The sequence below is a fragment of the Phoxinus phoxinus genome (genome assembly GCF_949152265.1).
Source record: "Phoxinus phoxinus genome assembly, chromosome: 21".
NCBI classification, from domain to species: Eukaryota; Metazoa; Chordata; class Actinopteri; order Cypriniformes; family Leuciscidae; genus Phoxinus; species Phoxinus phoxinus.
The window spans coordinates 16,679,050-16,802,777 of record NC_136896.1 but is presented as its reverse complement, the minus strand read 5'-3'; the positions used below and the strand labels follow the sequence as shown (position 1 = coordinate 16,802,777).

The window sequence follows — 123,728 nt, the reverse complement described above, 5'->3', positions numbered from 1 at the left end:
TCGATCTCCTCCGATGGATTTGTTTGCGCCGTTATGTAGTGTCCCGCTTGCTGGTGCGTGTATGGATTCGTCAAACTGCTGCAGGACGTTGTGGGATTCCCAGGTGTTTGTGGCATCCCTGTGGCGGCGGTATCTCCTGCAGGAGGGCTGGAGGGCGAGTCGGTGACCCCCAGCTGGTTTTGTGGTAGAAGAGGTGTTGCGGGTGCAGCCGGAGCTGGGAGTCCTCTCGAGATTGGCACTGAGGATGGAGAAGTTCTGCAGCCAGTGCAGACTGGTGAGACTGTCGTCAAAGTGAACAGAGCCGCTGACATTGTCCTGGTCCTCCGGATGAAGCATCATCCATCTCTCTTTGAATTTATTCGCCATCTCAGGACTCATTAACACTGGCATAGTGGACGCGACTTTATTTGGGTTTTTCGAAGAAACAGTTTCTGTGAAGCACAGACACGTTGCTTGAAAATTCGAAAATAACGGCTGATAAAAATGTAACTGCAAAAAGTGTATTTTTTTTATAACGGTATAATCCACCACAGGGTTAGGCAAATTAAATCCCTCAAATGAAATGCCTACCTGCGAAATGAAAACACGTAAGTTAGACCTCGTCGGGCTGTAGCGGTGAATGGATATCTCTCAGTCCGTTAGATTCCGCCTGTTTGCCTTAGACTTAGAGCAACAAGTGCAGCAGATAAACGAGCGCATCCACAAAATCGTACATGTCCTGATATCTACTGCGAAAAGCAGCATTTCAATCCTGTCTTAGAAAAAGCCATGTAGGATCAAAGTTAGTGTCTCGTAAGCGAATGAATACGATAGAAATGAGATGCGGGCTTTGCACTCCGCCGTTTTGCCTGTTTCTTAATAGCCCTTTAAATGTTGACGCCCTCTGATTGGCTGAGACCTCCAGAGTTGAACATGTCATTGTTCTTGCGCGAGGAGTGTATTCAACCACAGATCCGCGCGAAATGTGACAGGTGCTCATTTATTGAAATTATAGTCATTTATTAAATTATTGTGATTTTAAACCTTGTGAATTTATAAATGTTTCTCGATTAAAATAATGTAGCCTCAGTCTGAACTGGTACATTTATAATATCTACGTACGTTTTTGCATTCTACCTACTATTATCACCTTTATTCTTTTTTAAATCTGTTTATCGCGAAATACATTTTCCTCTTAATATTTCTCCAAGCCAGGGGTAAGTCGTTAAAAAGTCGTTGGTTATATTCTATACGCGCGCGCCAAGAGTAGTCCAAAGGCGCACAGATGAAAGCAGTGACGCGCAACGAAAAGAGCGCGCCACTCATCCCGCCCGAGGAGACCTGCCCTCTCTTCACAGTCCAGCTTAGCTACATACCACATTGTCATAAAACCGTTTTCTCAGCACGCCTACACAAAGTTGGGCGCTGTATTTGGGTATACACATAAATGCTTCAGGTGACAGGAGAAACTACACTAAAATGCTGAGCAAGTGTGTTACTAAAATAGTGAATACACTGCCATCATCTGGCTAAACATGGTCTCTACACAATACAATAATCTTAGCTATTAATCTATCTATCCATCTACCTAATTAGTAATTAAGCTTTGCTTCATTTGTAATATTTCTTGGATGTAACTATTGGAATTAGGGTTTGTGAAAAATATATATATATAATTTATACTTTAAAATAACCATAGTGACTCATATTAGTGCACAACACTTTATGATAAAACGATTTGACTACATACAAATATACATCACTTTTAAAGGTGCCTGACATAGATAAGCAGCAGTGAATTCACTAAAAAGCATCAGATATGTCACTGTAAATGATGGCAGATCCCTCTATAAACTACTCATTAAAGCTTCAAAAAGTGCTACAGCTTCCCACTTTGTATGTTTCAACGGGAGGACGAAGGGACAGCCAACACAGTACTGTAAGGCACAAAACAAATATATAAGATACAGACATAGATGATTACTTCAACTGGGTAACTGATCATACTATGTGTCAGTATCAGACTGCAATCTGATGCAATTAGTGTTCATTTGCTGATTACAGAAAACAATAAAAACGTATCAAGTACACAGTCATAAAACACCATGAAGCTGCATACTTCAAGAAAGCTGGGCATCCATTATAAGGAAATTGAACCATTCAAAAGTTTTGTACTCTCAAAGCAAAAGCTATGACGGTCCTATAAACGTCTTTTCTTTATAACGTTTTCTAGAAGCTAGTGCGTTAAACTCCTGTGTAATGTTTCTACTTCACAGAGAAATGTCTTGGACTCTTCAACATAAGACTTTGATTGTGATAAGAAGTAATCGTCTGAATTAGTGTGTGAGGAGATTGACACAGCGGGTTGATGAAACGTTTATGAAGCGAGACGCTCATCTTCCATGCGGAGCGTGCTGGGGAGGCAGAGCAGAGGCTGACTGGAGCTGCTGGTGCTCTGACTCTTCAGGCTTTCTATGGACTCGGATGACCCTGAGGAAGGGTGAAGACAGGTGAGACAAGTGAGAATGAGCAGAGAATCTTGTGGAAACACTTGATTACATTTATTTTTCTCATGAAAACCTTTTGATTTTAAAAGAGCTTATGGTTGAAATTAGTTTTATTGGGCTGACAAATGAGATCTTTACAACTGATTTAAAAGGGATGAGTTGGGCCAGATAGTGTGGAAGTGTGTTTAATAGATGGACACTTAGGGTGTGTTCACACTTGTAGTTCGGTTATCTTGATCCAGGACAAAAAGGAAACCGAACCTTAAGATACAAAACAAATAAACAAACAAAAATAAAATGGCTTTTATGACGTATATTTTGCGACAGAACTCAACATCCGAACTCACGAAGAGCTTAGAAAACATAAAGAGGTCAAACCAGCGGTAGGATTTCCTGCAAGAAGATCTGGAGCGAGGAGACGCGGTTCTGATGCCTGTAGTGAACTGTGATGGGCAACATCGTGACTATGATGAGAAAAAACATGTGCTTGAGCATGCTGTCTTTTTTAGGGTTGCATCTTGTCTTTGGTCCGTGTTCTGTTCATATTTCAGTCGAACCGCTCCAGAGTTTGTTCGAAAACGGACCGAGACCCATCTTTTCAGGGGTCAAATGAACCGCACTAACAGAACAATTGCGCCAAGTGTAAACACACCCTTACAAAACCATGTCTACATAGATCCATGTGCTATTTCATAGTTTTATTGAGTCCACTATTATTCTAAAATGTGAAAAAGTAACGTATGAAAGGTGTGTCCAAACTTTTCTAAATGTGACTTATGAATAACTATTATGAATTAACTCTTACAAAGTGACTGGTAAAAAAAGAAAAGGAAAATTATTCATGACATTGATGACCTACCAGAGTCAACATTCCTCTACAGCAGTGGACCATGACTCAGACGCTACGTGTGTTAAGAGCAAAGCCGAGTTAAGAGTAAGAAAGAGAGAGAGAGTTAAGAGACAGCACAGCATTCGACATGCAGACACAGCATCAGTACGGAAGCCCATTTATGCCATGTTTTGGTAAATCATAATTATGACATGAAAAGTCAAAATTATGAGATACTAAGTAATTGTGAGATACTAATGAAAAGTGATGCCTTAAAGGGATAGTTCACCCAAAAATGAAAATTATGTTGTCATTTACTCACCCTCAAGTTGTTTCAAACCTGTATGAGTTTCTTTCTTCTGTTGAACACAAAAGAAGATATTTTGAAGAATGTTGGTGACCAGACAGTTGATGGACCCCATTGATACTAAGATACTATGGAAGTCAATGTGGTCCATCAACTGTCTGGTCACCAACATTCTTCAAAATACCTTCTTTTGTGTTCAACAGAAGAAAGAAACTCATACAGGTTTGAAACAACTTGAGGGTGAGTAAATGACGACAGAATTTTCATTTTTGGGTGAACTATCCCTTTAAGAAGGAAATGTCAAAGCATTTATTAACTTTATGTGGTTTAAATGACTACAATTAAAATTCAAATACTAAAATACTAAAATAATAAACAATAATTATTCATTCTTATTGCCCCTCCAGTTACATTTGTGTATAAAACATATTTTTAAACAATTTATTTTGAATTAAAATGACCTAATAGAACTGATAATATTTCAGATTTCATGATTTTACATCAAGAATCACAATCAAATAGTCAGAGGAATTATTTACACCCCTATTGAGTACAAGTCCCGCAGTGGAGAAAATCAAGTTTTTAATGTTGTTTATATGTCTATGTGGTGTGACTTTAAGACAAACCATGTGCAAATACATAAGCCAACACCATTGCTGAGTATTTTCTCTTTAAAACTGCAGTGATCTAAAGACAGTCTCAAAAACACGGTTTGAAATCGCTGGTGTTTCTGATGTCACAAACTACCTTGTAACCAATCACACCAACGTGCGGGCGGACTTTAGCATATCATTAACTATGACCGCTCTGAAGCAGGGTGTCTCAAGAGAAGCCAGGTTATCCCGGTATATTTTTCTGTTGATATGTCAAAATCGGGTAGATTTAGCAATATAGTGAGTGAATTATGTACATGATGTATATTACGATATTATGATGAACTCTATGCCTTTCTGTACTGACGTTCTATGATGTTCAAAGCGTTTCTAAGGATGCTGATGGTTAGAAGGCAGCTGTCTGACTCTGAGATGGCGAACGGGAACATGGTTTGTGTAACATTAACAACACAAGCTGTTTGATAATGTAGTCAAGTAAAAGGCAAATCATATTAATTACCGTTATGTGTCTGACGTTGTAAAGATCGATACTGAGCTAAATCTCTGAGCTGGTGTGAGTGGAGGCGGGGCTAATTAGCATATTCAAAAGATCGCTTATATTAAATGAAGCAGGGGTGTAGAGTTTAATTCAAACTATTTTAAGGCATGAATAAAAAAAAAATCATAGCAAATTTATTTTTTAAATATGTCATTTTGGTGATTGTGGATGAGTTTTAAGGGATAAAGTTATTGACTACAGGGGGACTTTCTAGTGTGTAGAAGGCAAGTAAACGATACTGTAAGATAACAGTAAAAATGCATTTCAAGAGATGCTTTACTGGGTAGAAATTGCTGGGCTAAGCAGCAGCAATAACAGAGAAGGTTCACACAGCATTAGTTCCGCAAAGCATGCTGAAAAATTTGCTTTAACTTTGCTCGTTTGCATTTTCTCAAAGTCAACAGTACAAGGGTTTATCAGGGCATGAAAGTGGACTCAAAGGAACTATTCCTATAATATGAGTTTTGGCAGACTAAATGTGTGTTAGCGGCTCACCAGGAAGGGCCAGATCTGCTGAGGGGTCACTTTCTGTCCGGCTCAGGCTGCTGCGCTCGCTGCGGCAGTCCTGTAGAATTTCACTCACAGACACCCCCAGTGATCTGCTGTCTGAACCTGCCAACATGACAAGATTAACGTGGTTTCTTCTCCAACACCAAAGCCTGACAAGCCTTCAGTCAGAATGTTCATATTATACATTTTATATCATACAGTATATATTATATTTTATTTGTATTGCCGCATTACCGTTGCCCATGTTATTTGAGGGCTTGCAGTACTGACATGAAATGCTTCATTTTAACACAGATTTGCACATCGAGTTTGCTTACCTGAATTTGGGAAACCAGGATTGGTGGACACACCCTCTGCTGTGGCCTTTTAGGAAATAAAATAAATGAGCAGTTTGTATAGGTTATGGGAAATTATATACTAACACAACACTAGTTTGCATTTCTTTATCAGTCACAAGCCACCAGTTAAATAAAACCAACAGATCTATGCAAAACTAATCCATGATCAGCTCATTCAAGTCACACATACGCAACAAATGTTTAGAGGAAATAAATTTTTAAAGAAACTATTGTACAGTGTTTGTGTCACAGACCCTCAGACACGTCATTTTAATATGTATGAAAACTATGTTCGTAAAATATAGTAGTTCCTCTTTGCCGTTCCTGTTGAATAAAAGCCATTAGCTCAATGGCTTACACTTTATTTTAAAGGACAAGTTCGGTATTTTACACTTAAAGCCCTGTTTACAGATCGTATCTGATGAAATAGAACGGTTAAGATTAAAATTTGGACATATGCTCCTGTCCCGAGAATTTGAGTTTTATTTAGCGTTTGTGGACCTATTTTGCCAAACGCGTCACACCCAGATTCTTCCGTTGAGAGCTTGAATAATAGACACCAGTTGGTGGCGATAATGCACCTTTGCCAATTGCAAGCAAACCGCTGGCATTTCATTTAATACACAGAAGAAGCAGAAGAAGAAGCGGCGGAGGAATAACGTACCTCACACAGCACATTCAATACAATCAATGGAGTTGGACAAACACTACGATAAAACCTGTTGGAATGCATCTTTTTCAGCGTTTTTTTTTTGGGCCCGTATCAGTGAACACCCCTGACCACTCGGTGAGTTTCACGTCTTTGTAAACGAAAGTTTAATGTGTTTTAGGAAGGAATCTTCCAGTGGCCATAGACAACCATTGTGTGGGGGTGGGGGGAAGCGAAATAAACCCAAAATTCTCGGGACTGGAACATGTGTCCAAATTTTAAACTTAACCGTTCTATTTCATCAGATACGATCTGTAAATAGGGCTTTAAGTGTAAAATACCGAACTTGTCCTTTAAGGTGACGTTGTAATAGTGTAATTACAAAGCACCAAGTAATATTAATTAACTACATGTACTTACTGTAGGGTTACTATAGGGTTAGGGCTTGGTTTAGGGTTAGTTACGGTTAGTTGCTTACTATACGTTAGTTCATGTAACGTCTAACTACTGTACGTCACCTTAAAATAAAGGGTTACCATTTACTGGCTTGTCAGAGGGCATCGTTTAACAAATGCAGGTCAGAAAATGATAGTGACTGACCTCAGTGGGACTGAGACTGCAAGGCAGAACAGACTGAGGCTGGGTATCAGAGAGTTCTGACAGCCTCTCCTCATCTTCCTCCTCCTGTATGGGGGACGAGGGAGAACGTGTAGACCTGGAAACATCACACATGCAGTATCACTAGAAGAAGAAAACACATTACTTGAGCATTTTCAGAGAGTATTTTCACAATAGTGACTTACCCGTCTGGTGACTTGCTACCTTTGCCCTTCATTGATGCGGGATCTGCGTTTTGCTGCCGCCCAGTCAGGTTGAGGGGATCTCCCATCTCCCCCGAAAATTGGATCTCCTCATAGAGAGGTGCTGATGGGATTGAAGGGGACATTGGTTGCACCCCGTTCAGGGCTTCAAGCAAGGAGATGGGCTCATAGCCGGGAGGGATGTTATCGGCATTCTGAGATTCAATAAGAAAAAAAAGTGTCGTTAGTAAACTTCCGACTTATTGCCATATAGAATTAAAAGGATTTAGTGCTTTTATTTTTTAAGTGTGAAGTTTGTCTGGCAACATTCACCTCTCCTACCAGCTTGGGGTCAGTACGTTGTTTTATTTATTTAAGAAATTCATACTTTTATTATCTAAATTGAACATTAAATAAGTAGATCAATAGTGACCGTAAAGACATTTTTATTTTATTTTTTATTTCAAATGAATGCTGTTGTACTTTCTATTTTTATTAAAGAATCCTGGAAAAAAAAATATATTAAGCAGCACAAACATTTTTCAACATTGATAAGTGTTTTTTGAGCACCAAATCAGCATATTAGAATGATTTCTGAAGGATCATGTGACTGAGGACTGGAGTAATGGCTGCTGAAAATTCAGCTTTTCCATCAGTAATAAAATAAATTTTTAAAATGTATTAAAACAGTAAACAGTTATTTTAAATTATATTAACATTTAATAATATTACTGTTTTTACTGTATTTCTGATCAAATAAATGCACACCTGGTGAGCACAGGAAACTTTTTAAAAATCTTACCAACCCCAAACATTTGAATGGTAGTTTAAGTGTCGCCTTATGCCAAGAAAAGGGAAACAAAATGTGTCTAATATACTAGTTATGTGCCACTGAAACCTATAACCCCTGTATTGGAGTCAAATGCAAAGCAAGATTCCACTGGACAAAATCAATACTTCTGTAGCAAGTAGCAACACAGTTTAAAATGGATCCAAGAAGTACTAATAAATTAATGTGGGTACAGAATGAAATATGATTGTGAATTTTACCGAATGCTCAGTATGGTCAGAGCTTTGGGACAGCACTGGGCTAAAGGAAACCGGGGAAAGAGCGGCGGCTGTTTTCTTCCTCACGGCTCGGATCTGGAGCAGGGCTCTGAATGCTGGGGCAGGGACAGCAGAAAGGAAGGTCATGTGGGGGGGAAAAGGACACAAATGCAGTGTGCATAAACAAACACAGGTGCTGCATCTTCACATAGACATGCTTAAGTGTTACCAGATTCATTTGGCTACAAAAAAGGGGGTAAATATTTGCACAGCTGGCCTTACTGTTAAAGCAAAATCACATTCTCTCAGTGCAGAAGTTCTATAGAGCAGCAACATTCTTCTTTACGCAAGTACACAAAAGCTTGGCCAAGTCACAGCAGTCCTGTTATAATAGTTTCTTATTAGTATGTTTCTGCTGAAATTATATAGCAAGGATGTGTGTTATTTTTAACTTTTCCTCAGAAAAATATTAATAAATTCACTCTATAACTTCACATAAGAAAAGCCCCATAATACTAAACCTAATAATCATTATTACATGACAACCCCAGCAGATGGCACTGTTCTTCAACAGTCACATGATCTGCACTGCATGCAAGATCAATGATGCACTGGGGACTGACTATTCATCTCTAAAAAGAACAATGAAAAGGGGAATAAAAGGCACAATGGTAAATCAGTCCATATCAGATTAAAAAAAATAATCACTCAGCCTTTTATCTTTATGGCCATACCCCACTTTAAAGGTTCGACTCATTTAGTGGAACAAATCTGAATAATAATGGGGGAACAATAAAGGAAGCTCAGGCATTGATTAATGAGCACTTACGCAGTCTGCAGATAGGGCAGTTGTTGGCCTGGTAACGCAGTGTGTCAGCACAGGCATTGCACAGACACAGGTGCCTGCAAGGGAGAATCAGTGTGTCACGCAGGTCTGATAAACAAACCACACACTCGCTGCTGTTGTCACTGTTCTCATCCTCTGTGGACTGAAGAGAGGAGACAAAGAAAACATAGTAAAATAGTACATGAAATCAGACACAGGAAATGGCAGGATGGATATTGTATTACCAGGAACCAGTCAGGCACATCATCTCATTTGCCCTAAATTCTCTGGCGTAGCGAACATTATTTACCTTTGTCTCCAGATTGTTTCGGTTTTCAATGCCGTAAATCTCCTGCAGCAGATAACTCACACGGTCCACCTAAAAGATGAGCATGCGATACGTAAGTGAAATGCAGATTACTGGCTGGGGAAACATCACGTCGCGGATCAAAATTATCAATATCTTTTTCATGAAGTGACATGGCCTGATTACTGCTTCCACACATGTGGCGTGGATACGAATGCATGAGTCAATGAATCAAAGCTTTCAATCTCTCTGCTTAAAAAAAACACAATCATACAGCCACAAACACAGACATACTGGAAAGTGAGATTGTTCTGTTGCTAAAAGGCACAATTATCACACCCTTACATTTAATAATTCGAAATATGAGCTGCCAAAATACTTACGATTTGCTTCTGTTTCAGAGGCTTCACTGAGAAACTGCCATCAACATGCTGTAAATACGTATATGGATTAGTATAATAAAAACAACAGAACAAGCTGGCAAGGTAAAAAAATAAAAAATAAATAAGAAGTTGTGCACCAAGATTGTGAGAGATCAAAATTAACCTTTTATCTTATTGGGAGATGGCTAATTAAGAAATCTGTGCATATTTCCATTAATAATATTAGTACTGTTCGGAAAAATTATGTTGTATTACCTTAGACAACATTTAACATCATATTTACATCAGCAACTAGATTAAAATCAAGCAAAGTTGAATCAAATCTCTTCGAATTAAGTTAATAGTTCTTAAAAGTTTATAGTTCTCAAATCTGTGAAGACAGATTAATGCACTACTTTTAAACATCTCTTCATGTTTTAGTCCGACTATGCCGTGTTAATAAAAATGTCTGAAACTTTGAATGATGCACTATAGGAACTTTAGTTCTATGCGATAAATGATTCTGTCAACTTTTCTACATTGGCTAGTTTAAAGCATTTTCCAGGGTTCCACAACTCCTTTTGATCAATTAACTTTTGACCATGACTTTGAAGATTTTATAAATTTACATGACTTTTTCGAGGCCTGAAGAAGAAAAGAAAAAGAAAAAATAATAAAATCACAATTTTTAAATTCCATGAGTCCAGGGCCTGAAACTGACTGACTCCATAAAAGTCTGCCTGGTTAATGACTTACTCAATATTATAAAACATGACCGAATGCTTGCGAGCTTTCAGACCAGCTGACATTCTTGAGCAGAAAACAAATCCCAAGAAATACACACCCTTTCAAAAGCTGCCAAAAGAACATGTGCATGCCCGGTAACATCTGTAACAGAAGATAAAATGAGAGACAACAGTGAGTAATGAAATTACATAATTATAACTGATTTTATTTTATGATCAACATTTTTCACCAACCATCTCCATCATCCACTATTGCTTGGATCACCAAAGGGAAAACGCCTTTGTCCAGATCAAAGTTCAGCTACAGATAAACATGAATGTTTAATTCTAAAAATTCATGACACACCTAACTTTTTTTTAAACATAGTTCTTTTAAAATCAATACAGCAGAAAGGCCTTGATGAGATGGCACTGATGCAAACAAGTCTCAACAAAAACAATCACCTCTTCAGGCTTCCATTTGGTGAAATCAATCTTGAAGGATGGCAGACAAAATTGCTGATTAATCCCTCTCTTATAATGGACCGTCTCAGACACCATTGAAGGGCTCTTGGGGCTGTATCTTTAAAAAGAAAATTGTAGTGATTATCACCAACAAGTCTGAGCATAACTGAGGGTATTGGTTACTAGTAATGTACATTTCAAACACGGTGACCAATGTAAAAGCCCTGTAAAAGTCCCTTATATTGTTTCTGGAGATGATTTTCTTTTCCCAAAAAATGTTAAAGGGCACCTATTATGGAATTTTGAAATTTACCTTTCATGTAGTGTGCAACATAGATCTAAGTGAACAAAAACATCCTGCAAAGTTTGAAATATGAAAGTGCACCGTATATAAAGTTATTGTCTTTCAAAAGTAAGAGTCGACTCGGAGTCATTTTTATGGATCGTTAGAAGACCGAAGCTTTTTCTCTGACTAGATGACGTCAACTTGTCAAGTTATTTGAATACGATACGCCCACTTATTGCGCTCCAAGGCCAGCAGGGAAAACTTGAAAACGTCATGGCGACGAGACGCTGTGTTCTGAAGTGCGACTCAAAAGCAAACCTTTTTCATCTGCCCAAGGAGGAGCATTTGAAGACTAAGTGGCTACAATTCATATATACAACTATACCACAGAAGTATAGTCCGAGCCTTGTGCTTTGTTTGCGCCATTTTGAAGACGATTGCTTTTTAAATGCAATCTAACTTGGATTCGGCTGATATTGAAGGAAGGTTAATTTCTAAGTGTATTTGCATCAGCTTCCTCCTCCGTATCACAACCTGTAAGTGTTATTAATAATTATTGCTTTTATGTTTTATGTAGCATGCTTAATAATTATTTTGTTTGTTGTGTAAGCACCGTTTAGCTTCTAGGTCTTCAATGGCAATTGTATTGAGATATGTGAAGTGTTTGTCGTTGTTTTCGGAGTTGTCTTAAAGAATAGAATAATACCTCGTAGTGACGTAACTGCATTTTTTTTTTTGTAAAAACGTTATGTTTATGCATCGGGCTAATGCAAACAAAGACTGATTGTGCTTTTACAATATGAACTCTGGGCTATGCTCGCTAACATAACATTAAATTCTTTATCTTATTTTTATTTTTTTACTACAAACTACAAAGCAGTGGACTATAATCATTATTATAACACGATTTAATTGATAAAAGCATCATTGCACTCCGTGTTAAACAATAAGTATTATCTCTGTAAACACTGCTGGGTCATCTGACCAATCAACGCAGATTAGCGTCGCGCAAAGGAGGGGTTTGGAAAAACGAGTCGTTGAACGAATCATTTGGGAGTCGGTGAGCAAATCAGGTAAAAATAAATGCATATTATACGAAAACAAAAGTGTTTTTTGACATTGCATGCACGTAAAACTGTTGTTGGGGACTCCCTAAACAACATTAGGAACATTTTAAATGTCATAATAGGTGCCCTTTAATATTATCGTATTGGATTCAAATGTACTGACTTTGCTTACACAGGGTATAACTACTTTTAGTAGTTATTACTACTACTTTTAGTGTTTAGTAGTTAGTAATAGATAATTTTTTTTGCTGATTCCCTTATGTTGATAAAAAATGACCATCCATTGAAAATGAATGGGGGACATCGAAAATAAGAGAAACATTTAGTGACGTGTTTAGGAGCATGTTCAGTGTTCACATATGTACATGTGTGTTTGCAAAAATAAAGGCCTCGGACCGGTGTATGCGTGGAGTGTATGCACGCAGTTCGCACCACCACATGCACACACACGTTTATGTAAACAAACAAACAAACAAACAATTTGGAGTGTTACAGGCTTTCTTTTTCACAGAGATGAACTTTATCCTCAGATCAATGATGCTCAGATCAATGAAGCCAATCAGTTTAAAAAATAAATACAAAACATGTTCTTATTGAAAGAAAATAAGTTGACAAAATGATTGAATGCAATATTTGGTGATAATATAGCATAATGAGCAACTTACAAGCCATTTTTAAAAGGCTGGTCATTTTTGGCCAAAGGTGTTAACATCGTAAGGGTTTAATCTTTTGTATTTAGACCAATGAGAAAAAGATTGGTCAAAAGATTTTGAATTTAGACCAAGTGCCACTGTTTTCAAGAAAGCTGTTGTATAGATGCCAATGGGTTATGTTTCTTTGGGATCAAATGGCTGGCTCAAAAGCAATTGAGACTATCAATCACAAGTTTCTACATATCATTAAAAAAAAAAATCCCTGTAAGAAATTCACTTAGCTACAAAAGGGAGCACAACAGACTCACTGATTTAGCATCATTCTGCAGAAACTTTACACAATGTACTACTCAGTGGAAACTTACATTGCCATCCCATTGGCAAACTCCTCAAAGGCTTGACAGTATAATGTAATAGCCACTCTGGCATCAGTATCAAAGCAGAATTCAACACTGTAAAGGACCTTGGGATCGCCTGTGTCCTCTGGTGAGCTGTCAGAATCATCCTTATACCTGAAAAATTAGCAAAGCAAAAGTTTGTTGTCACGGCTCTCTTATTTCAGCAAATAGTCTACATTGTTATGTCATCAGTAACCCCTTCAAGCCCTGACTATATTCACAATAAACCTGACAAGACGTAAAGAATCCTTCCTGATGTTCACCAAACTCCTCAGCGTCTTGACAGGCTCGTGTGGTGCTGGTGTCACATAGGGAAACTGTGGAAAATAGGACAAAAACCTGTGTGAGGTGAGGATGACAAAGTGTCAGACTCTTGAAAGTTTTGAGGCGGAGGTTTCATTTGGTCACCTGCACAGGCCTGTTGCCAAGGAAATTCAAATCCATATTTTCCCCAAAAAGATATCCCTCTGGATGGGGTGTGTCAAACTTTTCTCCACCCATGAAAAAATGACTGGTGAAATAATTCCCTGCAATAAAGACATTAAGGAGATTATTATCTAGGATGGATGTGGCCACTAGAAAGATTTTAGACATTAAATTAAATTAGTATATTTTCTCTACACACATTAGATAACAGTCAAACTGCCAAAGTAGATTTCAAAAGCAGAAAACATGCAGTAAATAACAGATTTTGGAGATGTAAAAGTACAAAATGTAACAAACATAAAGAATAGGAAACGGTCTTTGAGTGACAACAAGAATATAAGATACAAACCATAGTACACATTGTAATGCAGCTATGTCTGTTAACATTTAACTTAAGTGACATTTTACCTGATTTTGGGGGATATCTGTACGCTGAATTGGCTTGAATATCGATGTCTTCAACTCCAGCAATCCTTCGGCTCAGTATTGAACCCATGTTTAAATGTTAATGGCTGTTGAAGACTGCTATATGTAGATAAAAGAAGGTTTATTTGGACAGTTAGCTGGAAACCGTTTGCTTCCTCCGCTATGGAAACATTCCCATCTCTGGCGATAAAAAGAGCTGCGAACAAAAGATATCAACTTCCGTATTTACGTTCTAGCTTTTGTGATAAACCAGACTGACTTATGTAAAATCCGTTAACTCACAAGTAGACGTCAAATGATCGACGTTTCAACGGTGAACAAAATAAAAACAAAAACAAGACTATTGGAAAAAAACTGTCTTTTGAGAACCCCTATTCTCGCGAGATGGGATTTTCCTGAGAGCACAGGGTATTGGGATATGTTGTCTACCGTCCATCGTAGTCTCAGCATGGTCTGACACAGAAGATATGCACGCCACAAAAGAAACATTAATTCGACACTAATGCCTTTTTAATTTACTGTTAAGGACATAACTTACACTGAGTTATGTTTATGATGTACGTGATAGTTTTTTAATTCAAATGCCAGTGCTGCAAATGTAATTTCGCCTTGTCTAAGATCTTATTTTACACGGAAACTTATTTTTATGGACGGAGCGAGCACGATTGAATGTGTATATATTTTGTTTATTCTGTATTTGTGTTAAAAGATGCGGGCGTTTTTTTTCAGTCAAAGCATATAATTTTGTCAAGCGGTCACGCAGTTATTAAAAGTAAAAGCAACGTCATGTAAAAGTTGTCATCATATGCTTACTACTAACAGTACAAAGGACTGCGCTATAGTACATTAGATGGTCTTCTATTAAGATGCAAGTGATATAATTGGTGTTGGAAGATTTGTTTACCATATTTGGGAAAGTAGTGGCATAGCTCGAATGGGAATTGGACGGGAGCGACCGTCATTCATAAATTCTGCCTTCTAGAACTTAACAAACAAAGCGTTGCATGCCGGGATATGGAGTTTTGATGTTTAAAGAGCAACTTAAACACGCACAATTATCCTGGTCGTGTGGTTTTTTCTCTGTTGACAATGAATGATTGAACTTTGTATAATAAAAATCATAAACATCTATCTCGAGCGCCTCAACATACACGTCAAACGAATGCAGTGTCATCAGAAACACAACAAACGTGGAATCGTTACGCATACAATTCCCATGACCTCCACCCCTCTCTGATTGGCTGCCTCATGCTGTCAATCATCTGGCGCTCGTTACGCCAGCGCTCCTACAGTAAATATTTGTGTTTGCTCAACCGGCTGTAATGGTGGACGACTGAAAGAGAAAAGCGGAGAGACTAAATCTCAAAAATCCTGTCCCGGGTAAAGCACTATTGTTCGTGGCTCGGAAATAAACACCAGCGAATATGGATGAACTCAAGCATCAAGTTATGATAAACCAGTTCGTCCTGACAGCTGGATGTGCCGCAGACCAGGCGAAACAGCTTTTGCAAGCGGCACATTGGCAGTTTGAGGTGAGCGCAGCGGAGAGCACACTATGCATGCCTAACGTTACGCCAGTGCATTGTTTATGTGATGCACTGTATACATTGTCGGGCGTCTAGTTGCCATTTCTAGTAGTGACTAATAACAATGACCCAAACCAGTTTTATTTTCATCCTTGGGCATTTCAAATCTATTAATGTGTTTCATTTTTTAGATAAAAAGGCATTTAAATACACCCCTATAACAATTGCGAAAAGCTCAACAGAGATAGACTACTATCCAATTAGAGTTTACTCCAGATTAAATACTAATCCTTCCCCATGACACAGTGTACTAGCTTCCCATGCTATTATGCAATGAAGATGACCACTGACAGATTACACCACAGCAGTGTGTGTATCAATGTTGAGGTTTCGTTTTCAGCTCGCTAAAAATAAGTGAAACCCCATCAGGTCCCCAGTAGGCTATAGCGTGATATTAATGTTTAAATATTACTATACAGCATGTGAAGTAATGTTGTGTTATGATCTCTCACTCACAGACAGCCCTTAGTGCCTTCTTTCAAGAGACAAATATACCTTACGGTCACCATCATCAAATGGTGAGTAAGAAAGCCGCCATCTCTGTTTATAAGTGTTTCCTTTGAATGAATTTAACTTTTTTTTTCTGTTGCACGTGTTTGTTATGCTAATATACGAGCTCAGTTTATATCGTGGCTGCAACAATAACAATGTAAAGCTGTAGCCATAGTGTCGGCCATGTTGCAGAGAGACGGGGCTTCCAGAAATAAACACACACACTGACACACACAGGCTCGCTGTGTTCACTGTTATTACTGTAGTGTGCCGAGGTAGGCAGTATTTCAGTGTTGCAGCATAACTGGAATGAAATAATGGCCGCAAGGTTAAAGTATCACGGATGTGGGATTTCATCGGTCAAGAAAAAATCAGTGTCTTTTTGACTAGGGCTAGTGTTTAACTCCTTTATTAAAAGGGAACCTATGATATGTGCATCATGATGATGGAGTTCTGGAATATCCTACTGTCACTGAAAAACCTTGAAATATTAGGTATTAACACTAAGACTAATACAACAAGATCCTATTAGTAAATGTTTACGGTAATTTACTGTTCATTGTTCATGTTAGCTGGTGTCCATTAAATAATGTTATATATACAGCTTTTGATTTTAATAATGTTTTAGTGAATTATGAAATTAACTTGAACTTAGCAGCTTACACAAAACTAAAACGGAAAACTTTGTATGCCTTTTGGCCGTTCATTTACACGACAACAGCGTTTTTGGGGCCTGACATTTTTTTGAAAATGGGATTCAATTCAATTCACATTTATTTGTATAGCACTTTTCACAATATTGTTTTAAAGCAGCTTTACAGAAAATTCATGTCTACATACTACATTACAATTTAGAGTGTTCTGTTATCAGGGATGACTGTGTCCAAGTTATGTATTTCAGAAATGTGATTCAAAGTGATAGTTTTTGAAAACTACACCATTACCGTTATCATCTCCATGTAAGATACAAATACTTGTATTTGTGAAAATTATGAAATTTGGCACATGTCACGTGTATTGTGTTCATTATATAGGGGCAAAGTGTTTCTTTACAGAGGGACATCGCCAACTACTGACTTGGCATGTATAATGCAACGATTTTAGTCGTTTTGACCATTTGACAAGATTGTCGTCCATACGCCAAAAATGCAGGGTAAAACCTGTTCCATTTTTAGTACATCGTTGTCGTGTTAACCTACCCTTAGATTAATAAATGCTTTGAAAATTGTTATTGTTTGTTTATGTTAACTAATGTAGTTAACTAATGTTAACAAATGTAACCTTATTATAAAGTGTTTATGATATATACATTTTTAAATAGTGTTGTTCAGACCGGGAAAAGTCTTGGAACTTATTAAAATGTTTAAAAAGTGATGCAAATGTCTATAGTGAAGATACATTTTTTCTAGTTATGCTTTGCTGTAAAATATTTCATCTAGTAAATAAAGTTATTGTGTAGATTAAAAACATGCTTGCAAGTCATAGAAATGTTCGAATTGTGAGTGAATCGTTCTTTTGGGTCAATTATTTTTAATGGCAGTCAGGCAGGTTTATAAAAATAATAATAATAATAATAATTATGTAATTACAATTTGACAATCTTTGATGTTCAGTTACATATTACACATCAGTACACACTGTTGTGCAATATTTCAGATATCAGTTCACCCAATGTTTGCGTGAACTTCTCATTCAAGCGTTTATTTTTAAAGCATTTTAAAACATCACAGCCGCAATTAAAGTTTACCACATGTTCATGCCTCCCTGAAGCTTAACATCTGAATGCATTGCTGTTCATTCATTTTACTAATAAATGTTAATTAGGAAGTGATTGTTGTGAATGGGCAAGTCTTCGAGGGCTGAGATCATGCTCTGGACAGATGTAATGTTAGATGTTTGTCTCCTAGAGTGACTTTTGCTTATGACTTATAGTGACATTCTTTTTGTTATATTATGAAAGACATTTTTTTCTTATTACAGCAGGGCAGTAGTGACATTGCAGGGGATATGACTTAACCAAATATTTAGTGGGGGGTTTTTTTTCAATTGAAGATTTAATTTAATTTAGGTCATCCATTATTAAACAAAGATATATATCTGTTCTATTGATTTCTATAATCGAGTAAAATATATTTGAGCTGAATGTGTGGGTCATTACCAAAGGATAAAAATGTAAAAATCCACATTTTGACAACCTTTTCCCAAGGAATTTTGTTAGTGAAGCTCTGACCATGCAGTCACCTCCAGTAATTAAAACAGGATTTAACACACAAAGAGTAGAAAAGGCTCTTTTCCTGGCATTGGGGCTGAGAGGGAGGGGTACAAGTTCTGGTAACTTTAACTGTGGTTTGTTCCTGGGTGTGACCTAAGAAAGAATAGGCAATATTACACATTTTATATACAATCTGCAGTGTAGACAGAGTTGAGAAAAGGTTAGAGTAATGACGAGTTTATGGCAGTTAACGGACAGTTTGATTAAAATGATCATGGAGCGAAGCTCCTTATCTTGATGACCTTACAGTCATGTTGCCTATAAAAGAGAGCAGATGTTCTCTCTTGTGGAGGCTGTGAATTGGGGAAGTGGGACAATCAGACCTTGTGAAACAGTATAAAGAAAAAATATAGGTTAAGAAGTTTTTTGTGTTTTTTTTACGCTGTAATGTCAAAAGTCAGTGTATGCAACGTATTTCGCTCAGAGACAATGATTATGTTTGAACTAAAGCATCTGGCATTTCATGCTCTGTGTTAGGGTGCCAGAGAGAGTAAACCACATTTACAGGCATTGTTTCCCAGCATGGATTGCAAATGTGCGAACAAGAAGTAACTTGTCATGCACGTCAAACCAAGACATCAAGGTTCGGGAGGTTTACCCCTGCTGGTAGTAGAGGCCGTTGCCAGTCCCCTGAATCAAAACCTCTAAAAATATATGCTATGCTAGCTTTTACCTTTTTTTTCTTTTTTTCTTGTATACTAAGCATGCTCTTGAAACTTATCACTGTGGAACACCACGTCCGCAGCTATAGCATTATAGAAGAATAATATCATTGGAATGAATTGAAAAATTATTATTTTCTAGCTGATGAATGATAAAAACATTGACAGATAATCAGAATCCACCTGATTTTAAAGATAATGTGTGTTTAAAGCGACAGACAACATAACATCACTGTAAGCTTAAAATGAACAGTAAGTTATCGTTGTTGGTGTGGACGTGGATTTATCATTATAGTTATTTTTAACTCTCACATCTCACAATCCAATCAACATAGAACCAAGTCCCAGTACATTTTTATTTTTCAATCAGCTGTTTGAAAAAACGCTCGGATGTACATCAAAATACGGAAGAAAAGATATGTCGCTACTTCAGTTTTGTACTGAAAAAAGGCTCTTAGACATAGAATGTCATAACTCTCCATGATGTCTAACGCCGTTTACACTGCTCTGGTTGAACAACTTTAGCTGTTTTACGATGCACATAACTTGGCAGAGGACACTGCAGCCAGCATTGGCCAGTCGTGTCCTTGATTTGAGCATACAGTAAGTGTTAATTAAGTCGTTTTCACCATAAAAACCATCCAATTGCAGACAATACTTGTCTATTTTTTTTTCTTTGCTCTGAAATCCCTCTGTACTGTGCCAACACTCAGGTTAATAATCAAGCCTCAAACTGAGAGATCATTTGCTCACATATGTGCAAACACTTGAACAGACACACACACGATAATAGAGTGCAGAGATCAGGAAAAACCTCTGCATCTCTGCAGTATGTGATTACAAATTACAGTTCTAAAAATCAAAGCAGCTCCTGAAGGCATTGCCGACACCTCCCAGCTTCTCTCTTTCTCTCGGAGACTCACTGATAGGCGTACAGCAGATCAGGCAGTGCAGTTCTGTGTTACAATGGAACACTGCAGTGAACCGTCAATTATCTCATTACAAACCTTATTATTATATTTCATACGCCATTGCTACAATCTGTTCACTTTCCATAACTCCAGCTCTGAGTCGTGTATACATGCGTGAGGATGTAAAACAGTGGTTGTAGTAGAACCTCCGAGCTACAGTGTAAGCATGGATTGGTGAATTGCGTCACAGTTTCAGTTCAAAGGAATTTGAAGGCTTTCCTTTGTTTTACGTTATTAATTTTTCCAGTGGAATGGAGGAGCGTTTTTTCTCAAGCTCACGTGAAATCCGTAAATCCCCCCACTGCTTGTTTCTGGATTGGAACAGTCTGGCTACTTGAACAATAGAAGGGGAAACACAATTGATGCTCTTTATTTATTTTCCCTGATGCCCATGCAATGTTTACGGATGCGCTTGGAATACCAAACACACTGTTTAATGTTTAACTCATGTTTTTGCATTGGTTCATGTTGGAAATGGGCACACGACATAGTGATGTCCATTTGGGAGTCAAAACATTATTGATTCAAAAAGATGTTTGTTTCCAAGTCCCACATATGACCTGGATCATTGTCAATGTCTTATAGAGTCCAACAGTTGGGTTCAGGAAGTAAAAATCCAATTCATTTAACAATAATTTATAAATCTAAAGCTACGAGTTTGTTAATCGATGGTGTATGCTACATTATTACCCATTAATCTGCAATGAAATCAGAGAATCGAAACAAGCAAATTGTGTCAAAAGAACACTTTAGCAGCCACACACTCCCACTGTGAATGATGTAATAGTGTCTCCCTATGCTCTCAAACTAAATATTTGTGTTTCAGGGGCGTTTACTCTGCGGAGGCAAAGGAGGCAGTGCCTCTTATAAAACAAATCTATTTAAAAGAAAACAACACAAATATTACAAAATGTGAGATTAAAAAGTGTTTTTTCTAAAACAACACCGTCTAACACCAGCAGGTAAAGTTACAGCGAGAGGCTGCGTCTCTCTTGCCTCCCCTGAGCTCATTGTGTATTAACAGACCCCCCCCTAAAAGAATGGGGGAAAGGTCAGTCAATCACGATAGGTCAAGATTTTTGAAAGGTCAAAAAATGCAGGCAGATCTAGGCGTGTGTTGTTGTTGTTGTTGTTTTTCATATCCATGTGGTCCTGTTTGGTATCGCAAATTGACATGTCTAGAAATGTAAACAAGCTTTAAACCAACTCTGAACTGTATACATACTGTACACTAAATTTCGAAAAGTTTTGGTGTGTGTGTGTGCGCGCTTTGTTGTGCGTAAATGTATGAATGAATTATATGGACTCCTTATATAAATGTGCGTAAATGTGTGAATTACATGGACTCCTTATATCATTTGGTTATTAGGTGTCCTTTTGGAGTCTTCAAGTGTCCTTTTTTGGAAAGACACCCATATATATCTTGGAAAAAAAGCTTGCAGAAATGATAGTTTACTTTGCTGGATATAGCAAATGATTATATTTTTCTATCATGTTTAATAAATTGCTACTAGCTATGCTTAATGGGATTATAGTTATTTCTGTCACTGAAGCAGTGTTGTACCTTTGTCATTTTCACCGATTTGCCTTTTCTAAAATGCCTTTTCACTTCAAATCAAAGTTTGTATTGTTTTGATTCACCTTGTAGCTGGTTGGTTTGGTTCATGGTTATAACCCTTTAATGTGAAAAAATACTTTCAGAACCAAGGTTGATAAAAAAAAGAATTAGCTTGCACTGTTGCACACTGTTGCACTTGGTCTTGTTTTAAAACAGAAACCACTCAAACACCTTTTGAGTGTAAAAACTTTTTTTGGATTGAATTTAATATGAAGAGAGAAATATAGCCTATGTAGGCCGTTTGTTATTGGAGTTCTCTAAAAAATAATTAAGAGGAAAAAGTAGTTGTAATTAAGTTTCTGCCAGGACATAATCCTTTCAGTTTACATTTCCTTTAACCCTAAAATAAATCACAATGCAATGTGCAATTTAAAATACCTGTAAAAAATACAACTTCTAACATTATTAGAATTCCAACCAGTAAAACTGCAACATCGGCTCAACCAATGGCGTGAGTTTGGGGCTGGGCTGTCTTTTTGTCCAACCAGTGAAAGACAAGGGGTGTGTTTAGAAGCCGGCTTGAAAACATATTTTCTGTTGGGAACACACAGCTTTAACACCAAAACGGACAAAAACAGTTAAACATTCACCAGGTTTCCAAGTAAATGAAGTGTAACAAACAAAAATGCAGTGTAACAAAGTGGACTGGGCTGTGCACCGCAGGTTCTGTTTTCCTACGCCAACTCTGACCTAATTTCTCATCAACAGATCTGTCCTCACAATCAAAATATTTCCACAGCAACCCAGCTGTTGACCAGAGCATGTTTGTTATGTTCACTGCATCTCTAGTCGATGTTTCTGAATTATGGAGGATCTGCAGATGCATCTGCTCTCGGTTTGACGGCCGTGTTAAGCCACTGACCTTCTCCACATCTGCAGCAGCTGTCCTGACGGCTGATGCATTATTATTAGATGCCATTTTGTGTGACTCTCAAAAACGCCCCCTCAGTGCCATTTGAAGCCTGTTTAACAGCTTCAGACTTCCTGTTGTAAACACTTTTGTGAATTAAAGCCATCTAGGGACACTGAAGTCCATTTGAGACTTTTGACCAGCCACAATGGGGTGATTGTGGTTTTTGGCGAGATATCCTTACTGATGGGTCAATAAAAACTGCAGGCGGCAGGATTCAAGGTTGCTGACAGGATGGGACACAGATACGGATTTGATCGCTGCAGTAAGACAATATGGGCATGTTTCTCATACCTGTGCAAGGGCACATCAGGAAGTATCCCAATGAAACGCTGTCCATTCATTTAGCTTTCATTCACAAAAATATCTAGATTTCCCCCCACGTATTAGTCCTAATTCAACCCACAGACTGCTCATGTGCGCATTTGTGGCAGCCTTTGAAATGTTGCTTATTCTGGTCACTAGTGATGTTGTTCTCCTGCCGAAAACATCGCAGGATGGCGGGGGTGCTCTCGTCTGGCCTATTGTGTACCTCTGTAAATGTGAGTTTTGCTGTGGACAGAGGACAGCGAGTTTAGAGAGGACAATGGGAAGGTCACCGAGGGAATGGAGTAGCCGAACATCGCACAGAGGAAGGCAGAGCGGGTGATGCCCGGGCATAGATGAGAAACAGGAAGTAGAACTGTTAGAAGAGCACCAATCAGCACAGGCAGAAAGAATGCGAAGGAAGGGAGGGAATGTCGGGATGATCTGCTGGGACAACTTAGCAGAATTTAATTTTGCCACTGTAGAATATTTTAGCTGCTTGTCAGACAGTTTAGAATGTGTTCAACATGAAATGCTTTCGCAGCTTAATTAGACGGGACCTAATTGTATCCATCAAGAATTGATTGGATCGCGGAAAGCGGTCTTTTTGTGATGTCAATATATACAGTACATGACTGGTTTGTGACATCAGCCAAAAAGAAAAGTAATTTTAGAGGTGGAGCAAGATTTGGTTAACTGATTTAATTTGATTCAAGTGTATGAAGTAAAATAAAATATATACATATACACACCTGTTCAAAAGCATGAATAAATGCTTTTTTATATTCATGATACATCATAAGTGATATTAAAGTGATATTTGTCACAAAAATGTTAAGCAGCACATGTTTTTAACATTGATAATAATAAGAAATGTTTCTTGAGCAACAAATCAGATTTCGGAAGAATCATGTGACTGAAGGCTGCTGAAAATTCAGCTTTGCATCACAGGAATAAATTACATTTTGTAAATATATTAGAACAGTAACACTTTATTTTGATGGTCCCCTTTGAACATTCTGTTGACTAAGTATGAGCCAACTAGTCTCATTAGATTATTACCGTAATAGACTGTCTGCTTAATATCTGCAAACTGTTTATTTTGATTGTCCCCCAACAGACATTCTACTGACTATAAGTTTCTTTGCAAGAACATGTCAACTTATTCTAACCCTAACACTACCAGTCTACTAATACTCTACTAACACTCTAATAAGAGTTAGTAGACATGTAGGTGCAACGTTACTTCTAGTTAACAGAATGTGTAAAAGGGACCATCAAAATAAAGTGTTACCGTACAATCTTGCCAACCCCTAACTTTACAATAATAATGTAAGATTTGTGCAATTATGTGCATTACCAAAGAACACATTTGTAATTATTTCTTCATCCGTTTGTTTTCAGATGTGTACTCCTGCCAACACACCCGCAACGCCACCAAACTTCCCAGACGCCCTCACCATGTTCTCGCGACTCAAAGCCTCAGAAAGCTTCAACAGCAGCAGCAGTCCCAGCATGGCCACCTCGCCCCCTCCACCTCCGGTCAGCTGGGGCATGACCCCACCCGTGCCCAACCAGCAGGGCTTATGGACTCAGGGGCCTTCCCCGCAACAGGCCCACCCGCCCCCAGGCTGGCCCTCGGCTGTCAACCAGCAAGCGGCAACCGAACAGAAGGCCAGCGTCGCCATGGAGGCCGAGAGATGAGGGCCTGCACTACACGGCCCACGGGAGGGGAGCGAGGGTCAGGGGAGGGTCAGGGGCACTGGTTTTTCTCTCTCACTCACCAAACATGGAGGGGTAGAGAGCGCAACCAAGAATAACCAAACAAGATGGACATTTACAGAAGAGGAGCGAAAGCCAACACAAAGGTAATAACAGAAGTAAAGAAACAAGCGCACATTGTATTACTAAGAAAGAGAGCAACTGAGTTTTTTTTTTTTCTATAATAAAAAAGTAGTTTAACATATATGGGACCATGATCATTGCGCCCTTGGATTATTTCTGGTATTTTCTCAAAGGTGGACGTCTAGCATCTGAGGCAGCAACTTTTCTCACGTTTTACTTTTTATCCTTTTATCTGATGTTCTTTATGCAAGACGTTGCATGTGGATTAGCGATCTGTTTTTTGCGATTTTTAACTAACTAGTAATGCAAGCGTTCATGTGTACAGTGTGTGAGACTTACACACTTAAACATTGTGTATCGGACTTACATTTTCTCTTTCCCCGTTGGATAATGGGACTTTTTTCGTACCTCACTGGTCACCTGACTCTACTCAACCAATCAGGGAATCTCACTAGTTGAACACACTTTTTTCGAACTCGAAACGGATTTTCCATGATGCTTTGCTTTGTCCATTATGCAGTAACCCATTGATGTCCTCAAAGATTGTAAAGATTGGTCTGAAAATGTATTCTGAAAGATCTGGATATTTTATACTCATGGTTCACAGTTTTATTTAAATCTGTTTTGGGGGAGCTGGTTAGCTGGTTTAGGTGTGTTGTTTCTTAGTTGGGGAGAGTAAATCCATGCCGCTAAAGCTACATTAAAACAGACTACTATACAACTTGTTTGTAAGCAGACTTTGCCACTTTGCATGATGCATTCATATGTATATCATATTTTGTAGTTTCTTGCTTTTTGGGGGAATTCTACATGAATGCTTTTCGGGAATTATGTCTCATTAACAGTTATAGAGAAAGTATCTCCTATTCAAGTTATAATCCTGGACCCATCTTCTTTTGTATTTCTATTTATGTAAAAATTATACATCTAAAATAAAGTTTAATTTCTTATTGGATGAAAACAATAATTTTCAAGAAGCAGTCAGTAACCTATTTTAAAAATTCATTTGTTTTATTTTCCATTTGCACCTATTTCTGATCAAACTTTTCTTTTGGGGTCACTTGTTCCCAAATGGTTTTCCATGTATGTTTTCCCCTGTTTGACTGTATTGATACCATTCCCACAATATTTGTGGACTACCTGATAATTAACTTATCATTGTTTGTGTTCCTGAATAAATATTGTATGTCCTATGGTGTGACTTCTGCCCCTGGATTGATTGTCCATTGTTTGTCGTTGTGATACTCTGATTGTACAGGTCAGTTTATAAGAAGGTTTAATATAAATGTGACTTAAAGGGCACCTATAATGCAAAATTCACTTTTACATGGTGTTTGAACATAAATGTGTGTTGGCAGTGTGTGTACACAACCACCCTATAATGATAAAAATCCAAAAAGTGCATTTTTTATTTTTTTTTGTAATCCCCATAAATCATAAGTAGTGTCACAACAACCCGTTCTCAGATTCTGGGCAATGTGACGTATTTTTGCACAAGCCCCTCCCACAACTGTTGATGTACACTGCAGTTTTAGCATAGACCCTCCCTGAGTGAGCTAAACACAGTCCACCAAACGCACCAAACTAATATGGTGCGTTTTTCTCAGCCCCAAAAAGGGACAATTTAAACATGCTGTTAAAAATGATCTGTTGAGTATTTTGAGCTAAAACTTCACATACACACTCTGGGGATATCAGAGACTTATTTTACATTTTGTGAAAAGGGGCATAATTGGTGCCCTTTAAGTATATTAAGTTGTTATTATTATTTAATTCTCATTATTTCTACTTACAAGTTGCTACAATTGACTTAAAGTGTGGAAATGAGACTGAAGTGAGGATTTTAAGCTTAATCTGAGACAAATATTTTATTTTCAATTTACCCTTTACTCTAAAGGCGTCAAATCATCACAACTTTATGAACTGGCTATAAATCCATACATAGAATCATTAGGATCTGAGCAATTTTCTTAATCATTTTTTTGTGTTCAATATTCTGGTTTTCCAGTAAAAAATCTTTGAGCAGTTTCAAAAGGGTCAAATAAATTAATACTTAAATTTTTTTAAAGAAGTGTGGTAAATAAATGAATATGGCCATTTGGATTACATGGAAATATATGATAGGCATAAAGCTACAGCAGGTATTTCGAGAGACAATATCGCCTGCTTAACTCATGGCCACTTGAGGAGTGTGGAGAGGTCAGCAGGTTCTCAAGTTGGATGTCCTTGTTTCACCTCTGAATCAGAGAGAGAGCACGGCGCTACTGTTCTGTGTTTGTGTTTTTTAGGGCGTGACTTGGAAACCGAAACGTTGCCAAGTGAACCGGCGTTAGCGAGCATGGTGCTGTGGTTTGCCAGATGAACCTTGGCATAGGCCCTCAAACTTCGAGCCATCAGCCATCTTGATTTTGATCTATAGTCAAATGTAAAGTCCAATCACACTGACTAAAGCACTCTTTGTTTTGGCCTCTGAAATGGTCGCCCATTCTCTGTTCTGTTCCCATGTTATCACTGGCACAGCTCGAAGTTCAAAGCCCAATGTTCTGCATAGCAGGGAGAAGGAAAGCGCAGATGTCTTCCTGCTAAGTGCGAACATCGTGCTGCATTTTGAAAAGGAGTTTGTGGTAAAGTTACGTTGAGGTAGGGGAGAGGTTGCATCTTAAAGAATCAGAAAATGTTTAGCATTCTGGTTTTAAAAAAGATGTTTAACTTAATTTCTAATACTTAATTTTTACCTAATGCTAGGGATGAATTAACTACAATATGTAGGGGTTTTTTCGCAACTAGGGGTCGCTAACCTCTTACAATAACAAAGGCGTAGGTTGATGACGCAGTGATAAGCGGAATGATGGGACTTGCTGTCATGCTGATGGATCTAATCATGTTTATGGTTGAGTGAAAACAATCATGTTTTTTAACATGACTGTGGTATGAAGCAGGTCGAGATTGCTAATAAGAGACAGATATCAGCGCCACACGCGCAATAAGGACATTTAATTCTACCGAACTACCCGCAAGTGCTGAATTACTACTCACACAGGTCAGTTTATTTGACTAATCAAACTTGTGAGGTAACGCAGCGCTGTTTCATTTGGTCTAACGTTACACCATCATACTAAACAGTACCCTGGAAATCCAGAGTTCTCGCCAGAGCACAATTTGAATTTGCTCAGCGAGTCACTCTGGCATTGAGTATTGATGCTCATTACCTATACCCTTGTAGCCGAGCTGCACCAATCACATCGGTGTATCTGATATAGGTGGGCCAGAGGCGAGCTTAACGCTGCGACGTCGAAGTCATTAGTAAACATTGCAAGATGGCTATGGATGAACACCAGTTGTTTGAAACGGCTTTGGCCGCTACAATTAACGAGTTAGACTTGGCTTTTTATCTAAAAGAGGAATAGAAGATGTCGCATAAATCGTTCCTTTGCAAGAAGGACGTTTTTGCTGTTTTGCCGACCGGATACGGCAAGAGTCTAATCTACCAATTAGCTCCGCTGGTAGCTAAGCGTGTGCGGCTTAGACTGTGTATTGTTGTGATTGGCCATAGTGTTATCCAATTGCGTGCAGTGAGATTTTTAAATGCATACTTGGTGCCGCCCCTCAAGCTGGCCTATTTTCATTACTCAATGCCAGACCCTTAATCTTTAGGATTTGGGTCTGGATTTCCAGGCTAATTAAACAGCATTTGAGTGAGTTGAATGTTATGTTATTCTCTGTGTTCGTTTGTTTGCTATATGAGAATAGCAGAAAGCTAGATCAACATTAGAATAACATACTGATCATATTTTAATATTTCATGATGTTGAGCTATATAACATTGATTTGTTTTATGCACATTTGCTCACCTGTCTAATAAAGTGCATACAAGAGTGGCGTCCCTATCAAGTCATGACTCGTAAAGCTATGTCAAGTCCAAGTTTGTCGCGGGCGTGGAACTTTTGGCAACTCGAAAACGCCACGCTGATATTGATCCTTGTTTTAGTTCTCCTTTTGTCCCAAAGTTTGCTTCCCATGGTCCATAATGTCCAAACAACAACAGCTAGACGTTACGCACTACGCATTTGTCCACATCTATTGCCATGGTTACTATGGCAGTACAAGTGGAAACAAGGGATAACGCGGATATTATTGACAGGCGACAAGTGAACAGGGACGGGCACTTTTTAAAATTGTGAATTTCTCTGAATTTACAAATTCTTGGAAACATTTAGGATAATGATAGTACACAAATTGAAAGAAATATATAACACTGTGCAAGTGGTTTTTGGATATTTCAATACAAAATTATTACATATTGTACCTTTAAATCGATTAAAAGTGACAGTAATAACATTTTATAATGTTACAAAATATTTATTTATAAATACTGTTCTTTTGAACTTTCTATTCATCAAAGAATCCTGCTAAAAATGTGCCAAGGGTTTTTAAAAGAAAATATGAATCAGCACAACTGTTTTCAACATTGATGATAAGAAATGTCTCTTGAGCACCAAATCAGATTTCTGAAGGATCATGTGACACTGCTTCGCCATCACAGGAATGAATTACATTTTACAAATGTATTCAAATAGAAAACACTTGTTTTAAATTATAATAATATTTCAAAATAATAGTTTTTACAGTATTTTGGTCAAATAAATGCAGTCTTGGCAGCTTCTTAGGAATCAGAAAAGGTTTGATATCAGATGACTCACACTGCCACTCCAGGAGCCTGTCAGGAGTTTAGGCTGGAATGAATGAGTAGGCATGAGTCAGCACAGGATATTATGAGTAAAAGATTTGATAGCTGCATTAACACAACACTCGTTCAGCGCAGTGGCCCACCTGGAAACTGGAAGCATGTCTCCTTCCCATGACCTTCCTGCTGGTATCTTTGCTCACGGCTGTCAGTTCTGAGCATTTTTGTTTTTAAGCCAAACTCCTGAGCCGGAATTCTATGCGACTATGAGACAACACATACTGCACATAAAGCCAGTTTTAACAAAACTTCATCTGTGTAAGCCAAGCTAGATAACATCATAACATTTAACAGGTTAAAGAAATTTCTGAATTTGCAACACCAATGTTGAAAAAACACCCAAACATTTGATCAATAAAAGATCAATAAAAGTACAAATGGTTACACTTTATTCCATGTAACAGTGTAATTATGCATTTAGTTAATAATAATTAACTACATGTACTTATCGACCTTATGCACAAAAGCGCCATCTTTGATTTTTAACGGGAATGAAAGTGAGGCTGTGAGAGATAGACATACATCTCTTCAGAGGGTTGTACTGTTATTTAATGTGTTTTTGGATTATTCTGCTGACGAAACACTGCAAAAATATCTTTCCAAGAAACTTCAGTGGACATAAAACTCCCCGAGCAGAGGAAAACTATAAGTGATCTAGGAGCTTTATACAGCTTTTTAAAGAGGATGCCATTGAAAACACTAAGTCTATCCCTCACAGCCTCACTTTCATACCAGTCATGGCGCTGCTCCGAATAAGGTCTACAGGGTTAGGATTTGGTTTGGACAGTAATGTAATTACTGTAATAAGGACACTGTAAACACAGTAATGGGCCAAAAGAATAAGGAAATAATTGTGACAAGTGATCTTTCTCATCTTTATTAATAAACCTGGGGCTTCATTTATTAACTGTGCGTAGGATCCTTACTAAAAGTGTACGTGCGCCCGAAAGCCAAAAATGCCGTTTTATAAATGAGGCCCCTGATCTACCATCAGCGACTAACTGGATTATGCTAACTACTCAAAGTCAGACAGAGCTGAAAAAGACAGAAAACTAAAAGAGAACAAACATCTGCAGTATACAAAACAGATTGATAATAATTTGGGCCCGAGCACCGATGGTGAGAGGACCCTATTGTTTCTGCTCTGTTTCTTCTTCTTCTCCAAAGTGAATCACTTTTTTGAGGGCCGTATCATGCTCGAAAACTCATGAAACTTTGCACACGGAGAAAAGATTTAATGCAAAGCAACTGACATTCAAGGCCTACATTGTTTTTAATCAATTTATGCATTAAAATATGGCCCACCACAAAAGAATGATAAAATTTTATATATTTTCAAGAATATTTGCTTCATGAAATAATTTTTAAAAGAAAATTTGGAAATAATTTACACTATACCGTTTTTTTTTTTTAAATGCTTTTGAAAGAAGTCTCATTATGCGTGCCAAGGCTGCATTTATTTAATCAAAATGCAATAAAAACAGCACAATTATGAAATATTCTTACAACTGAAAGTTTGCTATTTTCAAACAATTTGCTATTTTCATATCTTTCAAACCATAATGTATTCCTGTGATTCATCAATTTTCACAAATCAAACCCATGGCCTTGACCTTGCTAGCGCCATGCTCTGTTTTAGCCACAGGAAAAATAATATAAAATCTCATGAGAGCATCTGCTTGCTGAACACACACAGTCGGTATACAGTAGCCTACGTCTCAGTATAGGCTACAGATGAGTTTGTGTTTGGTCAGACGGGTGTAATGATCTATGGTCTCTCTCTCTCTGATTTGTCCGCTCTCTTCCTCCCCCATGTTCATACGCACACATCCGTTCCCTCCTGCCCTCCTGGCTTGAGGGTCTGCGCCGACTCGCTCGCAGCCGATTAGAACAACGTCACAGTCAGATGAGCACAGCTGCCTGACCAGCACGCGCTCACTGCACTGTCTGCAGTGATTCTGTCTGCCATCCGTCATCAGGCTGCAAAGAATATTCAACTCCAATCAATTGCATTCCAATTGTTATGAAGTGGAAGGATGAACCCAATCGCAGATAGTATGAACTCACAACGTTTAATATAACAGAAAAACAGGGGAAAACAAAACCCACGAGGGGGTAAAACAAGGGCAAGACTGACAAGGGATGACTAAACTTGATACACACTAGACAAACTTGACAATAAACTAACAACAGGATCAGGATAAGGCACTTACTAGACAAGACTCTCACAAGGTATTCACAGGTAAGTAGACACAGGAAAGAATCACAATGAACCGACACAGGACAGCAAACACATGGGGATTATATAAGGAACACTAATGACGAAGACAGGTGAAACTGACTAGACAATAATCACAAGACGAGGATAACAAGGGGGCGGGGTTACGTAACGAGACAACACAAGCACATGGCCCAAACAGGCCATGTGTTTGCACACAAAACATGGGTCTGTCATGATCCTGCCTCAAGACTAGAGAAAATCAAGGACACGAGGGCAGAATCATGACAGAACCCCCACCTTAAGGAGCGGCTTCCAGACGCTCCTCAAGGGGACATTAAACACGGGACATGACAGACTGTGACAAAGACACAAACCAACAATACATGACAAAAACTAACAAAGGCAGACAAGTATATACAAAGACAGGGTTGGGATGGAACAATAAAAACGGCAGAGGAGGTGGAGGAATAACAGAGTTCATGGGGGGTGGTCCAGGGTGGGTAGGAGGGACGGCGGTCCTGGGACTACGGGGTGAGGGCTGGGGACGAGGAATCCGGGCAGACTTGGACGAAGACATACGAGGTGAGAATTTGGACGAAACAGTACGGGGTTTAGTGGCGACAGGGGAAACAGGCCGGGGACTAGTGGCGACAGGGACGAACGGGAAAACAGTCCGGGGACTAGTGGCGACAGGGACGAACGGGGAAACAGTCTGGGGACAAGTGGAGACAGGGGCGACCGGGAAAACAGTCCGGGGACTAGTGGCGACAGGGACGAACGGGAAGACAGACTGGGGTACTGCATTGGTTGACGCAGCAACAGACTCCGACATAGAGGACACAGAGGAAGAGGAAACAGGACTCCTGACGGGGGACATGACAGGCGAAGGGGCAGGACTGGGTGCAGTGCTCACAAGGACAGGATCGGGTGCAGTGCTCACAAGGACAGGATCGGGTGCAGCGCTCACAGTTGTAACCTCAGGAACAGCGGTCGCGGCTGCAGTCTGGGGTAAGGCGCTCACAGCAGCTGAGGACTCGGGACAGGGCAAAATGACAGGACTGACAGGGACTTCTAGGATCTTAAATAGGGTCTTAAGGTATTCGGACAAGGTTTCAGCGGCGACAAGGACAGGCATGCGTTGACGGGCAGAAACAGACCGCAAAACCTTCTCGGCAGCTGAATCGGCCTTGGCCCTCTCTGCAGCGCTCACAACTGTAGGTTCAGAAATAACATCCACTTCTGCAGCGGGCTCTGGGACAGCGTTCACTGCTGCAGCGGGCTCTGGGACAGCGTTCACTGCTGCAGCGGGCTCTGGGACAGCGTTCACTGCTGCAGCGGGCTCTGGGACAGCGTTCACTGCTGCAGCGGGCTCTGGGACAGCGTTCACTGCTGCAGCGGGCTCTGGGACAGCGTTCACTGCTGCAGCGGGCTCAACACCAGGCAGAGACGAAGGACGGGGGGCTCCCTTCCTCCTCCTCTTTCTCCTAGGTCGCAGTGCCGAGACAGTAGTTGGACTAGTGACAGGTTGGAGGATCTCCACAGGAACTGTAGCAGGCTCTGGGAAGACAGTCCCAGGAGGGGTAGACTCCGTCGAAGAGGACTCCGATGCCGACTCCCATGACAGCCGTCTTCCCCGCTTTCCGTGAAGAGTAGAAACTGCGGATGACGCCTCGGGAGTCGAGGTGGAAAGAGTCCGGTCCCCAAACGTAGCCACGGCGAGAACGCGACCCTCCGGGATCACAGGCAGCTTGGCTGGTGGCGACAATACGGTGGGACCCTGCGGCTCCTCCCGAGAGAAATGATTCCAGAGTTGGGCATAATTCCTCAGGATCCACTCACCCTGGGGCGGAACTGGACAATTGACCCTCTTGTCAGTGGGAGCCGACAACCAACATTGTCTACGAAACTGGGTGGACATACTGTCTGCTGGGTTCGGTACTGGTCGGTTCATTCTGTTATGAAGTGGAAGGATGAACCCAATCGCAGACAGTATGAATTCACACAACGTTTAATATAACAGAAAAACAGGGGAAAACAAAACCCACGAGGGGGTAAAACGAGGGCAAGACTGACAAGGGATGACTAAACTTGATACACACTAGACAAACAACTAACAACAGGATCAGGATAAGGCACTTACTAGACAAGACTCTCACAAGGTATTCACAGGTAAGTAGACACAGGAAAGAATCACAATGAACCGACACAGGATAGCAAACGCATGGGGATTATATAAGGAACACTAATGACGAAGACAGGTGAAACTGACTAGACAATAATCACAAGACGAGGATAACAAGGGGGCGGGGTTACGTAACGAGACAACACAAGCACATGGCCCAAACAGGCCATGTGTTTGCACACAAAACATGGGTCTGTCATGATCCTGCCTCAAGACTAGAGAAAATCAAGGACACGAGGGCAGAATCATGACACCAATGAGCTGTTTTGTAATAATATGCAAATTTGAGTTCACAAATAATTGGAATATTATCCTTTTTTTAAGACAAAAACTAAAATAAGTTAAAGCTGCAGTCCGTAACTTTTTGGCAAGTGTTCAAAACTATCTGCTTGCCTTAGCTCTATTCAAAACAGTAAGCTTGTAATAATGTTTTTAATTCCAGTGGTACTGGTAGATTTCCGCGGGAAATTCAAGCATGTCTTTGCGTCATTATGTCACATCTGTAGGCTACTCATAAAGAAGAGGCTTGTTTGAGATGCGCCTTGCATCGCCTGAAATGTATGCGAGAGTAGGCGGCTGCAGTGAGGAGAGGAGTGAAAAAAGCACAGACAAGCTGGACAGTTTTCTCTTTTCGCAGTGGATCTAACACCTGTTTCTTTAATACAAACATGTTTTATACAAATGTTTTACAAACATTTTTTATAAAAATGACATAATCACATAATCCATATAGAGATCGCGTCAGAGAGTTCATATTCACACATAATTTAAACACATAAAACATGATAGAGTTTTAAAATATTTGTTCGATGTTCAAACATTTTAAAAGAGAACAATCCATAACGGTTGTTTAAACCAATGAGCATTAAGCTGTGTCGTCAGCAAGTCGTTTCCCATCATGCTTTTGATCAGCGCAGTCGGTGGAGAGCAACTGCGCATGACTGCAGAATCCGGCACGTCCATAGACAGTATATAAACTGGACACAGCGACCCCATAGGTTTCAACGGAGAGAAGTGAAGTCAATTAGAAGCACTCACTTCCTGATCGCCAGGCGAACTGCGCAGGCTCAAACTGAGCTTGACAACGTAGATGTGACGTGAGCAACCTGTAGGTCTTCTAGTAGCTGTGCCGAGAGAAATCTGAATCATTCCCTTCCGAATCTCGCAGAGACGGAGAGCGTGAGCATTAGCTGTCCATGAGCTAGCAACGGGAGCAACTTTATCACTCTCTATGGGCTTCTTCCTTGACTTTATGCCTCCACGTCCCCCCGATTGCTTGCGAGCTTCTCTGCCTGTCCATACGGTAATTTCTCGACTTGTGCGACAGAGTCGCGCGGTTATGACGCAATCGTTAGCCTATTTTTACAAAAACTGCTTCTACGGGGCCATAACGTTAGATACAAGGTAATGGAGCCTTTTATACATTTTCGTGTTTCTTTAGAAATAAACAATGGACAAACGGTGTCTTTAAACGCCTCAGATGTAAAGTTATTCGCTGTCAAAGTGACGCCAAAATGAATGGGAGTCAATGGAATGCTAACAGCAGGTGGGAGTCCGCTAGCCAATGGCGGCGCCCGGGGATGCTTCAGTGTCTTCCGGAACACTGCCCCCCTGGGCAAGTCCGCCTTGCGGTCGCGAGAGTTTTTTGACATACGTCAGCATGACATCAGAGCAAGGCGGACCGCACTCGGACACATTTCTTACCGGCATGCATCTCGCGGTGATCACAGGTGATCGGCTAGTAGGCTATGATGCATGTGAGGATGTTGGAGGTGGAGATTTGTTGCCTTTTCTCACAGAACTTGATATAATTAAAGTCCCTGTAAAGGCAATTCTAAAAAAAACAAAAACATTATAAATGTAAATATACAAAGACTGTGAACTACTGAATTGTGTTAGACGTTAAACAGTTATTCACCGTTGCTGTGTTCATGATTTTTTGGGCGGGGCTAAAACAGTGGCTCAATGACCCAATTGTGCCACTGACATTATAAACTTTCTTCAGAGACAACTGGGAGTCACTGATAATCCGCTTACTGGTGAAATGGGGCCGAACGAACCGACTATCTCCCGCCTTGGCCTTCATCCTCCGGTCCCGTGATTTGGCGTGGTTTCAGCGTAGCCAGCGGACACGCCCCCAGCATTTGAGGATTGTGATAGCTTAATTTTTATTAACTTGGCGGCTTTTTTATCATTCAAATTTGGCTGGGTGGCTAATAACAAATGTTTCTGTGGTGTGACAAACTCAGAACACATAGGCTACTTTTGACTTACAGGGACTTTAAACTTATCAATTTGATGGCGGATCCAGAAAGGTTCAACAACTGGAGATTCACCGACACAGGGATACAGGGATACAAAACAAGGATACTTATCGGAAGGGCTTTTGAAAGGTAACATTTTTTATTTTAAATATGCATCTGATTACAGATATTTGTGTTTGTATTTCAAAGTGAAACCGTTCTAAGGAACATTCATTTGTTGGTAGGCTATGACAATTAGAAATTGCACAGAAATGGAAACTGAACTACAGGTGGCCCTAATACACATTAAATGTAGTCACAATGCTTATGTTGTTAACATTAACAATTTGAGAACAAAGTATAGGCTAATTTGCACGGTTTGAGGTGATATGATAAGTGATCATTAGATTTAATCAGTGCGATTTAGGCCTACTGCAATGCTATAAATCTCTGATGTCCCCAGAGTGTGTGTGTGTGAAGTTTAACACAAAATACCCCACAGATATTTTTATATAGCATGTTAAAGTTGTCACTTTTTGAGGGTTTGTAAAGACGTACCGTTTTGTGCCTGGCCCTTTAAATGCAAATGAGCTGATGCAGAGGGCGGGGTTTCAAGAGCTTGTGTGTTAGCAGCATAGACAGTATATAAGATGGACACAGCGACCCCATAGACTTCAACGGAGAAAAGTGAAGCCCATTTGAAGCACTCACTTCCTGATCGCCAGGCGAACTGCGCAGGCTCAAACTGAGCTTGAACACGTGAGCAACGTGCCTGACAGCTGTCAGTCTTCTAGTAGCTGTGCGGAGAGAAATCTGAATCATTCCCTTCCGAATCTCGCAGAGACGGAGAGCGTGAGCATTAGCTGTCCATGAGCTAGCAGTAGGATCAACTTTATCACTCTCTGTGGGCTACTCCCTTCACTTTATCGGACTTAATGCCTCCACGTCCCCCCGATTGCCTGCGAGCTTCTCCGCCGGTCCATACGGTAATTTCTCTACAGTGCGACAGAGAGTCGCGTGAGTTATGACGCAATCGTTAGCCTATTTTTACAAAAACGGCTTCTACGGGGCCATAACGTAAGGTACAAGGTAATGGAGCCTTTTATACATTGTCGAGTTTCTTTAGAAATAAATAATGGACAAATGGAGTCTTTGGACGCCTCAGATGTAAAGTTATTCGCTGTCAAAGTGACGCAAAAATGAATGGGAGTCAATGGAATGCTAACAGCGGGTGAAGTTCTGCTACAATGGCGGCGCCCGCGGAGGCTTCAGTTTCCGGCGGATGGATTACCCCCTTGGTTAGCAGCTGCGATTACCTCAAGTAGGATGAAATCAGACAAAGATGGAGAGACCCAAGAAGAAGTGACAACAAGAATGCAACAGGACGTCTCTGAATGGTTAGTTAATGAATTTATGTTGCTGATGTGGAGTTAACTATCTTCAATTAGGATATTCTGTCATGGTAATCTATAAACCGCTCAGGAACTGTTGTGAGATGCACACCGATTGACTTTCTATTACATGTGAAAAGATGGATGCTAAACTTTTGAGCTGACTCACAAATGTACTCTTATACAACAACTTTTCCTCTTCTCAACATGGACTGCGTGTGCCCAGGGGCAGGGTTTATGTAGGCTACATTTTAAGCTTGCTGATGTCACTAACCCGGGAGGAATGTCGTGTAGTCCCTACCAGCCGTTTGTTGTAGTCCTTTTCTTTAAAAGCAAATATCTTCCTTTGCTTTGAACTTTGAGCGTTGTAACTTTGCAGATGTTGTTTATGCTCAAACAGCAACATTACACACTAACTAAAGTTATAAAAGTGAAATCATACTCAACCACCCCTTTAAAGTCATAGAAAAGTTGCGATATGACATCAGAACCGGAAGTCTAATTCGGCGCTGGATCCTTCAAGATTTTCCTATGGGGGATTATAATGTGTTTGTTTTTTTTACATTTATCAGTAAAATAAAGCCTGTAGTTAAACATAGCTTGACAATACTTTGACGTTTTGTTCTACAACGTACAATGCACTCACACTCACACCCCAAGTTGTCTTTGAACATAACTGCATCAAAATTAACGTTTTCATATGGCTGTGTAATTTACTTTGTAGAACAAAACGTCAAAGTAGCATATAGTCAAGTTATGTTTACCACAGGCTTTATTTTACACTTAAAAAAAAAACTTTATAAAACGTAAAAAGTGAAACGTCTTCTCGAACAAGAAAAAATAGGCCGGGACTTGATTTTGTAAATTCCTAAATTCAGTCTGCTCCTCATATAAAGCGATCGTGTCTCTTCAGAAAATTTTGGACTAAACCTCAATTCATATGGATTAGTTTTACAATCGATCTCCTCATGAATTTTTTAAGCATCAAAGTGGTTGCGGAGGGACATAAAGCTCTCAAACTTCATCAAAGATCTTCATTTGTGTTCCGAAGATGAACTAAAGTCTCACGGGTTTGCATTGACTTTTGCAAACAAAATTTTCATTTTTGAGTGAACAATCCCTTTAAACCTAATCCCAGAATAAAATGCATTTTTGGGCTGTTTTAACTGAAAGCAGCTTCCACTTTCATATCTTAAAACATGTCCGAGCCATTGTTTATCTCAAGATTGATTTTAACTAAGGCCTACTCCTGCCTTAATCTAAATCCTGTTTGTGAAGCCAGACAGTATAAAGACTGCAGCAACTTTGAGCAGTGCAACAATATTTGCATAATATTTTTCTGTTCCTTTGCTCACTGTTTTATTCCCCCTTGCCCCTCCCACCTCACTTCATCCCATTGCCTGTTTAAGCACCACCCGCCATACCCACCCCTGCTGATGTCATCATCCTAGATCACGTTTAGCACATGTGCCTGCAGAGGTCTGTCTGTGACATGTTCTGCAATTCTATAGATAGAACTGAGAAAGAGAGTTGAAATAATATGATAGATCAGAGGATAATAGAGCAAAAGGAAGAGAAACGGTGGAGGTGGGAAGGAGGTTTAGAAGGGTTAGGGTTTGCAGTGCCGTCTCATGTGTCAGGCCTTTCATTCCCAATCCCCACTCACGGCTCAATTCCAGCTGCTTCCTCTTAAACAGGAAGTGGATATCGATGTTTCACATACATGCTCAATGAGCACCAATGGACACATGTTTGGACTCACATCCCTCCCTCACACACACACATTACACATCGATCGAGCTCACAATGACTCCAACATTGGTAATACAGAATTTAATAATTTACTACCTTTCAATTCAGATCGATTCGCCTACTTGAAATATCCTCAACACTTTTATTTATATCCTCAACATGGTTACTATTGTTAAATCTATTAAAACTACCACTAAAACCATACCAAAAAACACACACACACAAACAAGCACATTTTCATTACTTAGAATAAAATAAACATGTAGGCCTACTGAAAGCAAACAAACAATATACATACAGTATATTTAATATATATTTCAGGCAACATTGCTTACACGTTTAAAGTTGAAGTAAGCCTACTAAAATAACAACAACAACAAAAAAAACGTAGCGTAAAATTTTAACTAAAATGAAAATGAAAACAGTTTTTTTTTTTAACAAAAATTAATAGTATATCAATGATACTAATCATAATAATAACATTCACTTAATATAATACCAATTATTAATCCGACTGCATTTACACTATTGTATGAGAACTGAACTGAACTGAGCTGGACGATGACAGCATTGTATTTTTCAGATACATTAACTAAATTAATAACTAATGATTTAGTTGAATGAACTAATGAACGGAAATTATTCAACACTGAACTGACTTCAGCTGGACAATGACACAATTTTCTTCTAGAGCTTCTGTACAGCCGAAAACAAACTTTGTTGCATTATTTTCCTGTTATCACTGTAAACAATCTGTATCGTAAAAAGCTCTAGGACACATTTCTCTAAACTAAGATAGTCTAGTGAATCTGTCAAAACAATCAATAACCACTCAAACAGATTTTATTTGTATATGGATTTCACTTATTTTATTTCTAATTCTTCTAGTTCACATTCAAAACCAAATTTGCAAATTCAAATGATGTCAGCAGTCCAGAACAGCTCTCCCACCACAGCGTTTACTCGGTCACTGTGAAAGTCTGACCTCTACAGGTGAGCGACAGGAAAGAATGAATCTAGTCTTTATTTTACTCAACTTCTTTTGGAACACTTTTCAATGAAGTGTGTCCTAATGAAAGGTAACAAGATGTCGCTTATAAAAAATGAAATGAAATGTAAAAGTGAAACAATAATTTATGTTATGACCTAAAAATAAATGATGTGCTCATGCTTTTTCGTGGGTTTCCTCATCAATTAAAAATGCTTTTAAACCAGACACAGTCAAACAAACATATACATCTATAAGGAAGAGCATCTTGATGTTACAAGCATACCATGTAACAAGTAACCATTTACCATGCACATACAAACCAGTTTACAGTCAGAACGTCACCCCTTACTGCAAATTTGATTATGAAAATTCATTCAAACCATTATGAAAATCGCATCGTGGCTTTGTTTAGCTCTCACAACAGAAACGGTGAAGGATCGGTGAATATTATCTGAACGATTGGATGTCATTTACTGTGAAGCTTTCTTCAATATTTTATGATTATTCATTTTATTTTTGTTATGTCATCTGATATTATGACTGACATTCACTCCAATATGAGGATGAAGGCATGAGGAGCCATGGGGAAGTATTCAAAGACTCCAAAATCCTCCAGCATAAGGAGAACTGCTGAAGAAGGACTGCGAGAGGAATAAAACAAATTGAGAAATCTGATCATTCTTCAATACTGACAACATTTCCAGGAAACAAACAAACACAACATCCTACAGGTAATGTGAGGTGCCCGACATTTAAATATTAATCTGTTTTCATTGTATGGTCAACTGTTTTCATTTGTCATTTAAATGTGCTTATGTCCATCATAAACAGTGCCTGATACACTGAAAACTGAACATGAAATATATACACATACTGTTTGTACAATGTAATGACGCACACAAATGCCTAAACACCTAAACAAAAGTGAGAATCTGCATCAATATCTAATCGTTTTCTTCTTTTTTTTCATGCTTTTGGATTGTTTAAAATTCAGTGCAACATGTAAACAATATAGATATTCACTTTCACAAACTTGGCAAATTTAAGAATGTGCATTTATATTATTTAAGTAACAGATTTTGTGAAAATGTGTATTTGACAATTTCATTACAAAATGTTCTAATTTCTTTAAAGATAAAAAAAAAGTCTGTCTGCTGCAGGTTAATGGGACATTGACATTTCTGGTAAGCATGATTGTGATCAACAGAACGTCAATAGACTAAAAATGGCTACAGTGTATTACATACAAGATCAAAATGTTGATTGCATATTTTTGGCCTTTACTGTACATTCTAGAGCAGTGAGGTTTGCTCATTATTAACGATGAGAAATCCTGGGTTGCATACTTCAGAAATTAATCTATATCACACAGCCGCAAAGAGGAATCCAATAGATTTTGGCCTGGAAATGTTTGTGGCATATTTGGCAAAAGCACATTTTCACTGAAAAAAATATCACTTTAGATTCCAAAGTCTTGTAGGCTGTGTGTAGTTTAAGATATATTTAATTGAACTATCACTATCACAGCTGAGACAGTAATATTTAACAAATCAGAGGTTATATTTTTGACATTTTAGTTTAATTTCAAGCATTTAAGCAGATCAAATGTTTTTAAGGTCATAAATTCAGACAAGTGTGTTCAAATGTTTGACTGGTACTGTACAGTGTCTGAACCCTTTGAAAATGTGTGGATTTCTGCATTGATTATTAGGGCTGCGCGATCAATCGATTTATATCGCTATGTGCAATGTCAAGTATACTTGATCTGTATGGACAAGGCACCACGGTTCGAAACACACCTGATTCTTGGGTTAATTGCCAAGTTTAACCATCATAGTGTGAAAGTTTATCATTTGGACATGTTTTAGGTCCATTCAAGCAATTTAAAACCATTAGAGCGCAAGAAGACGTGAAAGAAAACTCATTTCGGAACTCAGAATTCGTTATTCTTCCGCCTCTATTTCTGCTTGAACGGGCACATACACGCAAAATAATATTAAAATACCCGTCTCAGCAAGTATCCTCGTAAACACAGTTACATATGGCTTACGAGAACATAAACAATTGAGAAAGAAAACGGATGCGTATCAATATATTGGATTAAGAGCTTTAGCTCTTAAAGTGATAGCAGCCTAATAAAGTGACATCACTAATGTTAATCAAACATACATAGAGAAACAAAAACAAAATACAAAGAGAAAATCACTTTTGTTGCTTTAACAGATTAATTGTTTAATTAAGTGAAGACTATGCAGTGTTATTTTACATTTAATTATTCAATGAATACTGTTAGACTTAACTGAAAACTGTTTATTTCATTTGTATCTTTGTTCTATTGCATTTATCTAATGATTGTACTTTAGTTTTATTTTCTACAAAATCCCCTCAATCATTCTAGAATGATTCATTCTTTCCATATAGAGCTTTTCCAATTATCTGGTGAAACTGTTTTCAAATCGTAATGTATTTAGCAGAAAAACTAAATCGCAATGTCAGTTTTTTCAAATATCGTGCAGCCCTAGTGATCACTCATAAAATGCATTATGATCCTAAAGACAAACTCAATCTGACTTGCTAATACACACAAACAGATATTGGGTGATTATTCACAGTACAGAGAAAGTAAGTGAACCAAAAGTAACCCCCAAAAGGTACATTGGAGTAAATTAAGGAGATGAGATTATGTGTTGGTCACACAGGTGCCCTGCCATTTAAATAAAAGCACAAAACATGGTTACTAATAAATCTGTTCTCAAGAAAGGTTGGCTGCTTAACACAGAACCCTTAAACACAAAGCTACAAAAGCTTTTCTAAAGACCTGGGAGTAAATAAATCTCTGTCTACAAATGTGGAAAATTCCACATAATGAACATAATGAACAATCCTGAAAGAGGTGAGAAAGAATCCAAGGACAACAGCAAAATGCCTTCATAAACTCTACAAACTTGTTCATGTGTTCAACATCAGAACAAACACTGAACAAAAAATGCTGTTTATGAAAGGGACAACACATAGGAAACCACTGCCATCTAAAGCAGGTGTCTCAAGTTTGGCACCTGGATATTCCACAATGCTTCCGGGAAAATGTTCTTTGCACATGCCAAAACTTTTTGGCAATAATACACAACCTTTTTTTTTTAGAGGAAAAAGGTGTTTGGTGGACGACTTTCTGCTGAAGAAAGATCCACAAGTTACTAAATTCAAGGGTTCACTTACTTAACACTTGTGTTAATAGTTAAGTCAGATTGTGTTTGTCAACAAGCGTGACTTAAATTAAAATCAGACCACTTTTTTTTTTGAGTAAACAATGCAGAAATCCAGATTATTTTAAATGGTTTGCTAACCTATTTTTGCGGCTGCAAATCCACAGACGGCTGCAAATGAAAAACAGTTGGACTCTGTGGTCTTTCCCTTATGTCAAAATGTAAATATGTACAAATTAGATTGTAAAACCGATGTAATTTGGCCTGTAGGGAGGCAATACTATGACCGCAGTGCTGCCTCAGGGCTCTGAACAGGATGAAGATACCACAGACCTGTGGAACATCCTCTTCAGACGACAAAACCTCCAAAACCGGCTTCAGTTTCTACAGGAGATCCACAAGAGGAACTCCAAAATAGAAGGTAACTCTCTAGAAAGAATGTTGATGATGAAGAAATTACTGACCATAATTACAATAAAATGTACCTTGATTAGTTTGATCAATGGGACACATTGGTATTTAAAACCACTCAGTCGCCTCAAAGACTTCAGAATAGGAACATCAACATTCCTACATGGCTTTTCCCCTCCGCAATAAAACATGCAAACAATGGAGTGCAATTACTCTTTCTCTCTTAATACTAAAGGAGCTGCACCTTTGCCAGGAAATGAGCATTCAAATGCAATGAATTCACCCTTGTCATTCATCTTCATGCTTATATTTGACTAGTTAGTAAAAACAATAATTTGGTTGTTTTACATATTTTCTTTTTGCTTTTAGGAAACCTTGCAAACGAAGAGGGCCCTTCAGAACTGGACAAAATAGAGGAGGAGTTGAAGTTACTGGAGCAAAAAGAGAAGGATCTTATTCAGAAAAAAAGCCAATGTTTCACAACACAGTTCACAGACAAAGGCACGTGTCTCTAGTCTAGACGATTGAAAATAAAGTAAAAAACAGAAAAGCAAATACAAGCTTATGCAAAATCTCATGATTTCTTATATTCATGTACATATTCAGAACATTGGACATTTTAATTAAACAATATGCTTTTAGACTAGATACACAAAAAGCGTTATGTTTTGTAATACTATTTCTTTTATGGAACATTCCCAGTCATTAGTATGCAAATGTAATGTAACGTGTGTTATCTTGTACTCTCTGTGACAGATCCGATTCAAGGTCCAGTCCAAGGACTCTACATTCTTCCCGTTTCTCAAACTGAAATTATTTCTCCTATCATTGCTCTGCAAGTGGAAAAAACAGGTAAAATAATGTTGCAAATGTAACATGAATTAGTTTGTATGATATACTCACTATATCAGATGGAAAAGCTCCACAATCCACAATCTACATTCTTACCATTTCAACAGGAACTATTTCCTCTATCAATGCTCTGCAAGAAGAAAACACAGGTAAGATAATACATTTATGTTGCACAAACTGACACGTTACCTCTTGACAAATGTCTTGGATTAAGATGGCCATAGAATTTGTTTGCATATGATGAATAAATACACTTTCGTCGTTTCGCCTTCCCAGAGACCGCAGTAAACCTTGACGATGTCCGCATGTCCCCTGCCAGAGTGAAATGCCCTTCTTGCCATAAGACTGTCACCACTGAGATTCGCTATAAAGTGGGCAGCAATGCCTTCCTCTTTTGCGGTCTCTTGTCTGTAGTGGGGTGAGTAGCTCTACGATAAAGAATCAATCACTGACCGAGCAAGAGCGCTGCTGTTCCGAATATAGCAAGTATTAACAGTCGTGTTAATATTCAGACTAAACACGGTTGCGAATGTAATATTCTTTTAATGTAAGTGTACAATAAATAATGGTAATAACTCACGTTTTATTCACAGTTTTGCTAGTTCATGTCTATTTTTGCTCCGTCAATGAAAATAGTCAGACCGGGGGAAAAAAACACAGCAGAAGTAAACGTTGCGCATCGCCGACGCAGAGCAACACAAACAGGCTGAATGAATGTTTTTATCCAAATCGAGTGGATGATTCAGCGACTCATAAAGGCATTCACTTAAAGGAATAGTTCACCCAATAATGAAAATTCTGTCATCATTCCCTCATGTTGTTTCAAACCTGTATGACTTACTTTCTTCTGTGGAACTTTATTTCGATAGTCCACTTTAGACATTCTACTAACTATAAGTAACTTTGCAATTACATGTGAACTAACTCTCATTAGAGTATTAGTAGACACTCTGCTTAATTTCTGCTAACACTTTATTTTGTTGGTCCCCAGACAGACATACTACTGACTATAAGTAACTTGGCAACTACAAGTCAACTTATTCTACTTACCCGAATCCTCACACCTAACCATAACCTACCAGTCTACTGACAGTCTACTACAGTTTACTAATACTCTAATGAGAGTTAGTTGACTTGTAGTTGAAAAGTTACTTATAGTTAGTAGAATGTCTAAAGTGGACTATCGAAATAAAGTGGAACCAACATGTTTTTTAAATCTGGGTAGTTTAAAAAAAACAGACAATTCTTAAAATAATGTTTCACAGAATGAAGAAATTCAAAGAGATTTGTAAAGACATAATGGTGAGTAAATGAGGACATCATTTAAAAAAAAAAATCACTATCCCTTTAATTTTTTGCAAAGGTTTTTTGAACAAATCGATTTGATGAATCGTGAAAAATCCCCATCACTGATGATGGACAGACTGACAGTCGGTCTGGAACGCAAACACAGACAAGCAGAGTGATACAAAGTAAAATGTCAGTGAGGTTTCTAAAGCTATCGAAGCCTTGTTTACTATAATCACATGACTTTTGCAGTTTAATACAAGCTCCGAACACTTGATCTGGCTCCGAACCAGTAGTTCGAAACACTAACTGGGTGAATCTGATTCAAGAACCAGTACTCTTGTTATTATTCCTCATGTGTACATGTTGTTTTGTTCATTATTCAAGAAGTTCCTCTCTAGTGAATCTGCTAAGCAGGCAATTGAACTACATAAAACAGATGAACAAAAAACTATTTCTACAATGCCGGAACAGTAAAGAACATTTTCATTGTCATTTTTGTTTGTTTCTGGCACAGGTGTCTGGCCGGATGTTGCCTGATCCCCTTCTGTATGGATCGCTTCAAAGATGTCGCCCACGTTTGTCCGTCCTGCCACAAAGACATCTGTGAAGTAGATCGGTTTTGAGCATAATGTTCCCGATCTGTGATACCGTGACTGTAAAGACACCAGAAGAGCCTGAGCACAAGACACTGTCAGGGCTGTTTGAGCGTGTTTTTCAGAGAAAGGGATTTTTTATCTCTATTCTATTGACAGAATTGTTTGGAAAGTCAATGTAGGCTTTGAGATGTGGCGAAACTATATGCAAATGAATTCAACCGTAGTCATGCAATAACTGTGCTAATGGCCACCAGTCTTTTGTATTAACCTCTTCCAATAGACATGCTTTTAGGGTGATATAGTCAGCCATGAGTAGTGACGGAAGAAGTGTACAAATCATGTAGCTTATTGGCTCATTTTGAGTCAGATATGACCAAATCAATGGTTTATTAACCACTCAAGACTCACTCCTGAAAGATTGAATCAGAGTTGTTTGCTATTATACAGTAATAGTAATAATAATACAGTGAATGGGTTAAACTTAGTGTGAATCGCTTTAACCAGTTGAAAAGATCAATTGAACATCACTATCATGCCTTTGAGTAGGTCTTTATTTCTTCATTTCATTTATTATTATTTTTTAATGTAGTGGATTAAAAGTTTCCTCAAAATTAGAATACTCCTAAAGTACTAATATTTGAAATATATACAGGCATGAACAATGTGGACCGTAACAATGATCTGGATAACAATGCAAGCCCTTGAGACATTAGATGTTTATCAACCCAATGTCTATATTTAACAGCATAATATATTCAAATTGAAATGGTCAGGTTTGAGTGACATTTGATTCTCTTAATAGTTTTCTTTTTATGTAATAATCAGGTAAATGAGCCTTAAGGACAGTTATAGGAAATATATCGTATTAAATGTCACTATTTTTGTACATGAAACTTTATAATACATCATGGAAGACCCTAAGAGTCCAATTCCAATTTGAAAAGATGTGTCATGGCCTATATATTCAGAATAGAAAAACATCTCTAGCGGCAAATAAACAATAACAGACACAGTTTCTGCATGTCATTCCTCTGATATATTTAAGAGACTCTAAAACATCCTTTATGACAGTATTTTCACAATACATACATTATCATTGACACGTGATGGCGTATATACTCGTATCTTTAAAACTATTCACAAAATATAGCTCATGGATGCGCCAGACATGTATAAAAATATGTATTACATCCATTAAAATATATACACAATGTGCAAAACATATGGCATACAAATGATGATTGATCTCCCGCTTTGGAGGATGTTCGAAGGCGGCGGGAAATATCGCCCAGTGTCACCACTGATACATAATATACATTTAATATTTGATAAAGAGCATGACATCTAGATGAGTCCAGCAGACGTTGTTGAAAATGAGGAACTAGGAATCCTAAATCTACATGAAGCTTGACAGGAGCTGAGCTTTGGACATCCTAAATGGCAAAAACACAAGCCATGGGTTTCTAGATCTCAGCCACAACAGGCGCCCATGCAAATAGATGATGTAAAAACTGAAGTGATGCTCTGATATCTCATCTACTGCATATACTGTATACAATACAGCACTGTATATAAAACGCAAGTTATTGCTTTACTCTCCAACTGCACTATTAAACAGAAGACGGGACACTTGTATTGACTCTTCAATCTCTAACCCTTTTACAATCAACTAAATTCAATACAGATTCAAAAGAATTCTCCAAGAAAAATCAAAAACCACCCACAGTAATGTAAAAAAGTTTGGGATCAGTAAGATTTTTCAATGTTTTTCCAAAGAGGTACACTGCTCACAGGAGCTGCATTTATTTGATCAGCCTTTACTGTAGTAATATTTCACAATATTACTATTTTAAATCACTTTAAAATCACCTGTGATGGGAAAGCTGAATTTTCAGCAGCATTACTCGTCTTCAGTGTCACCGATACTTCAGAAATATGCTGATTTGCTATTATTATCAAAGTTAAAAACAGTTGACTAATATTTTTGAGGAAACCTTGATACATTTTTTCAGGATTCTATGAGCAGAAAGTTCAAAAGAACAGCATTTATTTGAATTTTTTTGTAACATTGTAAATATCTTACACTGTAGCTTTTGATCAATTGAATGCATCCTTGCTGAATTAAGGTATTAATTTCTATTAAAAAAACTGACCCCAAACTTATAAAGGTAGTGTCTATATCTACATGAAGTGGCATAGTACAATATTTGGCCTCTTTGGTCCTTCGAACCATTAAGTTTTAATCCCACAGAAGCTCTAAAACACAAGAGGCATCACATGATGGAAACCTAGGTCAGCGTATCTTATTCTTTCTCTTTCACTTGCTTGTCAAAATAATAGTATGATAGGGTGCATAAAAATTTGCACCAGGCTGCATTATAACAGCAGTCAGTAATGCCAAAAACGCCTCTGAACAGTCGGACACGTGCATTATTCCTTATTGGACTGAATTTGTCCTCATAGCTACACGCAGCAGTGAATTATTACACTAGTTGAGACTAGAATTTGGCATTTTTTTCAGTCCTGGAGAGGCCACAATTTGGACGGTATGCAGAGCAAACAGTACAAAGCCTTAAAAACAAAGCAGATGGGCATCGATAATCGTCCGACTTCTGAGCAGACGGCGCGTAACACAGAAGCTTTTTTACTTTTATAAAAGCTCATCTTGTGTGGTTGATATAACTGTGATGAGCAGTTCATCACTGGAGCAGGAAAGTGCGTATATACAAATAACATGTATAACTGAAACCCCCTTTAAATCAAACTAATCTCGCATCACATCTGATCTGAGAGAGGTGAGTAAAGCCAGTGGACATGTATTGCCTTGCTGAATGGAAAGGAGTCACGTCAGACCAGGATATATATATATGAATAAAACGATTTTTCCATGAGGTGGCTGACATCGTAAAAAGAAAAGCATAGATAAAAACAGAAAGGGATCAACAACAAAAAAAACAAGAGGAAGTTTCTCTCAAAGATATCAAATCAATTTGATTATTCACATGCTGCCAACATATTTGCAAATATATATACATAATGTTGTTCATTTACACAGATATTTCATTTGGATGGTGTTTACGAGCAGTAAAACAGACAGGGACACTCAAGCATACACACACATGCACCCACACACAGATATTTACTACAAGACCCTGACAAAACAGGCCTGATACAAATTTCAGAACAATGAAAGCAGACAAATCTGGAACATTTTGTTCTCAGACTCCCTCAACAAATGAATTATTAAGCTGCCAGTGACATTTAACATGCAGTCTTAAACTGTCTGGTTTGCTTCTGAAACAACTCCAAGTGCAGGAGGAATAAACAGTACGTTTATATGTAACAAATAGTGAGATCATTGTATTTAGTGTCAGTTGTCACTTCTGATGGCTTCATTTACATTTCTAAAAGCAGTCTCTCTAACGGAGCTTTGTTCCATGGCATCAAGAATAAGCAAATAACGCAAAATATAGTGACCACTGTGCGAACCGAACTGAGAAAAGTGTGGGGAAAAACCAGGAACTTCCTTACAGTATGATGCACCTAAAACCAATTGAGTCAAACACACACAATCCACTGAAGTGACGAACAATCACACACAGACTTCACAATTCACATACGCACAAATAAGGTGTTGCACATCCAACAAGTCAGACGTGGCAGCTTTTCTTTTTTTATACAAATATTTGTTCTCATAGATTATTTACATAAAATTTGATTGATTTCAGACTGTTTCACAACAGTATATAACTAACTTATCACCTTGTAATCAAAATCGGCCTTTTTTTTTTTTTTTTTTGGCTGATCCATGACAAATTAAGTCTTCAAACTAAGTTTTCAAATGCTCTTTGCAAACTCAATCCAAGATTGGCCATTTATGCTTAAGGAAAATCCAGCTACGTAAATCATGAATCGATTTATCTGGTCTGCAGTCAATCATCCTTCAAACAATGTGATTGTCTTTCAAATTAAATCCCCAAACGATATATATATATATATATATATATATATATATATATGTTAAATAGATCTTCTCCATCAAACTACACGACCGTTCAAACATTTAGGGTCATTCTTTGATGTTTTAAAACAAGTCTACAAGGCTACATTTATTTGATCAAAAAATACAGTAAAAAAAGTAATATATTCATGTCATTATAGTTTATAGTTCTAGTAATAGTTTATAATGTAATTTATTATATTTAGCTGAATTTTCAGCAGTGATTACTCCAGTCTTCAGTGTCACATACTTCAGATATTATTCTAATATGGTGACTTGATGCATAATAACTTATTATTATTATTATTAACTTCAATGTTGAAAACCGTTATGCTGCTTAATGTTTCTGGAAATTTTGATATATAAATATATATTTTTTCAGGATTCTTTTATGAATAGAAAGTTTCATTTTTTTCAAATAGAAATTACTTGCAATATTATAAATGTCTTTGTCACTTTTGATCAATTTAATGCATCCTTGCTGAATCTTTTTTTTTTTTTTTTTACGGTAGTGTATATCTGCCACCAAATCTTGCAGTCAGCGCTGAAAAAGGGGCATTGCTAATAAAAAATGGCATTGTTGATCAAGGTCGTTTTCAATTTTGTGCAAACAAAGCAAAGTCTACTGTAATTCCACTGTCTTGAATCCATAGCCTTACCTCCCTTATAACTAGCCATATTTATAGACTGACCGCAACCAATCTGATGTCAATGGCACACGAATAAAACAAAAACAAATGAGCAATACAGCAGAATTCGATCTGCCTGAAAGCAGCTCCCTCTCAGTGTGGCACAGCAAAGAGCACATTCAGGACCTAGCCAGCATTACCCACAAGGCTCTTGTGTCTATTCTGACAAAACAAGAGCGTTAATGTGAACGAGAACAGATGGTGAACATAGAACCAGCATAAGTGTACAGCTGAGCTGCAGTCTAGTCACATGAAGCTGCCAGATGTGAACCACTGCCACAAAGATGATCCCTACTTCCCCTACTGTGCGCCCCAAAGACAAACGGCTTGTGCGGGTGAAAGCATAATCGAGTTTGAAGCGATTCCTCTCAGTCCCAGTGCAGCTGCAGATCATGAGTGTCCAGGAATTCAGAGGTGATTCCCAGCGGGTTGAGTCCGCCTATGGGCCCGGGCATAGTGATGTCCAGCCACTCCATGTTGTCCAGGCAGGTGTCTTGGAGACTAAAGGACAGGGCGGAGGAGGAAGGCGGAGGCGGGTCGGTGAAACCCAGCTCACAAGTGTCCATTGGGGAGTTTGGCTGCTCCAGCATCTGGTTTTGGAGCTCCTCTAACAGGCCCAAAGTCCTCTGCTCTGGCTCTGCGTCCCCAACCAGCGTGCCCTCCAGCAAAGCCTCCAACTGGTTGTCGGAGTCCAGGGAGGCGAGGCTGGGCATGGGTTCCGCCATGAGCGCCGGAGGGGGTGCCATCTGCACCTGGGCGGGCGGTCGGGACAGGGCGGTGTTGATAGGCAGGGTGGTGATGCTGGCCGTGACGGGCATCATCTTAGGCACAGATGGGTCATGTTGACTAAAGGGGGTAATCTCTACAGAAAACAAGAACAAGAATGTTGACATTTGAATAATTTGTTTTTTTACAAATATGTTTGATAGATCATCTCCATCTAACCATTCAAAAGTTTAAGTTCAGTAAGATTTCAAAACGCTTTACAATAAGGTTCATTGGTTAACATTAGTTAATGTATTTACTAACATTAACTAACAATGAGCAATACATCTGTTACAGTATTTATTCATCTTTGTTGAAAATACAGCTGTTCATTGTTTGTTCACAATGTATTAACTAATCTTAACAAATACAAGCTTTGCTTTTAATGACGTATTAGTGAATGTTGAGATTAATATTAACTAAGATTCATAAATCCTGAAGAAGTATTGTTCATTCTTAGTTCATGTTAACTAATGTAGTTAACTAATGAACCTTATTGTAAAGTGTTACCAACGTTTTTGAAAGGAGTCAATTCTTTTTGCCGAGGCTGCATTTATTTGACCAAGAAAATGGTAGTTGTTTAAAATATCGGTTTTCTATTTTAATATAGTTTTTGGCAGTGATGGCAGAGCTGAATTTTTAAGCAGCCATTACTCAAGTCTTCAGTGACACATGATACTTTAAAATTATTTGGTTGAAAACAGTTGTGCTGAATAATATTTTTGTGGAAACTGTGATCCATTTTTTTCCAGGATTCTTTGATGAACGGAAAGTTCAAAAGAACAGCATTTTGGAATAAAAATATTTTGACCCTTACAAATATCTTTAATGTGACTTTTAATGCATCCTTTAATGTCACTTCGATGCATCCTTTTGATTATCCTGAATAACAATCTGAATTTCTTCCACAAATAAAAATATTATTCAAACTTTTTAATGGTAGTCTATTTGGCCCTGAATCTTGGAGACTTCAGGCTGTTACGGCGCTGAAAAGGTGGCTTCTGGGAAATGTAGCTGCCTGGACTGCCAAGATGAGTCTGACCTTCTTCATTCTTCATACTCACGATTATCAATCGTGAAAAACAAATCTGAATCTGGATTTATAGTGAGAGTTGTGGAGAAATTAAAGTAGTCTGCAACAATATGACAAACTCACCTCCACTTTCTATTAAAATGTCAAAGAGATCATCCATCTGTTGACTTGTCGCTGTGGGAATCTGTGGAACGACAAAAAAAATTACTTTTCAGTTCAAGGACAGCACAGAAGAAAGGGCAAACAAATGATTAACTAAATTACAGCTGTAAACAACGGACAAGTACAGTAGTGCTTCTGGGTAACTGCAAACAAAGAGTCTTAAAGGGACAGCTCTCATGAAATTAAAAGTATTACCCTTACCAGCATTAACAGAATTCTTTACAGAAACCATAACGTCATACAATAATATGATAGTACACAAGAAAAAACAAAATATGAAAATAAAACGGAACTAAAAGAATATTCAAATAAAATACATTGAACACATCAGATCCTTATACTTTGAAACATTTCCACACATATTTGTTCATTTATCTCTTTATCTTAAGTATCTTTCCTCTGTCATTTATTCCTATCCTTCTATTAATGGTTAAACAAGACCTTAACTCATCCTCATTTCATTCTGACCACGTATTAGTTCCTTTCTTCCAAGTAACAGAAAATGAGAGAAATGAGAGCTTAGCTTTTCCATTCCCTGGTCCCTGGAGCGCAAGACAACAACAGTGTGATTAGAACTGCTAAATTCAAACCTGCGTTCACACTTTGACTGGTGTCGAGCCAGAGAGAGACTCACCTAGCGCTTGGCATATGTCACTGTTCAATATTTTCAACCACATAATGTTTATTTTATGTTACATACAAGTACTAGCAAAAAAAAGAAAAAAAAGAAAGTATACTTTGTAAAATACACACTGATGTCTTTGGAAGCAGAAATTCTACAGTAAATAATTGGGGGGGGGGGGGGGGGGGGCTTGCCAATTAATTTGATGTCTTTTGGGAGGAGTGGGTGAATTACCTGTTGTAAATCCGACAGACTCTGATTCTATACGTTGAAGTGTAAATTAACACGATGGTGCTGATCAACTAAAGTGATCATTATAAATGTGTTTAAAAGAAAGAAAATCATTTATTTACAAATATTTGAGAATCGTAATATCATATATTTCACAATCTAGTCAACAAGTGTGCGAATATCTTAAATAAAAATGAAAAAACAATAAAACAGATAAATCAGTCATACAAAGCTATTGTAGCTGCTTTGTGTCAAAACTTAAATCTTAAAGACAGGACCAAACTGGTATTTTAAAACAGATATTTGCATTAGTATCAATGCAGCCTATTAGTTTATGATATCATGAATAAAAAATTAAACACCAATATTGCTGGGACAATCCTTCATTGCTTTCAAAACATTCAGGTACATTTGATACTGAAATATCTTTTTGTTTATTGCTTGTAATGTGTTTCTTTGTTCCCCTTTATTACTTCATATTTGCTTTGAAAATAATTATTGACATTCAATTGTTTGGATTTATTATTAATTTGTAGTTATTTTAAAAAGTACTTGTATTTATACATGTAATAAAATTCATACAGTTGATATTAAAATTCGGTAAAATTAAACAACAATTGTTTCAGAATCGGATCTTGATTCTGAATCAGATTGTGAGGTGCATAAAGATTTCCAGCCTTAAAAGTAATGTGACAATGATCATTTTAAAATACTCATGCAGGGGGCTCAGCCAGAATATATAAAAAAAATTCAGAATGAAAGGGTTAAAAATGGTCAAGCAACCTCCATTGGAACCCCTTGAAATGAACTAACTGACCATTACTGTACACAAAGAGTGCTTTTTTCCTTTGTTTTGGAGCTTAAAAAGTGTCACCATCCCCAAACCATGTATGAAAAACAGAGGATCCGACATTCGCTGAAGAACTCAAGAAAATAATACAGGATCGGAACAACATAAGTTAATCATTGGCTGAAGTATAAGACTGCCTGCTGAAACAACCAAGTAATCAACACAGTATGTATACGAGAATGCTAAGATGTGTAGAAAACATCACCTCTGAGACAGCGTGGTTCTGTAGGCTGCGGGTCTGTTTGACGGCCTCCTCATAGCGGGGCGGCTCTCTGTTCTTGGGCGTCTGGTTGAAAACTGGGGACTGCTGGATGTAGGTCTGGGAATAAAAAAAGTGAATGAACATTTAAGGCCGAACAGAACAGCGACACACTAAACATCTCAATAAGAGCAAGATGTGTTACCTTGCTTAGTGGGCCATTGATAAGGGCAGATGGGATGGGGGACGTCTGAGGCGAGATCCTGTTCTCTGGGGAGCTGCTGAGGAAGCACTGGGGTATCTCTAGGCCTGCTGGGTTCTCACCGGTACCGTGCTGGAAACCTGACCTCTCGGCGGTGCTCACAGGCAGAGTCTGTGTGAAGAGTAAACCAATAGGCCATGAGCATTCAGAAACACCCACTAGCATCACAGAGAGCATATGCCTGGTTTATGTTATAATCTTCTGTCCGCCCTTAATCAGATGCAGCTCGGTACAAGAACAAGCCACCTCAGGTCACGTTGGCATGTGTCCGTACTGCACAGCTGTCAATAAAAATGTTATCAGCTCATCACAACCAATGAGCTCTAGTTACTCTGGTCATCAAGGAATCAGGCCAGGTTCATTCACTGTGCCAAAGGAATGGGCATCTAGCTGGGAAACCTAAGTATGGTGAACTGTTGCCAGGACAGGCCAATTACAGTAGAGTGAAAGCCTAGAAAGAAATGAGAGCAGTGACTCCCGTCCATCTCGCTGATGAATGACTCTGCTGGACAGACACAAACTAGATGATCCCCGAGCTCACAGATAATGTTCACTTGTTGTGATTGCTCCTGCTGGCACCGATCCTGTTCTCACTCAAGTTCCACAGTCATTCAACACTCTGTTAAAAAACAAACTCTGTAGTGTGGATAAAAGTTGTGATATATTAGCCAGGACGATTAATTGGCTGACATTTTGGTCATTTTGAGATCAACATCACTGACAACAGTGTCTGCTACTTTCTTTTACGGTAAGTGGTTTGACAATTTTTTTTTAAAATTTTATTTCATTTTGTAGATATATCAGCTCAATTATAATTATTATTAACTATTAATTATCAATTATAATTATCAATTATAATTAACAATACTACAAAACTACAAAATAAAACCAAAATAGACGAACATGGATATAATCAAAAATAGAATGTTACAAAAAAATAGATACTTAAATAATGAAAGTGCATCAATTTTTCACTTTTGTTTTTAAAATGTTTAACTTTTACTTTACTCTTTTACTAACTCTCAATTATTTGCTAAAATAATGACAAAACTGAGAAATCAGAAACATAATAACAGCAACAATAATGACAATAATTGACGGTGTAAGCTGTCCTCAAAATCTTTTTTTATAGATTATTATTGTAACAGACTTTGTTGGATTGTACATGCATCATGACAGAATACAACAAAGTCTGTTACAATAATAATGATGTATTAGCGCTCGTTGTATATGTATGCATGCAATGTATTTTTCCCCTCGAGGCTTGCCGGTGATGCGCACTTGTTGTCGCGGGGTTTTGGAGTTAGTGATCTGATGTATGGTATATAATAAAGTGGAGAAGAGTTCAAACTGCTATCGTTTATTAGTTTCTTATTTCTGTTAGTGTTAGGTGAACCCTGTACAAACGATCGGTTACATTATTAAGATTATTAAAACCATATTAATAAAGTTGAAGTCTATTTTCATCACAGAAGTCTCCCCACACACGAATTGTCTATGCACGCGAGGTGTCTAGATTATGCGCATGACTCAAACACGGGCAGACACAGCAGTTGTAGGCAGGTATATTGATGGATGAAATCTGAATTATTCATTCATTCATTTATTCATTCATTCATATTCATTCATTCATTTATGTCACTTGTTTAAGTTATCTAATATGTATAAAAATAAAATAAAAAACTCGATTGGGGGCAGCCACTTAGTTCGCTTATGCCTCGGGCCAGCCCTGATAATATAATATAAATGTAATGTAAAAAGTAAAGTAAGTGAAAAAAATAAAATATAAAAATTACACATACATTACCGTTTAAATGTTTGGGGTCGGTAAGATTTTTAAGTCTCTTATGCTCACCAAGAATGCATACAGTAAAACAGGAATATAATTTGTGAAATAATTTAAATAACTGCTTATTATTTTTAAATATATTTTAAAATGTAATTTATTCTTCTAATGGAAAAGTTGTGGTGCTTAATATATTTTTTGTGGAAACTGTGATACATTTTCAATGTACAAATTATATACCGGTAATAGAATAATAAATAATATTAGATAATAATAATAATCTTATATTTGTTACATTTTACATTCTGAAGGAACATTTTTACATTCAATCATGAGACTGACCTGAACTAAGTGGCTGTGACTGAGCATCTGTTGTGACGTAGGACTCTCTGCTTTGGTGGGCTGTCGCTGGGGGGTCTGAACTAGACCTGTGCCTGATGGAGAAACAGCCTGCAAGACTGACTACACAAAAAGACATGGAAATTATATTTAGTATTGACATAAGTATATAACATATAGAAAGCAGTCTGTATGTATTTTGTTACCTGTAGTTTGACATTAGTGTTGGGCAGCTGGATGGTAGTGGTATTATTCGCCAGGGGCATTGGAAGAAGGATCTGAGTGCCCCCATGCGGAGTGGTTAGCAGAGTCTGGGGCTGCCCCATGACCTGTGGCACCCCTTGGTGGCTGATAATGAACTGACGGAGAGGGGTAGCTGTCACCTGGCTGGGGTGGGCTTCCTCGAGCTTCACCAGAGTTGGTGTAGTGTGTGAACTCCGTGTACAGTTGGGAGGGACAGTGTTTTCTGTTTTGACAGATGCCAACATGGTGGTTGGACTGGAAACAATTTTTGCAGGTGGAATGACTTGTCCACTCCTTTTCTCCACCTCTAGCTGCATCTTCAGTTTCTCCACCAGCTTCTGCTCCTGCTCCAGTTTACGCAGCAGTTCCTTGATCTGTCGCTCCTTTTCGTGTAGTCTCCGGTCCTGCTCCTCGGGAACAGGAGCTGCCTTTACTAAACTGTGGTTTTGGGCCTGTCCCTGCATGGATGTGTCTTCTCTGCGATGAAGCTCTGAAGAACCAGGAGACACAGGCGGAGTGGAGCTCATATTTTCAAGGGTCTGCTGGATGGGGGAGAGGCTTGTAGTGGTGCTGGACACCTCCATAGGTGTGCTGCAGGGCTGTGTGTTAGGTCTTTTGCAGTTGTTGGGTGAAGTAGTGACAGGGTGTTCTTGGAAAGGCTTAAGTCGTTCAATAAGGTCCGTTTTTGTTCCCGACACTGGAAGACCACGTAACTTTAATTCCAGTTTCAGCTCTGCCACCTACCAAAATAAACCCATTATTAGTGAAGCTCTAAAAATATTAGATCAATACAGAAAATAAAGTAATTGACCAAATTAAATGACCTAATATATCACCATATAAACTTTTCAAAATAATCTGAATTCAGCCACACTTAATGAATAAGATGCATATTTACACAAAGACATAAACCAACTGAACAAAATTTTGCATAATGGAAAAGTAATATTAGCTTTTTAATTTGTATTTATTATTAAATATTTATTGTACTTTTAGTTAATATACAGTAACGTTCAAATGTTTGGGGTTAGTACCGGTAAGCTTCTTTTTTTAAAAGAAATTAATACTTTTATTCAGCAGGGTGTATTCAATTTATCAAAAGTAACAGTGAAGACATTTATAATCTTACAAAAAAAATATATTTCAAATAAATGCTGTTCTGTTAAACATTGCATTCATCAAAAATCCTGATAAAAGTAAATCACAATTTCCACAAATATAATAAAAAAAGCACAACTGTTTTCAACATTGATAATAATAAATGTTTCTTGAGGATCAAATCATAGAATATTGGAGTAATAGATGCTGAACATTTTTTAAAAATGAGCCGCCATTACTCCAGTATTCACTGTCACATGATCCTTCAGAAATCATTCTAATATGAAATGAAATTTTTAAATATATTAAAATAGAAAACAGTTATTTTAAATTGTCGTAATATTTCACATTATTCATGTTGTACTGCATTTTTTATTAAATTAATCCAGCCTTGATGAGCATGAGACTTCTTTCAAAAGCATTAAAAAAAACATACCAATCTCAAACTTTTTTAACAGTAGTGCTTCTATTATTGATGATATTTTTGTGTGTTTAATTAGAATCTCTCGGTACCTTCATCTCCTCCAGGTTGGCCGGTAGTGTGCCAACCTTGCGGTTGGAAAGGGTGCTATTGGGCCGCACAGGTGTTGCTGTGGGCAGAGACAGCATGATTGAGGCCGGAAGGCTGCTGGTGCTGTTAATAGCGACTGTGGCACTGCTGTTTTGGCCCTCTATCACAGGCCTGGCGAGGAGGGAAGCAGATGAGAAAAGAGAGGGAGGAACAACACTTAACATCACAGCAGAAATAATTTGTTTCTTTGACCCTAGTTCTCAAAAAATAAACACCACTGAACAATGCAGCAGCAGAAAACAATGACAGTTAAAATAAATCTTGCACAAGAGATGGAAAAGGAAGCAGAGGAATAACCTCATCGACTTCCTACCATTAATGTAAATCACTAAACAGGATTTGTTATTGGAAAACAGGTAATGGTCCTGAGTGCCACCAGCAACAAAAATGTTTTTAGACATTTTCCACCTAAAACCATTCTTGTGCAGCCATTATACTAATGGTTAACAAAACATCCTGGCTAGCTTCAAAAGAAAAAGATGACCTTTGCCAAATGGTTCGGATTCACCGATTGGCAAAGCAGTAGATATCACAACAGAGCCTGATTTCAAACACACAGAACTGGATCTCTTTGCTTACTTGAGAGGTGCAGGAAGGATGGTCTGGTAGTTGTAGTGCTGCTGTTGCTGTTGGCTCAGGATCTGTAGCTGCAAAAATAGCTGCTGTTGTTGTAGTAATCGAGCATATGAAGAGTCCATTGGGGCTTGGTCGGGTTCTTGTTTCTGGTCTGGGGGAATGTACTGATGATATTTCAGCTTTTTCACACGTGGCTTGGCCTCCTTGCTCTTCTTGCTACGGCTCTTGTCCCCAGGTAGCTTAGGCTGACTCTGCTGTAGATTGGAACAGATATTTCCCATTATGCATCACATCTAAACAGTGGTTCTCAACCAGGGGGCCGGGGCCCACTAGGGATCCTCATCAAACTTTCAAAGAGGCCTCAAGATGACTTAAAATAATTTTAAATAAGGCAAAACAAGCATTAAAAAAGCAACAAAATAATAATAATATTATTACTAGGTTATTTTTTATAACAAATAATTTCTAATTATGCCAAGCTAAATATTATATTGGGTACAACATGTGAGTGTGTGTGTGTGTTGTAGGCGATGGGGGGGCCTTGAAGTCAAAAAGGTTGAGATCCACTGATCTAAATCAAGGGGGTTTAATACATTTTTGTTGTTTTTTCCTGACTATAGAAGCCACAGTTCTTTACTGACCTTTACTAGGGTGGGCCCAGACTTCACATGGGCCACGGTGACTAGCTGTGGTATGGGTGCTGGAGGGCTAAATGATTGCTCATTGGTCGAAAAAGGCTTGAAGAAATCTGTCGAAGTGACTGCAGGAAAGTGCTGTGAAAACAACAAATAATGAATCTCAGTATACTGCAAAACTTGAATCATCAAATTCTGTATTTTTGCATCATGAGCTCCCAGTGTTCTAACCCTGAAGTCAAAAGAAGGAGGGATAACTACCTGTAAAAAGTTATTGGGCACTGGTGAAGACCCCTCTATGATCTGGACCTCCCCAGGTGAGGCTGCAGAACCCTGGGACTCCTGACTTCCTGGCTGCTCGGGTGAAAACGCATCTCCACTGTCCTCATCTACTTGATCCTCTAGAGTTCTGGGGTACTGCATCTGACCATCTACCCAATGAACACAAAGAACAATGTATCTATAAGCCATACACGTGCAATATTACCCCAATTTAATACCTTAATCAAATCATAGTGCGCACTTTCACCAATAATGGCCTCCTTGACGGTGGAGTCCACAGGTAGGATGTTCTTCTCCACCAGCTCCATGGGGCCGGGGCGTTGAGAGATCTTTTCATTTAAGTCATCAGCCAATCGAGCTCTCTTCAGTTTCAGCTGGGTGGCCTGCAGAGAAGGCTCCGCCACAGTCTCTGCCAAACCACCAAAAACCAATGACAATCAGTGCATCAATCACTCAAACCCACACTTGTCCTCAAACACCACAACAATCACACAACGGTCAACTCAATCACATCAGTAAACAAGACAAGTATGGCTTCTGGCTGACCCTTCTGAACATTAATTCTTCTTGCTTTCATGGAATTAGGTTGTCCTGATTATCTCACTGCTTTATGCTGAACAAACTTATCTGCATAGTTTGGGAAAATTAATATTTTCATAATGTACCAAGTTCAGTTTCAGCACTCTCCAAACTACTGAATGTATGCCACTGCTGTTGAATCTTCAGAACCATGGCAAAATAAATAATATTTTACCGCAGTTGTGAATGTGAGTTTTACGTGTGTATTGAATCTGATTGAGGAAAAACACTGTGTACCACAAAATAATGGCAAGAAACATTTTGCAATTCCTTTTAGTGAATCAAAAACATACACCGCAACCAGTGTAGCCAGATTCCTGAAACAAAAGACAATTATAAACTGATTCTTTTAATGAATATTAAAAAATATATATTGTGTTACTGGTTTGAAACACTGTTCTTTATATATATATACTGTATAAGTATCAGAGAGAGAATTTATTTACAAGTAAAATCATAACTTATTCATAACATTTTGTAATGGACATATAACTGAAAAATACCCAAAATGAATCAGAAATTACTCAAATCAAAACTGAATCAATCATTGAAAATTTGTATTGATGCCTGGCTCTACTAAATAGCTACAGCTTTGTTTAGAAAATAATAGATTCAGCAAAAATGTTCCCAGCATGCAGATTAGCAGCCATTACATGTCTCGTGAATGGAGGATTACCTTGTAAAATGTGCATGCGGACCAACTCGGCCCTTTCTGGGCGGCTGCGTATTTTGTGCTTTAGGAAAGTTTCGGTCTACAGAGAGAAAGGATACAGAGTTTCAGAAAACGAAACCCCTCTGTAATTCAGGGATCATAAAGTAACCATTATAATAATCTCCTCTGTGCTTTGCAAATTACAAACACATTTACAGAAGGCTTAAGCTACTAAATCAACTGAAAGGTTTCACATGTGTCCCATTACTGAGAGCTGGGGACCCCTGAAGAGGTTTCATGGAGGATCAGAGACCCCAGATGGCTGAGGAAAGTGGAGGAGGACTGGGGCTCGGTGCCATGCTCTTACCCTGGCTCTCTCAAGGCTGCGGATCTGTTCGTGAAACGCCGCAGGGCTCTTCAGGGCTGTAAAGTCACACAGATACACACAAGAAGAGAATAAGTCTCATGAGGACACAAGGCCATCACCCACACACTTCAAACAGACACGGCTCTTTCATCTCCCCAGTCTTTCTAAGTGTTGCAGCGCCTAGTCTCATATATTACTCAGAAAGGAGATGGAGGGCCCACACAGAGATTAGCACACAGACTACACTGTGCCCTTCAGGTCAGACAGCTACCTCTTAATCCCAGCAGAATCTGTGCCTGATATTACACTGACTTATGAGACAGCATGGAGTGTAATCCCATCAATCGGCTCGGAGATGGCCAGAGAGAGAAAAAAAAATTATGTTCAGCATGAGTGTGAGAGATCTCACACACTGCTCAGTGACTTAGCTGAACGGAAAAGTGGTTATGATGAGCAATAACAGAATGAGCTGAGGTGAGCGTTTGCAAAAAATACCATGTGCATTGGTCAGCCATGCCCGGCTGAGAACTACGATGATGAGCGAGAATAAACAAGTGATTCAAAAGCAGATGTTGTGCAAAAAAACAAAACACAGCACCAACTGATTTCCTCTCTTAAACACAAAAGCAGGAAGGTTTGCTCACACGACTTAAAGCATGGTTTGTTTTGTGTAGGGACACTGTCAAAGATAATAATAATAATCACAATACAACATATGTAATAACATGTAATAAGGGCACAAGGCCATGTTACCATTCAAAAGTTTGGGGTCTGTAAAATGTGTTCTTGAAAGTCTCTTATGGTCACCCAGGCTGCGTTTATTTGGTCAAAAATACAGTAAAAACAGTAATATTGTAAAAAAGTATTTACATTTAAAAATAACTATTTTCTTTTTTGATATATTTTAAAATGTGATTTATTCCTGCAAATTAATCCAGCAAAGCTGAATTTTCATTATCATTTCTCCAGTCTTCAGTGTCACACGATCCTTCAGAAATCATTCTAATAAACTGATTTGAATCTGAAGTAACATTTCTTATTACTATCAATGCTGAAAACAGTTGTGTCACTACTATTTATGTGGAAACCATGACACATCAGGACACTTTATTGAATAGAAAGTTCATTATAGGCCTATATATATATATATATATATATAAATCTTGCTAAATGATTAATTTATGTCAAAAAGAAAATTTCACCAACCCTCAACTTTTGAACAGTAGTGCATTTTCAAAATTTGATCAGGAGTAACATGTCACTTTAAAATAATTGTAAGTAAATGTGAAAAGAAAATTCACATTTAAGGCACGATAAACTTCAAGAGAAATTGAAGAACGAACTGGTGTGATGTCATTTCAAACCAAGGGAGTTCGAAACAACTTGCCAAAGCAAACTTTCTGCGATAAAAGTGTTATGCTTTGCCTATTAAAAGTGTCCTTTTCAGTGTCATGAGTGCCTCTTACTTTCCACCCCCTCCCCTCCAGTCAGTATGTAACGCCCACTTTTCACAATCCAATTCATTCATGATGGATAAAATTAAGTCCACCATAAAAAAAAATTCTGATTATAAAGGAAAAATGGGCAGCAAATTGGCATTTCAGGGCATAAAACGTTCACATTTTAACATATTTAGTTCAACAAGTGATGTTTAATATTAGTTTTCATCAAAGGGTAAATATGAATCATCTTCTCCCTTCTATGCTGGTATACGCAGCAGTGTAAGATGGCAGGGGCTGTACTCACGTGGCATGATGCCCTGATCAACGAGCTGCTCGCGGGTGCGTCTATGCTGTAGCCTCAGCTGGAGAACTGTTGGAGAGAAGCAGAAGCAGTGTTATGTTCTTGACCCAACCTCTAGAACAGGCTTGTCAACACTACACACAGAATGGGACTTTTCCACCTGATTAGCACAACCACACACCAACATAGACAACAAAGGGAAATCGAACCTTTGCACAACCGAAATCACACACATTTCCTTTCTAGCATTACATAAGAGCAACCATTAAAAAAATAAAAAAACTAGACGTTCTTCCTGCTACCAAAACAACAGGCTCTTGAGCGACCCTTTTTTGAAGGGTGCTGCTTGGAAGACTTCCTGGGAAAATTCTCAAGACATTTTTCTTTGCCTTCTTGGCTGAGCCTCCCGGATTTACTTGGCTGATTATAAAAACAGCTCAAATTGGTCAGAAAGGCAACATGATAACGGCTGACATTAATCAGGAATCATGAGCACCATTAGCTGAGAATTTATAAATGTATGACGGCTGGTGGAACACAGCTGCACGTCACACGGGCCAATAGCGTGATATCATTTTAGCCAAAGATGAAACAATTCTTTGTTGTTGTTAATGTACAGTTCTTGTAGCTCAACATGGCACTAGCAACATCATGCACATACATTATGCATACTGATAAAATATTTACTTTAAGTCTGTCCGTGTCAAATGCACAAATGTACAAAATGATGTTCTGCATGTGAAAATGCAGGAACAGAGAGGTTAAGTCTGACTGAAAAATATATATTTTTTCACCCACTATGAGTCAGTTAACTGGTAACAAGGTCAGCTGAGGTCGAGCAAACGAAACTCTGGAGGGTGCTGAGGACACATAATTGGTAGTCTATCGTTTTCACTATGAATCTGCACTGTAACTTTTTGCATCACTTGTGACACCAAAGGGAACTGTATAAACAATGATTGTATTAATAGTTATAAATACTTTGTATGACTGAGAAAGTATGTTGCATTAAAAGAAATGACACACTTTGAGAGGAAGAAAGAATGTACCATGAAGGAGATAATAGTGGGGCCTTCTGCATTCCCGGTGCCCTGACTACACTTGGGGCACAAACAAAATCATCTAGGTCCCCTTGACTGCACAACATAACATTGCAGCTTTTTAGGTTGGGTTATTCCACATGATGAGCAAAAAACGTCTTACATCATCTTGATCTGAAAGAGTGTTGAGATCATACTGTCTTGAGTTTCAGATCCTTTCAAAGATTTCTGAGTTATGACAGTCAGAGTCTGTTCAAACATGGCAAACAAAGTGACTCAGTGGTTTGAAAAAGGGGTTTGTTTTCACTGAAAACATTGACAATATTATACAGTATATATCACTACCATTCAAAGGTTTGGGGTCAGTAAGATTTTGTTTTTCAAAAGAAATGAGTACTTTTACCAAACAGTTGATGGACCCTATTGACTTCCATAGAAGGAAAAAGGGTTACGCTTAATTTCGATAGTCCACTTTAGACATTCTACTAACTATAAGTAACTTTGCAAATACGTCAACTAACTCTCATTAGAGTATTAGTAAACTGTAGTAAACTGTAGTAGACTGTTAGGTTATGGTTAGGTGTGAGGATTAGGGTAAGTGGAATAAGTTGACTTGTAGTTGCCAAGTAACTATCTGTTGGGGGACCATCAGATTCACAATAAAGAGTTAGCAGAAATTAAGCAGACAGTCAACTAATACTGTAATGAGAGTTAGTTGTCATGTAATTGCAAAGTTACTTATAGTTAGTAGAATAACTAAAGTGGACTATCGAAATAATGTTAACGGCAAAACAAAATTATATGGAAGTCAATGGCGCCCATCAACTGTTTGGCGAGTTAATGAAGCCATTTTTTTTTTTAAGTGAACTATTCCTATAAGTTGATCAAAAGGGACTGTGCAAACATTTATCATTTTAAAAAAGATTTTAATTTCAAATAAACACAGTTCTTTTGAACTTTATATTAAAGCTACACTGTGTAGGAATTACTCCCATCTAGCGGTGAAATTGTAAATGACTACTAACTGAATATTACTTTCTAGCCCCTCCCATTTCGAGGGCGTTTTTTACACTCCAACGGTGGCCGTATTATTTCAAATCTACCGGCAGTCGCGAGTAATCTCCCCCCCGCATTCGTCACGGTGCCACTGAGTGTAAAAACGCGAAACGCAAAGCTTGAATTTCCAGGTATGTCCCTCTTTGGCTAATGTATTTTCAAGATGGAGGCGCAACATGGCTTCCGCCATTCGAGCAGCTCACCCGTATGTATTATAAAAATGGCAAATTCTACGTATACGAGAATACTTGATTAGTTGGTAGAATTATACATGAATGAGCACATATAATTTTTTAAAGAACAAAGTGTTTTTTGCTAAGAATCAACTTAAAAAATTACACAGTGTAGCTTTAATAAAAAAATCCTGAAAAACAAAGGTGTCACGGTTGCCACAGTAATATTAAGCAGCAAACAAGGATACTAATAATAAATGTCTCTTGGAAACCAAATCATCATATCAGAATGATTTCTTAAGGACCATGTGACACTAAAGACAGGATATAGCTGATACAGCTGCTGAATATTCAAAATTCAACAGACATTCAGACACACATCTTGGTTGTTGCATCACATCTAATGCTGTGTTTTGAGCATTATATGTTTTTAAGATGGAGTGTCACGTGAAAAATTATTAATCTCGAGACTCCTGCATTCCATTCAGGAAGTAACAAATACATCTTATGTAAACAACCATAACGGAATGCATCCAATCAGGCTCAGGTGAACGTGAAACCAGCCAAATTATACAGGACTTCCTTAAGACCTATTAGTCAACTGGTCGATTTCAAAAATAAGTAGCTTAATAGATCCCTATCGTGCCAATCTATGCCGGGTCTAATGCTTAGATGAAGATGCCATTATCTAGAACAATCTCTGACTTTCCTGTTATGCATCTGATGGGCACTCAACCTTGATTATCCACTGAGAAATTACATGAACAGCCAATCAATTCTAGCTTTCTTTTTTTCAAACGCTATCATGCAAATTTCCATTAGACCTAAGCTTAATAAACAAAGCATCATGAAGACAGTAAAATCTATTCAAAATAAGCTAAACCTATATGCCCTCAGCAACAGGATGACAACCACCTCTCAGAGTCGAGCAGCAAGCCGCAGAACCTGATATGATGTTTCCTCTGCAGGTGTTGTGAGCCTCCAGTCCTAAGCAGGCCATGCCGTCCGCCCGTCCTGCCGTACGCTCAGAGAATCTCAGCGTGGGCTCCTGACAGCACCACAGCTTTGTGAAAAAAGCACAAGGACCTCGTTCTTCAGGACTCTCCATTCACTGTTAGTAACTCCAGCGAAACTGGGGCTCCCTCAGAAAAGACAACATCTCCGCTCCACTAGCAGCAAGGAGGGAGCAGAAAGACCAGACTAGGTTTAACCCCTCCCTGCCACTAAACGTTCATATCTAAATCATTCAAAAGTGCACCTCTCTTTTTAAAAAAGTTTTATAGAAGAACAATTAACTTTCTCTGTAAGGTCAAATGGATCATGAATGCTTTATTTTTAAGGTTTGAAAGCAGAAAAAAAAAAAAAAAAGACAGTAAGCATCTTGTTTGACAGACAACCAGATGATGAGTAACTGACACGGGCCATGCTCTGCCAAACTGGTTTACATTTCCACTCACCGTGACGGTGTGACCTCAGCATAGCTAGAGACCTAGAGGAGCAGCCCTCACAGAGCTGCGAGCCACCGCATGCACACAGCGCTGTCCTGTGACCTTTCACATGTCAATCAAATGTCTGCACTCCAACTAAGAGGCAAAGAAACGTCAGGATTCTGGAGGCTGCTTCTGTGCATGGAGGACTGAGGGTGACAGAATGGAAAAATAGCTTCTCTTTTTCAACAGGTACAGAAATATAACATTATCTAATCACCTGGAAATAGAGGCAAAACTAAACAGGATGTGCCGTGAATTGCCAAAATGAAATAGCGGAATTTATGCAGGATGTGATTACAACTGGGCAATGAATACCATTTCAGAACACGGGCAACTTTTAATCCTCACAATAAATTTACCAAAAATGGGCACATAAAAAAAACTGATGATGAACATTTAGCCAAGAGGGACATCTAAATCTAAATATCTTTTTGTTGGCCGACAAACAACTTAGTACATTTTCAGAAGCCTGCCATTTCCCAGTATCAGATGTGTCAAGATTAAACCAGGCTTCAGATACTGATTTGTCTGAGCTGTAGGTAAACTAATATCTTCAACGCCTGTTTTTTTAATTTTCACATTATTACTGATAAAAAGCAGTTTAAAAGTTTGGGTCTTTTTTTTATTCAGCATTCTTGCTGCATTAAATTGATCAAATATGACAGTAAAGCCATTTATAATGTTACAAATTAATATTTAATATACTCAAAAAATATAAAACAGCACAAACATTTTCAACTGTGATAAAAATCTGTTTCTTGAGCTTATTAGAATGATTTCTGAAATATGTTAAAAAATATTTTATATTAAAACAGATACTTTGAATTTAAATATTTTTGATTAAATCAGACTTATTTAAAAAATCTTACTGACCACAAACTTCTGAACAAGTGTATAAAAAAACGAAACAAAAACAAACAAATCAATTATTTTGTTTTATAAGTGAATTTAAGCATCACAACACAACACTATAAGGAACAGTCTGAAAATGTATATTTTGAGATTTGCGAAAGGATTACATTTAACAGTGATATTAAAGGGGTAATATGATGCTATTTCAAAAGGTCATTATTTTGATTATGTAACAGAACAGGTTAACATGCTTTATGTTAAAAAAACACATTATTTTTCAGAAAGGCCCACAGTAAATTATTCAGCTCCTCTATTCCCAGTCTGTCTGAAACACACTGACTTCTACAAAGCCCCTCCTTCAGAGTGATCTCAGAGTGATCTGATTGGCCAGCTGACCCAGCGCGTTGTGATTGGCTGAACACTTCAAGCTTGTGTCCAAAATTAAAGGCCCTTACCATAATCACAAGCTTTAGCTTCCGAACACACAGCGTCTCTGCGACATGACAACGCCTGAATTCACCAAAACCTAAACTTCTTTCTTTGTTCATGCCTTTGGACAGGCATTATGCTAACATTTCACATTGGGACATGGACGTTTGAGGAAGTAATACCATCGATCGAGGCGTTTTAGGCAGGTCTGGATCAGTGTTTGATAAAATAAATCGCTTTGTGTGAGACTATGAGCTTTGTAACTTCTATGCATGCACAAACATTAATCAAGAAAAGAAAACATTAAAAAGCATTATATGAAGCCTATAAATTATTAGCGTTTTTAAGATTTGAAACATTTATATGAGCGTTGACGACGGCATTTTAAAAATGAAAATGAGCATGCACAATGAAATATTCAATATCAGCCAATATTAAATATAGCTAATAACCGAAATGGTAATGCTATATTGTGCATCCCTAATTCATTTAAAAGACTCAATCTAACTATTTTTTCGCAGCAAGTTACTTACCATTTTTGCGCTCGTTGAGGGGGGGCAGCCTCTGGCCGGGGTGCAGGGTCAGTTCGCCCATCTCGTGGGTTACAGCCTCACTTTGTGGGCTGGGTGCTAACAAACCCCCAATCCCAGCATCCCCCTGGACTTCCATGTCTCCTCAGCGAGGAGTCAAGGGTCTCGCTGGGGATCAGCAGAAGATGGGGTCACAGGAAGCTCCTCACTTCAGTTTCTGCCAAAGACAAATTTAGTATATATTCAGGAGAAGAAAACGTTGTGAGTTAGTGTGAACAGCTAAAAGTTACTAAAGGAACTTGGTCCAAGGTTTGCAGGCTGTGTATTAGAAACACTTGAAAACATAATTGAAATGGAGCTTTTGGGAATGATGTAATAGGTCAAGGATGTGGTACGGTCTGTAATATCACTTTAGCCATACGGAACAACCAAAAATACAGAGGATGTGTTGAATCTACGGCATATACAGTGGCTGCTGTTGAACATCCATCAAAGTGCTAACAAATAATAAAAACGAGCCTCTCCACAGACGGTTGAATGAATGGACGTTGTGTTTGCTAGCCTATCATTACTTCAGCTTTACATCATCCCAGTGGTTTAGACGTGAAACCAATAAAAACATAAACACAGCGCTCACCATGGTGCTGTAAAATGCCAGAATACACTGAGACCACATCAGCACAAACCACAATCATTCATTCCCATGAAACATCCGACATTCAAAATCATCAGTCACATGGGAATTTACAGGCTCATTTTACTGCTGCTAATTTAACAAACACTAATTTCAGTGGCAGATTAATTCAGCAACTGATCTCAAACATAACATGGAGGGATATTTCCACACAAGGGAACAGTGATGGGTTTTGTTTTGTTTAGCTAACAAACTCTATTTTGCCAATGAGGGATTTGGTTCTCTTGCTGGCATCTGTAATAAAATAGATTTTTTTTTAAAAAAAAAAAACCCGATTCAGCTTCCAAAAAAACATCCCCAACCTGTACTTTTTCTCTTCCTGTGGTTTTCTAAATTCAACCCCAATCAAAAAAAAAAAATTGAATAAATAATAATTGTCCCTTTCAGCTGCCTGTAAGATCTGATCCAGCTTTTCAAAGGGAAAGGCAGGTTTTTAAATAGGAATTCCAGCTGTTTTTACTGCGTTATCAATGACTCAGGCCATTTACACAAAAATGTATTGAGTAAAACATTGTGGGACATGTGGTCACTGAACTAATAAAGATTCAAATGCATGTTTGAACATGGAGACGGATAGTATTGGAAGAAAACAGCATGGCCTGATATAACCTCTCTAAAGTAAAGAGAACGTTAGCATACTTGTTAACCAGTCCTCACATATTTTTGATTCTGCAATCGCTGACTACAACAACTCAACAGTCAACATTTTTTTCCATTATATTTCATTCCATGATTTGTCATTTGATTGTATAATAATCACAAAAGTGTCATAACAGTACTTCCTAAAGTTAGTGTGAAACATAAGTGATAAGAAACATGCATGAATGAGAAAGTAAAGTGTGGGACATGATGATGTTAAAGAGGGTTATTAAGCGCAACAAGCCGAGAAAAAGAATACACACAGAAACCCGCCGGTCAGCCTGCAGAGTTCTTCTCAGTCACGGCTTATTACGTTTAAATGGTCAAATACACACAAAGTATATTTGTATACCCTTTCTGTTAACCAAATAACAACAGAAACAAAGAGAAATCACTCACTGCTATTAATCGAATCACTTGTAAATTTAAATATTCAAATTCTGTAGTATTTTGTACCTGGATACCTATCTGAAAAGCACTGTAAATATATTTCTATCTTAGTCTTATTGTTTTTAATTTGCTACTTTGTTCGTATTTTTATTAACAAAATACATTTTTGCATTAGCAATTTTTTTTCCATATGAGAAAACAGGATGTTATCCATATGCATAAAAATAAAGTACACATCACCCTAAGTATACATAATGAGTAATGACCCAAACCGAGATAACAAACCAAGGATCTGAATATGACATAGGTCTACTACAAACAAACAAACACTCGCACACAAAAGCGTGCGGATACAATACTATCAGGCAACGCCTCAGTGTATTCTTACATAACACACCAGCAAATGCCATCTACTCATCCTCTTTATTTCTGAATTTCTTACACTCTCAACACTGTAACATCTTTTGGTGGAAAAAAGACAACACAATACACAAATTGATTATGTTTTGAAAGGCAGTGTGCCAACATTCAGCACACACTGTATGTGTAATGAAGTCTGCTATTACATTAGTCCTTGGTTGTCACTGTTGCTAGGATACAGCAGCCTCCCACACAAATAAACTTAAGCTGCTGAAGCTCTCTCTCTCTCTCTCTCTGGACAGGGTCAAATATAAACTTACATTGAAAAGCGTGTATTTGAAAATGTATGCATAAAAGATTAAGAAAAAACAATTGTAACACTTTTGACAAAGAAGGAAATGTTTCTATTTAACATATTTTAACGCAATTTGTTCAATCAAAATTTTTTAGATCAAACATGACATTATTTTAGCAGATGAGTCAATTATTGACAGACTAAATGGCTTATTTATTTAAAAACATTTATATATATATATATATATATATATATATATATATATATATATATATATATGTATATATGTATTGTATACATATAGGGGTGGGAGTTACAGCTTAAAATATCAACATTTTCAAACTTTCCATAATATTCAGTCAAAATTCTAATTCAAATGCAGTAAATTTTCAAATTGCAAGATTTAAAATGTTTAATTTTGCATATCGATATTCACAATGATGCTTAACAGTTATTAGAGTGAAATCATTGTAAATATATATTATATAAATTAGATGCACTCTTGATGACTTGGTAAAGAATATTAAGTCTTTTTAACTTGTCACATAATTTGAAATGATCTCTTAACTGGATGTTCATCTGTGATTGTCATACTAAATCTTTTTTTATGTGTGTATAAATAAATTGATAAATAAAAAAATATATATATACTGTATTTATGAGCAAATGATTTAATGTCACATGTGAATATTGCATATGATTTAGCTCAATTTGTGGCGTATCGACTGCCACGAGCAGCAGTGACCTGACGCAACACAGAGCAACAAGCTGAACTGTGAATTTCCCATGGCAAAATTTACCTCTACATTTTAAATTGTTGCTAAGAAAACAGGGACTATGTTTGTGTATATTAAAATAAAATAAAATATCAGTATATTCTTCAGTGGGCTAAAATTATTCTTCAGTAAAAAATATTTGAGTTATGGCACTGTACAAAAGCATGTCATCCACCATATACAACTGTGGATCCACTGCGTCAAAGAAAAACATCCAAACAGTCCACATCTGGCTTACACCACATTACATGTGGTAAAGAGATCTATGAGATACAAATTCATCTCTCCATTCTAAGGACAGTTACAATAACAATGTAAATCTTACATAAGAATAGAGCTAGGGGCTGTGCTGCTTCTGTGGTCTGCTGTTTCTGGCAAGCCACACTGATAAAGCTCATGGCTAAACCATTTCCCATACAAGCCTCAAACCACCACACACACACATCAAACTACACTGAATGGCAAACTATCTATCAAAATTAAATCAGGACAGTCAAAGGTAATTATCATGACTAAGGGTGTAGTAGTTCACCCAAAAGACCAGGATTACTGTTAGCTAAAACTAAAACATTGATAAAAAAAACCCATTTTCATTACCCCAGATTAAATTAAATATTAACTGAAATAATACTCAGCATATATATGCTGAGGCAACATTTCTCAATTTTGTTTAAAGGGATACTTTACCTCAGTAAAGATGAATGTGTATTTAAAACGGGTCATTTATGCAGTAGAAATGTGAAATTATTTTTGAATTTGGAGCCTTCTAGACTGAGAAAAGCCAGAAAATGTATTTGTGGCTCATGTGGATGAAAGACAACAACTCCCAGAATGCACTTGCTTCACTGCCCTACGAGGCCAATTAGCCCATGATTTACTCACCCTAAACCACAAGTCATTCTAGGTGTATATGACATTCTTTTTTCAGACAAATACAATCGGAGTTAGGCAATATAAAAAAAATTCCTGGCTCTTCCAAGCTTTATGAATGGCTGTTTCTGTTTTGAAGTCCATAAAAGTGCATCTACCCATCATAAAAGTGCTCCAGGGGGGTTAACAAATGCCTTCTGAATCGAAGTGATGAGTTTGTGTAAAAACTATCCATATTTAAAACTTTATAACGTAAAATAACTAGCTTCCGGCCAAACGGATTCCACTTAAGTCACAAGAACACAATCTGTCTCTTCAGAAGACTTAAATTATAAAATACTGGATTACTTTTACAATGTCTTTATGAAGCTAACTTTTTGAAGTTTGGACATTTTGGTAGCGTGTGCATATACTTTCAATGGATGGACAAAATGAAGAGAAAATATAAAAAATACCTTAATTTGCACTCCGGAAATTAACAAACGTCGGGGGTTTGAAACGACATGAGGCGGAGACTGATAGCCACCATTCAAAAATATAAACCAAAAAAACTGCCATCAAAAAACTGGCATTGCTAAATCTCAACATTTAATTCCAGGGATTACATTTGAGCTTAAAGTGGATTATATTTTACATGAATACCAGTGTAACAATGTCAGGAACACTGTTCAACACAACACTGTTAAAAACAACAATGAAATATATCATAGCCTGAGGATTTCTGACTTTCAATTGAACCAACATACTGATCAAACATCAATTGGCCACAAAGTGACTTTAATAACGAAACAAGTTCTTGTTTCATATCTGTTGCAATAAGCATTTTTCTAGTAAGGCAATAATAAAACTCTTGGTGTTCCTTAAGGAAGGTGTGCCCTCGAGCACTAGTTCCTCATTCAACCTATTAGCACATTAGCTTCTCCTTCACAGTGTCTCGAGTGGCTTTAATGTCAAGGATCTAAATCTGATTCTGCTGAGAAAGCATACTATGAGCCATGACTAAATACTCTGGAAAATATCAAACTCCAATTAAAAAGCAAACCCAGATGCTTGATCCTTTTCATGTGTCGTGCTGGAAACATAAGCAATGACTTCCATGTGTTCATCAAAGGAAAGTAACAAGGTGGGCTGGAACAGGATAAATGTTTAGTTTACTTCAGCCCAGCGCTTGTGCTCAACTTCCTCAAAGAGGGTTAATGGCAAACTTTAAGATGACTTATTTACAAATGGTCCATTAACCATCCACCTGTATGGAATCAATAAAACGTTTACAAAAAGTTTTGTCAATCAATCCTAGCTGTTTGTTGTAGATATGTATAAATCTACAATTTACATTCAGTTGTTACAGCGCACATTCCAAAGTCAAGTGAGGTCAAAAGACATGGTGTAAACCTTTACCATTGCGGTACTACTGCTAATTATTATATCACAAACTATTGAAAAAAATTCAAATACAAAATATAGCTGCAAGCAGCGATTACGGGCCCAAGCCGGTGGCACCGCCACCCTGGTGCCTTTAGTTACACTAAAGGCACCGGGCTGGCGCTGCCACCGGCTTGGGCCCTCCATCGCTGCTTGCAGCTATATTTATTTATATATATATATATATATATATATATATATATATATATATATATATAAAAAGCCGTCACCCCGTTGCCTTTCGGGTTCCTGTGCACGACGGGCAATAACGTAACCCCGCTTTGACTGTCGAGAAGAAGTCTGCTTTAGAGCTTGCATCAGTGTGAGTCTTTCTGCTCCCCTCCAAACACACACAGAAAAGGGGGGGGCTGTCTGTGTGTGTGCCCTCCCTCCCTCCCTCCCTCCCCACACACACACACACACACAGAGAATGGCAGGGGGAACTCTGTCAGAGAGAGACAAAACCACATTCAAACCAAAATATCTGACTTCCTGTTGGTCGGAGCTAATGACTGTAAATGAGAAAGTTGTCCGGATCGATAAGCACAATATACAGACCGAGTTTTGTGACTGTAGGTAAAAATAACCCACCCACTTTAGTCAAAAGTATCTTGAAAGTAACACACTTCCTGCTGCCAGTTGGTGGCGCTATAACTTTGACTCACAATAGTCACATCCATGTGATCGCCCTCTTACAACAAACACACTGCTGAAGTTTCATCAAGATCAATAAATGTATGAAGACGTTATAACACATTGTGTTTTTCTTTTCTCGCCATAACTTTGTTTCCTCGCCACGGCCAAACCGTTCGAGATATCAAAAATCCGTCCGCAATTTAGCGTCCTCAATGTCTTGACTTCATGCTGACCGAGTTTGGTGGCGATAGGATCATTTTTCTTGGATGAGTATATCAAATTCCAGGGGCATGCATTTTCATACAGCCCATAATAGCCGACTTCCTGTTGGACTGGCGTAAAACTTAGAGCACGAAAGTTGTTCGGCCCGATTAAATCTATATGTGTACCGAGTTTCATATTATTACATGCAAACGTGTTTGATATATGGACCAAGTTTTTCGGACCACGTTCAAGGGGGCGCTGTTGAGCTCCCCTGCCACGCCCGGGTACCAGCTTCAGCCCAGCCCTGATGGCCGCAGGTTCTGACCTGTGTGCAAAGTTTCAAGAGTTTTCGAGCACGTTAAGGGCCCCAAAAGTGCCCGAGAAGTCCCACACAGCAGAGAAAGGGTTAAAATAAAGCCCCCCTCCTCTCTCACACACACAGACACTGAGAGAGACTGGCACAATTCCCATCAAGTCACATTCAAACCAAAATATCTGACTTCCTGTTGGTCGGAGCTAATGACTGTAAATTAGAAAGTTGTCCGGCTCGGGGAGATAAATATAAATACCGATTTTTGTTACTGTAGGTAAAACTAATACCCCATTTTTGACTAAAGGTGGCGCTACTGAGCCCCTCCACCGCGCCCGTTTCTGAAACTTCACACATGCCTAGTACCTAATAAATCTGATATGCATGTTGAGTTTCATGCAATTTGAAGCATGTTAAGAGCCTCAAATGCACCCAAAAAGAATATAAAAGTTTAAAGCGTTGCCATGGCAACAGTATTTAAGATATCAATAATTCTTTCACATGTCTACATCTGCCGTGTGTTTACGTTATACACATAAAGTTTGAAGCAAATCGGGTAAAAATAAGAGGGTGAATTCAAAGCATTTTGAAAGTGACACACTTCCTGCTGCCAGTTGGTGGTGCTATAACTTTGACTCACAATAGTCACATCCATGTGATCGGCCTCTTACAACGAACACACTGCTGAAGTTTCATCAAGATCAGTTAATGTATGAGGATGTTATAACACACTTCCTGTTTCCAATATTCGCCATAAATTCGTTTCCTCGCCACGGCCAAACCGTTCGAGATATCAAAAATCCCCTGGCAATTTTTCATCCTCCATGTCTTGACTTCATGCACACCGAGTTTCGTGGTGATTGGTTGAATCGTCTAGGAGGAGTATTTTAAATTCCATTGCATGTGTTTTTTAAACTACGCCAAATAGCCGACTTCCTGTTGGGCTGGGGTAAAAAGTCAGAGCACGAAGGATATATGAACCGATGAGATCTATAAGTGTACCGAGTTTCATATTATTCCACGCAAGCGTGTTTGATTTATGGACCAAGTTTTCGGACCCCGTTCCAGGGGGCGCTGTCGAGCCCCCCTGCCACGCCCGGGTACCAGCTTCAGTCCGGCTCTAATGGCCGCGGGTTCTGACATTTGTGCAAAGTTTCAAGAGTTTTTGAGCACGTTAAGGCCCCCAAAAGTGCCCAAAAGGTAGTAATATAATAATAAATATAGCTGCAAGCAGCGATTACGGGCCCAAGCCGGTGGCACCGCCACCCCGGTGCCTTTAGTTGCACTAAAGGCACCGAGGTGGCGGTGCCACCGGCTTGGGCCCTCCATCGCTGCTTGCAGCTATATTTATTTATATATATATATATATAAAAAACCGCCACCCCGGTGCCTTTAGGGTTCCTGTGCACGACGGGCAATAACGTAACTCCGCTTTGACTGTCGAGAAGAAGTCTGCTTTAGAGCTTGCATCAGTGTGGGTTCTGCAAAAGTGCGCATCGAGGGCACATATCAACCACACAGTATGCGTGAACACCCTTCTGAAACCTAAAATGAAAAATTAGACACCCTACAGTCTCATGGACTTAACGGTAACGGACACATGAAATCAGCAGCCATTGTAAGTACACAAGACCAAAAATTCATATGAAGTGTGGTATATATATTCATTGAAATTACTGTACTTTAAAACACTTGTTTAAAAAAAAAACACATGTATACATAGTATAAAACACTAGATGGCACAATATACCTATTTTTAATAGAGTCTTTCTGCCCCCCTCCCCACACAGACACACACACAGGGGGGTCAGACAGACACACACACACACACACACACACACACAGAATGGCAGGGGGAACTCTGTCGGAGAGAGACAAAACCACATTCAAACCAAAATATCTGACTTCCTGTTGGTCGGAGCTAATGACTGTAAATGAGAAAGTTGTCCGGCTCGATAAGCACAATATACATACCGAGTTTTGTGACTGTAGGTAAAAATAACCCCCCACTTTAGTCAAAAGCATCTTGAAAGTAACACACTTCCTGCTGCCAGTTGGTGGCGCTATAACTTTGACTCACATTAGTTACATCCATGTGATCGGCCTCTTACAAAAAACAGACTACTGAAGTTTCATCAAGATCAGTTAATGTATGAAGACGTTATAACACATCGTGTTTCTCTTTTCTCGCCATAAATTCGTTTCCTCGCCACGGCCAAACCGTTCGAGATATCAAAAATCCGTCCGCAATTTAGCATCCCCCATGTCTTGACTTCATGTTGACTGAGTCTGGTGGCGATCGAAAGAATTTTCTAGGAGGAGTATATAAAATTCCAGGGGGATTCGTTTTTAAACAACCCATAATAGTTGTTATAAAACCAATAAACAACCCTTCCTGTTGGACTGGCGTAAAACTTAGAGCACGAAAGTTGTTCGGCCCGATTAAATCTATATGTGTACCGAGTTTCATATTATTACATGCAAACGTGTTTGATATATGGACCAAGCTTTTCGGACCACGTTCAAGGGGGCGCTGTTGAGCTCCCCTGCCACGCCCGGGTACCAGCTTCAGTCCGGCTCTAATGGCCGCAGGTTCTGACCTGGGTGCAAAGTTTCAAGAGTTTTCGAGCACGTTAAGGGCCCCAAAAGTGCCCGAGAAGTCCCACACAGCAGAGAAAGGGTTCAAATAAAGCCCCCCTCCTCTCTCACACACACAGACACTGAGAGAGACTGGCAAAATTCCCATCAAATCACATTCAAACCAAAATATCTGACTTCCTGTTGGTCGGAGCTAATGACTGTAAATTAGAAAGTTGTCCGGCTCGGGGAGATAAATATAAATACCGATTTTTGTTACTGTAGGTAAAACTAATACCCCATTTTTGACTAAAGGTGGCGCTACTGAGCCCCTCCACCGCGCCCGTTTCTGAAACTTCACACATGCCTAGTACCTAATAAATCTGATATGCATGTTGAGTTTCATGCAATTTGAAGCATGTTAAGAGCCTCAAATGCACCCAAAAAGAATATTAAAGTTTGATGCGTTGCCATGGCAACAGTATTTAAGATATCAATAATCCTTTCACAGGTCTACATCTGCCGTGTGTTTACATTATACAGATGAAGTTTGAAGCAAATCGGGTAAAAATAAGAGGGTGATTTCAAAGCATTTTGAAAGTGACACACTTCCTGCTGCCAGTTGGTGGCGCTATAACTTTGACTCACAATAGTCACATCCATGTGATCGGCCTCTTACAACAAACACACTGCTGAAGTTTCATCAAGATCAGTTAATGTATGAGGATGTTATAACACACTTCCTGTTTCCAATATTCGCCATAAATTCGTTTCCTCGCCACGGCCAAACCGTTCGAGATATCAAAAATCCCCTCGCAATTTATCATCCTCCATGTCTTGACTTCATGCACACCGAGTTTCGTGGTCATCCGATGAATTCTCTAGGACAAGTGTTTCAAATGCCAGAACATGCGTTTCCATACAGCCCATAATAACCGACTTCCTGTTAGACTGGCGTAAAACTTAGAGCACGAAAGTTGTTCGGCCCGATGAGATCTATATGTGTACCGAGTTTCATATTATTACATGCAAGCGTGTTTGAGATATGGACATGTTTTTGAATCCCATTCCAGGGGGCGCTGGCGAGCCCCCCTGCCACGCCCGGGTCCCAGCTTCAGTCGGGCCCTGATGGCCGCAGGTTCTGACATTTGTGCAAAGTTTCAAGAGTTTTTGAGCACGTTAAAGCCCCCATAAGTGCCCAAAAGGTAGTAATATAATAATAAATATATATATATATATATATATATATATATATATATATATATATATAAATAAATATAGCCGCAAGCAGCGATTACGGGCCCAAGCCTGTGGCACCGCCACCCCGGTGCCTTTAGTTGCACTAAAGGCACCAGGGTGGCGGTGCCACCGGCTTGGGCCCTCCATCGCTGCTTGCGGCTATATTTATTTATATATATATATATATATATATATATATATATATATATATATATATATAAAAAACCGCCACCCCGGTGCCTTAGATTTCCTGTGCACAACGGGCAATAACGTAACTCTGCTTTGACTGTCGAGAAGAAGTCTGCTTTAGAGCTTGCATCAGTGTGGGTTTTGCAAAAGTGCGCATTGAGGGCACATATAAGACATTTTTTTATATATATATATATATATTAGTGTTGTCAAAAGACCCGGTACTTCGGTACCATTTCGGTACTAAAAAAATGAAATGGTAACGGTACCAGCTTTTCTTAAGTACCGGTGTAAATTCATCATTTCATAAATTCGTTTCCTCGCCACGGCCAAAACGTTCGAGATATCAAAAATCCGTCCGCAATTTAGCATCCTATTCTAGCATGATTTACCTTGATTTACCATGTTATAGGATGATTTACCATGATATACCACATTCTAGAATGATTTACCAGGATTCTAGCATGATTTACCTTATTTACTATGATTTTCCATGTTTCTAGCTTTAATAACCATGATTTACCACGTTGCTAGTAATTATGTGAAGCATCAGAACAAATGAAGTGATAAACTGACAAAATATGATTGTGTTATAATAGTTATTGTTATATAAGGGATTTTTTTAGTGTCTAAATAAATGAATGCAAAAGCACATGTGAAAAGACTATTAATAAGTAGAATGTCCAGCAGAGGGCAGTAGAAGACCACTTATTGACTCACTTTCATTTTACAAGTCTTGATGTTTACCAGTATTTTGCACCAAAGCAAACCAGTTTTTGCATGTTAACTCCATTATGCATGCTTACACACATTACACGTCCATCATAATAACAAATATATAGCTTTAAGCATTTGTTTGTTAGCCAATGCTGAAAGCTGATAAAAAGATTACAAATATAATCCTGCTGCTCTCTCTAGTGGACAACAGTGTTATTACAGCCTCCATCTTACAGTTGAAGTGAATGAATGAATGGAAATTTGGTTTCTCACATATATTTTGGGAACGAGAGAGCGAAAAAATCTAAAACTCGGAGCTTAGATAGTGCTCGAGGTGCCCTGTGTAATGAGACCATCCCAGTGTTGGTGGGCGATTGGGGCCGGGAGTTATTCCCGTTCAAATGCAAACATTTTTTGGCTTATATCTCGCGAATGCCCAGGCCAAATCGCACCAAAATCGAATCGAAGCTAGGTGAGGACAGGCCCTTTCCAACAAGCTATTCCACAAGGATCGGGGTGGTCTGGTTCGGGAGTTACAGCCGATCAAAGGTCGGAGGTCTCGTGATTTTGCGATCGCTGGGGGGGGGGGCGTTCCCGAGCTCCGCGACAATATATTTCGATCAAGAGCCTGGAGAGGACCTTACCATCAAAATTTGAGCGCGCAACGACTTTCCGTTTTCGAGTTATGAGTGAATTTGTACTTGGGGGGGGGGGGGGCGTGGCCACCGTTATACTTTCGCTTTCAGGCTTCCCATTTCTCAGTGTGACACAATTGTCAATAGTAATACAACAATAGATGAATTTTGATCAAATGTCATTGTAAATGTTAAAATACTGATTTTATAAAGTCTAAATATGAATTATATAACAATATTAGGGAGTAGTATGATGAAGAGACAGCAGGGGGCAGTATAATACCACTTATTGGCTCTATCTTTTTAACAAATCCCTCACACCCCAAACACACTAACAGAGGGAGGGGGGGGGAGAAAATCCTCCACAAGTCCACATTCAAACAAAAATATCTGACTTCCTGTTGGTCGGAGCTAATGAGTGTAAATTAGAAAGTTGTCCGGATCGAAGAGAAGAATATACGTACCGAGTTTGGTTACTGTAGGTAAAACTAATACCCCATTTTTGACTAAAGGTGGCGCTACTGAGCCCCTTACCACGCCCGTTTCTGAAACTTCGCACAAGTGTACTAGGCAATAAATGTGATATGCATGTTGAGTTTCATGCAATTTGAAGCATGTTAAGAGCCTCAAATGCATCCAAAAAGAATATAAAAGTTTAAAGCGTTGCCATGGCGACAGTATTAAAGATATCAATAATCCTTTCACAGGTCTACATCTGTCGTGTGTTTACATTATACAGATGAAGTTTGAAGCAAATCGGGTAAAAATAAGAGGGTGAATTCAAACCATTTTGAAAGTGACACACTTCCTGCTGCCAGTTGGTGGCGCTATAACTTTGACTCACAATAGTCACATCCATGTGATCGGCCTCTTACAGCGAACACACTGCTGAAGTTTCATCAAGATCAGTTAATGTATGAGGATGTTATAACACACTTCCTGTTTCCAATATTCGCCATAAATTCGTTTCCTCGCCACGGCCAAACCGTTCGAGATATCAAAAATCCCCTCGCAAGTTTTCATCCTCAATGTCTTGACTTCATGCACACCGAGTTTTGTGGCGATTGGTTGAATCGTCTAGGAGGAGTATTTTAAATTCCATTGAATGCGTTTTTCTAACTACCCCAAATAGCCGACTTCCTGTTGGGCTGGGGTAAAAAGTCAGAGCACGAAGGATATATGAACCGGTGAGATCTATAAGTGTACCGAGTTTCATATTATTTCATGCAAGCGTGTTTGATTTATGGACCAAGTTTTCGGACCCCGTTCCAGGGGGCGCTGTCGAGCCCCCCTGCCACGCCCGGGTACCAGCTTCAGTCCGGCTCTAATGGCCGCAGGTTCTGACCCGTGTGCAAAGTTTCAAGAGTTTTTGAGTATGTTAAGGGCCCCAAAAGCCCCCAAACCCTTGAAGAACAATAATAATAAATAATAATCCTTTGGAAAACAATAGGGCCTTCGCCTTTTCAAGGCTTGGGCCCTAATAATAATCCTTTGGAAAACAATAGGGCCTTCGCCCTTTCAGGGCTTGGGCCCTAATAAATATAGCTGCAAGCAGCGATTACGGGCCCAAGCCGGTGGCACCGCCACCCTGGTGCCTTTAGTTACACTAAAGGCACCGGGCTGGCGCTGCCACCGGCTTGGGCCCTCCATCGCTGCTTGCAGCTATATTTATTTATATATATATATATATAAAAAGCCGCCACCCCGTTGCCTTTCGGGTTCCTGTGCACGACGGGCAATAACGTAACCCCGCTTTGACTGTCGAGAAGAAGTCTGCTTTAGAGCTTGCATCAGTGTGAGTCTTTCTGCTCCCCTCCAAACACACACAGAAAAGGGGGGGGGCTGTCTGTGTGTGTGCCCTCCCTTCCTCCCTCCCCACACACACACACACACACACACACACAGAGAATGGCAGGGGGAACTCTGTCAGAGAGAGACAAAACCACATTCAAACCAAAATATCTGACTTCCTGTTGGTCGGAGCTTATGACTGTAAATGAGAAAGTTGTCCGGATCGATAAGCACAATATAGAGACCGAGTTTTGTGACTGTAGGTAAAAATAACCCACCCACTTTAGTAAAAAGTATCTTGAAAGTAACACACTTCCTGCTGCCAGTTGGTGGCGCTATAACTTTGACTCACAATAGTCACATCCATGTGATCGCCCTCTTACAACAAACACACTGCTGAAGTTTCATCAAGATCAATAAATGTATGAAGACGTTATAACACATTGTGTTTTTCTTTTCTCGCCATAACTTCGTTTCCTCGCCACGGCCAAACCGTTCGAGATATCAAAAATCCGTCCGCAATTTAGCGTCCTCAATGTCTTGACTTCATGCTGACCGAGTTTGGTGGCGATAGGATAATTTTTCTTGGAGGAGTATGTCAAATTCCAGGGGCATGCATTTTCATACAGCCCATGATAGCCGACTTCCTGTTGGACTGGCGTAAAACTTAGAGCACGAAAGTTGTTCGGCCCGATTAAATCTATATGTGTACCGAGTTTCATATTATTACATGCAAACGTGTTTGATATATGGACCAAGTTTTTCGGACCACGTTCAAGGGGGCGCTGTTGAGCTCCCCTGCCACGCCCGGGTACCAGCTTCAGCCCAGCCCTGATGTCCGCAGGTTCTGACCTGTGTGCAAAGTTTCAAGAGTTTTCGAGCACGTTAAGGGCCCCAAAAGTGCCCGAGAAGTCCCACACAGCAGAGAAAGGGTTAAAATAAAGCCCCCCTCCTCTCTCACACACACAGACACTGAGAGAGACTGGCAAAATTCCCATCAAATCACATTCAAACCAAAATATCTGACTTCCTGTTGGTCGGAGCTAATGACTGTAAATTAGAAAGTTGTCCGGCTCGGGGAGATAAATATAAATACCGATTTTTGTTACTGTAGGTAAAACTAATACCCCATTTTTGACTAAAGGTGGCGCTACTGAGCCCCTTACCACGCCCGTTTCTGAAACTTCACACATGCCTAGTACCTAATAAATCTGATATGCATGTTGAGTTTCATGCAATTTGAAGCATGTTAAGAGCCTCAAATGCACCCAAAAAGAATATAAAAGTTTAAAGCGTTGCCATGGCAACAGTATTTAAGATATCAATAATTCTTTCACAGGTCTACATCTGCCGTGTGTTTACATTATACACATAAAGTTTGAAGCAAATCGGGTAAAAATAAGAGGGTGAATTCAAAGCATTTTGAAAGTGACACACTTCCTGCTGCCAGTTGGTGGCGCTATAACTTTGACTCACAATAGTCACATCCATGCGATCGGCCTCTTACAACGAACACACTGCTGAAGTTTCATCAAGATCAATTAATGTATGAGGATGTTATAACACACTTCCTGTTTCCAATATTCGCCATAAATTCGTTTCCTCGCCACGGCCAAACCGTTCGAGATATCAAAAATCCCCTCGCAATTTATCATCCTCCATGTCTTGACTTCATGCACACCGAGTTTCGTGGCGATTGTTTGAATCGTCTAGGAGGAGTATTTTAAATTCCATTGCATGTGTTTTTTAAACTACGCCAAATAGCCGACTTCCTGTTGGGCTGGGGTAAAAAGTCAGAGCACGAAGGATATATGAACCGATGAGATCTATAAGTGTACCGAGTTTCATATTATTACACGCAAGCGTGTTTGATTTATGGACCAAGTTTTCGGACCGCGTTCCAGGGGGCGCTGTCGAGCCCCCCTGCCACGCCCGGGTACCAGCTTCAGTCCGGCTCTAATGGCCGCGGGTTCTGACATTTGTGCAAAGTTTCAAGAGTTTTTGAGCACGTTAAGGCCCCCAAAAGTGCCCAAAAGGTAGTAATATAATAATAATAAAGAAGAATAATCCGGAGGAAAACAATAGGGCCTTCGCCTTTTCAAGGCTTGGGCCCTAATAAAGAAGAAGAAGAAGAATTAAAGCTGCAAGCAGCGATGAAAGGGCCCTCGCACCCGTGCCACCGCCACCCGGTGGCTTTAGGAAGACAGAGCACGGTGGGCAATGTGCATTTAAGTAGGTAAAAATAGGAGTAGTATGTCAAAGTCAGTTACAAAAATGTCCTTTATCATGGGTATAATAGCATGCGTTATCACTCAGATAAGTGTTGCTAGCATGTTTTAGCATGTTTCTAGCATGTTTTGAACTCAATGGCATATTAAATATGTCGCTAGCAATGCATCACAGTTTAAAACGTGTCACTTCCTGTCGACAGTAGGTGGCGCTATTACTTTAACTTAAAATTGTCATGTAGATGTGTTCAGGGCAGGACTCTTATCAAACATGTGAAGTTTGGGGCAGATTGGACATTGTCTTCTTCAGTAACAATAACTTCCCGTTTCATTGCATTAGCATGCTTTAGCACTTAGCTAAGAATTGCTAGCATGTTTTAACAGGTTTCTAACATGTTTATTACTCAATGGCATATTTAATATGTTGCTAGTACTGCATCACAGTGTTAACCATGTCACTTCCTGTTGCCAGTAGGTGGCGCTATTACTATAACTGAAAAGTGTCATGTAGATGTGTTCAGGGCAGAACTCTTATCAAACGTGTGAAATTGGGGCAAATTGAACATTCAATGCCTGACAGCAAATTCCTATTTAATTGCAGGAATAGCATGCTTTAGCACTTAGCTAATGTTTGTTAGCATGTTTTAGCATGGTTCCCGTGTGTTGTTAACATGTTCAGCACTTGCTGGCAATTTTTTATATGTTATTAGGAGTCCAAAATGGTGTTAAACATGACACTTCCTGTTGCCAGCAGGTGGCGCTATTACTCTAACTGATTATTCTCATGTAGATGTGTTCAGGGCAGGACTCTTATCAAACCTGTGAAGTTTGGGGCAGATTGGACATTGCCTACTTGAGTAACAACAACTTCCTGTTTCATTGCATTAGCATGCTTTAGCACTTAGCTAAGAATTGCTAGCATGTTTTAACATGTTTCTAACATGTTTATAACTCAATGGTTTATTTAATATGTTGCTAGTACAGCATCACAGTGTTAAACATGTCACTTCCTGTTGCCAATAGGTGGCGCTATTACTATAACTGAATATTCTCATGTAAATGTGTTCAGGACAGAACTCTTATCAAACGTGTGAAGTTTGGGGCAGATTGGGCATTCAATGCCTGAGTTACAGCAAATTCCTATTTAATTGCAGTAATAGCATGCTTTAGCACTTAGCTAATGTTTGCTAGCATGTTTTAGCATGTTTCTAGTATGGTGTTAACATGTTTAGCACTTGCTGGCAATTTTGTATATGTTAATTAGGAGTCCAAAACGGTGTTAAACATGTCACTTCCTGTTGCCAGCAGGTGGCGCTATGACTGTAACTGAATTTGAGCATGGTCATGTGTTCAGGACAGAACGCTTATCAAACGTGTGAAGTTTGGGGCAGATTGGACATTGTTTGCCTTAGTTACAGCAACTTCCTGTTTCATGGCGAAACATCAAAATTTGTCAGGCCGCCGAGGACACGCCCTTCGACGAAAACTCTAGATCTTCGCAATTTAACGTCGCAAAGGCCTTAAGATTACACTCACCAAATTTGAAGATGATCAGATTAAAACTGTAGGAGGAGTTCGTTAAAGTACGAGGCCTGAAAATGCCAAAAACTGCACAAAAATCAGAGAGGAAGTTCAAAATGGCTGACTTCCTGTTGTGTTTAAGGCTATGCTCCAAGAGACTTTTTTGTAGGTATTGGGTCATTACATGTATGTACCGAATTTCGTACACGTACGTGAAACGTAGCGGGAGGCGCACTCCGTTGAACCTTTATAGGTGGCGCTATCGAGCCATTTTACCCCGCCCAATTGTGAAACGCATATCAGATGTCAATTTTCGCCAGTTCTGACGCGTGTGCAAATTTCCGTGAGTTTTCGTGCATGTTTAGGCCCTCAAAAATGCGATTAAATGCGGAAAATAATAATAATAATTAAAGCTGCAAGCAGCGATGAAAGGGCCCTCGCACCCGTGCCACCGCCACCCGTTGGCTTTAGGAAGACAGAGCACGGTGGGCAATGTGCATTTAAGTAGGTAAAAATAGGAGGAGTATGTCAAAGTCAGTCACAAAAATGTCCTTTATTATGGGTATAATAGCATGCGTTATCACTCAGATAAGTGTTGCTAGCATGTTTTAGCATGTTTCTAGCATGTTTAGAACTCAATGGCATATTAAATATGTCGCTAGTAGGCTAATGCATCACAGTGTAAAACGTGTCACTTCCTGTCGACAGTAGGTGGCGCTATTACTTTAACTTAAAGTTGTCATGTAGATGTGTTCAGGGCAGGACTCTTATCAAACGTGTGAAGTTTGGGGCAGATTGGACATTGCCTTCTTCAGTAACACCAACTTCCTGTTTCATTGCATTAGCGTGCTTTAGCACTTAGCTAAGAATTGCTAGCATGTTTTAACATGTTTCTAACATGTATATAACTCAATGGCATATTTAATATGTTGCTAGTACTGCATCACAGTGTTAAACATGTCACTTCCTGTTGCCAGTAGGTGGCGCTATTGCTATAACTGAAAAGTGTCATGTAGATGTGTTCAGGGTAGGACTCTTATCAAACGTGTGAAGTTTGGGGCAGATTGGACATTGCCTACTTGAGTAACACTAACTTCCTATTTCATTGCATTAGCATGCTTTAGCACTTAGCTAAGAATTGCTAGCATGTTTAAACAGGTTTCTAACATGTTTATTGCTCAATGGCATATTTAATATGTTGCTAGTACTGCATCACACTGTTAAACATGTCACTTCCTGTTGCCAGTAGGTGGCGCTATTGCTATAACTGAAAAGTGTCATGTAGATGTGTTCAGGGCAGGACTCTTATCAAACGTGTGAAGTTTGGGGCAGATTGGACATTGCCTACTTGAGTAACACCAACTTCCTGTTTCATTGCATTAGCATGCTTTAGCACTTAGCTAAGAATTGCTAGCATGTTTTAACATGTTTCAAACATGTTTATAACTCAATGGAATATTTAATATGTTGCTAGTACAGCATCACAGTGTTAAACATGTCACTTCCTGTTGCCAGTAGGTGGCGCTATTACTATAACTGAATATTCTCATGTAAATGTGTTCAGGGCAGAACTCTTATCAAACGTGTGAAGTTTGGGGCAGATTGAACATTCAATGCCTGAGTTATAGCAAATTCCTATTTAATTGCAGTAATAGCATGCTTTAGCACTTAGCTAATGTTTGCTAGCATGTTTTAGCATGTTTCTAGTATGTTGTTAACATGTTAAGCACTTGCTGGCAATTTTTTATATGTTATTAGGAGTCCAAAACAGTGTTAAACATGTCACTTCCTGTTGCCAGCAGGTGGCGCTATGACTGTAACTGACTTTGAGCATGGTCATGTGTTCAGGACAGAACTCTTATCAAACGTGTGAAGTTTGGGGCAGATTGGACATTGTTTGCCTGAGTTACAGCAACTTCCTGTTTCATGGCGAAACATCAAAATTTGTCAGGCCGCCGAGGACACGCCCTTCGACGAAAACTCTAGATCTTCGCAATTTAACGTCGCAAAGGCCTTAAGATTACACTCACCAAATTTGAAGATGATCAGATTAAAACTGTAGGAGGAGTTCGTTAAAGTACGAGGCCTGAAAATGGCAAAAACTGCACAAAAATCAGAGAGGAAGTTCAAAATGGCTGACTTCCTGTTGTGTTTAAGGCTATGCTCCAAGAGACTTTTTTGTAGGTATTGGGTCATTACATGTATGTACCGAATTTCGTACACATACGTGAAACGTAGCGGGAGCCGCACTCCGTTGAACCTTTATAGGTGGCGCTATCGAGCCATTTTGCCCCGCCCAATTCTGAAACGCATATCAGATGTCAATTTTCGCCAGTTCTGACACGTGTGCAAATTTTCGTGAGTTTTTGTGCATGTTTAGGCCCTCAAAAATGTGATTAAATGCGGAAAATAATAATAATAATAATAATTAAAGCTGCAAGCAGCGATGAAAGGGCCCTCGCACCCGTGCCAACCGCCACCCGGTGGATTTAGGAAGACAGAGCACGGTGGGCATTGTGCATTTAAGTAGGTAAATATAGGAGTATGTCAAAGTCAGTTACAAAAATTTCCTTTATTATGGGGATAATAGCATGCGTTATCACTCAGATAAGTGTTGCTAGCATGTTTTAGCATGTTTCTAGCATGTTTAGAACTCAATGGCATATTAAATATGTCGCTAGCAATGCATCACAGTTTAAAACGTGTCACTTCCTGTCGACAGTAGGTGGCGCTATTACTTTAACTTAAAATTGTCATGTAGATGTGTTCAGGGCAGGACTCTTATCAAACGTGTGAAGTTTGGGGCCGATTGGACATTGCCTTCTTCAGTTACAACAACTTCCCGTTTCATTGCATTAGCGTGCTTTAGCACTTAGCTAAGAATTGCTAGCATGTTTTAACATGTTTCTAACATGTATATAACTCAATGGCATATTTAATATGTTGCTAGTAATGCATCGCAGTGTTAAACATGTCACTTCCTGTTGCCAGTAGGTGGCGCTATTACTATAACTGAAAAGTGTCATGTAGATGTGTTCAGGGCAGGACTCTTATCAAACGTGTGAAGTTTGGGGCCGATTGGACATTGCCTTCTTGAGTAACAACAACTTCCTCTTTCATTGCATTAGCATGCTTTAGCACTTAGCTAAGAATTGCTAGCATGTTTTAACAGGTTTCTAACATGTTTATAACTCAATGGTTTATTTAATATGTTGCTAGTACAGCATCACAGTGTTAACCATGTCACTTCCTGTTGCCAGTAGGTGGCGCTATTACTATAACTGAAAAGTGTCATGTAGATGTGTTCAGACCAGAACTCTTCTCAAACGTGTGAAGTTTGGGGCATATTGGACATTCAATGCCTGAGTTACAGCAAATTCCTATTTAATTGCATTGATAGCATGATTTAGCACCTAGCTAATGTTTGCTAGCATGTTTTAGCATGTTTCTAGTATGTTGTTAACATGTTTAACACTTGCTGGCACTTTTTTGTATGTTATTAGGAGTCCAAAACAGTGTTAAACATGTCACTTCCTGTTGCCAGTAGGTGGCGCTATTACTATAACTGAATATTCTCATGTAAATGTGTTAAACATGAGAATATTCAAACGTGTGAAGTTTGGGGCAGATTAAACATCCAATGCCTGAGTTACAGCAAATTCCTATTTAATTGCATTGATAGCATGATTTAGCACCTAGCTAATGTTTGCTAGCATGTTTTAGCATGTTTCTAGTATGTTGTTAACATGTTTAACACTTGCTGGCATTTTTTTGTATGTTATTAGGAATCCAAAACAGTGTTAAACATGTCACTTCCTGTTGCCAGCAGGTGGCGCTATGACTGTAACTGAATTTGAGCATGGTCATGTGTTCAGGACAGAACGCTTATCAAACGTGTGAAGTTTGGGGCAGATTGGACATTCAATGCCTGAGTTACAGCAAATTCCTATTTAATTGCAGTAATAGCATGCTTTAGCACTTAGCTAATGTTTGCTAGCATGTTTTAGCATGTTTCTAGTATGTTGTTAACATGTTAAGCACTTGCTGGCAATTTTTTATATGTTATTAGGAGTCCAAAACAGTGTTAAACATGTCACTTCCTGTTGCCAGCAGGTGGCGCTATGACTGTAACTGAATTTGAGCATGGGCATGTGTTCAGGACAGAACTCTTATCAACCGTGTGAAGTTTGGGGCAGAATGGACATTGTTTGCCTGAGTTACAGCAACTTCCTGTTTCAAGGCGAAACATCAAAATTTGTCAGGCCGCCGAGGACACGCCCTTCGACGAAAACTCTAGATCTTCGCAATTTAACGTCGCAAAGGCCTTAAGATTACACTCACCAAATTTGAAGATGATCAGATTAAAACTGTAGGAGGAGTTCGTTAAAGTACGAGGCCTGAAAATGGCAAAAACTGCACAAAAATCAGAGAGGAAGTTCAAAATGGCTGACTTCCTGTTGTGTTTAAGGCTATGCTCCAAGAGACTTTTTTGTAGGTATTGGGTCATTACATGTATGTACCGAATTTCGTACACATACGTGAAACGTAGCGGGAGGCGCACTCTGTTGAACCTTTATAGGTGGCGCTATCGAGCCATTTTACCCCGCCCAATTCTGAAACGCATATCAGATGTCAATTTTCGCCAGTTCTGACGCGTGTGCAAATTTTCGTGAGTTTTCGTGCATGTTTAGGCCCTCAAAAATACGATTAAATGCGGAAAATAATAATAATAATAATAATAATAATAATAAACAGAGCAATTCCAATAGTGTCCTCGCACCATCGGTGCTCGGGCCCTAATAAACAGAGCAATTCCAATAGTGTCCTCGCACCATCGGTGCTCGGGCCCTAATAATAAATATAGCTGCAAGCAGCGATTACGGGCCCAAGCCGGTGGCACCGCCACCCCGGTGCCTTTAGTTGCACTAAAGGCACCGAGGTGGCGGTGCCACCGGCTTGGGCCCTCCATCGCTGCTTGCAGCTATATTTATATATATATATATATATATATATATATATATATATATATATATATATATATAAAAACCGCCACCCCGGTGCCTTTAGGGTTCCTGTGCACGACGGGCAATAACGTAACTCCGCTTTGACTGTCGAGAAGAAGTCTGCTTTAGAGCTTGCATCAGTGTGGGTTCTGCAAAAGTGCGCATCGAGGGCACATATCAACCACAAAGTATGCGTGAGCACCCTTCTGAAACCTAAAATGAAAAATAAGACACCCTACAGTCTCATGGACTTAACGGCCACATGAAATCAGCAGCCATTGTAAGTACACAACACCGAAAATTCCTATGAAGTGTGGTATATATATTCATTGAAATTACTGTACTTTAAAACACTTGTTTAAAAGAAAAAACACATGTATACATAGTATAAAACACTAGATGGCACAATATACCTAGTTTTAATAGTCTTTCTGCCCCCCTCCCCACACACACAGAGACAGGGGGGGCTGTCTGTGTGTGTGCCCTCCCTCCCCTCCCCACACAGACACACACAGGGGGGCTGTCTATGTGTGTGTGTGTGCCCTCCCTCCCCTCCCCACACAGACACACACACACACACACACACACACACACACACACACACACACACACACACACACACACACACACACACACACACACACACACACACACACACACACACACACACACACACAGAATGGCTGGGGGAACTCTGTCAGAGAGAGGCAGAGAGAGACAAAACCACATTCAAACCAAAATATCTGACTTCCTGTTGGTCGGAGCTAATGACTGTAAATCAGAAAGTTGTCCGGCTCGATGTGCACAATATACATACCAAGTTTTGTGACTGTAGGTAAAACTAACCCCCCCACTTTTGTCAAAAGTAACACTTCCTGCTGCCAGTTGGTGGCGCTATAACTTTGACTCACATTAGTTACATCCATGTGATCGCTCTCTTACAACAAACACGCTACTGAAGTTTCATCAAGATCAATTAATGTATGAAGACGTTATAACACATCGTGTTTCTCTTTTCTCGCCATAATTTCGTTTCCTCACCACGGCCAAACTGTTCGAGATATCAAAAATCCGTCAGCAATTTAGTATCCTCAATGTCTTGACGTCATGCTGACCGAGTTTGGTTGCGATTGGATGAATTTTCTAGAAAGAGTGTTTCAAATTCCAGGGGCATGCGTTTTCATACCACCCACAATAGCCGACTTCCTGTTGGGCTGGCGTAAAACTTAGAGCACGAAAGTTGTTCGGCCCGATGAGATCTAAATGTGTACCGAGTTTCATATTATTACATGCAAGCGTGTTTGATATATACGGACAAGTGTTTGAATCCCATTCCAGGGGGCGCTGTCGAGCCCCCCTGCCACGCCCGGGTACCAGCTTCAGCCGCGGGTTCTGACCTGTGTGCAAAATTTCAAGAGTTTTCGAGCACGTTAAGGGCCCCAAAAGTTAGGGATGCATCGATCCGATATTCAGTATCGGTATCGGCTCCGATATTGCCATTTTTGCCAGATCGGGTATCGGTCAGACGAGGCCGATCCAAATCCGATATTGTGCGTATACTATTCTGTGCTATTGTTAAGCCCCACAAAAGGCACAAAAACATTATAAAGCACCATAAAGTTGTCGTGCACTATATTATAAGTGTTCGGAAGCCATTATATAGTATAATGTGAGATAGAAATTAATATTTAAGTCATTAAATTCAAGATCACGTTCACTTTTCCCTCCGCTGCGGCTGTCAGTCATTCTCCATTCAGCATCAAGCAGTGCGTCACGTTCGGTTACGAGTCAACACGATGAAAAACTCTCTCCAAGATGATTCAAAGTTACTATAATTATACTTGATCTGTAGATAAAGGGCTATGGTTTTGCATTAAACAACTTTATCTTGCTGGACTTTATTGCTGTACCTTAATCATGTTAACGTTACTTTCTACCGGGTGTCTCTCACAACACTGGAGTAGAGTCAGAGCATTATAATTGTTCTTCACGCGCAGAGTAACTGACATTTAAAACTGTTTAAAGAAAATGCTCTGTTTAAAGAAACTATTGCATAGATGGATAGATACTGTATAATACACTACGCATCAATATGCCTTTCCTTTGTGATTTGAACTTTTCAATGCGGAATCGACGCGCTGCGCGCTGTGACTCGTGTTGCTTCATGCGCATCATTCTGCGCTCGCGATGCGCATAAGCGCTGTGTGCCGCACTGTACTGGAGCCTTTCATATCATAATACAGCGACGCAATGAACGATTATTTCTAGTTCTGTCCTATCTATCATATGTTGCTGCCTCATTAAACCGCTGTGCTATAAATTTAAAACATGTCTCAATTTTATAGTAGGCCTAGGCTATATATAAAATAATGAATCTTTTTGATTTTTGTTATCTTGTTTTTCATGAATGTATTTTACAACAATACAAAGAGCAATGTGTAACGTTTTACCAAATTTAGTGTTACACTTATTGTCTCATATTTGTTCCCCACTAAATGTTTTTTTCATGTTCAGATTTAATACAATTATTGTGCACTTGTGATTTTTTTTTTGGCTAAATTTTACTGCTGAATTATCCACTAATCTAGTTTATAATAGCATTTTTGTCACAGATTATGATCATATTTTTTTTTATTTGTTGTTTTTCTTTATAATGAAGTTGTCTGTATTAAGTAGATTGTGTTTAACACAAAATAGTGACTATCAGTTCAACACACAGAGTTATAGAAATTCTACTTGATTAAAAATAAAAAACTGTGCTGGTATCGGATTGGTATCGGTATCGGTCGATACTCAGAATGTTTGGTATCGGATCGGATCGATTCTGAAAAAATGGTATCGTTGCATCCCTAAAGTGCCCGAGATTTTGCACACAGCAGAGACAGGGTTAAACTAAACTAGCCCCCCTCCTCACACACACACACATACACAGATCCCCCCCTCCCCTCCCCACCCCACACAGACAGACACACACACACAGAATGCCAGAGAGACAGAGAGAGACACAATTCACATTGAAACCACAATATCTGACTTTCTGTTGGTCGGAGCTAATGACTGTAAATTAGAAAGTTGTTTGGCTTGATAAGATCAATACACACGCTGAGTTTTGTAACTGTAGGTAAAACTATAACTAAGTTATAACACACTTTATGCATCCTTTTTTAATCATAAATGCGTTTCCTCGCCACGGCCAAACCGTTCGAGATATCAAAAATCCGTCCGCAATTTAGCATCCTCCATGTCTTGACTTCATGCACACCGAGTTTCGTGGTCATCGGATGAATTCTCTGGGAGAAGTGTTTCAAATGCCAGAACATGCGTTTCCATACAGCCCATAATAGCCGACTTCCTGTTGGACTGGCGTAAAACTTAGAGCACGAAAGTTGTTCGGCCCGATGAGATCTATATGTGTACCGAGTTTCATATTATTACATGCAAGCGTGTTTGAGATATGGACATGTTTTTGAATCCCATTCCAGGGGGCGCTGTCGAGCCCCCCTGCCACGCCCGGGTCCCAGCTTCAGCGCGGCTCTAATGGCCGCGGGTTCTGACATTTGTGCAAAGTTTCAAGAGTTTTTGAGCACGATAAGGCCCCCAAAAGTGCCCAAAAGGTAGTAAAATAATAATAATAATAAAGAAGAAGAAGAAGAAGAATAATAAATAATAATCCTAAGAAAAACAATAGGGCCTTCGCCTTTTCAAGGCTTGGGCCCTAATAAACAGAGCAATTCCAATAGTGTCCTCGCACCATCGGTGCTCGGGCCCTAATAAATAATAATCCCAAGAAAAACAATAGGGCCTTCGCCTTTTCAAGGCTTGGGCCCTAATAATAGTTAAGAAGAATAATCCTTTGGAAAACAATAGGGCCTTCGCCTTTTCAAGGCTTGGGCCCTAATTAAACAAAAATAAATTAAGTTACCCAAGCAGCCAAAGTAAAAGCTAAACTGCAGCAAAATCAGTGCTGTCTTAGTATTATTTATATAATAATAAACTATTTTATAGCGCTTTTAGATCTCAAGGCCCTTTACACAATAAACATACAAAGAGAAAAAAAAAAAAAAAAAATGTAGGCTAGGCCTATATAGGCTATATATATATATATATATATATATATATATATATATATATAATGTACACAAAACAAAAGAACACACTGGAATAAAAAATAATTCAAATCATTGGGGAAAAACTAACCTAAAAAAGTGGATTTAAAAATGCTTAGTTTTTTTGCATCTTTAATATATCGGCTACTATTAATTCATATTTATTTTTTATATTTTCATTCCATTTTCATTTTTAGCAATTGGTAAAAAATTAAATAGAGAAATGCTATACACCGTGTAAGGATTAACAACATTTGCATATCATAGAACCATTTTTAGCTGGTGAAATATTGTTTTGGTTGCCGACAATTCATTTAAAATAAAAAAACACTTCACAAGAGCATAAATCTCGCATACAATCAGTACCAGAGAATTTGAATTCAGACATTCATCATTTGCGTTGACATGAAGTGGAGAATGTTAGGAGTCTAGTGCACACAGAGCTTCCCGTATAAAGTTACACCTGCTGTGTGTGTGTGTGTGACTCACGAGTTGTCTGAAGACTGCAGATCTATTAGGTTGTTTACGCTCATTCAAGAGTTTCAGTTTCACCAAGAGAGTCAAAGACATACAAACATGATGCAAAAACGTGCAATGCATTTAACCTTTCGGACATGCAGATGATTAGATCATCATTAGACCCTTCCTCCTGGGCCTGCAGTATCTGACATGAAGTGCTCAACATGTAAACCTCACTGTCTTACCATAAACATCAAGTAACGTTATTGATCTGCACACATCACAGCTCAATGTTTACAGACAATCCTGGAAGTTAGCATGCAACTAGCCTACTGCAAGTATCCAATATTTCGCGATATACAAGCAATTTAAAGCTCAGCCAAGAATATTTAAACTATATCGCGTTCATGTTTTTGTTTTAGCGTGTAACGTTATATCATTAAATTACAGTCATGTATCAATGGCTCAATCCTCGCATCATCAAACACAGGCTATCACGAAAACTCCAGCGCTACACATTAAATCATTTACTGTCAAATGATGTCGCTTCTTACCCTGTTCCCAATAGCTGCGTCTAGCTTGCTTGTCGTAGCCCCTTGATTTAATGCTCCATAACTGTCCTTGATGTGGTCACCCATGTATCCAGGCATTGATTCTGTTTTTCTTTGGGACTGAAGTTTTTTTTTTTTTTTTTTTTTGAGGAAGTAAGATGGCCGCTGCTGGTATGTTAGTCTGAACTCAGTGACGCAAACAGAGGTGTGAGAGCCAGTCACCATCAGAGGGAGCTATTGTTAATGTATATGAATTTATTATAATATAACTGTTCATTTACATAATATTAGTTAAAGGTACAGTTAACCCCCAAAATTATTAAACTATTTCTATAGAAAAAGTCTATGTCGTGTAGATGTCGTTTTGGAACATCAAAGGCGAGTAAATGGCAGAAATAGACTATAGCCTCAATGATTTGAGTGAGTAAATCATGGGCTAATAATTTCAGAAATACTTTATTTAAAAAATGTTAACATTTTATATGAGTGGAAATATGTGGAAATGTCCCTCCAGCCAATGCCAAAATAAAGCAAATAACTGTATTTAAATTTCTAGTTACCTACAATACACACTATGACTACAACTACATCACAAATCGTTACAAAACTACAATTGAAAAGTTTGATTCTAACATACAAGTTATTTAAATATTCCGTACAGTATTCAGTATTCATACAATAATTAATTCATTGCTTAAACAACAATTCCAAAATAAATATAAATATAAAACCCCATTTGACAAGGCACAATTACCAAACCTGAGAATACAGCGCAAAATACTTTTCTTTTCTTCTTTTTTTAAAGATCTCTACTTGCTCTTCTGAACAGGCACTACATTCATGGAATTGTGCAGGAATTCATAAAGCTGCCTGGCATTGTTGTTACTACCCAATATCTCACTGAGCCTTTCCTGGCTAAATGTTATAAGGTCAGCCAAGCAGGAAGCGTGCTTTAAAAGGCTCTTGAAATTTTTTACATTGACTCCAGGCATACGAAGCAAGAAGTCGTAAGGTCCGGGATTGTACAGGTCTGCTGACTCCGTCACGGTCTCCGACTCCGCTGTAATGGCCTGAGCTGCAGCGGCGTCAGGCTCTGCGCGGCCGTTTTTAAGCTCCTGAAACAGCTCTGCTGTCACATAGGGAGACGGGCACCAGAGCAGCCTCAAGCGAGGGAAATGGAGGCTGAGGAGGGTCAGTTTGGAGGTGACGTCGCTGGCAGAGATCTCCTGGCGAAAGTCACTGCGGGCCACAAGGGAGAAAGGCTTTGCGGGGTCAAACTCGATAAGCAGCACAGGGCGACGATAGAATCGAGACATAGAGAGGCATTGTGTGTAGAGACGCCCACTCTGCAGGGAACCAATGAGGTCACTGACACTTTTGCGCTCTACGCAGATCTCAGAAGTCAATATGTAGTCGCCGACCTCTAAGGTGACCGGTTCAATGTCGAGACCACGTCGATGCAGAAGGGAAGGGAGCTCACTGCGGAACTCTCTCATGTCAACAATAATTCGATGAGGCTCTTTAACCTCTTCACGACCCCCTAATTAAAGAGAGAAAAAATGTTTGCAAAAGGTATTCAACTTCAAGTTTATCCACAATTGTTATTCTGGCAGGAACCAATAATCTGATAATAACATTAATGTTATAGCCCATAACTGATAAATGGTTGAGATTTACAATTCTATTACAATTCTCTTCTAGACTATTTTGTCTAAATTAAAGGGGTCATGAACAGCATTTTATTTTTAATTATTTTATAATGTTTCCTGAGGTGCACTTATATGTTAGTATGATTTATACTAATAATATTTATAATTTAGAAATAAAAGTTGCAACTTGAGTTTTGTCCTATCACGAATGCTTTCATCATAATTAACAGTGCAAACTTAATGTAAATAAGACTCATTGTGCAGTGTAGACAGTGGCATTGATTATAACGGGAGTTTTGGCGAGAGTCCAGAATTCAATCACTGATAAACTCGTGCTGTGTGATTGACAGCTCCAGCAATTATAAAGTCGGTTTTTCAGTGCATTATTACGTTATAATGTGACAAAAAAAAAAGGTATTTGGAGCTTGATTTCAATAAAAGATAACAAGGATGTTTTGGGTTCTGAAACGTACAGGATGTTTTTATAGTACTATGACTCTTGCATGTCAAAAGATCCAGGAAAATGTTCATCTTCCAATTCATGACCCCTTTCAATTCTACAAATGAACTTAGGCATCACAACATTATGTACATGTGTATTTCAGGTTGAATGGTGGAGGTTTACCTGCTTTGCGGGTGTTGGTGGCGGCACTGGCGGGTTCCTGACTGCGGACAAGATCTAGATTGGTGTCCTCTCTACCTTCTCTTTCTTCTGGCACAACCATACTGGCTTTTTCCCTATTTTAAAGAGAAAAAAAGCAGCTTTTAAAATGAGTGGTGTCACAAAAAATACGAATGGCATTGAAACTCTCAATTTCTCAGAAAACAGGATATATTCAGCTAACCTTATGAGGTGCTCAAATGCTTGTTTTTCTTTGCTCAAAACTGTAAGATACCTCTGTTCTTCTGTCGAGCCTCCATATATAAGAAAATACACACTAAGAGGAAAAAAAGAATTCAAGTTAAATAATTATTTATATAAATAATATATATATATATAGTTCAAATGTTTGGAGAAAGTATCTTTTTTTTTGTAAGAAATTAATACTTTTATTAATTTATATTCCTCAAGGATGCATTAAATTGATCAGAAGTGACAGTAAAGACATTTATAATGTTGCAAAATATTAATTTGCTCCATGCCAGTATACACACCGTAGAGGTTTTCCTGGCCTGCAAGCTTTATAAATCTCCAGTTGCCGCACAAAACTGAGTTCAGCATCATACAAAACAACAAACATGGGATCAACCTCATGCAACACCCGCGTCAAACTGTAGGGGTCACTGCAACCCTTCAGTGGGTGAATGACAGTCAGGGGCTCTTTAAGAATTCCATAATAGTCATCCGAAGAGAGATCGAGAAGAATCTCTTCTTCTTCCTCTTCCTCCTCTTCAGCCAGTCCTCCCTCATCTTCACTGTTCCCAATCAGGTCCTTTTCAGCTCTAGCTTCCTGACCCTCCATCTGAGAGACTCTCGACGGTCTCTTGGTCTTTGTTGGTCTCTTTGAGTTGGCTCTGGGTTTTTTCGGCCGCCCATTCTTCCCTTTGCTCTTAGCACAGTCCTTCTTGGACCAGCCTTTGTCAAGCTTCAATAGATCAGGATGAGGATCTTCTTTCCCAATGGTGCGTGAGTAAAGGCGATTCAGAAGGTGTTCTGCTCCTTTTTGGATATATTCCTTCAGCTGAGCACATGTTCGGTCATCACTGGCACATATCAACACACGGCCTGATGTACAGAGAACAAATTTGACTTAGGCCCTGTTTACACCTGGTATTAAGATGCAATTTGGTCGATCGGATCACAAGGAGACGAGGGAGACATTCCTAATTACACCTGACGTCTCTTTTGTCCACTTTCAACCACTTCTGTCCTGATTTCTTTGAGTACGCTTTGAACTAAACTTGGGTCTTCAGCCGACAAAGTTTAAATCCCATCTGGCTTGTGCGCTTCCCATAATGTTTAAGCATTAGGTCATAAGGCGGAGAGCAGGCGGTCTTTTGTTGCTGTTCGAATGCATTTGACCACATGACTAGGAAAGCAATCCGGTCGAAATCCTCTGGAAGTGGTTGAAAGTGGACAAGCTCAAAACGCTTTAGACCCCGTTTACACTGGAACCAAAATGCATCTTAATAGCAGGTGTAAACAAGACCTTGATGCTTTGCATACAAATGCTAGTCATGAAACGCTTTACTGTTAAATGATTTTACCTGGTTCACGCTCAGAGCTGCTGTTTTCTTTCTCAATCTCCTGTAGCACCTCTGTTAGCGCTTCCCACTTTGGATTTTTCTCAAGCACAAGCTCTCTTTTTGGAGGGGCTAGTTTTACACACAAATAAGAAGATACTAGCATATGTGTTTAAAAATGGAAATATGTAAACACCATTTAAAAGAAACATTATACATCAAACATATTGTACCTAGGGCACTTAGTTTCTGGTCAGTCTCTCCAACTTTCAGTTTCTTCTTTGACTCCTGAATGCGATACACGCGGCTGCGAGCATTTACAAACATTGATGTGCTTGAGTCAAGGAATAACCAACCTGATTCAGAATAGAACAAAAAGAATCAGGTGACTTTTCAGACTATGGTTTGACTTTGCACCATCTCTGAAGAGTTTAAATAGAGCAACAGATCAGCTGACTGTACCTGAATTACTACCAAAGCTTTTCTGGCTGGTTCTCAAAGACTCCAGCAGATTGAGGAAGGTGACACAGTCATACTGAGTGAGGTAGAGAAGAAGAGTTCTTAAAATCTTCATGTCCTGAACGAGAGACTTGGTCCTGGACCCAAGCTGATGCCACAGTGGGTCAAGGTAATGACGAATTGTCTACATATGGAAAAACATGATTATTGTCATTTAGAATATTTACGTATCATTATTAATATCCAAAGTCATAATATAAGATGTAAGATCTAAAAGGTATAGAGTCAAAAATGTACAAATGAATGAGGATTTCTCACTTTATCAAAGGAAGTGCCCAGGCTGTTCTCCAGAGAGAGGTCTTCTGCCTCCAGAGTGGGATTGTAGCGCTTCAGCTCTTTCAAGCAGGCATTCATGATGTCCAAAATAGAGCTCTGAATGGCTCTCATTGCTGGAGTCGAAGACACATGCAGCTCCACCACATCCGGCTTGTGTTTGTCTAGCGTTGTGTTTACTGATGCTTGGAATCTAGCAAATAAAATCATATTGCAAACACATAAGATTTAGAAAACTTTCACTTCCAAAAATCATAAATACTCAGAGTACTATCTATGAAAAAAATAAAAAAAATAAAGCCATCATACCTTGGCCAAAGAAAAAGCTTCTTCACAAACAGGTTTCTCATGACTCGCTCGACTTTACAGAAGCCAGAAGAGAAGGATGTGGCCTTGTCCGTGAAGGCCTTGATGAACCCAGTCTTGTTTTTCTGCCGATAAAGCCTTAGAATGAAAGCCTCCTGACAAGACTCAATGATCTTATGGGCGCGATACACCAAGATTCCTGTGCAAACACACAATAATAATATCATTCAGTCCAGAAACACAACTTCTTTATAGTTCAATTGTAATGGAAACAGCTTCATCTTCCCAACAACGTTCCTCCGACCTGTTATGAGGTGAGAAGGAATTCTGTCCGTAAGGAAGTCCACAACGAGGATGCGGCTGGTCACAAAGAGAACTCCTCCTTTAGTGTATACGTTATATCTGTCAGCGCTCTGCACATCACTGGTCACAGTCTGGGGAAGATGGCTCACTCCTTCAGCACGGAGCTGCTCTGTAAAATACTCCTTCAACAGGCATACACATTCATCATTATTATTGAATCACTTTAACCCTATAAAGCCTACTGTATCATACGGCCCAAGCACCGATGCTGTGAACATATTTAAACTCTTTTAGGTTTTAAAATATATTTTGTCTTAAGTTCTACAAACTGTCATTTCATATGTCAGAGTTAGGCTAAGTAATGGGTAAGGTACAACAATGCAGTGTATATAATGAACATGATTAGTGTGTAGACGCTGTAACTTTTCTAACCTTTCATTCAATACAAGCATTTTCTGTATGACGAGATACTTAATTTGCTTATGGCTTCCTGCTTGGATTTTTTAAAACTCCTAAAGTACTGTTATGTAACTATGCAAGCCTATTATTTTCACATAAAGAAAATCATGCTTTGTTAAATCATAATTACGACATAAAAAGTCATAATTGTGAGATAAAATTATTACATAAAAAGGTGAAACTATGAGATAAAGTAAACATTGACATAAAAAGTCAAATACGGGACAATTGGACACCTTATGACATAAATTATGAGAAACCAAGTCAATATGAGATAAAGGTAGGTCATAACTATGCCTTTTTATGTCATACTCATGAATTACCAAACATGATTTGTTTTCTTATTTCTTATGTTTATTTTAAATATTCTCCATTCAATTTAACCCTATAAAACTACTGTCTCATATTTAGGCCTGAGCAGATGCTGTGAACATATTCAAACCTTCTTTTTTTTTTAGATTTAAAAAGAAAATGTCCAAAGGTTCTACAAACTGTAATTTCATATGTCAGGGTTAAGTAATAATGTGTCGTCGAGTACAACAATGCAGTGCATATAATGAAAATGATTAGTGTGTTGTGTATATTGTAGACTTTTCTAACCTTTCATTCAATACAACCACTTTATCACATTTGAGCTTCTTTACAGGTCACTTATGAAGATATAAAACTGCATGCATAGATATTATACAATAATTAGCTAAATGTAAAATACGTATTCATATCACACTGCTGTACTTCTTGATTTGCCATGTCAGTAAACTCTATCCTCTCTTTCTGTAGATCAATAGCAGTATACGAGGATAAATCGGCCTGTCGCACCTGTTCAGGAGTGGTTGTGTTTAATAAGAGCACCAGACTGCCCTCCTCTGAATACACCCTCATGAAGTGTAAGAGGATGCGGTCGATCCCCAGTCCCTCAGCTGTGACCAGCAGCCCGTCTGTGCTGAACACACTCACAAACATCTCCGTCTCATACTCCAGCAGCGGATTCATTTTTAAAGCAATGATCTAACGTTAGAGTTCAAGTAAGTTACGGAAATAACGTTACTGATTCTGTGTCTGGTATGCTGGATGACATGCATACATAACAATAACGTTACTCCTTGCAGTTCATCTACTGCATTTTAACAGGACGAGCCGAGGAATAAACCTAATATTTACTGCTAATATTTTGCCGGTAGTGCGCACAAAAAGAACTGAGCAAACCGTATTATGGTTACATTATTTAATATTACTTTACATCACACAAGTTTGACTCGTCCTCGATACGGTTTCAAAATAAAGCGTATTGTGTCACGTGATTTCACGCTGTTTATAATGTTATTTTATAGTAGCGCCACCTGCTGCACTGGAGGTAAAAACACAAACACCCAAGAAGGAGCCCAGTTGTTCAAAAAGTTTAATCTGGATCATGTTTTGCTACCCAGGACCAGGTTATCCATCTTACTTTTGTGGCGATTTTTCAAAGCAAAATTGAAAGTGGATCACTCTTGTTCAACCTACACTTTTTCAGATTACCCAATCTGGATGACGTGGGTTTCCATTTGTATTTTCGATTTATTTTAAACAACCAGACCCCTACGGAACCACTAAAAGGACATTAGTGGAGAAATACAGGAGACATACAGGAGAAAATTATATATTTGAATATCTCGCAAACGTTTTGCATTCAAACGTTGCGAAGAACACAAAAGCAATTTTCCCTTGAACAAAAGCATTTACATTAATTTCCCCTCCCTTTTAATATTTTCCCTCCCACCACCATGTCCCTTTGAGTTTCACATGACCCGCAACAAAAACAAACAAAGGCTACATTCAGGATGCAATTGAAACTTTCGACTGGATCACATCTGATGATTGTGCTAATGTAGTAGATTACATAGCCTACAGAATACATGATTATGAATGATTAAATTATCAAATAATGATTAAAAACACTTTTGTTTGAAATTGATAGCTGCGTGTTTGGGTAATTATTTTATTGAGCCAAAATCTCTTTCAGTAGGCTATACTGTACTAAACATTCTTAGCCTAATGTCTACTTCTACTTTATTAGGCTACTTAAACAGTTAAACTAATACTGGATAGTTTTTTTTATCCTTAATCCCCTGAAAAAGTTTATTTTATTATTATTATTATTATCAAAGGTATCCCAATAATATTACTAAAAAGTTTTGAACAACACACACTGACCAGTTAATATGAAATTGCTTTGAACTTATTTATTTTTTATGGAGGCTGAACTTCATGAAAAGTGCTTATGGCTTTCTGCTTGGATTTTTTTTTTTTTAACTCCTAAAATCCTGTTATGTATGCAAGCAGGGCCTAAAACTAACTTTTTGCCACACCTGCCAATGGCTGGTGACTTTAAAAAAAATACCGGCCAAAATTATTTTTTACCAGCCTATCAGGCAATTATGAAACCAAGTCTTTAGAAAATTCACAATTATCAATTTTAATTTGATACCACAGCTAAAACAATTAATTTAACTATAAATTTAATAGCCTACATTTTTAAAGACAAGTAAACAGTCCGTAATAAAATATACACAAAATCAGATTACAAGCAAAAGCACACATAAATACAATACAACAAAGAACAAATGAAACAAATGAATACAACCAATTAAATAAAAGCGTTCTTCAGTAAGGTTTAGTTTTCATTATATAAAGGCTAATCTAATAGATAACACTGCATGGTCTTTAAATCCTTTATATATGATTTTCCCCCTTTTCTCTTGGTTGTTTGATTAACATTAAAAAAGCAGACAGTAGCAGGATTATTAGGATGCTGCCACTTTAAGACCGAATGCACCCGACATAACCGACCATGTTTACTAGATACTCGCCAAGACGTTTTTTTTTTTCGGAGTGAATTTGTCCATTAAAGCAGGAAGGCATTGAAGAGAGCTCATCTTCACGCGTTGTCTGAGAGACTCGGCGGCTTCGGATGTTAAATGTAAATTTCCCACACAGCACGTGAGTAACATATTCACTTGTTTCACGTGTTCCACTTCCAGCTCTTGAATATTTCCATTAGAAAGGCTGAAACTTTCATGATGACGCAGTATGGGGTTATTATTGTTGCAATATTCCAAATAAATAGATTAATATTCACAAATAAATGTAAAGAGATTCACAAAAATGTATCGAATGCACAAATGAATAGATTAAGATCCACAAATAAATGTAAAGAGTTTCACAAAAAATATAAAATTCACAAATAAATAAAATGAGATTTGCAAATAAATAAAATATTTACAAATGTTTTCTTATTTTACAAACACAACTCTGCCTGGCATTTATTTGTGAATCGGTTCCTGTGCATTTGTAAATCGCTGCACACATTTGTGAATCGGTTCCTGTGCATTTGTAAATCGCTGCACACATTTGTGAATCGGTTCCTGTGCATTTGTGAATCCCCTCACGCATTTGTGGATTTTGAAACACTTCTAGCGCAGACGTGCAGAGAAATCCACAAATAGGTGGACTCCACCCACCGCCTACTCAAGCCAATCAGATAACGGCCACATCGAGCTGGCCAATCGTAGCACGTTATCGCTTCAACCAATCACGTTAGGCTTTACGCTCGGGGCAGGAAGTGGGAACTGACTGATTCTTGCATCAATGAAAGGAGCACTGGAGCGCAGTAGTAGCGCTGAACTGTGTGTGGTAAAAACACTCTGTTTTCAAAAGATTGTTGGAGTTTAAGGCCTCTTTATATTTCCATCAGGATACACTCAGGGAATTATGATAATCAGAGATCCCGAGCATCATGAACAGTCTCTACACCAGCAAGAGGCGCGACACAGCGCGTCAAAAGCAAAGTCTGTTCACTGCTGCCGCTGCAGTTTAAATCATGTAAAACTAGCATGTTTGAAATGTTAACACACATTCCCTATGTGACGTCTGCTTAGCTTTATATGCATAATCGTGCTCTTAACGGCTCTGATCGTAGCCTACTTATTGACTAGTGCTGGTTACTATCATATTTCGTGATAGTGTCACAGGTCGGGGCGGGCCAAGCCAGACTGCACCCACCCCTGGATTCCGGGAACCACCTCGAGGAACGTGTCAAGGACCAGACAGACAAGGAAATAAAAAGAATGAGTGCTTTATTGTATTAAAATTGGTCAATTGAATAAAGTCCTAATTAAAACTTCTTCTTGTGGCCAGGGCAGTTCGAGCGTCGCTGGACCTCCTGGGATGGAGGGAGAGGAACGATCGTGGCGGGCCGGGGGCTCGTTGAAGGGGGGCCCAAGGGGGATCCTCGCGCCGTCCAGGTAGGTCACTGGAACAATATGACAAGGATTAACGGTGCGACAGTATATGAACACTCAGCTGGGGTACCTTCTTCCTTTCCGTTTTCAGGCCGATGCTTCCTATGGAGGACGTGTGGAGACCCCCAGATGGAGAGGACACTTGGAGCGAGACGCTCCACTTGGTTGGACACCACCGGTCTTTCTCCCACCAGGTCGAATCTTGTCTTCGGCCAGGGCTTGACTTCGCTCCAGGAAAAGCAGAAGGATGGTGCAGCGGTTGTTACGTTCGGCAAGAGAGGACTGAAGTTGGAGACAGATCAACAATTCACTCGGTGTAATAATTCACTCGTGTCACACACTCCCAAACTCTCAACACCACTTCAGTGTTAGTGCATATAAACAACGGATCCAATACTCCTCACTTGCGTCCTTCCCACCGCTGACGATATTCATTAGGTCCTCGCTGACAAATCCTTCACTCCTTCCTTTCTCGTCCTCAGCTTCGATCTTCACCACTCCACGTCCAGCTTCAATAAAAAGAACAACCCGCTGACAAACACAGTACCACACGGGAGGAGAACCACCCCAGGCGGGGAGGAGAACCACCCCAGGCGGGGAGGAGAACCACCCCAGGCGGGGAGGAGAACCACCCCAGGCGGGGAGGAGAACCACCACAGTCTGTTTCCTCTCTGCTTTTAAAGCCCCATCTGAATATGTGTCTCTCTCACAGCGTTCCCTGTGATTGCCCCACACCTGCTGTCACTCAGGCAATTGGCCTCGCTGCCATGGCAACAAATTCACTGTGCCTTCACCAGTTCTTAGTCCCGTTCAGGTTTTTGTCACCCCGTGACAATAGTGTACTCGCGGGGCATTCATTGATAGTAAACGGATGCCCGCACTTCTGATGTAGCGGCTACTTCACGCAATTAGGACAAATGTTTTTGTATTTATACATTTGGGCTTATATTTGGTATTCTACATTACATTTATTTATATCCCATTGCTATTTGTCACTGCGATTGTGCTTTAAAAGGCAAAATCGTATAGTGTCATGCATCGTGTCTACCCTGTGCGAGGCAATCTACACTGGGCAAAGCGAATGTGCAAAAACATTTGTCCTAATTGCGTGAAGTAGCCGCTACATCAGAAGTGCGGGCATCCGTTTACTATCAATGACTGCCCCGCGTCCAGTACACTATCACGATATGATTTAACCAGCACTGGTCAATAAGCAGGCTACGATCAGAGCCGTTAAGAGCACGATTATGCATATAAAGCTAAGCAGACGTCACATAGGGAATGTGTGTTAACATTTCAAACATGCTAGTTTTACATGATTTAAACTGCAGCGGCAGCAGTGAACAGACTTTGCTTTTGACGCGCTGTGTCGCGCCTCTTGCCGGTGTAGAGACTGTTCATGATGCTCGGGATCTCTGATTATCATAATTCCCTGAGTGTATCCTGATGGAAATATAAAGAGGCCTTAAACTCCAACAATCTTTTGAAAACAGAGTGTTTTTACCACACACAGTTCAGCGCTACTACTGCGCTCCAGTGCTCCTTTCATTGATGCAAGAATCAGTCAGTTCCCACTTCCCGCCCCGAGCGTAAAGCCTAACGTGATTGGTTGAAGCGATAACGTGCTACGATTGGCCAGCTCGATGTGGCCGTTAATCTGATTGGCTTGAGTAGGCGGTGGGTGGAGTCCACCTATTTGTGGATTTCTCTGCACGTCTGCGCTAGAAGTGTTTCAAAATCCACAAATGCGTGAGGGGATTCACAAATGCACAGGAACCGATTCACAAATGTGTGCAGCGATTTACAAATGCACAGGAACCGATTCACAAATAAATGCCAGGCAGAGTTGTGTTTGAAAAATAAGAAAACATTTGTAAATGTTTTATTTATTTGCAAATCTCATTTTATTTATTTGTGAATTTTATAATTTTTTGTGAAACTCTTTACATTTATTTGTGGATCTTAATCTATTCATTTGTGCATTCGATACATTTTTGTGAATCTCTTTACATTTATTTGTGAATATTAATCTATTTATTTGGAATATTGCAACAATAATAACCCCATAACGCAGCACTCAACATACACTGTAGAGAGCGTCGTGCACGTTTGATCCCATGGTTTGATCACGTTCATGTTGTCACAACATTGCACTTCAAATAAGTGTTACCAACTGACAGTTTCATATAGCCTACTTGCTGACTCCGATTTTTAATCGCATGTGGTGCTTGGTGAGAGTTAAATTTAGGCCCTGTATGCCTTGCTAAATCATAATTATGACATACAAAAGTAATTATTGTGAGATTAATACTCGAAATTAGGATATGAGAGGTCTACTTTATAGATACTAAGTCATAAACCCATTAGAAAGATAAAATAGGCTATTACATAAAAAGCCACAATTATTAAATAAAGTCAACATTGACATAAAATGTCAAATATGAGATAGGCTAATTGACCACCTTATCACATAAATTATGAGAAACCAAGTCATCTTTATGAGGTAAAACTAATAGATTAAACATAATCTGACATAAAAGTTTACGTAAGACATAAGTCATAATAACTATGACATTTCTATTACAACTATTACTTTTTATGTAATACTTATGATTTACCAAGCATGATTTTTTTCTTATTATGTTTATTTTAAATATTCTCCATTCACCCCACCAACTCTCCGAATTATATAAGCATTATTGTATGTCTCTGTAGGTATTACATCAGACCCTATACATGTCTCATGTCCAAAAGCTATTCTATTCTATTCTATTCTATTCTATTCTATTCTATTCTATCATGATGAATCACTGAGTGTGTGCATTGCTACTTAATGGCCTTGAGAGAGCAGTAGAGCACTTCTGTGTAGAGTGCTGCTGAAAGAGTGTTTATCACAGTTTAAGTGGGGCATGCTTAAAAAAAAATTATAGGAAATGGATTTTAAGAGCTATTATGAAGCAGGATGTTTTTATAGATTCTTTTTTTTTTCATTCAGAGAAAATAGAGAGAAAAACATTTTCACATTGCTATCAAGTCAACATAATTACTCAATAATATGCTGTAGCAAATACAAAAAAAATCTATGCAAACAGATGAGTTAGTTAGAAACTCTCCATATCCACCAACCACCATGTGAAATGTATAACTTCTATACCACACATGCCAGACTCGTACAGTATTTATCCATGCAAATGTAAAGGTGTGCCATTCAGCTTTCAATATTGATATCTTGTCAGGATAGATGGTGAAGTGAAAATAATAGTGGATTCCAGGTCTGCATCTCTCAAGGTTAATCAAGTAATCTTGAGTGCATTCTTCTGTCAGCCGGACACTTTCATTATTTATTTTGCATATTTGCTGTTTGTTAAAGATGAATAGAAAGGGGAAAACATGTACATAATGTGTCTCAGGAAGCCCTTATCTCATCAAGTGCTCTGGTTTCTTGTTTGAAATGAAGTAACCCTCAAATAACATGAAAGAGCGCCACTGGTCCATTTTTTTGTATCTGGGTGTTCTGAGGGGCCGAAAGCAAAAAAAAAAAGAGTCCCGGTTTTCAGAGAGCTTGTTTTGTTTTTTGAGGTCACTAAGCACTCGAGGAGAGGAAGCCCTAATGGTGGAAGTGAAAGTAAGGCAGGATGAACCGTTTATTCCACCTGGTTTAAAGTTTAATATGAGCCATTCTCAAACATCGCCGTGTCAGAAAGATGAGGTGGAGTGGAGAGAGAGAGAGGAAGCAAACTAACAATCAGTAGTGGAGCATTGCAGTGACTGACTGGTCATGTCAAGAAGCATGAGATTAATGGAGGCAGGAAAAGACGGCGGCTCAGAGAGCAGCTGGATTTTATCAGTCTTTTCAAAGGGTGACATGAGGTGTGCTGCTTAAACAGAGTTATGTCAATGACTCATTAAAAACAAGTCCAAATGTTCCACTCACTGTAAACAGGGTTCCTGCTCTGCCGCTTTAACCCTGTAAAGCCTGACGTATGAAATAACAGAAAAATCTTTTGAAATGAAACAATTTATTGAACCTTCAGACAAAATATTTGAAAAGTCTGCTTATGTGTTTTTTTTATTGTCAAGTCACATTTATTTATATAGCGCTTTTTATACAGATTGTTTCAAAGCAGCTTTACAGAGATAACAGGAAAATAATGCAACAAAGTTTGTTTCCAGAGGAAAATAGCATCACAGTCCAGCTTAAGTAAGTTCAGTTTCAGTTTCGTTTTACACAAGTTATTAATTTAGTTAATTTATATATATATAGCCGCTCTGGAGAAAACCGTGACGTTATCGTCCAGCTCAGTTCAGTTCTCAATGCAGGCAGATCAATATTATTGTTGAATATTAAATTAAATGTCCCCAACTAAACAAGCCAAAAGCCAATGGCAACAAAGGCGAAAAAGGTGACCATGGCAAGGAACCAAAACTCTATCGGGTGACAGAATGGAGAAGAAAAAAAACCTTGGGAGAAACCAGGCTCAGTCGGGGGGCCAGTTCTCCTCTGGCCAGCGAACGAACAGTGTATGATTATGATTCAGGCAGCAGTACGGGTCAGAAGTCAGATTTTATTGGAACATTCAGAATATTATCCAGTTCCATTGGTTGAAGATCAGAGTCATTACACCGGTATGGAGACGAGTTTGTTGAGGATCAGTGCCGATGGCTGTCGTGTCGATGAGGCCTTCACAGGGGAGAGTCTAGTTGACACAACCTCTGCTGACACATAAAGGATGCGTTGTGGTCATGTCTAGGCACAGGTCCACCATATGATCTGGATACGGCCCGGATCATATAGTATTATATTTGATACACCAGGCTTTTATGGCTCATTATGATGTAGGACAGGGATAAGCAACTCCGGTCCTGGTGGGCCACTGTCCTGCAGAGTTTAGCTTCAGCCCTGATAACAACTCACCTGCCTGTATCTATCTAGTAATCCTGAAAAAATTGATTGCCTTGTGTTTAATTACGGTTGGAGCTAAACTCTGCAGGACAGTGGCCCTCCAGGACCGGAGTTGCCTATCCCTGATGAAGGAGAATATGATTATTATTATTTTTTTAGAGTTCACATTTTAATATGATTTAAAAAGACATATATGGACAAAGTAGACCTACAGCTGTTGCCAAAAGTATTGGCAGTGACATAAAGTGTGTCTCTCGCAAAGTTTGCTGCTTCAGTATTTGTAGATAATTTTTTATTATGTATGATTATTTTTTCCACATGTTTCTATGGTATACTGGAAAACAATGATAAGCATTTCATAAGTTTTAAAGGCTTTTATTTGCAAAAACATTCAATAAATGCAGTCAATGTTGTTGACATTTTGTCTTCATAACCTCTGCAATTCGCTCTGGTTTGCTGGATATCAGCTTCTGGGCCAAATCTGACTGATGGCAATCCATTCTTGCCTTATTAGTGCTCGGAATCGATCACCATTTTTTGAGGTCTCTGCTTGTCCACTCGCCTTTTTTAAGGACTGATCACAGGTTCTCTATGAGTTTATAATCCAGGGTGTTGCCTGGGCACAGATCCAAAATTTTATAATGATCTCCATGCCACTTCATTATCACTCTTGCCTTGTGACACGGTGCCATATCATGCTGGAAGATGCAGGTATCATCACCAAAATGCTTCTGGATCGTTGTGAGAAGTTGCTCTTGCAGGTCTTTATGGCAGTGTTTTTGGGCAGAATTGTAAGAGAGCCTCCCTTGGATGAAAAGCAACCACACACGGATGGTCTCAGGATGCTTCACTGGTGGCACGACACAGGACTCATAGTAGCGTTCACCTTTTCTTCTCCGGACAATCAATTTTCCATGCGTCACAAAAAATCAGAAGCGGACTGCATCAGAGAAAATAACTTTACACCAGTCTTCTACTGTCCAATCCTTGGACTTCCTGCAGAATTTTAGTCTGTCCTTGATGTTTTTCTTGGAGAGAAGTGGCTTCTTTGCTGCCTTTCTTGACATAAAAGCACAGTCGCGCGGATGCACTCACACACACCTGCTGTCCATACTGAACAAGTTCTGCACTGGTGGTGACACAAATCCTTAGACTCATCAGGAGGAGACGGTCCTCGCTGGGCTCTGGGACGTCCTGAAGCCTTCTTCGCTGCAGTTGAACCTCTCTCCTTGAAGTTTTCGATGATTCGGTAAATGGTTCTTTCAGGTGCAATATTCTTTGCAGCAGTTTCCTTGCATGTGAGGCCATTTTGATGCAAAGAGATATTCCCTGGTCTTTCTTTGGAGGTAACCATTGTTAACACAGTGAAATGGAAGCTCTTCTTCCCTCCATTTATAGCAATCATTTTGTTCTTGTAATTCAGTCAGAATGATAAAGCAATTTCTTCTGACCAGTACTCGTTCAGTTTCCCATGTGCTGATTATATGATTAGTGAAAGTATAGCTGGCCATTTTGTGCCAGGGTAAATTTGGGGTTTTGTGATAAAGTTGCCAATGAAGCTTTTTGCAATTATTTAAAATTGCACTCTGCACACTAATCTAGAAACTAGTTGATTAAATGCCACAACAACTGAACACAACATTTATGTCACTGCCAACACATCTGTAAGTTGCTTCAATCCAGTAAATGTTCATCTTAAATTATTTCAATATAAAAGTTATTTTCAAATATGATACTGTAGGCTTAATAGGGTTAAAGGAGAACTTGGCAACTTTTTTAACTTACCGTAATAAAACTGTCTAGAAATCATTTGGATGGCTAAACAACCCTTTCTGGTGATATTGGTGACTTTCCCCGCTCCCCCCAGCGTTACCAGGCGGAAAACCAACCTTGCAACTTGGGGACTACCGTCCCGGCAAGATAGAAATTGGAAGTCCCGTGAGAAGCGAGAACGTGAACGAGTGAGAAACACGAACAGCTTTATGGTTGATAACAGAATACAAAATGTACATGTCAGTGTTCTATGATAATGTGTATGATGTATTACCCACCTCGGTGGACATAGCTCCTACACGATAAAGTTGGCTTGCTCCGATCATAACAAATGCACATGAGCAGCGGGAGAAAGGGGGAGGAGGGTGCCGCAAGCGAGTTTTTTACGACAGTGTTGTGAGATATACGCCTCACAGCTGTAGGGGGAGCTCGTGGGGAAAACATGCGACAACAAAAGTGAAAATCAGCGAAGAAATGACTAGAGTTGCCGAGTTCTGCCTTAAAGGGATAGTTCACCCAAAAACAACATTCTTCTTTCATCATTTACACATGTCGTTTCAAACCTGTATGACTTTCTTTTTTCTGTGGAACATAAAAGAAGATTAAACCTACTGAAGAGGTTTTTGTCCATACAAGATGTCAATGGGGTCCAAAATAACATCAAATCCCTATTGATATTTTCCAATGAAGAAAGAAGTCATGTAAGGGTTAATGCCCGACGAGGTGTACATTGTCAGGTATTAATGGATGACGACGAGGCGTGAACCGCCCGACGCGCAGCAGAGGACTTTTGCCTCCATCGAAGTCCATTAATACCTGACAATGGACACCTCGAAGGGCATTAACCCGCTTATACCATGTTCACTTGCCAAATAACACATTTTTAAAACATTAGTTCCGAACCGAAATCTAACGGTTTTATAACTCCTTAACTAGGTGTCCTACATCACTTTTTAATGGACACCCTGCAGCCAATCAGAATTGAGTATTCAATCAGACCATGGTATACACAGGTTTGAAATGACATGAGGGTGAGAAAATAATGACAGAATATACATTTTTACAGGTTGGTTTTTACATTTTTACAGTTTTAAATGTTTGGAGAGTGGGGTTTGGGAGAGACTGAGAGTCAGTTGAAAGGATACATCGACTTTAAGACAGAGTCTACCACAAACTGGATTAAAGTCACAAAGGTGCATGAATAACACTGCAGTATATTTGGTTTGCACATCACCAAATTAAGTTACAGTGAGAACAGTGCGATCCTGATGAAGTAAACTCCAAAACAACCGAGGGACAATTCTCGTGGGAATTTAAGCCTTCATACAAAATACACTGGCTAGTTACATGATAAATGATCTATCAGTAATACAGAGTGTTTTTGGGAAAATCTCACACATTCAAAATGCACTGCTGTGAGTCACTAATAGAGCGTGCATTTCAGTAGAACAAATAAAAACACAAAATAGTTTGTGGTTTGAAGTGGAAACACATTTCAGTATTGCTACAAATTACTACAGCTGCTCCATTTGATGAGACTTTTTCTGTGCCAATGAATTTAAAAGCAGAGCTCTTAGTGTTGAAACCAAACTGCAGTGTGGCTGATAAGTCTAGAGGTGCTTTTAAAAAACATGAGCTCATTTCTGTAATTCCTTTTATTCCAAATATTAATATCATGTGTAATAATCTAATTGAGGCAGAGGATGAAAATCAAGGCTGCCCGGTGTGAGAAAATATGGTTGTAGATTATCCGCATTAGCATTCTTACTGGATTTTAAAAGAACCAGTAAGAAAGGGATTAATGTTCATACAATGTAAAATATAGAAACCTCCTACATGAATAGCGCGAGTCCTTTCTATGTTAAAAATGAGTTGAAATTCCAATTAAAGATACTAAATTAATCACAGAGCTTAGAAGGATAAACAACACAAGGTCACATTTAAGTTCACACATTCCACAGCATTAGAAGCACGTTTTGAGGTTAAACATCTGAATCTATCTAAAACGAATAGGGGTTTCTAGTCTCATTTTAACAGGTATTTATAGGCCAAGTCATTTTCCAATGCCAATGAGGCATCTTAATGATGTAGTGTGTGCCTGTGTGTTTTTGCTAATGTGCCCTCCACCTCAATGCATACTGAAAATGACTCTATTACTGTCCAACTCCACTGAAATAGCATGTGCAGATGGGCAGACAGTGCAGCAATCTGTCAAATTCTGTGTGAGGGCTGACTGACAACCTGAAGTGTTGGCTTGTGGAAAGTTCTCGCTTCAGAAACTTTATTTTGATGGAAAAGAGGGATTTTTAGTTAGAATACAACGAAGGGTCAAGGTTTGGCTGGCTGAATGAGAATGTTAAAAGGATGGCTTTTTCCAGGTATTGAAATCCCCATGAAATCAAAATGAACCATTCTTTTTTTTAATGGAATATTGCAGGATTTATTATAAAAGATTTATCCATGCACGTAATTATATATATATATATATAAAATTATGAGCCCTTGTAATCTTTAATCAAAATAACTTCCTCTCCTTCTTGCAACAATATCTTTTCTCTTCTCTGATGACGTGTTTACTGGTGAGAGTGCGGGTCGGGACAACATGTCAAATTTACATGAGATCACAACAAACCATAACAATCCAATCAATTCGGGATGGACAAAATCAAGGCATGTCCTACTTTTTGTTTTTGTTTTTTTTTTGTTCGAGAAGTCGTTTCACTCTGGCATTTGTCACAATGGGCAAGAAAAGACCATCTTCCGTTTCATGCCGACATTATAGACTGCCATTTCACTATCTCTGACATTCGCGTACGATTGTCACATTTTGACAATTTACCCTGTTCACACCTGGTATTAAGATGTGTATTGGTCGATTCCCGTTTACACCTGGTGTATAAATATGTGTATTTTGTTCACTTTCAAACACTTCTGTCCTGATTTCTTCGAGGGGAGGGTCTATGGGCAGGTAAATGTATGGACATTTTCAGATCTTTCGATCTAATGGATGAAATAAGCTCACACAATTATCATATGAACACGATTGGAGAAAAGAGAAAAACATACGGAGAGCAGCAGCTTTTGTTTCTGCTCTGATAGCCTCAAGACAATGCCTAACACATGTTAGAAATCAGGAACAGTGAAAGAACATTGTGCTTGGTGTGTTTTTTGTCTTCAAACCAAGCTTGGGTCTCCAGCCAAAGTTTAAAGGGGTGATGAACTGAGAAATCAAATTTTCCTTGAGCTTTTGACATATAAGAGGTCATCATACTATAAGCATATCCTGTAAGTTTCAGAACTGAAAACTTCCTTGTTAGTCCAATAAAAGCTTTTATTGACACCAGGCACAGCGAACGACTTTTCAAAGTGGGGGATCTATGACGTGAAAGGGTATCAAACACCGCCTCCGCAGAAGAAGAGCAACGCCTACTTCAACACTGCCTGTTTAGCCCCGCCCACCGATTTGAGCATTACATGAAACTCATTATAATATGCAAAACTGTTATCCAATCATAGCAGTGGGCGTTTAAGTCTTCAATGCAGCACGCCCATAAAAACCGAGCGTTTCAGGAGATAGAAATATTCATTTTGATGTTTTTGAATGTAAAAACCTAGCGAACGTCATAAGTTGACCTCAGACAACAATATAAAAAAATATAAAAAGCCAGTTCATGACCACTTTGAATCTCGTCTGGCTAGCGCACTTCCTATAATGTTTAGGCGGTCAGTGGGCAGAGAGCAGGCGTATTTTTCTCGTTTGTTCGAGCACATTCGACCACATGAACGTTTACACTACGATAGTAATCTGGTCGAATGCGTTTTCGACTACCTCTGAAAGTGGTCCAAAGGGGACAAGCTTTTTTTAGACGTTTTAGACCCCATTTACACCTGCATTTAATGTTGTCCACTTGTGATCCGATCGACCAAAACGCATCTTAATACCAGGTGTAAACAGGGCCTTGTGGCTGTTTGTACAAAACTTACAAATTGGTTGTGAGACAGCCATTACCTTTTGTTTATTCATCATGGTAAAATAAAATAATAAAATTACCACCAATACATCTGAAAAAAAAAAAAAGGTTTTCTAGGCCTAATCAACGTAAATAATTACCTTGGAGAGAAAAAATATTGGTAATTCTCACTTTCCATTCAAAGTTTTAATTACAAAGTTTTAAATACATCACATCCGGTCTGGCAGTCACATACAGTCTAGCCGCAAATGTTTATACAGTTGTAATGTGTTCGGATGCTCAACTTGAATCGGAACACTCTCCATATTCGGTAACTTACATTTTAGATATACAATAATTGCCAAATTTGTTTGCTACGCCAATGCAAACAGTTTCTAAATAATGCATTAATAGAATGTTTCAGAGCAACATGCAGCGGTGTTTTGATTCCTGAATGTATCAGCATTTTATCAATGAAACACTGGAGTTATTTAGGGACTCATGTCACTTCATACCTAAATTAATCGTTGCTTTTTTAAAGTTGGCATGAAATGGAGGTTGCAATAGTCTTTTAGTCCCTATTATGAAGTATATCTAAGTGAAACCGCTTCTCAAACAAGAACAAATGTAGGGCGGTACTTGATTTTGACCATCGGGAATTTATTGGATCGCCATTTTCTGTTGCGGTGATCTCATGTGAGTGACAGGTTGTCCCACCTTCGCGCCAGTCGTTGGGAGGGGAAGTTATTTTGATTTAAAGATTACAAGGTAAACGGATAAATAATTTAGAATTAATAAGCTACTGCAATATTTCATTTAAAAAAAAACAAGAATTGTATGTTTTGATTTCAATGTGACTTTAAATAATCTGTCTGAATGATTCACTGACTCCGTCATAAAGACAGTGACGTGTTTTGAATCAGTGTTTCAAACGAATCAGTTGAGTAACTCACTCATAAAGACATGGGGTGCTTCTCAATATCCCTCGTCTCCTCGCTCCTCCGTGACCGTCCTCCATCCTATGACCCGGAAACCGATCGAGCTCCCCCCTTCACATCGGTCAGAATAATTTTATAGTTATATAATTTTATTCCAGTTTATATAAACCGCACATCTTACATATTTCAACAGGGTATCTTGCTTTATTATAATTTTTTATGAATTTCTTAAATAACCAAACTTCAACAACATAAGGGCAGATCCTTTGAGCGCTGCTGATGATGCTGTGAAGTGACGCTCGAGTGACCAAGTATTCCAATTTATAAAAAAGCTTTCATTCGATTCCTCCGTCCTCATTTCCTTTCCTTGCAGCCTTCCCTCACATCCTACAGGGGGTGGAGCTGAGACGCAAGGAAAGGAAACGAGGATGCACAAATAAGAATTGAGAAGCACCCATGATGTTTTATTAACAAGGTTCGGGAGGAGCAGGTGCAGATAATTAACCCAATTAGCACAAGTGGAGATCAATCAGTAATCAACTCAGGACAATATAAATAACAGCAGAACCCACCTCTGTTCCTTGACAGCATCTCACCTCCACCCCATCTCCTCACTTCTCGTTCCATCTACTCTTACCAACGGGGGGAGTACTCTGGGTTCGGGCAGAAATTCCGAGCCCGGAGCCCTCCACCCGGACAGCACGCCAAATACGCATAACTTTTACCGTAATAATTATATGTAGATGTGAACTCATGAAATTGGCTGCATCTGAAATCGCATACTTTCTTGAGTAGGTACTTATTATGAATAATTACTTCATGGCCAATAAAAAAGTAGGTTCTATATAGAATGAATGTGTGTAGTTTGGAAGAAGTAGGTCATACGGGTAATTTTTGCCTACTGTTTTATGAATACTGTGAATTTCTGACATTTTTGGACATCTTTTGTCACATACTGTTTTTCACTAATATAGTAGGGAAATATGCGCTTTCTGATGCAACCGATGTTTCGGATGTTGTTCGCTTGCCAACACCTACTGGCGTCTGCTGTAACCTGCAGAAAAGTCACAAATTAGAATCCCACAAACTGATAGATTTAATATTAAATGTAATTGTTTCTACGAATCTGAGTGGTCTAGCAGGAATGAACTGTTGTTTAAAGGATATTTTACTCTTCAATATGGCCGCTATAAAGCCAGATTTGGGCATTCGGCAGGTGGTTATTATTGGTGGTTTATATGTCAGGCTGTTGATGCCCTGTGATTTACTCAGTGTAGGAGTTCATTCTGCTGTGTGAAGAAAACCAACCTGCTAAATGTCAAATGTCCTCCTGTTCTAAAGCTGAATTCATCTACATGCATGTCAGAAGCAAGAAACTGCTTTAGAAACTGACAAATGTCCTAATGATTTCTTAAGTTAAAAACTCAGTTACAGAGAAACCTGTGCAACTCTTTACAGCTGACTTACTGGGACATCCAAATTATCGATGTAAGAACAGAGGCCATTACGACTGTGCAGTCACTGACCTGGACAAATCGTATTATGTTGTACATCCTTGAGTACTGCATGCTATCTTAGAATGACATGCTGATTACTTGCCCTCGGGCTTGAGATCAGAACAAAAAGCACAGGATGATGCTTTCGATATACAACAGCTGCTACTGGAAGAAGCTGGAGAGAACATAAGGAAACATGACAAGGGACATTTTATGCCTAGGTTCACTGAATCAGGTCTTTGTAGAGCTGCTAGCAATGGGAAAGATTGTTTAGTGTAATGGATGAAACACGGAAACGTATTTTCTTCCTATTGCCGATTCATTTATGGACTTTTTTTTCTCAATTTGATTCTGTCACTCTGGAGATCCTGATTGTATTTGTGCCATTTAAATATCATTATGTCATCATAAGAATACACTTGCAATAAGGTCTCATGAACATTAGATAATGCATTGACTAATTAACTAACAATGTGCAATATAGTCATAAAGCATTGATCAACCTTTGTCAATGTTAGTTAATAAAAAATGTCATGTTCTTGCTAGTTCAGAGTGTAATAACTAATTTGAACAGATACAACTTTGGATCTTAAAAATGTATTTGTAGGCTAAATGTTGAGATTAACATTATATAGATAAAAATGCTGTAGAAGTATCATTGTTTGTTCATGTTAACTAATAGTTATATGCTAACAATTGAAACCTTCTTGTAGAGTGTTACAAATATTCCTGCTTGTTTGAATAAAAAAAGTGAAATATTGTTTGTGAAATACCATGTTTTTCTTACAGTTGTTTCCATCTACAGTAACAATTGGACCTCTCTAAGCAATGACCAGAATTTTTTTTAAAAAGAATGTTGTTAAAAGAATGTCTTGAATGTCTTTGTTTTAGATATATCGCCACTATATTGTGTCATATTAACAAGAAGTCAGTAAATAGAATAATTACATAAGACAGTGACCGTTTCTGGTAAATTTCAATCTGACATAAATGAAAAATGACCCGCGGTTCAGTAAGGGTGTCAGCTGTGTAACAGATTTAATGATTTACTAAGCGAGTGAGTCTGATTCAAATCGCAAACTCACAAGCCAGTTTGAAGCTTCGTGAATCAGGCATTACATGCGCAGACTTTTTAGATGTACACCCATCCTGTTAAAAACGGGCCACACCCAAACTGGCTAAACAAAAACTAAGCTTTTAATTGTCTTAACCACAGATTATTGGTATGAAAAAGCAAAATGTAAGTGAATGCACTACTAAAAAAAAAAACAAGACTGAATGAGGTTTTTGGCAGAATATAGGAAGTTATGTGTGGAGTGATGAATCACAATGAAACACGAGTTGCATGGTGATGATCCAGAGCGGTGTCTTCAAAAATCTGCTGAGAGATAATAATAAATGCATCTCTACCACAGGAAGAGGTGTCATTGTTCGAGGAGCCTTTTTAGCTATTGGTATTGGTGAGCTGCTTCGCTGTGAAAAGTCATTTAATGCTTTGGAGTGCAGGAGAATATTGCTGAATAATGTTATATAAAGAGGAATGATCGGATGTTATTTTTCAACAAGACTGCTTTTGCCCAAATTGCAAAGACAACCAAGAAGTGGCTTGAGAACAAGTCCATCAGGTTCATGTTTTGGGCTGGTCACAGTCCAGATTTAAATCCTAAAGTGAATATTCAAATGAACTGGGAGACATTTTTTAGCTGCTCATGAACTGTTTCTGTAAAAAGGCATCTGCAAGTTGAGGAAGGATATTCCGTGTTAAGTTACTTTATTTACAGTATTAGTGTAATTCTATCTGATTTCTTGACCAGTGATATGTGATTAAAATGGTTAAGACCATTAAAATACCTAAATATTTTGCCATTTTTGGCCCAGGAGTGTATTACAGTAACTATGGCATTTCACAAGATCATCTGGATGCACAAATATTTCCAAATCTCGCCAGTGGCGACTAGATTTTCAACGAGCCCTGAAAATATTTATTTCAGGCATATTTGTGTGAATTGTAGTTGCGTTCTGGGGCCTTAAATTCAAATCATAAACCTCTTAAAAATAAAAGACAAAAATAGAGACAAGATGCAAAGCATTACATTTTTTATGAATTTTGTTATTTAAAGTACAGTACAAAAATACAACCATGTACAGAATTCAAAATCTAATTATAGTAAACCTGTCAATTAATTAAAACAAAGAAACATAACAAAACGAATAAGAAATGTTGCAGATTTCTAGGTCACTAATCAAGTAAATTAGCTAACATTTTACAATAAGGTTTCATCTGTAAACATTAGTTACTAACGAACAAACAATAGTCCAACATATATTAATATCTTAATGTTCATTTTAAAGGAATGAACATTTTGCCACCGTTTTTTGAAATAGGCGTTATTTACCGTCTCCCCTACATTTAGATAGGTGGGCAAACGCATTTTTGTCTCATGCATTGTTTTAGTCTGGCAGCGCCACCGCTAGCTTAGCTTAGCATAATGAATGGAATCCTTTGTTGCCGGATAGCATGTCGTGAGTAAATGTGATCCAAAAAAACCCCCAACTAATTACTACTTGTGGCCTGCCTATTCACAACGAGTACAAATGGCAATGCAGATGTTGACTTGGAGCAGTGCTTCGCCTGTGCTTCACCCCAATATAGTCCCAAGTCAACATCTGCCTAGGAAATCACCTAGTCTTAATCTGCATTGCTATTTGTACTCGTTGTGAATATACAGGCCACAAGAAGTAATTCATTTTGTTTTTTTGGATCACTTTTACTCACGACATGCTATCCGGCAACAAAGGATTCCATTCATTATTCTAAGCTAAGTGGCGCTGCTAGACTAAGACAATGCATGCACTGATACCAAAATGCGTGTGCTCACCTATCTAAATGTAGGGGAGACAATGAATAACCCCTATTTCAAAAAACTGTGGCGTGTTCCTTTAACATTTACAACTACAATAAATTATAGTGTCCATTGACATTAATGTACTCTAAACTAACATAACAAAGGTTAATAAATGCAATTAAAAAATATATTGCTCATTACTCATTCATGTTAGTTAACAAATTAGACCTTATTGTAGTGTAACTGTAAATTTGCAACATTGATCTTTGCAGTCAAATGTTCATGCAACTCAAGTGTCCGCCATTAAAGCAAAAGGAGCACAAAATACTAAAATATTCTGATAATCATGTTCAGTTTTCAATTCAACTTTTCACTCCAACTGAATG

At 38.8% G+C, this 123,728-nt stretch overlaps 5 protein-coding genes and 1 long non-coding RNA gene across 15 annotated transcripts; 3 read left to right on the top strand and 3 right to left on the bottom strand.

Moving 5' to 3' along the window:
* Window positions 1-1,650: 1,650 nt before the first annotated feature.
* Window positions 1,651-15,330, bottom strand: mgrn1a (mahogunin, ring finger 1a). 8 transcript variants are annotated; one of them, XM_079595742.1, is made up of 18 exons: window positions 14,342-15,330; window positions 14,042-14,255; window positions 13,616-13,734; window positions 13,436-13,524; window positions 13,175-13,321; window positions 10,804-10,921; window positions 10,594-10,660; window positions 10,458-10,501; window positions 9,635-9,682; window positions 9,255-9,323; window positions 8,948-9,107; window positions 8,122-8,234; window positions 7,075-7,286; window positions 6,872-6,986; window positions 5,602-5,647; window positions 5,270-5,386; window positions 3,346-3,388; window positions 1,666-2,469 (listed from the first exon to the last, which is right to left on the bottom strand). In XM_079595742.1, exons 2-17 carry the CDS (start codon window positions 14,127-14,129, stop codon window positions 3,351-3,353), a joined length of 1,590 nt encoding a protein of 529 aa, XP_079451868.1. In that variant the 5' UTR covers window positions 14,130-14,255; window positions 14,342-15,330; the 3' UTR covers window positions 1,666-2,469; window positions 3,346-3,350. The 8 variants fall into 8 exon arrangements, with proteins under 8 accessions (XP_079451863.1, XP_079451868.1, XP_079451867.1 ...); XM_079595743.1 differs by having other exon boundaries at window positions 1,690-2,469; window positions 14,042-14,158; window positions 14,342-15,234; XM_079595744.1 differs by having other exon boundaries at window positions 1,690-2,469; window positions 14,042-14,158; window positions 14,964-15,231.
* ubald1a (UBA-like domain containing 1a) lies at window positions 15,211-25,922 on the top strand. Its single transcript, XM_079595756.1, has 3 exons — window positions 15,211-15,591; window positions 16,104-16,163; window positions 24,281-25,922. The coding sequence occupies exons 1-3, from the start codon at window positions 15,484-15,486 to the stop codon at window positions 24,578-24,580; spliced, it is 468 nt and encodes a 155-aa protein (XP_079451882.1). The 5' UTR covers window positions 15,211-15,483; the 3' UTR covers window positions 24,581-25,922.
* Window positions 25,923-40,662: 14,740 nt separating this feature from the next.
* On the top strand, window positions 40,663-48,229 carry LOC306989151 (uncharacterized protein). 2 transcript variants are annotated; one of them, XM_079594547.1, is made up of 8 exons: window positions 40,663-40,976; window positions 41,380-41,429; window positions 43,719-43,869; window positions 44,229-44,360; window positions 44,616-44,711; window positions 44,819-44,860; window positions 44,988-45,129; window positions 46,516-48,229. In XM_079594547.1, the coding sequence occupies exons 3-8, from the start codon at window positions 43,731-43,733 to the stop codon at window positions 46,622-46,624; spliced, it is 660 nt and encodes a 219-aa protein (XP_079450673.1). In that variant the 5' UTR covers window positions 40,663-40,976; window positions 41,380-41,429; window positions 43,719-43,730; the 3' UTR covers window positions 46,625-48,229. The 2 variants fall into 2 exon arrangements, with proteins under 2 accessions (XP_079450673.1, XP_079450672.1); XM_079594546.1 differs by lacking the exon at window positions 41,380-41,429.
* Window positions 48,230-48,659: 430 nt separating this feature from the next.
* On the bottom strand, window positions 48,660-97,691 carry mrtfba (myocardin related transcription factor Ba). Of its 2 annotated transcripts, XM_079594544.1 has the most exons (16): window positions 97,467-97,691; window positions 69,855-70,068; window positions 64,285-64,350; window positions 62,539-62,594; window positions 62,196-62,271; window positions 61,182-61,349; window positions 60,920-61,089; window positions 60,665-60,796; window positions 60,027-60,277; window positions 59,390-59,558; window positions 57,742-58,518; window positions 57,539-57,658; window positions 55,354-55,521; window positions 55,155-55,268; window positions 53,208-53,268; window positions 48,660-52,148 (listed from the first exon to the last, which is right to left on the bottom strand). In XM_079594544.1, exons 2-16 carry the CDS (start codon window positions 69,988-69,990, stop codon window positions 51,655-51,657), a joined length of 2,958 nt encoding a protein of 985 aa, XP_079450670.1. In that variant the 5' UTR covers window positions 69,991-70,068; window positions 97,467-97,691; the 3' UTR covers window positions 48,660-51,654. The 2 variants fall into 2 exon arrangements, with proteins under 2 accessions (XP_079450670.1, XP_079450669.1); XM_079594543.1 differs by lacking the exons at window positions 69,855-70,068; window positions 97,467-97,691 and adding an exon at window positions 67,466-67,679.
* Window positions 97,617-104,472, bottom strand: ercc4 (excision repair cross-complementation group 4). The gene is made up of 11 exons (XM_079594545.1): window positions 103,976-104,472; window positions 102,699-102,879; window positions 102,398-102,593; window positions 102,074-102,281; window positions 101,759-101,939; window positions 101,530-101,652; window positions 101,321-101,428; window positions 100,268-100,838; window positions 99,958-100,050; window positions 99,738-99,850; window positions 97,617-99,003 (listed from the first exon to the last, which is right to left on the bottom strand). Exons 1-11 carry the CDS (start codon window positions 104,147-104,149, stop codon window positions 98,273-98,275), a joined length of 2,679 nt encoding a protein of 892 aa, XP_079450671.1. The 5' UTR covers window positions 104,150-104,472; the 3' UTR covers window positions 97,617-98,272.
* A 2,803-nt stretch (window positions 104,473-107,275) lies between these two features.
* On the top strand, window positions 107,276-108,261 carry LOC306989882. Its single transcript, XR_013795764.1, has 3 exons — window positions 107,276-107,439; window positions 107,528-108,007; window positions 108,074-108,261. It is a non-coding gene; the product is annotated as an uncharacterized lncRNA (long non-coding RNA).
* Window positions 108,262-123,728: the final 15,467 nt, after the last annotated feature.

Excerpts from the sequence above, each read along its gene's own strand:
- mgrn1a (XM_079595738.1), bottom strand. The coding sequence starts at position 14,129 with ATGGGTTCAATACTGAGCCGAAGGATTGCTGGAGTTGAAGACATCGAT. Across the intron at positions 9,683-10,457 it reads TTTTGGCAGCTTTTGAAAGG|CATGTTGATGGCAGTTTCTC; the intron begins GTGTGTATTTCT and ends ACGTATTTACAG. Across the intron at positions 5,387-5,601 it reads TCCTGGTTTCCCAAATTCAG|GTTCAGACAGCAGATCACTG; the intron begins GTAAGCAAACTC and ends TCATGTTGGCAG.
- ercc4 (XM_079594545.1), bottom strand. The coding sequence starts at position 104,149 with ATGAATCCGCTGCTGGAGTATGAGACGGAGATGTTTGTGAGTGTGTTC. Across the intron at positions 100,051-100,267 it reads AGGCCAGGAAAACCTCTACG|TGTGTATTTTCTTATATATG; the intron begins GTGTGTATACTG and ends TTTTCCTCTTAG. Across the intron at positions 99,004-99,737 it reads CACCAACACCCGCAAAGCAG|GGGGTCGTGAAGAGGTTAAA; the intron begins GTAAACCTCCAC and ends CTCTTTAATTAG.
- LOC306989151 (XM_079594546.1), top strand. The coding sequence starts at position 43,731 with ATGACCGCAGTGCTGCCTCAGGGCTCTGAACAGGATGAAGATACCACA. Across the intron at positions 44,712-44,818 it reads TCTGCAAGTGGAAAAAACAG|GAACTATTTCCTCTATCAAT; the intron begins GTAAAATAATGT and ends CCATTTCAACAG. Across the intron at positions 44,861-44,987 it reads TCTGCAAGAAGAAAACACAG|AGACCGCAGTAAACCTTGAC; the intron begins GTAAGATAATAC and ends TCGCCTTCCCAG.
- ubald1a (XM_079595756.1), top strand. The coding sequence starts at position 15,484 with ATGGATGAACTCAAGCATCAAGTTATGATAAACCAGTTCGTCCTGACA. Across the intron at positions 15,592-16,103 it reads CGGCACATTGGCAGTTTGAG|ACAGCCCTTAGTGCCTTCTT; the intron begins GTGAGCGCAGCG and ends TCTCACTCACAG. Across the intron at positions 16,164-24,280 it reads ACGGTCACCATCATCAAATG|ATGTGTACTCCTGCCAACAC; the intron begins GTGAGTAAGAAA and ends GTTTGTTTTCAG.
- mrtfba (XM_079594543.1), bottom strand. The coding sequence starts at position 67,658 with ATGGAGAGTCCTGAAGAACGAGGTCCTTGTGCTTTTTTCACAAAGCTG. Across the intron at positions 64,351-67,465 it reads TTGCTGCTCGACTCTGAGAG|TTCTCCAGCTGAGGCTACAG; the intron begins GTGGTTGTCATC and ends TCTCTCCAACAG. Across the intron at positions 60,797-60,919 it reads TGCCCAATAACTTTTTACAG|CACTTTCCTGCAGTCACTTC; the intron begins GTAGTTATCCCT and ends TTGTTTTCACAG.